The 144,179-nt window shown below is 39.2% G+C and overlaps 5 protein-coding genes and 1 long non-coding RNA gene across 8 annotated transcripts in view; 1 reads left to right on the top strand and 5 right to left on the bottom strand.

The window, feature by feature from the left end:
- Positions 1 to 12,863: 12,863 nt before the first annotated feature.
- LOC110366553 lies at positions 12,864 to 13,600 on the bottom strand. Its single transcript, XR_004927262.1, has 3 exons — positions 13,532 to 13,600; positions 13,093 to 13,218; positions 12,864 to 12,972 (listed from the first exon to the last, which is right to left on the bottom strand). It is a non-coding gene; the product is annotated as an uncharacterized LOC110366553 (long non-coding RNA).
- A 29,859-nt stretch (positions 13,601 to 43,459) lies between these two features.
- On the bottom strand, positions 43,460 to 67,581 carry zgc:171566. Its single transcript, XM_036152145.1, has 10 exons — positions 67,470 to 67,581; positions 67,190 to 67,333; positions 63,275 to 63,389; positions 56,856 to 56,906; positions 56,074 to 56,158; positions 55,771 to 55,909; positions 51,713 to 51,819; positions 48,956 to 49,046; positions 44,758 to 44,895; positions 43,460 to 44,069 (listed from the first exon to the last, which is right to left on the bottom strand). Exons 2-10 carry the CDS (start codon positions 67,248 to 67,250, stop codon positions 43,948 to 43,950), a joined length of 909 nt encoding a protein of 302 aa, XP_036008038.1. The 5' UTR covers positions 67,251 to 67,333; positions 67,470 to 67,581; the 3' UTR covers positions 43,460 to 43,947.
- Positions 67,582 to 72,970: 5,389 nt separating this feature from the next.
- Positions 72,971 to 118,254, bottom strand: LOC118567308 (ladderlectin-like). Of its 2 annotated transcripts, none has more exons than XM_036152148.1 (8): positions 116,625 to 118,254; positions 75,772 to 75,843; positions 75,633 to 75,662; positions 75,497 to 75,541; positions 74,466 to 74,566; positions 74,243 to 74,368; positions 74,021 to 74,120; positions 72,971 to 73,203 (listed from the first exon to the last, which is right to left on the bottom strand). In XM_036152148.1, exons 2-8 carry the CDS (start codon positions 75,818 to 75,820, stop codon positions 73,133 to 73,135), a joined length of 522 nt encoding a protein of 173 aa, XP_036008041.1. In that variant the 5' UTR covers positions 75,821 to 75,843; positions 116,625 to 118,254; the 3' UTR covers positions 72,971 to 73,132. The 2 variants fall into 2 exon arrangements, with proteins under 2 accessions (XP_036008041.1, XP_036008040.1); XM_036152147.1 differs by lacking the exons at positions 72,971 to 73,203; positions 74,021 to 74,120; positions 74,243 to 74,368; ... (2 more) ...; positions 75,633 to 75,662; positions 75,772 to 75,843 and adding exons at positions 113,774 to 114,020; positions 114,802 to 114,901; positions 115,024 to 115,149; ... (2 more) ...; positions 116,340 to 116,369; positions 116,479 to 116,550 and having other exon boundaries at positions 116,625 to 116,714.
- wu:fc11c11 (piggyBac transposable element-derived protein 3) lies at positions 82,912 to 85,666 on the bottom strand. The gene is made up of 3 exons (XM_036152144.1): positions 85,450 to 85,666; positions 83,796 to 85,039; positions 82,912 to 83,116 (listed from the first exon to the last, which is right to left on the bottom strand). Exons 1-3 carry the CDS (start codon positions 85,633 to 85,635, stop codon positions 82,957 to 82,959), a joined length of 1,590 nt encoding a protein of 529 aa, XP_036008037.1. The 5' UTR covers positions 85,636 to 85,666; the 3' UTR covers positions 82,912 to 82,956.
- On the top strand, positions 109,996 to 111,551 carry LOC118567307 (zinc finger BED domain-containing protein 4-like). The gene is made up of 2 exons (XM_036152146.1): positions 109,996 to 110,714; positions 110,942 to 111,551. The coding sequence occupies exons 1-2, from the start codon at positions 110,053 to 110,055 to the stop codon at positions 111,438 to 111,440; spliced, it is 1,161 nt and encodes a 386-aa protein (XP_036008039.1). The 5' UTR covers positions 109,996 to 110,052; the 3' UTR covers positions 111,441 to 111,551.
- A 12,684-nt stretch (positions 118,255 to 130,938) lies between the features above and the next one.
- LOC118556662 (gamma-glutamyl hydrolase-like) overlaps positions 130,939 to 144,179 on the bottom strand; it is an 18,784-nt gene continuing 5,543 nt past the window's right edge. For both annotated transcript variants that reach the window (XM_036124707.1, XM_036124706.1), the window contains 8 exons: positions 143,980 to 144,094; positions 139,164 to 139,214; positions 138,382 to 138,466; positions 138,073 to 138,211; positions 136,538 to 136,644; positions 134,771 to 134,861; positions 132,670 to 132,807; positions 130,939 to 131,989 (listed from right to left, as the gene is read on the bottom strand). In XM_036124707.1, coding sequence (XP_035980600.1) covers positions 131,868 to 131,989; positions 132,670 to 132,807; positions 134,771 to 134,861; positions 136,538 to 136,644; positions 138,073 to 138,211; positions 138,382 to 138,466; positions 139,164 to 139,214; positions 143,980 to 144,094 — 848 coding nt within the window. In that variant the 3' untranslated portion in view covers positions 130,939 to 131,867. The remainder of the gene's footprint in view (positions 131,990 to 132,669; positions 132,808 to 134,770; positions 134,862 to 136,537; positions 136,645 to 138,072; positions 138,212 to 138,381; positions 138,467 to 139,163; positions 139,215 to 143,979; positions 144,095 to 144,179) is intronic.

Raw genomic sequence — 144,179 nt, forward strand, 5'->3', positions numbered from 1 at the left:
GCACTTCGCTCTCAGACTGCAGGTCTGCTGGTGGTTCCTAGAGTCTCTAAAAGTAGAATGGGAGGCAGATCCTTTAGCTATCAGGCTCCTCTCCTGTGGAACCAACTCCCAGTTTTGGTCCGTGAGGCAAACACCCTATCTATTTTTAAGACTAATGTTAAAACTTTCCTTTTTGACAAAGCTTATAGTTAGAGTGGCTCATACCCTGAGCTATCTCTATAGTTGTGCTGTGATAGGCCTAGGCTGCTGGAGGACATCAGGGTCTAATTTTCTCACTCTACTGATTTCTACTGTTCTTCAGTCTACTGTTCTCCAGTTTTGCATTGTATTACATTGAAATGACTGTCGTCATTTCAGCTTTTAACTTTTTGCTCTCTCTCTTTTTCTTCATAGTAGGTACACCTGGTTTGGCGTTCTGTTAACTGTGACATCATCCAGAGAAAACGGCTCACCCGCTACTACCATCTAATGTAGAACAGATTACTAGATCAATGTGTGCTTCTGTGCTTTTTTGTCTCTCTTGTTGTGTCTCTGCTCTGTCTTCTGTAACCCCAGTCGGTCGAGGCAGATGACCGTTCTTACTGAGCCCGGTTCTGCCGGAGGTTTTCCTTCCCGTTAATGGGGAGTTTTTCTTCCCACTGTCGCTTCATGCTTGCTCAGTATGAGGGATTGCAGCAAAGCCATGTACAATGCAGACGACTCTCCCTGTGGCTCTACGGTTCCCCAGGAGTGAATGCTGCTTGTCGGGACTTTGATGCAATCAACTGGTTTCCTTATATAGGACATTTTTGACCTTTTGATCTGTATAAACTGACCCAATCTGTATAATATGATTGAACTTGATTTTGTAAAGTGCCTTGAGATGACATGTTTCATGATTTGGCGCTATATAAATAAAATTGAATTGAATTGAATACACACACACACACATACATATATATATATATATATATATATATATATATATATATATATATATATATATATATATATATATATATATATATATATGTATGTATATGTGTTGTGTGTGTATAAATATATCTATATATGTGTGTGTGTGTGTGTGTATATATATATATATATATATATATATATATATATATATATATATATATATATATACATATTAGGGCTGGGCAACGGTTAAAATTTTTAATCGCGATTAATCGCATAATTTGCCCGATTAGTCATGATTAATCGAATTGTATGCGCAAACTCCAAGAATGAATTCAAAAGTAGTGTAAAGAGCACTTTTGTTTTAATGTTCTGCTGCCATATGAACAAAAGTGTTGTAACATTTGTAGCGCTTATCTTATTTTATACTGGATATTTTCAACCCATCTATTGAATTTAGAGCACTAGTTGATCTTTTCTTCATAAGAGAACAGCAAGCACTGCAGCCAAAATATGGCCTTTTTTGACCTGCTGTATATTAGCCAGTCCCTAAGCTTGATGTATCATGAAACTGTTGACCTTTTGGGTTTTGTGGTATTTATTTTATTATTACAATTAAATAATAATAATAATAATAATAATAATAATAACAATAATGTTATGTTCCGTTTTTTTCGCTAATCCACCTCTCATATATTTCAATCCTTATGTAATTTTGTCTGTGTTGTGTGCACCTGCCTGTTGCTTTAATCCTATAAATTTCCCCGTCGTGGGATAAAAAAAGGCTTAGCTAATGTTATCTTATCTTAAATAACACTTTTTAATATATGTACTGGGTTCTTTCAAGGTCTTAATTACATTTTCTGTGTGGGCTCCAGTAACATATGGTAGATAATATCTACTTTGAAAGTTAACATGAACTGCTGCTGAAGATGACCACTGATCTACCTGGATGTTCCATGGAGGACTGAAACGCCTCAGTCAGAGACGTCTGTGGGTCTGTCGGGGCAATGACAGAAGTTTCGTCTCCTCTCTCCGTTTCTGTGGCTCGACGTTTTCATGTTTTTTCACGTGCTTAGTGAAACTGCTGGGTTTCCTTAGAGAGGAAACTTTCTGACCAATCTGGAGGAATTTGACTTTGTAAAGTGCCTTGAGTTAACATGTGTTGTGAATTGTGCTATTCAAATAAAATTGAATTGAATTGGTTGATCTTTATATTGACAGAAAATTGGCGCTCCATGCAATACACCTTGCACAGTCACATTCTCGTCTCATTGTCAAAATATGATGATACAGATGTACAGGTTTCTGCTTGTGTACTATTCAAGTAAAGGGGTATATGGATCCTCAGTGGTGTACAAGCACTCTGGATATGGCTTAAAAGAAAGAATTGTCCCACTCTGTTCCATCGCTCAGAAGCTTGAGCGATGGAACACAATTTTATCATTTTTGCAGTAAAATATGCAAGAATACATTTCATATATGGGAGATCTTAGAGATGAGGAGAAACATTGTTGTATGTTGTTGAACCTCTGGTAGGGATATCTCAAAATTTGAGGGGCAAAGCCACTAGGCTATTGAGTAATTATCATATAAGTAAGCTTCTATGTCTGTGTTGTATTCTGTTTTCACACATTAGCCAGAGTTTGTATCTCCTAGTTAATGAAGTGTGAAGGTGGATGCTGATGACTTTGCAACTGCTATGAAGATTTTGATAGCAGTAATTCCTCTGTGTCCTTCACCGTTAGGTATACAGTGTATTGGTGAATTGAAGTGTGGATGTTTATAGTCAAGATCCAAGGCCCATGCTTCCAGAAGATCCTTCATAACTCATCTAGTTTGAATTATGGAAACTGCTCCAGTAATAGCACCATCAAAACTTATGACATTTATTTCATGAACTTCACATGTTCTGATTAGATCTTGTGTATTCTGGTGTTTTCTCAGTAAGTCCGCACAGAATTTAGTTATTTTATGAACTGATGAGATGAAAGCTCTGTGTAAATAATGTTCCCCTGAAACAAATATGAAAAGGCAATAGCCCTAATCCAAACTACTCTTGGTTTTAAATACAGGGGGCATCATTGATCAAAAACTTTTTCATTGTGTTTCTCCGGAAAACATTTTTAATTGCAAAAATTGGAAGGAGTAAAGTAGGCATTCATTGTTACATTAGGCTTTGCATCATTTCACTGCAAAGATTAAGTTTGCTGAATAATTACTGAATAAAGTTAGTGAATCTACTGCATACAATTAGTCTCTGGTTATACATTAGCCAACAGTCAGCATGTTATGAGCAGTTAATGGCATAATAAAGCTGAACAAAAGTATTGTAAAAGTATTCAAAAGCCCATAAACTTTGCAGCAGTGTTGTTTTACAACCACAATCATTCAGGTAGTTCAGTGACATTTTATGTCACTGAACTACCTGAACACAAAGTAATCATGAACTGACAGAACACTGACAACACAGGCTTTATTTTTTTTACATGAAAAGGGTGGCATCCATTTTCCTTCAGCCCTGTTTACTCTGATACCCCTAAAAAGAATCCAGTGCAACCGATTGCTATCAGATGTTGCCTAGTAAACCTCATTAAAATCTACTTTTGTGTAATTTAATCTCACTATAAATTCAGTTGTTCTGTGAAGGTCTAAATGTTTTGTTAGAGTATATGTATGAACAAGCAGCAACCAGGAAGATTAAATGAAAACAACAAACAGGTCAGCGATTAAGCTGTAAAAAGAGTCTGCTTATTAAAAAAAATCCAAAGCTTTGAACATCTAAAAAAGTTCTGTTCAGTCTATCACCCAAGAAAGGAAAAAATATCCTAAAACTAATTCAGTTCAATTCCCTTTATTTATATAGCGCTAATTTACGACACACGTCATACCAAGGCCCTGGACGAAGTCAATTCTATTAAATCATACTGACAGATTGGGTAAAAGGTTTTGTTCTAAGGAAACCCACCAGATCACATCATCATTGACTTGCGGCATTCTCTCCTCTTGCAGGAGCATGTAGCCATAGTGGACAGTCACTTGCATTGTGTCATTGACTTTACAGCAGTCCATCAAATCAAACATGCATGTAGGGACAGTGGAACTACTAAGGGTGAAACTACCCTTTAACAGGAAGAAGCCTCCTGCAAAACCAGAACCAGGCTTAGTCACTGGGGGTTAGAGAAGACAGAGCAGACATACAAAAAGAACACAGAATCACTGATCTGGGAATTGTTGCTGTTTCATAGAAAAGTAAAAGGGTAATAGAAGTACTAGCTTTATTAGTGGCTTCATCTAGGATAGAAACATGGGTAAGAGATAAGCTCAGAGCCAGTTTTAAGTCTAGAGGACGAATTAAAGCACATACCGTTAGTTTGGGTAAAAGCTCAGCCAGTACTTATGTCTATGAGAGAAAAAGGGGACTAAAAGACAGGCCTAAGTGGATCATCTATTGGAGAACAGAAGTTGGTGGCAGCAGTAGCTCAGCTGATGCCTCATCTCCAGGATGGTGTTACAGCTAAACAGAACACCAACTATGAAGAGAAAAAAATGGAGAAAACATAGTCAAAAGCTGAAATAACAGCAAACAATACAAAATTGGAAAGTAGTAAGAGAATGTAGCAGAGTGAGGGAAACTGGTTATTATGTTCTCCAACAGCCTAAGCTTAGAGCAGCATAACTACAAAGTAGCTCAGGATAACCTAAGCCACGCTAACTAGAATATTTGTCAAAAAGGTCATCTTTAAGCCTAGCACCTCACGGACCAAAACTGGGAGTTGGTTCTACAATAAAGGAGCTTGATACCTAAAAGATCTGCCTCCCATTCTACTTTTAGAACCTCTGGGATGATTAAAGCATTATGTCCATGATTTAGTTATGGTTTAGTTAAGTAAGATAGTGTCAAGAATGAGAGACGGATGGACCCAGTATTCAGCCAGACAAGAAAAGTGCAAACAAAAAGGCTTTAATAAAGCTCAAAAGGGAATATGCTGGCTCGGTGGTCAAATAACAGTTCCAAGTCGGTACACAGGCGGGCAGGAAAAAACAGGCAAGGATAACAGGATCAGGATCAGGATCAGGCTCAGGCTGGCACAGAAGTCAAAAACGCAAATTGGGTCAGGTCAACAGGCAAACGAACAAACAGAACAGGGAATGCTGGAGTAGACTCACCAAAAGACAAAAGACAATGATCTGGCAGAGTGCAGGTGACAGAGGCAGATATAAGTAGGGGAGTGAGCAGGTGAACAGAGTTAGACTAATTACCAGAATGGGTGGAGCTGATCAGGGGGGACAAAATGGCTGGAAGTATACTGAAGCTGATTGGATGGTGACTGGTGAAGGGGAGTGACAAGACAAAAGAATGCTGGCAGGTGAACTGAATAAAGGCTGGTGACATAACTGATCAGAGCAGGCCATAAGAAACTGATAATATAAAACAAAGTACAAAATCAAACCACATTAAAACTCAAACTATTCCATTAACCAAAACTAATACATAACCTAAACCTAAGACAGAATTGATTACAATTAAAACAGTAATTAAACTAGACTAATCCAGAACCAAAATCAACATAAAGACCAAACAGAACATAAGCAAATAATAAAAACCAGAGCTAATACTAAGACATGAGAGTGAACTAATTAAAAAGACCAACATAAACTATAACAAAAACTCAAATCATGACAGAAAGTTACTGTAAAATCAACATAAATCAATTATTTGTCACCAGGGATGGAAGTAAAAATATTTTTTTGGACCTCTCCATCAACAATGTATTAGTCAAGTTTTTTCATTTTAAACCTAGAGGTATGGTCCGGAATGACTTCGGCACAGTATGTAGCAGGTGTTTACTTCCTGGTTCCTGACCCAATCATATGAGAGTTCCCAGGGTCTCCAAAACAGAGCGCAGCATTTGGTATTCTATGTTGGCAAATGAAAAGCAGCCTGCAAACACGAACGGCAGGAAGAAAAACAGACCATAAATAAAACAGCATATACCTATCCTGTGTATGTATAAGTGGCAACCATTGAGCAGGAGTTAGGGAGTTTGTCATGCAATTGCCGCATTGCCGGTTCGATCCCCCGCTCCAACTGTCTCAGTCGTTGTCTCCTTGGGCAAGACACTTCACCCAAATTGCCTGCTGCCGGTGGTCAGATGGCCAGGTGGCATCGATGGATGGCAGCCTCACCTCTGTCAGCCTGCCCAGGGCAGCTGTAGCTACTAACATAGCTCACCATTGTCAGGAGGTGAATGAATAGGTTAATGACTGATAGTAGTGTAAAGGGCTTTGGGGTTGTTGGACTAGTTAAAGCTCTATACAAGTACAAGCCATTTCCAAAGTGTGTTTGCAGAGATGTAAGGTTAACCAGTTTCTCAGTGTGTGCTAACATGGTCGTAAAGCATTCTTAGAACTTTATTGCCTGTGTGTGTCAAAGTGTGGGGGATGATGTTAATTTAGAGTGGGTGAGGAGAGCTGGGTCCTCCCCAGGTTATAGGAGAGGTTAAAGGTCAGGAGCCAAGATGTAGCTGTTATACTTCACATGAGTATCTTTGTTTGTTCATCACAGAGACTCCTCCTGTTTGTGTACATCTGCTCGATATAAAGACACAGGGGTTGTCTTACTAGGTGTGCATTTGGGGAAGAATGCACCTTGAATGCTGTTTGCCTTCAATAAAGACCAGTTTCTGTATTGAAAGAGTATGTTGCTTCTTGCTAATAATTTTTTCATGACAAGGACTGTTGACAGTGGTAGGCTTTTGTTTGGAATGGAAACATTAGGCACCATGATTACTTATTGTTCCTTTAAGGTCCAACAGACACAGACATGGTGCGGCATTTCAAGGTATCAAATCAGGGTGAAGTTGACAGGTTGTGGCTTGTGGAGTGGTTTCTAATGGTGATTGTTATGCTACCTGAGGAGAAAGCTGAATGAGACCGTGAAGAAGTGGATTGCTGAAAGACACCAGACCCAACAATGCAAATGAGCTAAAGGCCGCTATTGAAGCATCCTGGTCATCCATAACACCTCAGCAATGCCACAGGCTGATTGCCTCCATGCCACGCCGCATTGATGCAGTAATCTGTGCAAAAGGATTCCCAACCAAGTACTGAGTGCATTAATGGACATTTTCAAATGTTTGATTTTGTTTATTTATTTATTTTTACTTGGTCTGAGGAAATATTCTAATATTTTGAGTTTTCTTCAGCTGTACGCCATAATCAGCGATATTAAAACAATAAAAGGCTTGCGATATTTCAGTTGATTTGTAATGAATCCAGAATGTATGACATTTCATGTTTTTTAATTGCATTACAGAAAATAAAGAACTTTATCACAATATTCTAATTTTCTGAGACAGTCCTGTATTTTCATTTTATGAATTTTAGGTGTCATAACAACCAAAAGGTAATATTGTTTAAAGCTATTGATTCATATCAGTTTTTATTGTGAACAAAATGTTAGTCTGTGCTTGGTTTTAGTGTCCGTCAGTGTTAATCTGCTGGTTTTATTTAAAACTTAACTCAGTCATTATGAATGTCAATGCGTAAAACTGGTGAACACAGGAAACCCTGAAAATGGATCAGTCTTTTCAACTACTATAAACCATAAAGGTGTTGAGCCTTTTTAAGTTTCTGATTATATGTACAAAAACAATAGATAAATTAATCTAGTAGTTGCCTACTGCAGGGTGGAACAGTTGTTAGTACCATTGCTTTGAGGCAAGAATATCCTTTAGCTATCAGGCTCCTCTCCTGTGGAACCAACTCCCAGATTTGGACCGTGAGGCAGACACCCTGTCTACTTTTAAGACTAAGCTTAAAACTTTCCTTTTTGACAAAGCTTCTAGTTAGAGTGGCTTAGCTTGCGCTGAACTATCTCTATAATTTTGTTGCTATAGACTTAGGCTGCTGGAGGACACCAGTGTAAACCGGGATTCATCCGTGAAGAGAACACCTCTCTAACGTGCTGGATGCCAGCCAATGTGAGCATTTACCCACTCAAGTCGGTTACGATGACGAACTGGAGTCAGGTGGAGACCCAGATGAGGACGACAAGCATGCAGATGAGCTTTCCTGAGACGGTTTCTGACAGTTTGTGCAGAAATTCTTTGGTTATGTAAACCGATTGTTTCAGCAGCTGTCCGAGTGGCTGGTCTCAGATGAACTTGGAGGTGAACATGCTGGATGTGGAGATCCTGGGCTGGTGTGGTTACACGTGGTTTGCGGTTGTGACGCTGGTTGAATGTACTGCGAAATTCTCTGAAACGCCTTTGGAGACGGCTTATGGTAGATATTGTGTATGTGGAAAAGTTTTAGATCTTTGAGCTCATCTCATAAAAAAATGGGAGCAAAACCAAAAGTGTTGCGTTTATATTTTTGTTGAGTGTAGATCTTGGCTCACTGTCATTTTATCTCAGGGACGATGTCACCAATCTAGAGGTAAAGATGGGACTCTTATTTTAAGTTTGAACAACAGATCAGCAGTGTGGTTCAGAAAAGTTTTTTTTTATCAACTTTGTAAAATAGCAAAGATGAAATAAATCCTAGCAAGACCTGACTTGGCTTTAAAGCAGTGTTGGCCCCCTGCTGTGAGAACATTCCTTTGCTCCGGAGTCTGTTCTGCAGAAGACAAATTCTAGCTAGTTATAGCATTTATAAACAGTCAGATTTTATTTTCTATCTCAGCTGATTTCCCAACATCGTGTAAAAGTGTAATAACAGTTTTAAATCGTAGGAAGTGATGAAATTACCAGCTGTAATGTGATGAAATCTTGTGTATATGTACACATGTTAACCTCGAAAATTAAACTTTAATCATTTATTTACAGTGTACACATTTTTTATTTTGCATACGTTTGTCTAACTTGCCTTTCTTGTACAAAACCCTTTCTTTGATGCCAGGGTTGTGTCTGGCATCAAAGCAGACAGGTTGCAATAAAAAAAAATGAAACTGTGTGTCCTTGACCTTTAGGGCGACTGTGGCTTGATCGGTTGAGTGGTCGTCTGGTAACCAGAAGGTTCTGGGTTTGATTCCAGCTTCCCACTGCCACATGTCGATGTGCCCCTGGGCAAGGCACCTAACCCCAAGTTGCCTACCGAGCTGCGTCTTGGTGTATAAATGTGTGTGCGTTAGTGAGAGCGACTGGGTGAATGTGGCTATAGTGTACAGCGCTTTGGGTGGTCAGCATGACTGGAAAAGCGCTATATAAGTTCAGTCCATTTACCATTTAACATTCAATAGTGCACCACAGGTTATTAAGACATTTCAGCTGTTCCTGCTAGAAATCCTCACCTGATGAAAAGCCATTCAAGGCTAATCAGACCCACAAGAGTATCCCACAAGAAACTCTTTAGCTTTTTTATTTTCTGACCTTCTGGGTTTCACAGCCTTCCTTTCGCCTCTTGTAGTGAGACTTTATACAGATATACAATAATGTTGAACCAGGAGGAAAAATAAGCGATCACATTTGACAATTTCAGTTGAGTTTATTCAAAACAAGTGGTCATATTTCATCATCCCCAGCAGTTTGGCAGAAAAAAATATTATTCAATCCAGCATTTTAACAATGAAATCAATTCTGTTGCATTTACAATTTTTATCAGAATGTAACCAAGCAGGCGTCTCACTGGGCCATCTGAAGACTGCAGATATGGAGCTTCTAACAGCCATATGGATCCATGGAGCAAATGAAGTTCCTTTCAAAGTTACACCTTTCATTTTTCCAGCCATCTGTAAAATAAATTATTGAACAAATTACTTCAATACTATACTTTTATCAGAACAAAGAAATTGACTATAAGTGTGATTCAGCACTTTGGATGGTCTTCTTACAAAAAAGTGTAAATAAAAGAATAAATAAATTTGTCTTCTCTTATTTGACACAAATTAGATATTAAATAATATTCAATCAATGTACATGAATATATTGGTTCTACTTTAGAAGGCATGTTCACCATATCTACGTTTCATTTGAGAGATCCACCTTAAGTAAACTAATTGAAGATCATAAGTCATACGAGCAGCTGGTTACTGAGTCTGGTTCTGGGCCTACTTGTATACAAGGGGTCGGGTTGAATTAGGAGAACCAATCAGAATGAAGTGGCAAGAAAATCTCTGGACAAATTATATATATATATATATATATATATATATATATATATATATATATATATATATATATATATATATATATATATATAAAGTGCTGGGGAAACGGAAGTCTGGGTCTCCCCACTGAATCTGCTACCCCCGCGACCCGACCCCGAAGAAGCGGAAGAGGATAGCCTGAACCTATGTAATGTCATTGCAATAAATGCTGGAGGCAACTTGTCTACACCGATACAACCAATATAGGACACAGTTCAAACACTGCTGTCTTTGTCAATGATTTGTTGAGTATTGATTAGTTAAGGTGGTACTTTCATTGACTTTATCTCTAACCTGGAAACCCAAACTGCAGGTTAGGCTGGTTTCTAGCATCAGCAACTATGGTAAAAAGCTAGAGTAAAAAGGGCCAATTCATCATTAAAACAAACAATCTCAAACTGAACCTTAAAGATATAGGTGGTAATGTTGGAGATTTAATATCTTCAGTATTTCAGAAATACCCTGCAGATAGCAGCAATGTTGTTTCTTCCCATTCACAAATATATGTCTTTGTTAACGGTGTGACTTTGTCATTGCGTTCTGCATTAAACAATGTAACTCCCTTGAAAAGAAGGTGATTATTCACAGGAAGCTGGCTCCCTGGTTTAATTCAGAGCTGTGTTCCTTGAAGCACAGAGAGAAAATGGTGCTTACACACCAAGAGGAATCCTACCTGATCTAGAAAAACAGTCTACTGTTGTATAAAAAGACCCTTCGCTGAGTCAGAGCAGCATATGTTTAATCATTAATTGAGAATAAAAGTAATCCTAGAGTTCTCTTCAGTACAGTTTCCAAACTTACACAGAGTCACAGCTCCGTTGATCCATCAATTTCCTTAGCTCTTAGTAGTAAAAATGTTATGGGATTCTTCATAAATAAAATTGATTCTATTAAAAATAAAATAATAACTTGAGCATACTGTAGGGATTAAGGGGAAAGCATTAGGCTGGTTTAAATCTCATCAATCGGACAGATTCCAGTTTGTTCATGTTAAAAATAAAACTTCTTCAAATTCTAGGGTCACTTGTTGAGTACCAAAGGGTTCAGTCCTTGGACCAATTCTCTTTACTATATATATAGATGCTTCCGATTGGCAAAATTATCAGACAGCATGGGATTAATTTCCACTGTTATGCTGATGACACTCAGCTATATTTATCCATAAATCCTGATGAATCCAATCAATTACTTCGACTGCAGTCATGTCTTGATGACATCAAAAGCTGGATGACTTTAAATTTCCTGCATTTAAATTCTGACAAGACAGAAGTTGTAATCTTTGGGCCAGAGTCCTCAGAAAATAAACTTCTTAATCAATCACTTAATCTGGATGGCATTAACCTGGCCTCTGGTAATAAAGTAAAAAATCTTGGTCTTATTTTTGACCAAGACATGTCATTTAAATCCCATATTAAACAGATTTCCAGAGTTTCCTTTTTTCACCTCCGGAATATCGCCAAAATTAGAAACATTCTGTCCAGGAGTGATGCTGAAAAACTAGACCATGCATTTGTTACTTCAAGGCTGGACTATTGTAATTCTTTACTATCAGGAAGTCCACAAAATGCAGTTCAAAGCCTTCAGCTGATCCAAAATGCTGCAGCAAGAGTTCTGATGAAAATCAACAAGCGGGATCATATTTCTCCAATTTTAGCTTCCCTTCATTGGCTTCCTGTTAAATCAAGAATAGAATTTAAAATTCTTCTTCTAACGTATAAAGCCCTTAATAATCAAGCTCCATCATATATCAGAGCTTTGATTACCCCGTATGTTCCTAACAGAGCACTTCGCTCTCAGACTGCAGGTCTGCTGGTGGTTCCTAGAGTCTCTAAAAGTAGAATGGGAGGCAGATCCTTTAGCTATCAGGCTCCTCTCCTGTGGAACCAACTCCCAGTTTTGGTCCGTGAGGCAAACACCCTATCTATTTTTAAGACTAATCTTAAAACTTTCCTTTTTGACAAAGCTTCTAGTTAGAGTGGCTCATGTTACCCTGAGCTATCTATATAATTGTGCTGTGATAGGCCTAGGCTGCTGGAGGACATCAGGGTCTAATTTTCTCACTCTGCTGAGTTCTCCTACTGCTCTCCAGTCTGCTGTTCTACTGTGCTCTGTTTTGCATTGCTTGTCGTCATTTCAGCTTTTAACTTTTTGTTCTCTCACTTTTTTTCTTCATAGTAGGTACACCGGTTCTGACGTTCTGTTAAACTGTGACATCATCTAGAGAAGACGGCTCACCCACTACTACCATCTAATTTAGAATAGATTACTGGATCAATGTGTGCTTCTGTGCTTTTTTGTTTCTCTTGTTGTGTCTCTGTTCTGTCTTCTGTAACCCCCAGTCGGTCGAGGCAGATGACCGTTCATACTGAGCCTGGTTCTAATGGAGGTTTTACTTCCCGTTAATGGGGAGCTTTTCTTTCCGCTGTCGCTTCATGCTTGCTCAGTATGAGGGATTGCTGCAAAGCCATGGACAATGCAGACGATTCTTCCTGTAGCTCTGCGCTTCTCCAGGATTGAATGCTGCTTGTCGGGACTTTGAAGCAATCAACTGGGTTTCCTTATATTTGGAAATCTTTAACCAATCTGTATAATCTGATTGAATTTGACTTTGTAAAGTGCCTTGAGATGACAAGTTTCATGAATTGGCACTATATAAATAAAATTTTATTAAATTTCATAGATTTAACAAAAATTGAAAGCACCTCCTCTAAGATCCACTTCCTCCCTAATCTAATCTAATTAAATCTAATTATTTTCTACAAGTAACATTTTTTGCTCCATTTATAAAAATCTAATCCGCATTAAAATTACTTACAGCCAGGGTCTAAGTACATGCAGGATGGGATCGGACGGGAATTACTCGGATAGTTCTGAGACCAGCCTTTAAAGTATAAATCCTCGCCATTAATCCACCTCCATTGGTCCTAAAGACACACAACAGATAGGAGTTATTACATTCTCTCTCACATAATAATGCATAGGTAGAACTGAATTTAAGACCATATTGAGGGTTTGATGTGGCATTAATGTGTTGTTCTGGATACCTGCAGCCAAAAACCTCCAAGCCATGCAGAGTGTACATTAGCTCTTTGCATCATCGTTTGGAGGAAAACTGACAATCCTGAGTCGGTGGCTGAAGCCAGATGGCCTCCAATACCTTTGCAGTGCTTCTAATGGACACATAAAAGAGAAAGAGCTGTGTGATTTACAAGCAAAACAACAAATTTAAACAATGATTTAACTTTAGTCGGTAAGTTAAAGTGAGTGTCTAGAGGGATGTAGGAAATCTCAATGGTAATATTTTGATTCTGACAAATGCGTATCTGGAAAATGTAAACAAAGAATATTCACAGTACAATATGTTGGAATATATTTAAGGAATTTACAAACTGTATTAATAGATTGTTTTAAACTCTGTAAAGAATTGAATCTATAAATACTGTGGATCCAAACTATAAACAGTGAAGTGAGGACCAGTATTACCTGAGCTTCGATCCAGGTCAGAAAATGAGCTTTAACAAGTTTATAGCAGCGGGAATTATACGGGCGCCAACCACTTGAACAGAGATTAATACGATTTTCCAGAGCTGGAGAGAAAGTTTAAAGTTTAGGGTTAGACTAAAACATAAAATATGCCGTAATAGCATTTTATCCTCAGCTATTTAAAATATAACAAAAAAATGCACAGTTATGCCAGTTACTGATGTTCATCTGCCCCTCCTAGAATTAGACAGTGAGAACTATTTAAATTCAGAATGATTAAAAACAACATTTTGTATAATGTTAATTTAAAGGTAATCTGAAAGTATTTTTTTACAGCTAAAAAAACTTTAACAAACTATTCATTACTTTCTTTTGTTAGTGCCATTTTATAACCCCGCTACTTAATTGCACACGACTTTAAGTTCTTGAGCACCCTGGTTCTAATAACAAATAAATGTACCCTATTTCTTGTTGTAAATTTGCTCTTTGTTGATATATGATATATCTGGATTTCCCCACTGTGAAGCAATAAAGTAAAAGTAATATCCTTTTTTAAACCAGGAAAAAAAAACTCACTGAGATTAAAACCTCTTTTCTAAGAGAGACCTGGTCAAGACAGGAGCGTAAATCATACAACATGACCAGTAAACAAAACCAGACACATGAACTACAGTTTCAGATTTAAAGAAAAAAAAATACATAAATTATTAAAATACTGTGGAGTTATCACACAGCATTAAACCAATGGGCAGTTACAAGAGCTAAATGAACTAAAGTCTCTGACCTTAAAAATTTACCTAAATTTCCAAAACCTTATACCAAATGAGTTTTAAAGCATTTTGTGCTTTATTCCAAGTGGAAGGATCTTTCTATTTTATTTTGTTTATTTGACCGGCTTCTCTAAAGGAATACTCTCTAACTGAGAGCTGATGGTGAAAACAGATTCCACTGACCCTGTCCAGGAGACAAATCCTCGGTTTGGACATCCATTGCTGTTTCAAGAGAGATATAAAAAAACAAATGTTGGCGTCAGATAGATTTAGATATTACCGTCTCACTTGCAGTAGGTTCTTGGGCAGATGATACTAACCTGTAGGTTCCTTTTGTTCTTCAGCAGGAGCTTCAGAGAAAACCAGCAAGAACAGAATCACATTTACTTTTTTATCCAATCTAAAACGATGTTACTAGACCACTAAGCATATTTATGTGGTGTTTTTATGTAGACCTGAAAATGCAGCGCACAAAAGAACTGAAAGAGGCAAGATGTGCTTCATGGTGATGGTAACCACAGTTTAACTTTTTTTTTTTACCATTTTCAATCCCCCTACTCACTTCCTTGAGTTCTTGAGCACCCTAGTTCTAATAATTAATAACTGTAAAATATTTCATCTCCTTGTAAATTTGCTCCTTACTGATGGATTTTCCAATTGCAGGACAATAAAATAGTGGTACTGTCCTTTATTTACCCAGAAAAAAATCCCTGAGATTACAACCTCTTTTCCTAGAGAGACCTGGCCAAAAGAGGAGCGTAAAACATACAACATGACCAATAAACAAGACTAAAGGCAAAGACAGAGATATAAAAACCAAATGTTGGCGTCAGAAAGACTTAGATATTACCGTCTCACTTGCTGTAGGTTCTTGGGTAAATGATACTGACCTTGAGACTCCTGTTTTTCTTCAGCAGGAGCTTCATAGAAAACCAGTAAAAACACAACCACATTTATTTCTTTATCCAATTTAAAAGACTGTTAATAGACCAATAGGCACATTTATTGAGGTGGTGTTTTTAAGCTTACCTGATAATGCAGCGCACACAAGAATCGAAAGGAGCAAGATGTGCTTCATGGTGATGATTAACTTCTTTTCCTCTAAAAAAGACAAATTCATGAGAAAAGTCAAGAATTCAGATTTAAAATATTCAAAAGCTCAGCAGCAGAAGTCTTACCTCTCAGGTGGAGATGTATCAATGTTCAGTTCTCAGCCAGCTATGAACTGAGGATAGCAGACAGACCAACACCTTTATAAAGGCTAAATGACCACATTATTTTTATGAGAGCAATAAATTAAAGCAGTCTTCAGAAACATTTACGGTAGACAGTAAAAAAAAATGGACTTTGTTTCATTTCCTGACAGTAAGAGATATTTCTGGAAACAATCCATCCCTTTATGGCTTGGTTTTATCTGAAAAAAGGAGTAAGTGGGATATTGCATTACCCATTTCATATATGTATGTCCAGATACAAATACAAATTATCTAGAATGAAGTACTTAAGCCAAATCATTCCCTTAATTATTTCCTGATTGATAAAGTATCTAAATTCGATACCAGCACACTGATGTGGATAAACCTCAGCCAATTCCAAACATATTTTTTTCTTGAGTAACAATAGGAGGCAACGAGGTGAAAATGCAATTCTGCTCCGTCTGCTTCCTTTGTTGGTAGGCAGTGTAGTACCAGACAGTGATGGTGCATGGGTAGTTTTAATGGAGCTAAAGGAGGTGTTAGAGTTAGCCTTATGTCCAACATTCACTGACAAAACCTGAGACCATTTTCTGTGCAACATCAATGATTATAGACAGGTGCTGCAGGAGGATTTCCCTGATGTTAGAATCCATCCTAAGCATCATTATGTGGAGCGTTTTCCTGCTCTAGTCCGGGTAAGGCAAGTTTGTTTGTATAGCACATAGTGACATGACAATTGAGTACTGTACATGAGCAGAACATCAGAAAGAAAAGATTAGAGGAAAGCACACTGCAGTGGAATATCAGCAGAAGATTTAGATACCAGACAAGGTGCACAACAAACTTCAACATTAACATTCAAAGGCAACTCTTAACAAATTGTTTTTTAACTTTGATTTAAAAGAACTTAGGGTTTCAGATTTAACATTTTAAAGCACCTGGCTGCCTCAAAATGTTTGAGTTCTTGTAACTAATTCAGGTTTACAGTGTAGGTAAACTGAATTTAATTATGAAGAGGCTTTAAAAACACTGCTATATTCACAAACTTCTTAGCTTCTCCGTCTTAATCCAGTCTGAGAACTCTACAACCAGAAAGCTGTTTAAATACATGAGAAATGTCTACTACACTGGGATGACTATTATTATTATTATTATTATTATTAATATTATTTCACAAAGTGGACAATGCAAATTCTGAACTCTGCAGTACTTTCACGTTTGCTACTGTTGATCAGATTAGCCAACAATAAAACCAACCTTAGCTGGAGGATGTTGAAATGTCAGGCAGTTAGCCCACTGTTTTCCAGGAATAATAAAGCACTGAACAATTTTTTTTTGGCCTGTTTCCAGCTGGCTTCTTGCCAGTTTCCAGACAAAGAAAAAATCCCTTATCTAAATTTTAAACAGTCTGGACCTAGGTTAGTCTACTAATCTGTTTTAAAGTTAAAGTTGGTAATCCTGTTCAGAAACACTTTGTGATACTGGGCAAAATGGTCTTTCCATCCTGAAAGTAGTCAATGCATTACATATTCACGAAAAGGAGGTACAAAAATAGTTTTTTGTGGGATATTCAGACCAGTAAATACTCTAACCAATCCATGCCCCTCGATCTGAAGGAATTGAAATTGACAGTTTTCTGTTTTCATGTCCCTCAAGTTCCGGGTTATCTATCATCAGGTTAGCTTAGCAGTTAGCCGTTCATTGTAGCTCCGCTGCTCTCACTGTAGACTTTGAACACGGCTGAGAGTTGCATGAAGTGAAATACGTTCAAAAAAGGGGAAGGCCTCATTAGAAAGAAATGAGGCCAAAGTGGATTTGGGAGATTTTTAAGACCTGAAACTTGTGGCAAAATTAGCAACCCTCGCTTTAAATTAATTGATTAATTGATTGAACCATAACGGTACAGTGTCATATTTTGTAGCCTGAACCTCGAACACACCATAACCAGGGTTCAGTTTAAAGAAAGTTTATTGAAGAGGACGAATGGTGGATGATGATGACCAGAGTTCAGACCAGGCTGGAGCAGGAGTCTGTTAGTGGCTGGACTTGGGAACCAGAACCACAGCAGGATTAGCAGCATGACTAAGTGAATACTTGCAGGACCGTATTAGAGCAGGACCAGCAGCAGGCAGGCGGAGATGAAGGGACCTCGGGCTGGACAACAACATGTGAGTAGCAACGAGCAGAAAGAACAGAAATTAACAGTACGATCCGACAGGGAAGAGCTAACTGAGGGAGGTTTAAATAGTAGTGATGACAGGTGGAAAGAGTCCTGGCTTTATTAGTGGCTGACAGGTGTAGGTGATTAGTGGAGCATGGGATCTGGAGCTGTATGGGAGGCTGAGAGTGCCCTGAAATGTCCATGGTGCAGCAGGCCAAGCTGCACCATGACATACAGTCATTGTCCCTGTTTTTATTGATACAATAATTAATGGCAGGAATACATTTTATTTTGAGGAATGCCAGGTGTCTGAACAACAGATGTATCAACAATGAAGTTTCTAAAAAAAATGTTTTTAATTGTTGAGATCCAGTCTGGTTCTGTTTAGTGATGTCCAAAGCCATGGGTAATAGTTTGTGCCAATTTATTGCACATTTGACAAAATGACATTACAAAAGAAAATATAAATGCTTTGTGCAAGGTGTTTACAAAGCCATTCAGATTTATAAATGCTAATGGATTATTAGCTTTTATAAATCCTTCTGTTGCAAAGAGCGACAAGGAGCTAGGATTTCATCCAGTGGGTTGCTGGTTTGATACCCTTCTCCGTACCTCTTCTACAGCGTCCCTGCTGGCAATGGTCAGTGGGCCCTGTGGTGCCGATGGGTAGCCCTGCTTCTGTCAGTGTGCCCCAGGGCAGATGTGGCCACAGTGTAGCCCAACAATGTCAGTATGTGCATTAGTTGGTGAATGATTGAATACAGTGTGAAACACTTTAAGGCCTTAGGACTTGATAAAGTGCTATAAAAATACAGACAATTTACCGTTTATCATTCTATCAGCTCAAAGTGTTGATATCTACATTTTCATCAAGTCGTAAAAATTATCTTTCCAGTAAGCACTAACGATAAAGTACAATAAAGCCACACACTTCCTTAATATTCTAGCAAATGATTCGGCAACTTACAGAAAGCGGCTGCCTCCAACAGGAAAGAAACCCTTTATTGAAGGATAAGAAAGACAAATGTTTCTCAAATAAAATCTCAAAGTGCTACAATAGCAGGGGGTTATAAACAGTTTCCAAAGTGTAATAAAAACAAGAAGACAATAATACACCATGAAAGCAAAATTGAAATCATAAGTATTAAAAAGTCATTTGAAATAGGAATGTCTTTAGGTGCTTTCTGAACACCTCCATAGATTGTGGGGCCCTCAGGATCTCTGGGAGGGCATCCTATATGTGTGGGGCGACTTCCTGGAAGGCACTGTCTCCTATACTGGAGAGTTTAGTCCTAGGTTGGTGCAGGCTGTAATATATATATATATATATATATATATATATATATATATATATATATATATATATATATATATATATATATATATATATATATATATATACACACATACATACATACATACACACACACACACACACACACACACACTAGCATCACCATGGTGATGATAAAAGACCAGTTTCCTGTTTTTAAGAGTATACATAAACAGTTTTCTCTCTTTTAAAAAAAAAACACAATGTTTACTAAGGATATCCATTATACCCTAATTAGTTTACTTTACATTGCATATTACAGATATTATTCACAGAAATAAAACACTTAACTAATAAATGGTACATTTAGGATTATTTACTATATTTTATAATTTTTTAATATTGCATGATTAAACAACCCAGAGCTGAATGTTTTGAATCACAAAAGAAAATGTGGCAGAAAAAAGGCTTACTTTGGAACTTAGCTTACTGTGTAGATGTGTCATATTTCGTTGGGTTATTGAGCACTTATTGACACTTTTTTTTCAATCTACATGTAGACACTTTTTTTTCAATCTACATGTAGAATTTGACCAGTTACAGCAATGAAAAGCAAGGTAGTGATCTAAAGGACCATTTAATGTCTTTAGCAACTTTTGGAATGAATGCTTTGATTTCCAAGCACCAAATATTTTTCACATTTGGATGAAAATTCCATTAGAAGGCTCCAGAGAGGGTTCCTACTGTTTTCTATCATAGCCTCAGCAGCTCAGGTGAAAGTCCCTCTGCATCTGTTTGTCATGATGACCCTGGCGATGCTGAGAGTAAACTTCCAGAGAGTTTTGGAATTGGAGGCAATTCCAAAACTTTTCTTGTTATCCATGTGCATAAATATCCCTTTTCATCCTCCGAAAGCCAGTTTCCTCACACTTCTGTGTTGCCGTTTTGTTTACACTAGTCAAGTTAGCGTAAATTGGTGGGTTGATTGTTTTCTGAAATTCACCGGAACTTTATCCTGTTTAACGCCCGACATTTCCTCGGTAACCGGACCTGAAACCACATGTGGCTGATGTGAGTGGACACATTCATTTCTGCCCCGTATTCAGTGTAACCTCAGGGTCACGTTGAATACGGTGAAGATACTACCCAACCTTACCATGCTGCCAACCTGCTGTTATCCAAGCACACAAATTTGAGAAAAATCAGAATAAACTATATCTCACACATGAGATATTTGAATTTTACAAGAAGTATATGTGAGACATACTATTGTCCAGATATATTCATATATGTGAATGCTTTGAATGTGCTTAATGTAATAAGGGTAAGTTTGTCAGGACACACTTGCCATTATGAAAAGCATAATGTTTTTATATTAACAATTGTTTCTACACATGGAAGACAACATGAGAGAGTAAAAGTCATCATACATGGTTATTTTAGCCAACTTGGCTGGACATGATACTTGTATTACTGGCAGCTCGGTCCATCTCTGTTTTCTGCCAGCACAGACTGTTTAACAACAGACTAACAACAGAGCTGGGAAATCAGTATGGACAGCAGGGAAAATAAAGAATGTTGACAGGAGTGATTTCTGCTGTTACCAACATGATACAATTGATTTATCACTGCATAGTTTTTAGGTGGATGATTGTTTTTGTGTGCTCCTTTGAGGGATTCTTGTTGTTTCTTCTCTGTTTCTTGTCTTCAAAATGTTCTATTTCTGATTCCTATGATCTTTTTTATTTTATCTTTATCACAGGGACATCATCTCTCCTCCTGTGAAACAACATTTCTCATCTTTACATCTGCTTTTTAGAATACCTTAGAAGTGCTATTGATAAAGCGTGTAGCTGAAAATATTGAACCAAGCATTCGTCATTAGCTAGGTTTGGAACCTTTATACTTTATCCCTACTTAATTCTGGGGGCTGTTTCTCTCCTGCTGTGAGTGGGCAGAAGGGGGGAATGCATCCTGGACAGGTTGCTAGTGTGTCACAGACAGCACAACATAGAGAAATAGAGCTATGCATTCAAACGGTCACACTTAAGAGCAATAGGAGGAAGCTGGAACACCCGATCATCCACAGGAAAAATCATCCAAACTCAACAAAGAATGGCCCTGGACAGGATGTGAATCTATGATCCTCTTAAGGCAATGCAATAGTGGTACCAACTGCTCCCCGTGTATCCTTGGCCCCCTGCCTAGAAGGAACTAAAGTGCACATATTTGCAGAAAAAAGTGCTTTTATGTCATCTAAAAGCATTTTTATACTCTGGAAATTGTTCTATTTTTCTCAAGGTAGCACATCCTGGGATGTCCTCACAGGCCTATTCGACCTAATCTTGCCTGCAAGATGAATTCTCGAGCTATTTGTGGGTTCACGAACACCAGAATCCATCTTGTACCGCCTCCACTTAAAAAGTTTGTTTACAAACCAAAAACGGACCAATCACGTTGAAGTATTAAGGTGCATTCACAAGATCGCATGTGGGACCTGTGCATAAGGATATCATGTAAATCTGTCGCTCGGCCTGACACATTCGCGTTCAGTGTGAACGCACCTATATGGTTCAAGACGGGACATACACTATGATGAAAGGAGGAGCTGCCGAGCCCACAGTCAAACCAACATAAACATGGCAGTACAGGAGGACGCACACGTAGCTGCTGCTGTCACATCTGTTTTCTCAGAATCCACAGGTTCTTCTCTGAAAGAAAAACAGCAAGAAGTGACTTGACCAGCTTACCTTCTTGTGGTTTCTCACTACACTTGCTGCTTACATTTTTATTTGATACCATGATTGGTTAAAACCAAACTTTGGCGGTCCATTCACCATTCAGCAGGGAGAGTTCTGCTGAATGTTGTGAATGTTCACCTGTTTGATTGTAAATGTTATTAAGAATTATAATTGTCAATTTTAATTTGTCATTCAAAATTAAAGGATAACCACAACGAAAATTGTTTCAAATGGCTGTGATCAAGTACTATCAGCCTTAAATGATTAGCACTAAAAATTGGCGTATTAATTAATTATTAACTTCATTTAACCTGGAAAAGGAGTATGTAACCAAAGGTAGAACTGAGTTAGGCCTACCCAGTAAACATTACAGTTTTTTAAAATCGCTATGACAGAGTTTTCAATATATTTAATAGGTTTCCTAAACTCTTAACGCACCAACACACCTAAAACACACAATTGACGAAACAGTTAATTTCATGTTTAAATTCACACATTGTAAACTAAACTCCAAAACACATTTTCAAAATATAACACACTAACATAGCACACTATGTCTAACAAAACACTGCAAACATGTTTCAAAATCAAATAATTATTCAAAACACTAACACATGTTCTCTTCCACCAAGAACATTTAGTCAATCATAACACAATGACAAAAAAAAAAACACTATCATCAGCTGAAATGATAGAAACTGCAAGATTTTAGATGTGTCAGGTGTGCCCTTATACAATAACTGTCTATTGTATAAGGGCGCACCTGTGATTTGCACATGCATTTTGTTTCTTTTGCTGCAGAAAGTTGCTTTGCAGGATGTACAGTTTATGAAACAAAAGACAGAGACAGAATTGCTGCAGTAAAGACTTTATTTGCAAAAGGACATAACTGCAAGATATACAATTAGAAATAACACTGGAACACCGGAATAATTAAAAAAAATCTTATAATCTACTCGGTCTTCTGCATTTGGCCACATGTTCTCATCCACATCACACCTGATATCTTCTCTGGCAAGGCATTGTGGGAAGAATATTTTGCATGCCTTATCCACCCCTGGCAGTATTCAGCTGTGATGCCTTGACATGCAGCATCCATTGCATCCAGGAGGGACATTTGGTCATGAAGACGATGGTCAAATACCCTCCATCTCCAGGCTGAGAAAAACTCCTCAATGGGGTTGAGGAAAGGTGAGCTAGGAAGGGGCTAGGAAATGGGATATCATCTTTGGATGGGCGTCAAACCAGGCTGTGATTGTACGGGAATGGTGGAAGGCCACATTGTCCCATGTGATCACATATATTGGCAAGAGGTCTCCCAACTGCCCCCTTTCTACCTCTGACACCAATCTCACATTTACGCAGGAGTGCACCATTGTTGGAGTTTGCGGTCCACATGGTGATGTTGGCTCCTCTCTGGCCCGGCATGGCAACTGTAACCTGACTACGCCAGATTAATTTGCTCCGCATATCCATCTGGAAACCTTCCATTGAAGTAATTTTGGGAAGGGGCGAAAATACTGGTTATCTGATTGGCCTATGTTGGTGATAGACGGGCTAAATAAACCAATCAGATCAACGAAGCATATGACGTACTAACAGCAGGATTTCCCGCAGCGCTATCTTGGCGAGGCAGCCCCCTCGCCAAACTCACGCTACCGCCTCGCCAACATTCCAAAAAAAAAAAAACTAACTCGATATGCTTGCGTGTTTATTTGTTTTTTTGTTGTTGCTTTCGCGCGTGCATATAGTGAATGGCAGGGAAAAAACACATGGATACGCTCCCCGCGCGCAAAACTCTCTTTTTATGTTTAATTTTCAGAAAACATTACTTTTCAAAGTCCTCCTTTTATATATAATTGTCAATGTAATAGACAAAGAAAACCCAGGGCGATCATGTGGCGCAGCGGGTAGCATGACCCATATACAGAGGCCTTAGTCCTCGACGCGGTCGACCCAGGTTCGAATCCGACCCGTGGCCCTTTGCCGAATGTCTCTCCCCTTTCTTCTACCCCCTTCATGTCAGCCTACTTTCGGAGAAAGCGAGCCACTAGAGCCGCAAAAACCCCCCCCCCAAAAAAAAGAAGAAAACCCTGCCACTACAAATCTAAGCCAGACTGGAATCAGCTGTGGTTGGGCCAATTTACCCAACATAAATCAGCTGTGTCAATTATTTAAATGTTTGTTTATTATCAGCAGAGATATATTGTTTTCAAACTGATATTATTGCAGAAACAGAGGTTTTTATATTGTATCTAAGGTTTGAAATATTGTTTGTGCTATTGTGGGATGGTGTGTGTTAACATTTGTAAGTACAACAAAAACAATCCATAATTTTGTTGGGAGGTATAGCTTGTCTGTTAAGAAAATTTAAGCATTGTGGAAATGTGTTCACTGACAGCATATTGTGTGAAAACGATATGAAATGTGTGAATGGTATGTCTACGAAAGACAGATGCTGTGCTGTGTTTAGAGTTTTGAAAATGTGACAACTGATTGGACCAACGCTTGTTAGTGACTGAAAAAAACTGTAATTGTAGAGGTAGCAATTTGTAATTGAGGCCCTGTTGATTAAAATCCTACTGGATCCAACACTGAACAATTACCATCAACATAGCAGCACCTGTGATGTAAACAACATTAAAAGGGTCCACTAAAAGCTTTGAGGTGGGTAAAAGCTGGTATACACAGTAGGCCTGAAGCTAAGATGGCGGAGGCTTCGGCAAAGCTAGCTGTTAATTCATGCAACAGTTAGCTTCTAAACCTTTCTAACTGCGAGCCTCAAGATGGCGGCCGGCTAATGATGGCTAGCCTGTTTGCAACGAGTGACTTCACAATACCATGCAGCTAAATGCCTCGAAGTAGCTTCTGCCCAGATGATAAACTAGTGCTAACACTGATTAGCTAAAGACAAGAAAATAGAAAACAGATGTCATACTCCTAGGTCTGGGTGCAGGTCTGGTTTTCTCTCTCTCAGCAGGGCGTGACAGGTAGGTGCTCCACATCTGCGCTGATTACAGTCCTTCGTTAAAGGAGCTGGAACCAGGAGGAGGGCGTCAGTCCATTAGCGCTTCTGCGTGGTACAGACCAACTCCTTTTCTTGCCTTTGTCTTTCGAAAAACCTGAACCTAATCTCCATCTTGTCTCTTTCCTCCTAGAACTCAGGATCCCAAATCTGAGAACCACCTTGCAAATCTCAATAGCTCTGGAGCCACATCTGAGAAACTCCAAGCCTTCTTCCAGGAATCCAAGAAAGCTTCAGACGACTCACTGCATAGCCCTCCTGCCTGATCTCACCTGCCTGTCCACCCTCTGACATTACATCTGGAGATAACCGACCGGACTTAAACCTTCCGCCTGGACCACTGGACACCACCCTCCCAAAACCTAACCACACCACCACCTCAGTGAGTTCCAATGCTCTTCACATTTCTCATCGGCACCACCCAGTTATTCACCAGTCTCCTCATCTTCCACAGCCAAGCCCGCAGGATGTCTTTCGAAGAACCAAACGATCCAAGATCATGCCAAATCGTCAACAATCAAATCCAGCTAACTGAGTTAGCGATGTACAAAGAACGGGCCACTGGAAGAGAGAGCAACTTAATCGGTTCTTTGAGTGCATTACATGTATAAGTTAGTTCTAAATAAGTTATGTTTCAAAAACAAAGTTTACTCATAACAACAATAAATATATACAACATCAAACACTGTTAAAATGTTACACTGTTCTTTGTAGAAACAGATACACACTCTGATAAGCCTGTCTCTACAAAAAAGATATTTGGTTGTTTAAATAAACAACAAATTCAGGATTAGATGTTTAGAGGGTGCAGCGAGTTAGCCTGGCCAGCCAGACTGATTTACGCTGTAAACACTGGTTATTAGTCTGGTAAGGTGCTGGTAGACCTCCAATTTAAAAGGAGGGACTAACAGGGTCAGCCTCATCAGAATAGAATCGATCACATAACTACAAATGTGATGCAAAAAACTGCAAGCGATATGCTCTGGGTTTTTTTTTTTTGTAGTACGTGAAATATGTCATGCCGTCAAGCAAACTCTCCACTGAACTTTTTTTTTGCTGCTTTTGTCTAAAAATCAGAGGATACAAGGTGTACTCACATGCACTTTCTTAGTCTTCCAAGTCACAAAGCAACAAAGATACCTGTATGTATCTTGACTGTTATAATCGCAGTCTGGCTGGCCAGCCTGTCAGCGAGTACAACCTCCAAATCCAAGTGATTTAACTTGCCTGAAAGTGATATTTTGTTTTTAAAGAACTGTTTTAATTAGTTACTTGCTGTTCTTTATTTGATTTAGCTATTCAGATTTTTCATTTGGGTCATATCTGTCATGAGTCAGAGGACCCCGTATTCAACCAGACAAGCAGAGGTTGGAATAAAAGCCAATTTATTAACAGAAGTAAACGGTCAGAAACCAAAAATGAGCACCAAGCCAAAAAAAAACAGGGAGTCAGTGTCCGAAAACTCAAAAATAGTCCAAAGACGACAAACTAAAATAAACTAGTCAGAAGTCAGGCTGGCCAAGTAACAAAAGGGCAGAACACGTCAGATTATCCGGTAAAAAAACAGATTGAATCAGAACGACGTTGGGTTACAGGCAGGCAGGCAGGCAGGCAGGCAGGCAGGCAGGCAGGCAGGCAGGCAGGCAGGCAGGCAAACAGAAAACAAGCAGGATCTGACTTACCCCAAGGCACGGAAAAAATACCTGGTACTGATGACTGATCTGAACAGTTTATATGGAGGTGGAAACAGGTGAAACCGGTGAGAGATGATTGCAGGCAGGGTGGAGCTGAGCAGGTGTGCAGCGTGAGTAATCAGACCAGGCATCAGTGTCGAGATCCTAACAGAGCTCAAAAACAAACCAGAGACAGAACATAAACAATAACAGAAATCAAACAGGAAAGAGCCCAAAACAGAAAACTAAACAGTGGCAGATATTCAAACTATTACAATATCTTCTTAAAACACATAGAAATTTTCTTTAAATTTAGAATTCATAAATTGTATGTCAGAAATAATTTATTTCTGAAAAATACATGTGTAGCACAATGCAATTCAATACACTGAAATAAACTGAGAGTCTCTAACAAAGGAAACGTGATGTTTACTTTTTACCCATTTGTATGACTTAGGAACAACTTAATATTCAAATTGCCATTTACATGTTGTTGAAGAGCTTATCGTCTTATCTGACTGTAAAAACAGAGAGAAAGTACAGCCAAATCAGGGTCCCTGTTTGAGTGGCATATATCAGTGTGCCACTGCAGCATTTAATCCCACAACTTTAAGGCATTATCCCTTGTTGACCAACATGAAATACTAATTGTGCAGCACTTGCAGAGCACCATTTTTCTTCTTAGGCTTCTTGAAGATTAATGAATCTAAAAAAAAAGAAAAGACAGCAGGAGGAGAAAAAATAGAGAATAGTCTTCTTTGGCATTTTTCTTTCTCCAGCACATGCAGAAGAGAAATGAGAAAACAGAGAGAAACAAATCATTCTTCCTGCAGTGCAAAGTGTGGGAGAGAGCAAGCAACAGAAAATGACTGTTCAGAGAGATTTTACCATACAAAGCCTCAGTGAGAAGAAACAAAACTCAGAGGTCACAATATGTTTCCACCAGCAGCTTGTTATTGTGTTAGCCTGTTGCATTTGGGTTGATTTGATGTAAGGGTATCAATAATTTTATTAAGTTTGTGTTCTGTTTTTTTTAAGCTTGCAAATTTCTTCTTCTTTTGTTTTGTCAACCTGCGGTTTGCTAAGGGAAATTTATCTAAATATTGACAACAACATAATGATGATCAGATGTAATCTTCAGTCCAGAAGTCTTTGTCAAAGTGAAATAAAATTTTCCGAAGTTTTGGTAATAAATATCCAACATAATAAAAATATAAACTACAGCCATTTTTCTCTCTACCAACGGTGAGCTGATCCGTCTGCATATCTATACAACCTAGAAGAGCTTTTTGACAAAGCTTATATTTAGAGTGGCTCATGTTACCCTGAGCTATCTCTATAGTTATGCTGCTGGAGGACATCAGAGTCTATTTTTCTCACTCTGCTGAGTTCTTCTACTGTTCTCTAATTTGCATTGTTTGTTGTTATTTCAGCTTTTAACTTTTTGTTCTCCGTCATGTTTCTCTTCATAGAAGGTACACCTGGTCTGGCGTTCTGTTAGCTGTGGCATCATCCAGGGAGGCAGGTCACCCGCTATTACCATCTAACATAGAAAGTACTCCTGGGTCAATGTGTGCTTCTGTGCTTTCTGTGTCTCTGCTCTGTCTTCTCTAACATAGAAAGTACTCCTGGGTCAATGTGAGCTTCTGAGCTTTCTGTGTCTCTGCTCTGTCTTCTCTAACATAGAAAGTACTCCTGGGTCAATGTGAGCTTCTGTGCTTTCTGTGTCTCTGCTCTGTCTTCTCTAAGCCCCAGTGGGTCGAGGCAGATGAGCGTTCACACTGAGCCTGGTTCTGGTTCTGCTGGAGGTTCTCCTCCCTGTTAAAGGGGAGATTTCCTCTCCACTGTCGCTTCATGCATGCTCAGTATGAGGGATTGCTGCAAAGCCATCAACAATGCAGACGACTGTCCACTGTGGCTCTACGCTCTTTCAGGAGGAGTGAATGCTGCTTGGAGAGACTTGATGCAACCTGCTGAGTTTCCTTAGAGAGGAAACTTTCTGACCAATCAGGAATTTGACTTTGTAAAGTGCCTTGAGTTAACATGTGTTATGAATTGTGCTATTCAAATAAAATTGAATTGAATTGGTTGATCTTTATATTGACAGAAAATTGGCGCTCCATGCAATACACCTTGCACAGTCACATTCTCGTCTCATTGTCAAAATATGATGATACAGATGTACAGGTTTCTGCTTGTGTACTATTCAAGTAAAGGGGTATATGGATCCTCAGTGGTGTTCAAGCACTCTGGATATGGCTTAAAAGAAAGAATTGTCCCACTCTGTTCCATCGCTCAGAAGCTTGAGCGATGGAATCCATTTCATATATGGGAGATCTTAGAGATAAGGAGAAACATTGTTGTATTTTGTTCTACCTCTGGTAGGGATAATTCAAAATTTGAGGGGCAAAGCCACTAGGCTATTGAGCAATTATCATATAAGTAAGCTTCTATGTCTCTGTGTTGTATTCTGTTTTCACACCTTAGCCAGAGTTTGTATCTCCTAGTTAATGAAGTGTGAAGGTGGATGCTGATGACTTTGCAACTGCTATGAAGATTTTGATAGAAGTAATTCCTCTGCGTCCTTCACCGTTAGGTATACAGTGTATTGGTGAATTGAAGTGTGGATGTTTATAGTCAAGATCCAAGGCCCATGCTTCCAGAAGATCCTTCATAACTCATCTAGTTTGAATTATGGAAACTGCTCCAGTAATAGCACCATCAAAACTTATGACATTTATTTCATGAACTTCACATGTTCTGATTAGATCTTACGTATTCTGTTTTTTTTTTCTCAGTAAGTCAGCACAGAATTGAGTTATTTTATGAACTGATTAGATGAAAGCTCTATGTAAATAATGTTCCCCTGGAACAAATATGAAAAGGCAATAGCCCTAATCCAATCTACTCTTGGTTTTAAATACAGGGGGCATCATTGATCAAAAACTTTTTCATTGTGTTTCTCCGGAAAACATTTTTAATTGCAAAAATTGGAAGGAGTAAGTGGGCATTCATTGTTACATTAGGCTTTGCATCATTTCACTGCAAAGATTAAGTTTGCTGAATAATTACTGAATAAAGTTAGTGAATCTACTGCATAAAATTAGTCTCTGGTTATACATTAGCCAACAGTCAGCATGTTATGAGCAGTTAATGGCATAATAAAGCTGAACAAAAGTATTGTAAAAGTATTCAAAAGCCCATAAACTTTGCAGCAGTGTTGTTTTACAACCACAGTCATTCAGGTAGTTCAGTGACATTTTATGTGACGGATAAACACAAAGTAACCATGAACTGACAGAACACTGATAACACAGGCTTTATTTTATTACATGAAAAGGATGGCATCCATTTTCCTTCAGCCCTGTTTACTCTGATACCCCTAAAAAAAAATCCAGTGCAACCGATTGCTATCAGATGTTGCCTAGTGAACCTCATTAAAATCTACTTTTGTGTAATTTAATCTCACTATAAATTCAGCTGTTCTGTGAAGGTCTAAAGTTTTTGTTAGAGTATATGTATGAACAAGCAGCAACCAGGAAGATTAAATGAAAACAACAGACAGGTCAGTGATTAAGCCGTAAAAAGAGTCTGCTTATTAAAAAAAATCCAAAGCTTTGAACATCTCACAAAGTTCTGTTCAGCCTATCACCCAAAAATGGAAAAAATATGCTAAAACTAATTCAGTTCAATTCCCTTTATTTATATAGCGCTAATTTACGACACACGTCATACCAAGGCCCTGGACGAAGTCAATTCTATTAAGTCATACTGACAGATTGGGTAAAAGGTTTTGGTATAAGGAAACCCAGAAGATCACATCATCATTGACTTGCGGCATTCACTCCTCTTGCAGGAGCATGTAGCCATAGTGGACAGTCACTTGCATTGTGTCATTGACTTTACAGCAGTCCCTCAAATCAAACATGCATATAGGGACAGTGGAACTACTAAGGGTGAAACTACCCTTTAACATGAAGAAGCCTCCAGCAGAACCAGAACCAGGCTTAGTCACTGGGGGCTAGAGAAGACAGAGCAGACATACAAAAAGAACACAGAATTACTGATCTGGGAATTGTTGCTATTTCATAGAAAAGTAAAAGGGCAATAGAAGTACTAGCTTTATCAGTGGCTTCATCTAGGATAGAAACATGGGTAAGAGATAAGCTCTGAGCCAGTTTCAAGTCTATAGGACAAATTAAAGCACATACCGTTAGTTTGGGTAAAAGCTCAGCCAGTACTTATATCTATGAGAGAAAAAGGGGACTAAAAGACAGGCCTAAGTGGATCATCTATAGGAGAACACAAGTTGGTGGCAGCAGTAGCTCAGCTGATGCCTCCTCTCCAGGATGGTGTTACAGCTAAACAGAACACCAACTATGAAGAGAAAAAAATGGAGAAAACATAGTCAAAAGCTGAAATAACAGCAAACAATACAAAATTGGAAAGTAGTAAGAGAATGTAGCAGAGTGAGGGAAACTGGTTATTATGTTCTCCAACAGCCTAAGCTTAGAGCAGCATAACTACAGAGATAGCTCAGGATAACCTAAGCCACTCTAACCAGAATATTTGTCAAAAAGGAAAGCTTTAAACCTAGCACCTCACGGTAAAAAACTTGGAGTTGGTTCTACATTAAAGGAGCTTGATACCTAAAAGATATGCCTCCCGTTCTACTTTCAGAACCTCTGGGATGATTAAAGCATTCTGTCCATGATTTAGTTATGGTTTAGTTAAGTAAGATAGTTACTGTAAAATCAACATAAATCAATCACTTGTCACCAGGGATGGAAGTAAAATATATTTTTTGGTCCTGTCCATCAACAATGTATTAGTCAAGTTTTTTTTTTTTCCTTTCAAACCTAGAGGTATGGTAAGCAAATACTTACTTCCTGGTTCCTGAGCGAATCATATGAAAGTTCCCAGCAGGGGTGGAGCTTCAGGTGGGGCTGGGGGAGCAGCACGACCCAGGCCCTGGAACACCCAGGGCTCAGAGAGTAGAGAATTAACAATTTTGTCAGGACCCTGAAACATTCTTTACATTGCAGAATACACCATGAGAGCCAGCAACATCATATTCATTTACATTGAATTGCTTATGACTGCTACACAGTAAGGACTCAGTCATGGTTTCAAAAAACTGTAAAAGACCGACTGATTTCAGTGATTTCATGCTGTAATTCAACTGCTTTATCAAAGGGCCTGGTCATTTGCCCCACCCCGGTCCGGCTCTGACTTATTCCGCTGGTGGTTCGCAGGGTACACAAAACAAAGCGCATTTGGTATTTTATGTTGGCAAATGAACAGCAGCCTACAAACACGAAAGCCAGTAAGAGAAACAGACCATAAATAAAGCAGCATATACCTATACTGTGTACGTATAAGGGCCAACCGTTGCACAGGAGTTAGGGAGTTCGTCATGCAATTGGCGGGTTGCCGGTTCAATCCCCCAGTCCAACCGTCTCAGTCGTTGTCTCCTTGGGCAAGACACTTCACCCAAATTGCCTGCTGCCGGGGGTCAGATGGCCAGGTGGCATCGATGAATGGCAGCCTCACCTCTGTCAGCCTGCCCAGGACAGCTGTAACTACTAACATAGCTCACCACCGTCAGGAGGTGAATGAATAGGTTAATGACTGATAGTAGTGTAAAGGGATTTGGGGTTGTCGGACTAGTTAAAGCTCTATACAAGTACAAGCCATTTCCAAAGTGTGTTTGCAGAGATGTAAGGTTAACCAGTTTCTCAGTGTGTGCTAACATGGTCGTAAAGCATTCTTAGAACTTTATTATCTGTGTATGTCAAAGAGTGGGGGATGATGTTAATTTAGAGTGGGTGAGGAGAGCTGGGTCCTCCCCAGGTTATAGGAGAGGTTAAAGTTCAGGAGCCAAGATGTAGCTGTTATACTTCACATGCCGGTTGCCAGAGAAAACCGGCATGTGCCGGTTGCTAGAGTTGGCTGACGTCACTTCCTGTTTGCGGTAAGGTGTATTGTGTCACTTCCTGTTTTCACTGCGTGAGCAACGGTTTGTTGCTCCAGATTCTCTCGCTTTTACCTTTAATCTCTTTGCTGTAACATCTGTTTCTAACACATAAGCACTTTTAAAACATTTTCTGTTGCTGCACATCACGCTTGGGAACTCCTCGTGCTTCACGGTTTGCTCTCTTGGCGTGGTAGAAGGGCGCTAGCCTAGCTTTAGCCTAGCCTAGCTTTAGCTCTACAATGGCTTCCTCTCCTACTATTACTTCAGCTTCTCCGTCTCTGACTAAGTCTCCCCTTATCTCCTGCTCTCTGTGTCAGATGTTTAGCTATTCCTCTGCCTCCTTTAGTGATAATAGTACTTGTAATAAATGTAGTGTTTTTGTAGCTTTGGAGGCGAGGGTGTCAGGGTCCAGACCAGGAAGCAGAGCCGTAGTTTACCACACCTCTCTGCAGCTTCTGTACTGTTACCCATCCATTATCCTATTGAGACGGTGTCTTTCCCACGGCCAAAACTTAACAGATCAAAAACTCATCTATAAGGAACAAATCATAAAAACCTAATAAAAATCAATACGGTTCACCTTGAACCTAAAAATAAAATAAATAAATGTGGTCTATTAAATATAAGGTATCTCCCTCCAAAGACTTTGTTAGTTAATGAATTGGTTTCTGATAATCAGATTGATTTGTTTTGTCTCACAGAAACCTGGCTACAAGAGGACTACGTTAGTATAAATGAGTCAACTCCCTCCAATTATTCAAATTTCCACATTCCCAGATCTGTGGGAAGAGGAGGAGGAGTGGCAACCATCTTTCAGTCTGATTTATTAATTAGTCCCAGGCCAATTAATAACTACAGTTTTTTTGAACATTTAACCCTCAGTTTCCCTCATCCAAACTGCAAAGCAATAAAACCTCTTCTGTTTGTTGTTTTGGATCGTCCACCAGGCCCTTACTCTCAGTTTTTGGATCAGTTGTCAGACTTCTTATCTGATTTGGTGATAAACACTGACAAGGTTATTATAGTGGGTGATTTTAACATTCATGTTGACACAGAATGTGATAACCTTAGTGTAGCCTTTAAAACTATCCTAGATTCAATTGGTTTTGCTCAAAATGTGCATAAACCGACGCACTCTTGGCTCCATACTTTAGACCTTGTGCTGACATATGGCATTGATTGTGAAGAATTAACAGTATTTCCTCACATCCGTGTCCTATCTGATCATTTTTTAATAACATTTGAGTTTAATCTAACTGAGTTCTCCACCCCCAAAAGAGGGTTCCATTATAGTAGATCTTTATCGGACAATGCTGCATCAAACTTTAAAAAGTCTGTCCCCCTCTTAATATCGTCAGTATTGCAGAAATACCCTTCAGATAGCAGCAATGTTGTTTCTTCCAATTCACAAATAGATGTCTTTGTAAACGGTATGACTTCATCATTGCGTTCTGCATTAGACAATGTAGCTCCCTTGAAAAAGAAGGTGATTATTCACAGGAAGCTGGCTCCTTGGTTTAATTCAGAGCTGCGTTCCTTGAAGCACAATGTTAGGAAATTGGAGAGAAAATGTTGCTCTACTCACCAAGAGGAATCCTACCTAATCTGGAGGGACAGTCTATTGTTGTATAACAAGACCATTCGCAGAGTTAGAGCAGCATAATTTTCATCATTAATTGAGGAGAATAAGAATAATCCTAGATTTCTCTTCAGTACAGTTGCCAAACTTACACAGAGTCATAGCTTTGTTGATCCATCCATTCCCTTAGCTCTTAGCAGTAATGATTTTATGGGATTCTTCATAAATAAAATTTATTCCATTAAAAATAAAATAATTGGCATTCTCCCAAACATGATTACCTCGTCCTCAGTAAGTGAGGCAGCATTGGAGAAATCTTTAGAACCTGCACAGTGTCCGAACTGTTTAAAAGCAGTAGAGCTTTCTGAGCTATCTAAAATTTTAGCTTCATCTAAACCTTCTACCTGTATGTTAGACCCAATCCCAACCAAGTTGTTTAAGGAGGTATTCCCTCTGATCAGTGGTCCTATTTTAGACATGATTAATCTATCCTTGGTAAATGGATATGTTCCACAGGCTTTTAAAGTAGCCGTTATTAAACCTTTACTTAAGAAACCATCTCTTGATCAAGATAAGTTAGTAAATTACAGACCTATATTTAATCTTCCTTTCTTATCTAAAATTCTTGAGTAAGTAGTTGCTAATCAACTATGTGAACATTTACAAAGTAATGACCTACTTGAGGAGCTTCAGTCAGGCTTTAGAGCTCATCATAGCACTGAAACAGCTCTGGTGAAGGTCACTAATGACATTCTCATGGCCTCAGATAATGGACATGTCTCTATACGTGTCCTGTTAGATCTCAGTGCTGCATTTGATACAGCTGATCACGATATTCTCCTACAAAGACTTGAGCATACTGTAGGGATTAAGGGAAAAGCATTAGGCTGGTTTAAATCTTATCTGTCGGACATATTCCAGTTTGTTCATGTTAATAATAAATCTTCCTCAAACTCTAGGGTCACTTGTGGAGTACCACAGGGTTCAGTCCTTGGACCAATTCTATTTACTATATATATGCTTCTGATTGGCAAAATTATCAGACAGCATGGGATTAATTTCCACTGTTATGCTGATAACACTCAGCTATATTTATCCATAAATCCTGATGAATCCAATCAGTTACTTCGACTGCAGTCATGTCTTGACGACATCAAAAGCTGGATGACTTTAAATTTCCTGCATTTAAATTCTGACAAGACAGAAGTTGTAATCTTTGGACCAGAGTCCTCAAAAAATAAAGTTCTTAATCAATCACTTAATCTGGATGGCATTAACTTGGCCTCTGGTAATAAAGTTAAAAATCTTGGTGTTGTTTTCGACCAAGACATGTCATTTAAATCCCATATTAAACAGGTTTCCAGAGTTTCCTTTTTTCACCACAGGAATATCGCCAAAATTAGAAACATTCTGTCCAGGGGTGATGCTGAAAAACTAGTCCATGCATTTGTTACTTCAAGGCTGGACTATTGTAATTCTTTACTATCAGGAAGTCCACAAAATGCAGTTCGAAGTCTTCAGCTGATCCAAAATGCTGCGGCAAGAGTTCTGATGAAAATCAACACGAGGGATCATATTTCTCCAATTTTAGCTTCCCTTTATTGGCTTCCTGTTAAATCAAGAATAGAATTTAAAATTCTCCTTCTAACGTATAAAGCCCTTAATAATCAAGCTCCATCATATATCAGAGCTCTGATTACCCCGTATGTTCCTAACAGAGCACTTCGCTCTCAGACTGCAGGTCTGCTGGTGGTTCCTAGAGTCTCTAAAAGTAGAATGGGAGGCAGATCCTTTAGCTATCAGGCTCCTCTCCTGTGGAACCAACTCCCAGTTTTGGTCCGTGAGGCAGACACCCTGTCTATTTTTAAGACTAATCTTAAAACTTTCCTTTTTGACAAAGCTTCTAGTTAGAGTGGCTCATGTTACCCTGAGCTACCTCTATAGTTGTGCTGTGATAGGCCTAGGCTACTGGAGGACATCAGGGTCTAATTTTCTCACTCTACTGATTTCTACTGTTCTTCAGTCTACTGTTCTCCAGTTTTGCATTGTATTACATTGAAATGACTGTCGTCATTTCACCTTTTAACTTTTTGCTCTCTCTCTTTTTCTTCATAGTAGGCACACCTGGTCTGACATTCTGTTAAAATGTGACATCATCCAGAGAAGACGGCTTACCCGCTACTACCATCTAATGTAGAACAGATTACTAGATCAATGTGTGCTTCTGTGCTTTTTTGTCTGTCTTGTGTCTCTGCTCTGTCTTTTGTAACCCCCAGTCGGTCAAGGCAGATGACCGTTCATACTGAGCCCGGTTCTGCTGGAGGTTTTTCCTTCCCGCTAATGGGTGGTTTTTCTTTCCACTGTCGCTTCAGGCTTGCTCAGTATGAGGGATTGCTGCAAAGCCATGGACAATGCAGACGACTCTTCCTGTAGCTCTACGCTTCTTCAGGAGTGAATGCTGCTTGTCGGGACTTTGAAGCAATCAACTGGTTCCCTTATGTAGGAAATTTTTGATCAATCTGTATAATCTGACTGATTTTGACTTTGTAAAGTACCTCGAGATGACATGTTTCATGAATTGGCGCTATATAAATAAAATTGAATTGAATTGAATTGAATGAGTATCTTTGTTCATCACAAAGGCTCCTCCTGTTTGTGTACATCTGCTCCATATAAAGACATAGGGTTTGTCTTAATAGGTGTGTATTTGGGGAAGAATGCACCTTGAATGCTGTTTGCCTTCAATAAAGATCAGTTTCTGTATTGAAAGAGTATGTTGCTTCTTGCTAATAATTTTTTCATGACAAGGACTGTTGAGAAAACGTTGACAGTGGTAGGCTATTGTTTGGAATGGAAACATTAGGCACCATGATTACTTATTGTTCCTTTAAGGTCCAACAGACACAGACATGGTCCGGCATTTCAAGGTGTCAAATCAGGGTGAAGATGACAGGTTGTGGTTTGTGGAGCGGTTTCTAATGGTGATTCTTATGCTACCTGAGACCGTGAAGCAGTGGATTGTGGAAGGGTGGACAAGCAGGTGAGTGAAGGCTGATATATTGAGGAGTCCAGGCAGCAGGTTCAGGGAGGGGGACACAACAAGTGGTTGGGAAATTGTTCTGAGGGATTCCAGAGGTAAGTTCGGATGACTTCAAAGAGTAAGGAGGCTGAGGAGTGCAAACTAGACAGAGAGGACTATGAACTGGAGGATCAATTCTTCCTGGAAGGAGAACACAGGAGGTAAGCAAAGGAACCTGGGAGCAAATAGCAAACAAGCAAAACCTTATCCAGACTCCCACCCTGGGAGGGAGAGCTATCTGGCATGTACACAGGGAATCCACTCAATGGGGAAATGTGACTTGTATAATCGTTTCACATGGACATGCTGGGTTAATCCATATTTTTGCTTCCTCCTCAAAGTCTAAGTGATTTTCTCTCCACTTTGTTCATTTCAGCCGTCCACTGTATACTTTTCTCCCTCTCTACATATCCTCTCTGTCTGCATGAGATATTTCACAAAGAAGATCTGCTTATTTTTCTAAAGACTTTGGAGTTTTGGAACATCAGATCAAAGGAAGTGATCCTTAGTCTGCGTGAGCGAGACTGCTTACTATTCTGATATGAGAGTATTCCTGGGCTAGACAGAAGATCAGCTTTATTCTCACACCGGGCAGCTCTTCAGTAAAAGGACTTTCATATCCAGACACTAATGCACATGCTGTATCCAGGGATCAATGACCAGGACTCTTCTCTGCTCTCTAAAGTGAAAGAAAAATCTGAGAGAATGAAAGAAGAAGCATTTGTCAATGTGTGGATAAAACTGCCTTTTTGGCTGAGCATAAAATCATTTTACTGAAGTCAACTCCTCAACAAGGAGGAATGGCAAATAGAGAAAACAGTGTTTGCTTTCTTTGACTTTAATCTGTTGGCTGCTTGTTCTTACTCAACAGTTTTTTAGAAGGACAAAGAAGAAAGCTGTTTGGGACAGTTTGCTCTAAAATTTAGCATTTTGTCATTATACAATTTATGACTTTTCAGACACACACACACACACACACACACACACCAGTCAGGCATAACATTATGACTGCTGTCACATGTACTCTGCAACACTGATTATCTCTTCATCATGGCACCAATCAGGTCAGATGTATTAGGCAACAAGTGAACGTATTATCATCAAGGCTAATTAGGGAAATAGGCAAGTGTAAGGACATTAGCAAGTCCAAAATTCAGACGTTTGTGCTGGACCTGGCATGTAGGGATCAGAATTCAGAAGCTGGCATTACTGACCACGATTCATGTAAGACCTACACCATTTAAAATGTGTGAATATTCACACACACAACTATTTACACACTCATATTACAGTAGCTTTGTTGCCCTGTATTTGTCTCCATTGGGCAAGAAAATGGGCAAGTCTGTTGTTTTTCCCATAAGTTTTGTCTTTTTGCAGGTGATCATGGTTGTCCTTCCTCGGTTTCCCCATGGTGGCTGTAGGATAATCTTTTGTACCAGCTGGTTGTCGGGTTTTGTAATTTTTGTCTATTTATGTGTCTTCCTTTGACATGTTTGGCATCAGTTTGTATATAATAACAGCAATCAAATAAAGTATCATGGTTAAGGTGTCAGGAGTTCTAGGTATAAAGCCTCCCTAAGGAAGGAAATTATGTTTGGCATAACTCCGACGGTCAGAACACCATTCTGCCTACCATGAAGCTGGAGATGACGATGAAAAAATAACACTGATTAACTCTTCATTATGGCACCTGTTTTTAGGTCAGATGCATTAGGTGAAAGGCAAATGTATTATCAAAGTAAATTAATTTAAATTAGGAAAATGGCCAAGTTTAACAACATTAGCAAGTCCAAAACTGGCCAAAATTCAGGAAAGGTTACACAATACAAAGTGCATCCCAGTATGTTGTGTATAGGGCTGCATATCAGTAAATAAGCAAAATGGAGTCGTTATACCTTGATGACTGTGATATTTTTCAGAGAGATAATGTAGCCTCTCAGAAACTAAACATGGTTCAGGAATTTTAAAAAACAAGAAAGTCTGAGGTGTTGACTTGGTTTCCGCATTCTCCAGATCACTCTTCAATCAACCATCTATGTTTTTTTTTTGATAAACCCTTCTTATTAATGGAGGCCTGGACTAACAGGTTCTTCTTCAAAAATATTGGTGCCCTAAACATCAGAACACCTTTAGCTGCTTACTGGAGTTGAACGACTGGGCTGTTTGGAAGAAAAAGTCAGGCTGGCACACCATTATAGAGGTGATCAAAGTCCGATGTCTAGTCGGTGGCATGTTAAAGGAATTTATGGAGAAAGTAAGCAATTAAATGAAAATCCAGTTTAATTAAATCATTTTAGTTTTTAAAAAAACTAGCCCTTAAGATGATGCTGGAGAAAGAAAACAAAAATCCAGGTAAACCAGGAACAAGGTGAGTTTTGATCTGTAAATCTAAACTTTATTTTAGGTTGAGCTCCTTCTTCATACAACAGACAACAGCTTAAGCAAATCTACAAACAAAGGGTCAATCTGTTTATCTTCTCACAGTACCCCCTGCTTTTCTTCGTTGACAACACACCAACGTACTTAATCTCTTTCACTTGTTGAAACAGCTCACAACCAACATGAAGGGAATAATCTAAATATGCTAACAGGAAAGTTTAATTACGCCTCGAGATTGAAAAAGCACAGACAGGGTGACAAGAGCAGCCCTAGCAGAGTCCAGTCCTTTGGAACATGCTTTAAGCTGCACATGTAGACACTGTATTACTGCTTTTATAGTTTACACAAATATTTACAGCAATGTAGATCAAGAGACCATGCAGACCTTCTTGCTAGCCATCACAGTTAGGATTTAACAGTATTCTACAGCCCTCTAGTGGTCAGTTTTAACTTTTACTTTAAACCTTACAGCTGAAATTCTTTAACTACCTTGAATATGTCAGAAGAGTGTATGCAAGCATTCACAGTAAGGTATTTACTTGACAGCACATTTAATTAAAATACAACTTTTATTTTAGGAGAATGAAATGTGTGAAACATTGGTGTAGGTTCGATTCCCTCTATTTTATGATTATCTTACACATAAAAGTCATACAAACAAGATAGATTTACTGTCAAATGTGCATTCAGTGCATGTATACAAATCGACAGACAGCAGCTATTGTTGTCTTTTATTGCAGAAATCTTCCAAACCAAGAATAGAGCTTTAGCTAGCAGATCTGTATTTAGCCAACAAATAAAGACATTTCTTAATTTTAATGTGGATAAAATGTAGAACTTTATGGCAGAACTTTATGGCCCTCTTAAAACATCTTATGGTTAAAAGTGCAACAGTGAAAAGAAGTGTTTTTTGTTTCTTTTTTTTTTCAGAAAATAGTTCAAATTAAATGATTTGGCATATATTTGTTAATGATGTACATTCTGAAGTATTCAGAGCATATTCTACTTTCTCTAAAAATATTTTACAAACATACATTTTCTTTAAAGACAATAAATACTCATTTGAGCACAAAAACATTAAAATGCAGTCATGTACTCATGTGTAGGGTTTTCTTGATATGTTAATTCAAAGAGCCTAACCCTAACCCCCAAAGGAATGTTACATTCATAGTCTCCCTCTTCTCTTGTTAAAGTATTTTTTCACAATCATCGTCATTGCTTTGCTGATGGTCTAACCCAACAATATTAAACACCCATTTTTAATCTGGCTTCTTTGGCAGGTTTTCACTACAAAGGTTACATCTTTCCCACCGACTGAACCTTAACCCAATAAAGCTTCTTAAAAAACAAATAATTGAAAAATAATAAAAAAATAAACTCAAAGTCAACTTAAAATATTAAATAATCTCCTACATTTCATTCTGTCCTACATTCACACACATATAGCATCCAAAATTGCTCTATCTCAAGCAAAATAATTTAGGTTTTAAATGATACATTGACATCTGACTGTATGGGGGAATACCTTGGTGCTAATTAATTAAGTAATAGTTTTTCTGTGTTTATTGTTAACCAAATTTTTGCTGGGGTTCGTTCTTCGTACGTTGCTCAAAACATCCGAGATCAAATGAGACATCCAAGATGATTTCATCCGGCTAATAAGGATCCGGCTAATTGGGTTCTTCAAACACACCTGTTTATGATTAGTATCGCTGGATTGAGTTATCTGAGACAACTGCACATTCATGCGTTTGTTTAAAAGGGGAAATGTGTCGATAGTAGAAACAATGATCAGCAACGCTGCTATTGGCTGTTCAGCATGGCCAAAGAACGCCCACAGTTTTTCTCCCAAGCAGAACACGAGCTTTTAATGGAAGGTTATGTTGAATATGAGTCATTAATTACAACGACAGGGAACACCTCAAAGTCTGCTAAAGCCAGGAGAGAGTGCTGGCAAAAAGTAGCAGACAATTGAATGCGTAAATACTGTCCATGGTAGATGTTTCTATCACTTTCTACAGTATGTATTTTTGCATTTTAATGATTTCATATTTACTTTCTTTTATGTCAGAGCCTCCACGGGACCCACTAGAACATGGGGACAAATAAAATTGATGTACAAGAATATTCTACAAAATAGTAGCCTTTAATTATTATACTGTATTTTAAAAAGCCTCTTTGGATGAAAGTAAGAAAAAAAACACTCCTCCATATTGAACACTTAATGTGTGGTTCCAACAAATTAATTATGTAAATAAGAGCCTCACGAGAAAAACGCGATCTTTCTACAAGTACACTGTCGCGCTGCGCTAAAGGTTCCTGTCTCGAAATCCGCGATTAATTCGAAAAGCTCTGCAAATTATTCTTGCACCTTCCGCAACAGCTTGCTGTCATAAAAATGGACAAGACATGGCTACGACAGACTTCCCTATCTCCTCCGCTTATAAAGCCGCGATCTAATCCTGTTTACATGAAATAAGTCTGCTCGTGAGCATGTTGCTATGACAACAAGTCCAGGAGGAGTGTCGAAGAACCAAACAATTCAAGATCATGCCAAATTGTCAACAATCAAATCCAGCTAGCTGAGTTAGCGACGTACGAAGAACGAGCCCCTGGTCATTTAAAGCTCAAGTATGAAACATACTCTCAAAGCTGGCTGATGATTGGCTGAGGAACCAGGAAGTAAACACAGGCTACACACTGAACAGGGCTCCGTTCTTCGTACGTTGCTTAAAACATCCGAGATCAAATGACACATCCAAGATGATTTCATCCGGCTAATCATGATCCGGCTAATTGGGTTCTTCGAACACACCTGTTGTTTACGATTAGTATGGCTGGATTGAGTTATCTGAGACAACTGCGCGTTCATGCGTTTGTTTAAAAGGGGAAATGTATCGATAGTAGAAACAATGATCAGCAGCGCTGCTATTGGCTGTTCAGCATGGCCAAAGAACGCCCACAGTTTTTCTCCCAAGCAGAACACGAGCTTTTAATGGAAGGTTATGCCGAATTTGAGTCATTAATTAAAACACCTCAAAATCTGTTAAAGCCAGGAGAGAGGGCTGGCAAAAAGCAGCAGACAAATTAATGCGTAAATACTGTCCATGGTAGATGTTTCTATCACTTTCTACAGTATGAATTTTTGCATTTTAATAATCTCATATTTACTTTGTTCTTTTATATCAGAGCCTCCACGGGACCCACTATAACATGGGGACAAGTAAAAGTGAAATACAAGAATATTCTAAAAAATGGTAGCCTTTAATTATTATACTTTATTTTAAAAATGTGCTTGTTATGTCAAGAGATCCAAATTTCAGTGTCATTCCTTAGACACTGGAAGTAAAGGACGCACGCAAACTGGGAATTTTAACAAAAAAAAAATCTTTATCCATAAAAAAATTAAAATTTTCCTTTTCCAAGTCATACACAGTTTACACGGTAAAACTGCATTGCTCCGTGTCTAGATAATCCATCCATAGTTTTTTCTAATACAATATACGGCTCGACAGGAAGCAAGCCTTTCAAAGTAAACTAAACTTCACAATAAAATAGCCTGAACAAATCTTCTTACTGAAAAGGATAAAAATAAAAAGCAAACCATCATACAAATAACTTAAATATTTTAGATTTATGGCTCTAACACCACTTTTTCCTCTTTAAAAGCCACTGTTAAATGATGTGCTTGTCTGTTTATAACAGCCACCAAGAAAAATCTCTCTACAATTACACTGTCGCGCTGCGTTAAAGGATCCTGTCTATTGCGCAATACGCGATTAATTCGAAAAACTCTGCAAATTATTCTTGCACCTTCCGCAACAGGTTGCTGTCGTAAAAATGGACATGGATACGGCAGACTTCCCTATCTCCTATACAGCCGTGATCTAACCTTGTTTACATGAAATAAACCTGCTCTCGAGCAGGCTTAAACTGGCGAACATGTTGCTATGACAACAAGTGCAGGAAGTCTTTCGAAGAACCAAACGATCCAAGATCATGCCAAATCGTCAACAATGAAATCCTGCTAACTGAGTTAGCGACGTACGAAGAACGGACCCCAGAAGTAGTTCCAGACCGTACCATGAAGTTTGAAAGGAGAAAAACTTGACAAAGACGTGTTGATGGAGAGGACCGATTGTGTTCACCCATCCTGGGAGAACACTGAGAATGATTTAGGTTCATTTTGAAGTAAATTTCTTACTTATTTAAAAGATTAGTGCCAAATTTGCCAACAGGCCCCAAATCTCTTTTGACATGTCTGCCAGAGTAGCAGTTAGCTTGACTCCCCCATGAGAGCTGTTGACTAATTCTCCAAACTGACTTCACCCTAAATGCTTTCTCCTGGCAATGTATATTTAAGATCAAAAGCTTGCGTTTTTCACATTTGCATATTAGGAGTGTACAGCTTTTCTTTGCTTTATCATTATGTTTTATTTTTTATTCAATATTAAGCTATTCTGATAAACTTTCCTTTATTTATGTGTCAGGCTATTTAAAGTGATTTTGGAAATATGATAATTCTGACTTATCCCACAATCTTTCCTTCCTTATTATTTTTCATCAATCAAAGTAATAGCTCTGGACAAAGATTGTATTAGATCCTCTGTAGACAGGAGAGAAGTTGTAAATAAGAGCTCTGTCTTCTTCAACAGGATTGGAGAAGCGGTGCTGGCTCTTCATGGCTTAAAGAAAAAAATGAAAGAGGAGACAATGATGATACGGCTGAATATTGCAACAAATAAAAAACAACTTTAAAATACTCTTTTTATAATCTAAATGTTCCATGGGAAGCTACCAAGCTTGATGTAAAGAAACTACAAATCTGGTTCAGAAAAAAATAAAGATGGTTTAAATTTGATAACTGTCTCAAAACGTCCATCCATTTTCTAACATGTCTATCCCTTGTGGGGTTGTGAGGGGTGCTGGTGCCTATCTCCAGCTGTCAATGGGCAGGAGGCGGGGGACAGGTCGGCAGTTTATTACAGGGCAACACAGAGAGAAACAGGACAAGCAATCATTCTCGCACACACTCACACCTAAGGAGAATTTAGAGAGGCCAATTAACCTAACAGTCATGTTTTTTTTGGACTGTGGGAGGAAGCCAGAGGACCCAGAGAGAACCAACACATGCACAGGGAGAACATGCAAACTCCATGCAGAAAGTCCCAGGGCAAGGGTAGGACTTGAACCCAAGACCTTTTTGCTGCATGGAAACAGCGCTACCCACTGCCCACTGTGCAGCCCTGTCTCAAAACGTTTTATATACAAAAACACAAACTTTTGGAAGAAAGATTTGGTGGCAGAAATGTAGTAAAAATGCCTTTGACAACATAAAAATGTTGAAATACAGTCACAGGTTTTATTTGTTACCTTCAGAGACAAAGAAGGTTCCAGTGTAGAAGCTGGCTCTTAAAGCAGAGACAGTGTGAACCATCCCTGGATTATCGATCCACTCAAAAGGAATCTTTTCTGGATGCCACATCACCGCGTAGAATGGGTAATGATAAGCTAAGAAAAAGCAGAAGTAGTGTTAACATACTTTATGGGCATGGTTTTTAATTTAATGTAATTATATTTATGTGACAAAAGACACTGATTCCAAGAATTCTAGAGACTGTAGCATAACAGACCCACGTTCACTCTTGCCAAGTCCGCTTACTTCATGCGACTTTGGGCTTCTGTTTTCTAAAGTCGCTTGTAAATTTCATGAGTGCGGGTTGCGTTTTTTTTGGGCTTGTTTCTGAAAGTGAAATCACTTATTTAGGCTCTAAAATAAGTAACGATAAACAGGAGTTATAAAGAGACCTGCTTGCACTACAGACACAGTGAGTATAACCATCTGAAATATCCCTCCGCCTCATTACGACTCCTATGTCCGCCTCCTATGTCATCCTCCTCTAGACTGACATAGGAGCCGAGGGAGTAAAGGCAGAGAGAGCTATGTTGTCCGTATTTTCTGAAGTTTACAGTCGCAATAACTTATTTAACTGGTGATAATTGCTGAAAGTAGATTATGTGGTGCAGATCACCATTTTGAGCAGAGATTGGTTCTAAAGATGAGTTTTGACACGCTGATAACATCGCAGAAACCCAACTCATAAACCATACTTTAATGCTTATTAGTTGTCTCTGTATTTGACAAAGTAAGGCTGAATCACATTGCCAAATGAAGTACCTGGAGTTACAGTGTCAGCACATGAAGCTGTGCTAAACAGTTCTCTTTCAAGGGTGTTCAGCTCCTGGCACAGTTTCAAGCAAAGTGTAAGACTGGAATGACCTGGAAATTTAAAATTTTTTCCAGGCTTTAAAAAGTCGTGTGTTAAACTCCACGACTTTTCCTTCCTAAGTCCAATTGAATGTAACCATTTTTTTAAACCATCTGTACAGGATGGGGTGTTTCTAGAGTGGCACCGGAGGGGACTTACTCACTTTAAGGACCTTTTCATAGAAAAGAATATGGCATCCTTTGAGGAACTCAGCAATAAATATGGTTTACCTAAATACCATTTTTTTTTAGATATTTACAAACCAGAAACTTTATTCAGTCTCACTTGTCAGGCTCAGTCTATCTGCCAGAGCAGACACTGTTGGAAACCATCCTATTATTGAATCCAACTCTTAAAGGGCTGGTTTCATGGCTTTATAATAAAATGTTGACTATGAAAGAGACCTCCACACTTAAACTTAAAGAGTCATGGGAAGAAGATTTGAATATGACCATACTGGATGAGACATGGGACTCTAAACTTAAACTGGTGAATACAACATCTCTGTGCGCGCGCCACTGTCTCATCCAGGTTAAAATACTACACAGAACCCATCTCTCCAAAAGCAAACTATCCTATTTCTATCCAGAGGTCACTCCATACTACGATAAATGCAAAACTGCCGTAGCCACACTGATCCATATGTACTGGTCCTGTCCCGCTCTTGGTCAGTTCTGGACAGATGTTTTCCATACGATTTGTCTGGCTTGGCCGGAGTGGTGGTAACACCTGGCCCTCTCTTGGCTTTGTTTGGTTTCAGTGGTGATGGGTCGCCTTTACCGACCTCTAAACGACAGGCACTGGCGTTTTGCTCATTGTTGGCGAGGCGCACAGTTCTGACCAGGTGGACGGTTGTAGCTTCTCCAACTCACAAGCAGTGGTTATGTGACCTTATGTCATGTTTGAAACTGGAGAGAATTAGAAGCTCTCTTCAACATTCAACTGGCAAGTTTGAAGAAACATGGGGGCCCTTTCTTGACTCATTCCAAAACTTGCAATGATGCTCCGGATTAAAAAAGTTAATTAATCTTAATAAAATGTGTTTCATCTCTGTCAGGGATAGGAACGTAGTGCGTAGACCTACTTGGTAGTGACCTGGGTGGGCTAAATGGGATTACTTTGTAGGTGTTATGTCCACCAGGCTCGTTTGGTGGGATAACATTACAAGGAGACCACACAAGGATTTTCTGGTTAAATTAAAACTGTATTTTATTAAATTATACTAAATAAATTAAACCTGAAGAGGGAATACCTGAAATAAGAAACCAAAATGGATTCATGCAAACCCCATAACTAACCAGAAATAAGCAAATGCAAAACAAACCTAACAAAACCCAACCATAAGACAAGCTACAAACCAAACCAAATGGGGATCTGAGGAGGGAGAGCAGGAAGAGAGCCTCTTCTCTTCTTCTTCTTCTTCTTCTTGATTTTTATTGGCGGTTGGCAAAAAACGTTTAGGTGAGCATTACCGCCACCAACTGGTATGTACGACGGAGTATTAGGGCCACACATGAAGAGAAAAAATATTTTTGACATGACGAGATTAAACTCGACATGTCGACTTTAAAGTGGCCATGTCGACATTAAACTCAACATTTCGAGAATAAAGTTGAAATGTCATGTCGACTTTAATCTTGACTGTCGACATTAAACTCGCCATTTCGAGAATAAAGTTGATATATCGTGGCGATTTTAATCTCGACATTCCAAAGTTTGGAGAAAAGAGCAACCGCACTCCACAGCTGCAGTCTCTGTGTTTTAATTAAGTGTGAAGGTAGTCTTTGCCGTGCTGCAACTGTACAATCATCACTGGAAGCGGTGGCCTACCAATAACGTAACGTCTTTCCCTAATGATGCTTACCCGGGTTCGCAGTTCTGAATTTGAGATTCTCGAAATGTTGAGTTTAATGTCGACATGTCGAGTTTAAAGTCGACATGTCGAGTTTAATCTCGTCATGGCAAAAAAAAAAATTCCCTTCATGTGTGGCCCTAATACTCCGTCGTAGGTATGGAGTGTGGACCTCATGACAAAAAAAAAAAAAAAAAACTATATCCTATTATACAACCTACTCTGTTTCAAAAACTCAAATATGACCTGATATCCTCTGCTTCCTGATTCTTTTCGCAATAAATCAACAATATCAAGTTTACTTTTCCTGTTACTAAGTTTACTTGTCAACCTGTTTCTCTGAATCCAATATTTATTACACTTCAAAATGACATGTTCCACAGTCTCATTTTCCCCACAGTCACATTTCCCTGTCTGATGTTTACCTATCAAAAATAAGAGCCTCTTCTCTGCTGCATGCATAGCAGCTTTAAAGCAACAGAGCACCAATCAGGGAAATGCATCCCACCTGCAGAAAGCCTGTCTCTCGAACCCTACAAGGAAAATACGGCCAGGACTGACTGCAGCTGTAACAGTAGGGATTAATTTTCTGTTTATTACTTCATGTCTGTCTATGTTGGATAAATATTTATTTGTATTTACAACTGTATGTACAACAGGAAAAGAAAACTCAATAAAAAGACAGTGATTAAACATCACGAGTTATGATTAGCGATTTAGCCGTTATAGGCCAGAATTTAACATTTTATGGCACCATGGTAATTTCATTCCAATTCTGAAAAGTGCTTGAAAAATAAAAAAATTAAATAATTTTTTGTACAAGCATGTTTTTTGTTAGTGTCATTTATTGCAAATTGCATTTTAAAATGCTCAAATAGGCTTTTACACTTTTAGAAATAAAAGGATAAAATATGCGAATAATTTGCAATTAACCTTGAGTTAACTATTGACATTATGCGGTTAATCTCAATTAATATATATATATATATATATATATATATATATATATATATATATATATATATATATATATATACACACACACTTTCTGCACAAGTTTTTGCGTTTTATGTTGAGATGTTGACGCCATCTGGTGGGCACCTATCTGTATAGAGAATTGTACATAACTGATTTTTGCATAAGGAAATTTTTTGGTTGATTGGTTTATGTTTTTACTGAATATTGTGAAGTACAGTAAAATGAAAACATGATGAAGTTACACTTTGAATTCAACACAAATATTATCTAATAACACAGTAATGTATAAGAACAAAATTAGTATTAAATCTCATACCCAGATGATTGATAGGGAAGTTTGTCAGGACAAATATATAACTATCAAAACACATATCACCCTTCACCATTACATGTACAACAATAGCAATATACTAAATCTTCAAGTGCGGCTCATGAAAGTGCTCAAATTAAAATGTGATGAAAAGAATCCTACCTTCCATAGTGGAGATGAATTCTTTCTCTCCATCGCTGTTGGTGGACAGGACTCTATAGAACCTCTTCAGTTCGGCATTTTGGCTGTAGTTCTGTAAGTTTAGGCACACATATAACGTTGACTTAGATGTGTTGTTAGTTCCATGCTCCATGACAGGTTTCAAGATCCACTGAAGACCACACAATGAGAAAAAAAAAACACATCAGGTAATAGTTTGAATGTATGTAGTTTGTCCATTAAGGTCTTTCACATTCTGTGCACTTTTACATTATCATCATCATAACAACAGGTTCAGTTTTTTCACAGCAGAAGGATTCTAGACATCTGTGATGGACTGCCAACTGTCCATCACAGTTGGCAGTTGCATCTATTTGCTGAAAACTCTTGCCTTTTCATACGAAGAGCATCCAAGCATAACACATAACTTATATGTTTTGTACTCATGAAATCCTTGATTTCAAAGAATTGTCCAAGAGTTTACTGATGTTTGTCTGGTTTAACGAAGAGAGAAAGTGGGAAAGATGTACCCGGATCATTCTAAGGAGCTATAAGTGATATACTTACTGTAAAATCTACCAAACTCATTCTCATTGGTCACCTGGGATGGTAGTAACATTCTCTATAAGCAATCAGTCCACTCCATCAACAACATCTTTGTTAAGTTTTTCTCCTGTCAAACCTAGAGCTACTGTCCTGAACGACTTCTGTTCAGAGTGTAGCCCGTGTTTACCTCCTGGTTCCTGAGCCAATCATATAAAAGTTCCCAGAGTTCCCAAATGTATTTGGTATTTTATTCTGTCAAAAGAGCAGCAGCATGCTAACATGGAAGCCAGTAAGAGAAACAGACCAGAAATAAAACAAGATATACCTGTTCTGTGGAATAAAAATTCAACCCAGCCACACGCCGTTTAAAAATGGCGTATTAGATTGTTGTGATTGGAAAGCTGTGGAACCAACTAGAGCTACAAGGTCAGTATTACTTATAGCTCCTTTAAAGATGGTTTAACAGTTTTAACAGATTAGATCAGTTTACTAGTTTTCTTTAATTTAGACTCATAATTTCCTGGGTGGGAGATCTTAAAAGGGGGGAAGCATAACTAATAACATTTTACAATAGAATGTCAAGTAACTCTCACAATAAAGAGCTAAAAATAGAAACCAAAATGAAGTCACCTTTAGTGAAGGAGTTTTTATCATGCAGTCATTTATACTTCAACTGCTGAGGAATAATTTAGAAAGGTAACAATACCAACTAATATGTACTGTAATGGCAGAATTATTATCCAATATACAGTATTTTCTTGTTATTAATAAACATCCACAATAAGACCCTATTCTGTCTGTTTTTTTTTTTCTTTTTGCTTGCCATATATTTATTTCTTTAATTCGATCATTTTAGCTACCCTATTTTTAGATGTGTGTTGCTTGTGTTAAAAAATACATACGTAAGGAAAATATATGCTATTGTTTTCTTTTTTTGCTTGAGGAATAAATTCAAATGTCCGTACACATCCCTGCTCATGTCACTCAGATTCACATTTTTCCCTCTCTTTTCTTCTTTTCTAATATTTAGATGTGTATATTTTCTCCTACAAACTGCCCAAAAACTTAAACCTGAGCTAATTGAAAGTCTGTTCTTATCAGCTCAACTTTGTTGATTTTTAAGTTTATCTGATCATATGATTAATTCGGACTTTGTGGCGCTGTGTTTAATGTTGGGTGCCTAACGTTGTGCAATAGGGGACAGTCAACTGTTTGTGATATGTTTACAATTTTATTAAATCAATAATATAGCACAGGGGTGTCAAACATACAGCCCGCGGGCCGCTTCCGGCCCGCCGAACAATTTAATGTGGCCCGGTGGCTAAATGCATTATCATTATTCAAAAAATAATAATAATTCCCCAGTGTCTTGTCTGGCAATGTGGCAATAAGAATTGTTGTCTTAATGCCACAAAGAGCTCACCAGATTTGACTTTCATAAGTGGAGCAGTACTGCTTTTGCCATAGTGCTCCGCTTGATTTATGAATGTGAATAGTTTTATTATGATTCATGCGGGGAATCTCGCAAATGATATGGACAATACAATAGGAAAGTAGGAGAGGAAAGGAAGAATAAGAACAAAAAAAGAAAAGGTGAAAGAAAGAGGAGATAAAAGGAAGAGAATGATAAAACAATTATTGAAAAAAAAAAAACATGTATTTCGTTTAATTGAAAATCTGCAGTTCCTATATTGTCCACAAGGGGCGCTGTGTTTTAATCAGCAGATGGTAGCACTGAGCTTCAGATGTGGAAAATTGATTTTAAATCATTTTTTAATTTTTATCTCTTTGATGTATTTTGTCATGGAGGACAGTGTCTTTAAGTTCCAAAAAAATGTGAATACATGTATTTTCAACATTGTATAATCACTGTGATCAGTTCTTAATGATCACATTTACTTGTGCATAATGCACAAGTAAATGTTTAACTGAGTAAAAGTATTGATGAAATTGCACATACTTTTATTAAAAACGCTGAGGTTATTCATAATATATTGTGTAAAAGTGAAATTTATTTAATATAAAAATAAGTCCACTTTTATTAGTTCTATTTAATCTTGCAATGAGTTTACTCGTGTCGCCCTCTCGAGATCAGATTAAGCTGTATGCAGCCCCTAAACCAAAATGAGTTTGACACCCTTGATATAGCTAACGGTCTGCATCTATCACAAGAGGTGACTCATCTCTCAGCGGGGACAAGGAAAAGAGAAATACCTGCATGGAAAGACTCAAGCTATGGGAGTTGGGAGTGATGTTTTCATTAACCAGAGACTGCAGCACATCCTTGGGAAAATTCCTGAACAGGCGACTGGACTGGGCCGCTACAGGACAGAGACAGAGGAAGAAATGTTTAGACAAACAGAATAACTAAAAACAGAATTCCTTCATATAACAGCTGCAAAATACTAAGCAGTACGATGGAAATCAGTAATGATTTCATTAGACCCTGATCACACAATCAACATATTGTGTGCAATTTTACACTTAGACTTAGACATCTTTATTTGTCATTTTGTATGTAAAGAGAGCATACAGAACAAAATTTTGTTGCATACAGCTTGTAATTAAAAAGTAAACAATTGAAATGTAAACAATGCAGGAGAAGAGAACAATGGAAACCATTTGTATTTGCAGAAATGATGGTGCAAAAGGCATTTGTGCAAAAATGCATCTGGAAACTGCAAGTTTCTAGAATAATCTGAACTGGAGACAATTAGCGAAAGAGAAATGTATATCTTCTTTGGAAAGAAAGTCAAGAAAGCAACGGCACAAAAGTATTGATGTCTTGTATGCCTATTGTTCCTTCCGGAACATTAAGAACATTGATCCCTCCACCCTTATTTCAAGTATCCACTCTTCCTGCCTCCTTCAATTCAATTCAATTCAATTTTATTTATATAGCGCCAAACCATGAAGCATGTCATCTCAAGGCACTTTACAAAATCAAGTTCAATCATATTATACAGATTGGGTCAGATTATACAGATTGGTCAAAATGTCCTATATAAGGAAACCAGTTGATTACATCAAAGTCCCGACAAGCAGCATTCACTCCTGGGGAACCGTAGAGCCACAGGGAGAGTCGTCTGCATTGTACATGGCTTTGCTGCAATCCCTCATACTGAGCAAGCATGAAGCGACAGTGGGAAGAGTCAACTCCTTGACTTCAATAATCTGCTAACCCCTGATGACCTGGTCTTTCACTACAACACTGGTCTCCATAATATCCTTGACTCACTTGCTCCACTAAAAAATAGATTTGTTTCTTTTTCCGTCTCCGCCCCCTGGTACACCCCAAATTTCCGACGCATGAAAACCAAAGGACGGCAACTCGAAAGACTTTATAGAAAAACTGGTCTCACTATACACAAAGAAATGTACAATAATCACATTATTCACTATAAGGACTCCATTGCCAGCACAAAATCACAGTACTACTCCAGCTTAATCACTGCCAATCAACATAGCTCTAAGTCACTTTCTCTATACTCAACAATACTATCAAACCCCAGGACTCTTTCCCCCTGCACCTTTACACAACCTCTTTCTGCAATGACATCAAGTCATACTTCACAGGAAAAATCAAGAACATTCACCAGAACCTTGGATCAACAGCTCATCTCAGCACCTCAGCAGATCTTCCCTTGCCTACACAGTCACTCTCCTCCTTCCATCTTCCCACTGTCTCGGAAATCACAGAGCTCATCCAGAAATCCAAACCATCCACCTGTCAACTGGACCCTTCCCAACACAACTTGTCAAAACCTGCCTCCCCTCTCTGGTTCCCCTCATCTCCGCTATCATCCGCACCTTCCTCACCACTGGAACTGTCCCTACACCTCTCAAAACTGCTGCCATCACCCCGATTGTAAAAAAAAAACTGGTGCCGACCCGATCAGCTTCAACAACCTCCGTCCTATCTCCAATTTACCCTTCATTTCCAAAATTCTTGAAAAAAACAGTTGCCTCCCAGCTCCATACTCACCTATCTGCCAACAGCCTGTATGAAGAATTTCAGTCTGGTTTTCGGCCACTCCATAGCACTGAAACAGCACTCATCAAAATCACCAATGACCTCCTCATGGCATCTGATTCTGGACTACTCACCATCCTCATTCTCCTCAACCTGAGTGCAGCCTTTGACACCATCTGTCACACCACTCTCCTCAGTAGGCTTTCTTCCATTGGCATCACTAACACTCCGTTGGACTGGTTTATTTCCTACTTCTCTGACCGCACTCAGTTCATTCAACTGAAGACCCTCAAATGCACCCCCTCCCCCGTCACCTCAGGCGTGCCCCATGGCTCTGTACTCGGGCCCCTCCTCTTCATCATCTACCTCCTTCCCCTTGGCAATATCTTCCGCAAATTTAACATCCACTTCCATTGCTATGCCGATGACACCCAGCTCTACCTCTCCACGCAACCATCGTCCTCTCTTCCCCCCACCTCCCTCACAAATTGCATCTGTGAAATAAAAGCCTGGTTCACTAACAACTTCCTTCAATTAAACAGTAATAAAACTGAGGTTCTCCTCATCGGCACCAAATCAACTCTTTCCAAATCCGACAGTTTCCCACTTATTATTGACAGTTCCTCCATCTCCCCCTCCCCCCAGGTTAAGAGTCTGGGTGTCATCCTCGATAGCACCCTATCTTTTCAATCCCATATCAATGGGATTGAAAAGAGCATTCAGCCGCTCTGCCCCCCGCCTCTGGAACTCTCTACCACCCCTACTTAGAAACACGGACTCACTTCTCCATTTTAAATCACAACTCAAAACTCATCTGTTTAAGACTGCCTATTCTCTTTAATTATGTATTTCCCTGTCCCAGCCTTGGTATTTTTTAAATGTTTTTTGTTTTGTTTTTTGTTTCTGACATTCTGTTTTTTACCCTTCTGTACGGTGACCTTGAGGGTCCAGAAAGGCGCCTTTTAAATAAAAGGTATTATTAGGATTTAAAGCATGTCACTCCTAAAAATGAAAGCCTCTGTTTCAATTAGAACTATCTTTAAAAATCAAGATGAAATAAAAAAAAATGTCACGATATGTTTTAGTGTAATAAAGCCAGCCTAGAAGTTTTGCAAAGCTAAAAATTATCTTTAATTTGATGGAACAAGGTGTACCTGGGTGTGCCTGAAGAAACGGGCACACCCAGGTACACCTTGTACCTGGGTGTGCCCGTTTCTTCAGGCACACCCAGGTACACTAAGGCGTACACCAAAAACCTCCCTCTGACCAATGGTCAGAGGGAGGTTTTTTAGTAAAACCAATATCAAAATTTAGAAATAAGTAGCATTTTCTAATTTACAGTACAACACAAAAAAATCATACCTTTTGAACTTTTTAACATTTGATCAAGTTACAACTGCAAACATCAGCATATTTAACCTGGATTTTATGTGCTAGATCATCACAAAGCAATGCATAATTGTAGAGAAAGGATTTTTTTAATACATCAAAATATGAAAGTGGGTGTGCATCTTTATTTATACCTCTAAATCATTACTTAGCAGAACCACCTTAAGTTGTATGGATCTTCCATATGTTTTGAGACAAGTCTCTACCAGCTTAAAGAAATTAAGAGACTGGTGAAATGAAGACGCGTGTAATGTTTGTAGTACTGGCTCTGTGAAACAACAGTCTGCCCATGACAAGATAAAACATTAATGACACCAAGTGGTTCCAAACTGGAACAACACCCACACAACAGTGGAAAAAACACAAACAGCCTGCCATTTCCTCAACGGTCCGTTGCTGCTGTGAAACTCCACTGAATTTTTACTTCCACAGGACAGGTATATGATGTTGTATTCTGCTCTATTTGTGGCCCGCTTCTCTTATTGGATTCCATTGTTGCAGGCTGCTCCTCTTTTGCCAAGATAAAATACCAAATTCAGCGCTCTGATTAGGGAACCCTGGGAGCTCTCATATGATTGGCTCAGGAACCAGGAAGTAAACACGGGATACACACTGCACCACAGTAGTTCCAGAAGTTACCTCTAGGTTAAAAAGGAGAAAAACTTGACAAAGACACTGTTGATGGAGAGGACTGATTGTTTATAGGTTAATTATACAGTAAATTTCTTATTTGAAGTGCTGGATTGGTGATATTTAGATTTTAGTATAGAGGGCATTTAAGGAACTGTAATGCTATGATTACATAGCCAGGGCATATATAACACATATAACAGCCAGGGCCCAAGCAGGACATCTTTGTGATATAAAATTTGTGGGAATTAAATAATAAACAAAAAGACAATAATCATACCTGGCGAGAAAACGAGAGGCAATGCCACAGCCTTGGTTTTGGTGAGAGTGAGCAGGTTTTTTCCGGCCGTGAGGACGGAGAGTTGGTGGAAGCCCTGGCATGTTCCCCAGAGAGGGAAGTAATCCCCTGCATCATTGGCCTAAAGAAGGTCAGAAAGCAAGGAATTAAAAGTAATGAAAATGATAAAGGTATGAAGATTTGTTTTTTGCTTCTATCCTGCAGCCAAGCAATGATCACATTTCAGAGAATATCTCCAGGAGTTATTGAAGCTCAGCATTCTGGACCGTAGATCAAATGTCGTACCTTCAGAGCCAAGTTGTAAAAGATCCTAGCAACTCGAGTGGACTGGGATGTCTGAATGTCTAGGTCTCCCCCTGGCAGCAGCAACCTGAATGAACAGAATCTTGATAAATGTAGCCTGTATGCTAAGATTTGAAAGAATCAATCAAACTGAAAGATAACCATGTTGTACTTTTTTTATTTTGTATGAAATACTTCAGGATCTCAGTTTATTAAGCCAGTATGGTCTGACACTAGTATTGTACAAGTAACCAGGTCATCTTGTCATAATTTCCTTTAGACTGAGGATGACTTTCTTTTTTTTTTAATCTGGCTTTTTCGGGTGGTGTTGGTGGGAAATGCAGGAACACAAGAAGGAAAAAAATATGCCTCATAGTCTCCAAACTGTTTCAAAATAACAGAAGTTGTTTTGAGAGCCAGAAGACATTCATCTTTACAACACTGGGTGATAAAATGTTTTTGTTGATGTCAAGCAACACTGATCCCTGGTTTAAAAGCACAAAATCAGTGAACCTGTGTAATAAATTTCATTCCAGGTTCTGCACTGGCTAGTCAGTGATTCTTACTCATCTGTAGAGACGAAAGAGGCACAGCTGAGCAACAGCAACGGGGAAAACAAGATGTCCTGGTTGGTTCTATGCAAATATTTAAACCTAACTCCACCTTCTATTCCATGTTACATAGGTATTATGTCACTATCAAAAAAATCCAGAAAATTGAAAAAAAAACAACAACTCATAATTAGAAAGAGCTGGAACTGTAAGGATGTATAGAAATAAACTCACCCATTTATTGAGTTGAATATCTTAATATATTCTTCTTCTGTTAGATTGATCCTGCAGAACAAAAAAAAGTTAAATAATTAAAAGCCTGACACCCAGCTGATTAATTAATTTATCAATTTATTTGCTGATATTGTCATGATATTTTTTGAGGATGAACCCGGACATAGCTCGCACACACAGGGGTAAGATGTTAAGAGAGTTTATTTTACAGTTGGGTGTGGAATGACATGAATAAACCAAAGTCTGTTTCCAAGCGGAGTTGTTGGGTGCAGAAGCTGGATGACAGGAGTAGTGCGGAGAGAACTGACCAGGACCTGATGACTTCACTTGAAGACCAAGACGAAATTCAGGAAACGAAAAGCAGAGCGTCGGAGCGGGTGGCTGGAGACCTAGACTGATTGCCTGAGCCGAAGACTGGAAGCCGAGGCAGCGCCGCCGACCGGAGCCGAGCTGGAACGGAGCTTCAGGCTGTGACTGAGCTGGAACAGAGCTGAAGAAGAGTCTCTGGCTATGACTAAGCAGGAACGGAGCTGAAAAAAAGTCTCAGGCTGTGACTGAGCTGTGACTGAGCTGGAACAGAGCTGATGCAAAGTCTCTGGCTGACTGAGCAAAAACAGAACTGACACAGGATTACTGGCTGAGACTGAGCAGGAGTTGAACACTAAAGACCGGCACCGAGAACAGACTGAGGTGGGTACATATAGTGGTGACAACAGGTGGAAACAAATCAGAGATAATTGCAGCCTGACAGGTGGAACCAATCAGGCTGCGCAGGGAAGGGAGAGAGGTAGGGAGGCTCAGCATGCAGCCTACAAGCTGCATCCTGACAGATATATATATTTTTTTGTTTAGTACTATGAGCAAACTTAGCACACTAAAACACTAAATACTAGCAAAGTATTACAGAGATTTTGCTGTTTTCAGTAGAGGGGTGTGGTCAGCAATGATACACACGAGGGTGTATAGACTCCGCCTACGTAGAAATCCACTACCAGCACCATCACAGAAAAGGCTGTTGGTCAGACAGGAATTGCTGAAAGGGACTGACACCATTCAGGAATCTTTGCTCTTAAGTGTTTTTTTTCTAGTAGGACTCCTATAAAAGGGGTCCCCTTCAAATGATTGTAAAAATTAATCCAGCTAAGTTTCTTTATGTTCACCAATATGTTCTGGCACAAAATACCCAAAGATATCTTTTTGTCAAAAACTTGGAAAGTGAAGGACCATAGTAACCTTACTGTTGTGACAAACCTAGATTCACAAACTGAGGAAATTACAGCCCTGCATCAGAACCCTTGTGAAAGGCTACACCGCCGTTGTAATTAAAGACGGTCTGTGTAGCCGGCTGGGATTTAAAGCAAGACAGGACCTCAGACATCTGAGACACCGCTGGAACATTGAGGAATTGTGCTGCTTTTAAAAGCTGGGCGTTTTAATATTTATTTTTTGTTCTTGTATATTAGTTTTTTTCTGTATATGAGCTGAAAAATTATCATTTTCTAGTAAACCATTTCTTGCTACAAAAACATAATTAAAAGGACTTAGAAGTCCACAAGACAGACCAGTTTTTAACCTTTTGGAGCTTTCTGGCTGTTATTTGATGTTTAACACTCAATGCTCAACTCCTTTGAATCCACAACAGTTAAGATTTTTAGCAGGATAAAGCTGGCTTTTTTGTGACATATTAACTATAAAATAAAGGAAATCAATACTGCATGAGAGAAAATGCATAAAGAAAGGCTTTTAAGACACAAAAATGAGGAGGACATTTCTCTGCAATTAAACAAACAAGACAATAGGTTTTACAACTTCTGCATTCACAAGAATATATGAGGTGCTTAGCTGCACTCAGGTCCCCCCCCCCCCCAAGGGGGGGGGGGGGGATTTTGCCTTCTCAAACCCCCAATAGCTAATGGCTGATGGACGCTAGGGCTGGACAATTTAGGGAGAAAAAACAAATCCATAACATAGAAATCATAGACAGATGTCAACAATTATCAAAAATTTCAGGACGTTTTTTAAGTGCAGCCCTGGCCATTTTATGCTGTTGCTTAGCAACCTATTTTTAGATAAAGAACACACAAGCACTGAATTCAAACTAAACCCTTTATTCAACCAGCTTTTTACCAAAACCGAAAGTTTTAAAAATAGAAAAAAAGATCAGGGTGCTCTCTGAACTCTTTGAAAGGGGCGGAGCTTAGTAAGGGAGTGTTTCTAGGTCTACGTTTGTGATTGGTTGGGAGGATGTAATGACTGTAAATTGACCCACATGGCTAGAATGCAAAACAAAGGAAACTGTTATTTTATTTAACGTTTTATTGACCCTTTTTTTCAATTGTCAATATATGTCTATGGATCGATATATATTTTTATTAAATTATTGTCCAGCTCTTGTGGACAATCATGCTAAACCTGGCTCTGCTGGAGTACTCTTTCTGTTAAAAGGAAGTTGTTTCTTTCCACTGTTGTAATGTGTTTGCTCAGGCTTAGGGATTGCTCTGACTCTACCTAGCTGGGTGTTGAAAAATACCCAAAATTATTCCTGTGTGTCCTATTTATTCCAAACATTCTACAGATATTTAAAACAGACATTTTTGATATAATCATACAGGATAATAATATATGGAAACTCATCAGGTGACTGTGGATCAATAGTTGAAGCAGTTGTCTTCCAATCGGACAATTGTGGGTTTGGTTCCAGCTTCCCCTTATGTCACAGTGCCCCTGGGCAAGGCATTTAACCCCAAGTTTCCTACCAATCTGCGTATTGGTGTATGAATGTGTTGTTATGCCATGATAGTGATCTCAGATTGAACCCTGAACAGTGGATGATTCAACAAAGAAAGTCCACTCCTGCTGCAAAGGATAAGGGGGGGCCAGGAGAAGCCTTCCTCTCCCCCTCTCTTGCTCGTCCCTTCTTCTCAGCAGGAGGTCAGCTGTGACCACCTCCTTACAGATAAAAGACACAGCACACCTCTGCCCGCTCCTCTCTTCTCTTCGATCTCTTCTCCTGACTCCAAGCTGCTGAGACACAGAGATGACCAGCTCTCAAGGAGAGGGGGGAGCCATGTGACTGAAGGCCTCCCGGAACCATCGATGGGGCCTGGAAGAGGCCGCGAGCAGAAGGGAATGAGCCTTTCTGAAACTCAGTTCCTCCCTGGCATAGGGAGAAACTGCCAGCCAATTCAAAGATAAGTCTCTCACTTCTGCTTAAAACAGATGCCGAAGTGAAGGAATCCGTCTATGCCAGCTTTGTTCTGCTTTCTCAGCGCACCACAGACGGAGCTGGTTCCAGGCAACGCAGAGCTGAAAAGCCGGCACAGAAGCAACGTCCCCATGCCGAGGAGAGATCTGCCTAAATTGTGACTGCAACCGGGGTCAGAGTCTGTCTGGAGGACCAGGCCTCCGACCCGACCACGCCGTTAGCCACATGCTGCTGTAAGGCTAACGCTAGCCTTACAAGAGCCAAGCGCTAGCCCGCTAGCGCGAACCAACAACTTCCTCCTTCAACGCCCCTTCCGTGAATGGCCAAACTGAACAGAACTGAAAAGGACAGGTTTGGGCAGCGGGCTGAGGGTGAAGTAAAAGGTTTATTGGGAAATGTCTTGTAAACCGTGGTGTTTAGAACAAAGAGCTAACCGGTAGGTCGCGCTAGCTAACAGGATATTAGCCTTGCTAACATCCGGTTTCGGACCCCTAAAAAGGAGTACGCGTAAAGCGTAACTACTCTGCTCTGCCATCCTCCGATGGTGTTATGAGCCTTATTCCCGCATCAATATGGTATATTAATGCCGGTTTTCAAGGCAATTTCGGCAACTTTATGTTGTAACCTCTTAGCCACCGAGTTGCCACAGCGACCCCATGCGCCCGGAGGGAGAATCGCATTAACAAACTCGGTCGTTTCTGAATTAAATGATTTTACAGGACAAACGGTCCTCAGAATATTATTTCAACAAATAATGTTTTGTTTGACTTGGTGTTACGGCTGCAGTCAGTCCTGGCCTCATTTTCCTTTTAGGGTTTGAGACACAGGCCTTCTGCAGGTGGTATGCATTTACCTGATTAGTGCGCTGCTGCTTTAAAGCTGCTATGCTTGCAGCAGAGGAGAGGCTCTCTTCCTGCTCTTCCTCCTCAGATCCCCATTTGGTTTGGTTTGGTTTGGTTTGGTTTGGAGTTTTGTAGTTTGTCTTATGGTTGGGTTTTGTTAGGTTTGTTTTGCATTTGCTTATTTCTGGTTAGTCATGGTTTCTTATTTCAGGTATTTTCTCTTTGGGATTTTATTTCTTTAGTATAATTTAATAAAATTCAGTTTTAATTTAACCAGAAAATCCTTGTGTGGTCTCCTTGTAATGTTATCCCACCAAACCTCAGATCCCCATTTGGTTTGGTTTGGTTTGGAGTTTTGTAGTTTGTCTTATGGTTGGGTTTTGTTAGGTTTGTTTTGCATTTGCTTATTTCTGGTTAGTCATGGTTTCTTATTTCAGGTATTTTCTCTTTGGGATTTTATTTCTTTAGTATAATTTAATAAAATTCAGTTTTAATTTAACCAGAAAATCCTTGTGTGGTCTCCTTGTAATGTTATCCCACCAAACGAGCCTGGTGGACGTAACATTTGGGCTTTGCATTGTGAATGGATTGAAATACATGGCAAATGTTTTAACTCCATTCCATGTTTTTGTTAATCAGATCTGCAGTGAACCAGGATTCACTGAAGTATTCTGATTATGATCAACCACTTTTGTTTGTCTTTTGTTTGTTTTGCATGTAAATAGTTCCTTAGCTTAGCTTCTTTTTATCTTCATTTTGCTTAGTAGTTTAGTTAAGTTTCACTAGCCTAGTAGAGAGGATTTATTAGTCGAAATATTGTGTTAATTCAGGTAAACAGCATTACATAGTGATGTTCTCTGGATGTTCATTTTATTTCTGTTATTAAATTCTTGAACTCAAAAAGAAGCTGTCACTCCTTTATTCTATGTGTGTGCAGGTTTTGCTGTTAAAAGATCGCTAGTGCTCGAATTCATCCCTTTCAACCGTTGTCTTGATATCAGCTTAAGAGCTGATCATCACCAGACAATACTTAACAGACAGAGAGTTATTTATGAAACATTAAATAACTTTTAACAGTGTATAATTGCACAACAGTGTACATGTTGATAATTGCAACTGGGTGAATGTGGCTATAGTGTAAAGCACTATAGTGGTCGGTATAACTGGAAAAGCTAAGTTCAGTCCATTTACCAAATTTTTCATTACAACTACATTCTGTCAGGATCTGGGCTTTGTTTTGGCTGTTTGTTAATTCCTCAGGTTTTATTTCTGTTTTAGGTTCTGCCTTAGTTTTGGTTTATGTCATAGTTTGGGTTTTGATTTTGTTTATGTTATCAATTCACTTGGCCTGCTAAGATCACTTCTCTGTATCCAGCCTTTAATCAGTCAACTCAGTTCACCTGCCAGCTATCTGCCAGCTCACCTCTTAGTCACCACCCTGTCACTCCCCTTCTCCAGTCACCATCCAATCAACTTCAGTTTACTTCCAGTCACTTCCCTTCCCCTGATTAGCTCCACCCATTCCGGTAATTAGTTTCACTCCATTCACCTGCTCATTCCCCTACTTATACCTGCCTCTGCTCCCTGCAATCTGCCAGATCAATTCAAGCCTTTGGGTGAGTCTTAGCCAGTGGTCTTTTCTGATTGCCTGTTGATGCTGACCCGATTGCCTTTTTTTTTTACTTCTGAGCCAGCCTGATCCCTGAACTTGTTTTTCCTGCCCTGTCTGACTGCTTACTTGTTTTACCGACCTAATTCTGCCTTTGATTATCTGAGCTTGCCTGATCCCTGTCTGTATTCCTTCCTTTTTTGGACTGCCATTTTGTGTATCGACCCTGGAATATTATTTGACCACCGAGCCTGCTTATCCCTGTCTGACCTATTTTTGAGCTTTATTAAAGCCTTCTTATTTGCACTTTCGGGTCTGGCTGAATACTGGGTCCTCAATCTCTCGTTCATGACACATCCATCATAATTGGAAACTTTGCCATTTCTCATTATGTATTTTGGTGATTATTTTCACTTTGTATGGACACTATATGTGTTAATATACTGCTAATGATTTTGAAAGCAACCATTTAGAGTTTCTTCATGCAGACAATTATAATTCTTTAACAGGAAAAAGCAAATGATTGCTAAAAACATTTCATCACAATCGTCTACACGCTTGTGGTGACCATGGTAATCTTGACTGGTAAATCAACCAGTACTAATATTTAATGGATTACACAGGAATGTACTTTTAAACAGAGCAAGAGTGGATCTGTGCATATAATAACGTCTGCAGTATCAGTGGTTAATCAGTAATACTTGCAATAAAAAGAAAATACACAGAGGTGTGATGTGTTGAGGCTTTTCTTGAACTATTTTACCTGATGGGTACAACCCTGGCTCCAGCACTCTCCAGGTATTTGATGTAGGAGGCAGCAATATAAGAAGAACCGCGAGCAAACTGGTCGTCAGTCAGGTGTTCTTGCGCTAACACACCTAAAGATGACACAGAGATTCTCAGATATTTCATACATTAACAAAGGTCTCTGTCTGTTACATTATGATTGCACCACAAAGAAAACACAATCATGTAATAAACATGTGATGTTAACTTGAACTGTTACATTTTTAAACATATATGAATTGTGCTCATGTATTGTTTAAATCTACAGAATTTGTTGTCTCCATCAAATGACCAAAAAAAACTACAAGAAGCAACTGGAATAAAATATTTGTCAAAACAAGCATTTTGTTTCATCTCATATTTAGTGAGTTTCCATAAATGTAGGTCTTTAATGAAACATTAGAATAAATGTCCTTGTTATAAAACAATCAACTGAATTTATCTTAATTGTGGTTATAGTTCATGACTTAAATCTTGCTCTGTTTTGTTTTATGACAGTGCATCATTTTTCACTCATCAGGTATCAATTTGAAATAAAACATCTGTGTGTGTGTTTCCATTTAACAGGTGTGTGTATGCTTTGGAGGATGGGTTTATGTAAAATGCCAAAAACAACATCAACACAGGCTGTGCCCTACCCCCTTCAGCTGTTCAAACATGATGTTTTTAACCAACCTCAAACAGAGGAGGAGGCCTTAGGTTCCAACTCTCAAAAACTTACAATACAGCTATAGGATTAATTCCGGCCAATCATCACCTCCATTCTCTTCCTCATACGGGTGATCAAAACATCATTCCTTTAAGCCAGGCCAATAACAACCCTAACGACTCCTCGTTACAGAAGAGTGGACCAGTTTCGGTTCAATCTGCTGGCTTAACGGTTTTAACAACCACCCATTACTAAGGGGTGGACCTGTTTCTGTTGTATTTGCATGTTATCTAAGCCATTGCAAGGCCTTTGTTTGGACAGCAGTATAAAGCTTGTTACTCCACATTATTCCAGACTTTTTGAATTAAGAATGCTTCCTGGAGAGGAAGCGGAACGTCTTCAACTACAAAAAACAAGTCCACTTGCTTTGTTTTTTACTCTTTTTGGAATGTCCTGTCTGTTCCTGTCTATGACTCTGCAGCTCCATGACATCACTCCCTGATCCTTGAGGTTTACCTGCAGTCAAATCTGAGTGATTACACCTGTGACATCGCTGATTATTGGGAGCTGTTGCACCTGGGATGAGCACAATGAATTCCTGGCTCTCCCAGTATGTAAGCGCCAGATTCTGGTAAGACATTGTGTGAGTTGACCATCCAGTGTTCCTTGTATTGAGCTCCTGTTACTGACCTGTCTTGTTCCTGTTTTGCTCCCGCCTGCCTTTCCCCTGTCGGATTCTCCTGTTGACTTCTGATTTCAGGCCACTGACTCCCGCCTTGCCTATCAACCAACCCTGCCTGTGCCCCTGTCTGATTTTCATGCCCATAGGGCATGCCCCACTTGGATACCTCTGCACAGCGTGTGTAATAGTAATAGTAATATAGTAATATCATCTTTATTGTCATTGAAACATACATTGAAACATACATTACAACAAAATTTGTTCTCTGCTTTTAACCCATCACCCTTGGGGAGCAGTGGGCTGCCATGTGTGGCGCCTGGGGAGCAATCTGGGGTTAAGGGTCTTGCTCAGGGACCCAGAGTGCAGGCGCTGGGAATTGAACTGGGTACATCCTTCTCTGAGTGCAAGCGCGCTGCTCTAACTACTCAGCCACGCTGTTAGTAGTTAAATACCAAGGCTTAGTCCCCTCATAAGTACAGACCCCGCCCACATTAAAGTCCACAACTGGCACCTTGGTCTGAAACAAATTAGTGATGGTTTCATTTGAATTGGATATTTTTATTACTATTTAAGTTAAATCATAACATAGTAAAAGTAAATAAATGGGTTGGAACTGACAAAATATAATAAACAAGCATAAACTTTATGCAGTTACAGAATTCTTCAGCATGATTTAAGATTTGCCAGAATAGGCCATGCCAATGAGAGAAACAGGGATAGAAAAAAAGGAGTGGTGGGATGTGTCTCTCTATATAAGCTGGGAACGCCGGGACCTGGTGGAAGCGCATGAAAAATAAGGACGAGAAAGCTCTGGGAGTCCGATGCAATACATGATGTACTTTCATATTGGATAGCATGTGGTGTAACTGGTTGTAGTTCAGGTGTGGTCATCCAACCAAAATTTTATTATTTAAAAAGTGTACATAAATGTGGGTAAAAAAAAAAAAAACATTATTACAGGAAAACAAATTTTCAGTTTCTGAACTTGTTCTGTCTCTAAACATAGTTTTACCTTTTTATTGAATTGTGTTTAAATACTCTAAACTGAATAATCACAAACATACATTTGTCAGGCATTCTGAAATTGCTAAATGATAATTATCTCTGACTAACTCTGGAAAGACAGCATGACTCATTGTTGCCTCAGACAAACAGAACTGATACAACCACGTCATTTTTGTTGGGCAAGTTGCTCAAACATCTTTTCAAATGCTGTGGTTTATTGTTCATCTGGAAGACCTATTTGTGCCCAAGCTTTAACATTCTGGCTGATTACCTGAGATGTTTCTTCAATATTTTCACAAACATATTCCCTATGATGCTTAAGGTGTATCAGTTCCTCCAACTGAAAAACACCTTCATTACTTGATGCAACCATTTTTATGCTGCTTTACGGTAATTACTTTTTCCGGTCTGACTGGCTTTTCAGGTCTGTAAAGAATTTGCTTCACTGTGGATAACACTTCACCAAATTTTTATTTGGTAAAGTGTTTACATGCTATTTTACTGTTATTTTGAGGTTCATAGCAGATTTTTCAGAATGACACGTTTATCTCTATCTCGAGACAAAATCCATCTCATATGAACAGCGTGACAGTTGCACATAAACATGTTCTTTACTTGTGTAAAATTGTTTGAGAAGTATCTGGAAACTGTGCCAAATTATGAATTAGTCATGCCCTTGCTGGTTTCTGATGTTATACAACAAAGCAGCATGTTTGAGAGGATTTGAAAAACATCCACAGGGGTGCCTCGGATGAACTGAAAATATATGATGCTTTATTATCAAATTTTACAAAACTATCATCATCTGGGCTTGCCCAAAATGTCTAGAAGTACAGCAACTATAGAATATGAAAACATATATATGTTAAATTAAAGAAATTGATAAAAACATATTTATTATTGTTCTCAATATTCTTATATTTAGAAAATTAAAATAATGTTTTTACATTTTTAATGACTAGGTAAAGGTTTGTTAACTGAAGTATTACTTCAAAGTTATTAATTTCAGCTTCATAACGGGGAATGATAAGCTACTCATTCAAACATGCATGCAAACAGCAACAGGCCTTAGCAGGGCTGACAATATTAACTCACTTCATTTATCATTTATCATGCAATCACTCCGAGTCATGGTCACACATTTCTGGCCACAATAGTCTTTTTTTTTTAATCTCAACTAAAGTCTTGAAACTCGTCTGATCGCAGTGACTGTTTAACTCAACTCTGAAAAGTCTGGAAAAAGCTGACACGTTTTAATGAAATATAAGTAGCATTAAACAAAAATGCTCCGTGTTTGCGCTTATCCGAGCTTCTGCAGAGCAGAGCCAAGACTTCCCAAACGTTTGGGATTCAACACTCACTGACATCGCGGAGGTTTTATCTCCATAATCTTTTTCCTTGACACTAATCATTAATAATAAATGATGTTTGTAATCACGCTACTACTGGTCAAACTTAGTGCTTAGTTCAAATACTACATAATAACTACGATAATCCGACCAGCAACCTCCGGGCGCTTTTTGGAGGAAAATAAATGACAGCTCGTCGTGTTTTACCGATGATGGGTCGCTCGTTGAGCGGCTGGCTTTTGGCCGCGGCGCACAGGCAGGCGGTCATAATTCCAAAGTCTGCACAAACCCGCCGGAGATGAAGGATGGAAGCTGACCTCACAGAATGACAGACGACAGGATGATCCCAGCCTGGTTAGGGATTTAGAAAATAGCAACGCTCGGATAAAAGGTAAACGCTGCCTTCTGGTGATGATGCCGGCGGTGCCTGAGCGAGCTCTGAGGCTGCTGCTGCTGCTGATGCTGTCCGCCTAATGACGGTCTTTACCTCTCCGTCAGCGTCACAGCATCACGTGTGAGAGTCGCTTAACAGCGTCCTGTCTGCACAGGTAGCGACTGAATGCCCTGGTGTGTGAGATTCGGTTCCCCGGAAAATAATATGTCGCCCCTATGGAAAGCCGATTGAGGATTTATTCTGATATCTTGATATCAGGCATAATTGTCATGTACATGCAAGCCATTTCTGCCCACTAGTTAACTAGTGAGCCATTTCTGTGTGAACTACTTAACTAGTGACAGTCAAAATGCCCACTAGTTAACTAGTAAGGCCCAAATTCTCTCTAATTAAGTAGTTCATATGTTTCATATCTTACTAGTTAACTAGTAATGCTCTGCATGTTCACTAGTTAACTAGTGGACATTGCAATATCCACTAGTTAACTAGTTTAAAGACTTCTATATATTACTAGTCAACTAGTACGGTACAAAAATGTTTACTAGCTGACTACTGAATGTCAAATTCCCACTTGTTAACTTCTATGTAATTTGGCCAGCCGCTTGAGCATTTATTCTGATATCTTGATATCAGGCCATTTTTGTCAACTAGTTAACTAGTGAGCCATGTTTGTGCACACTAGTTAACTAGTGACAGCATAAATGCCCACTAGTTAACTAGTGAACACATTTGAGCTTCACTAGTTAACTAGTGAGAGCCAGAAATGTCCACTAGTTAACTAGTAAAGGCCAAAATGCATACCAGTCAGCTAGTTGAAGGCTTTTGGGTCTCACTAGTTAACTAGTGACTGCCAAAATGTGCACATGTTTACTAGTGAAGGCTAAACACCTCACTAGTTAACTAGTTGCAGTAGGTCAATGTAACTAGTAAACTAGTGAACCATAAATGGCTTACTAGCTAGCTAGGTGATGGCAGTAGGCTCAGTAGTTAACTAGTTAATGCATCGTTTGTCCAAACTAGTTAACTAGTGAGGTCGTAAACGTATACTAGTAAACTAGTTCAAGACAAAATTCACACTAGTCAACTAGTGGCGCAGAATTCAAATTAGGAGGCGGAGAATCCTGGAAATTGAGGCTTTCTATTGGCTCTCTATGTCTAAATAGAACATGACAACCAACCACAGTGCAGACTTTCACGAAATCCCACCCACAACATTTGCATGTGGCACACAAGTTAACATGCTGGCCAAAGGTACTCTAGCTAGTAAACTAGTGGCTTCAGTGTGACACTTACATGTAAACTAGTGAAGGCAGAACTGCTCACTAGTTAACTAGTGAAGACACAAATGCCCACTAGTTAACTAGTGAGGTCTAAAAAGTGTCACTAGTTTACTAGTGTGCACCAAAACACCCAACTAGTAAACTAGTCATGGCAAATTCCATTCGACTAGTTAACTAGTGAGGTGCAAAAAGTGTCACTAGTTTACTAGTGTGCCCCAAAATGCCCACTAGTTAACTAGTGAAGGCCATTGCAGCCCCACTAGTTAACTAGTGGGCATTTGTGTCTTCACTAGTTAACTAGTGAGCAGTTCTGCCTTCACTAGTTTACATGTAAGTGTCACACTGAAGCCACTAGTTTACTAGCTAGAGTACCTTTGCCAGCATGTTAACTTGTGTGCCACATGCAAATGTTGTGGGTGGGATTTTGAGAAAGTCTGCACTGTGATTGGTTGTCATGTTCTATTTAGACATAGAGAGCCAATAGAACGCCTCAATTTCCAGGATTCTCCGCCTCCTAATTTGAATTCTGCGCCACTAGTTGACTAGTGTGAATTTTGTCTTGAACTAGTTTACTAGTATACATTTATGACCTCACTGGTTAACTAGTTTGGACAAATGATGCATTAACTAGTTAATTAGTGAGCCTACTGCCATCACCTAGCTAGCTAGTAAGCCATTTATGGTTCACTAGTTTACTAGTTACATTGACCTACTGCAACTAGTTAACTAGTGAGGTGTTCTGCCTTCACTAGTAAACATGTGCACATTTTTGGCTGTCACTAGTTAACTAGTAAGACCCAAAAGCCTTCAACTAGCTGACTGGTATGCATTTTGGCCTTTACTAGTTAACTAGTGGACATTTCTGGCTCTCACTAGTTAACTAGTGAAGCTAAAATGTGTTCACTAGTTAACTAGTGAGCCTTTTGGCTCCCACTAGTGAACTAGTGTGCATATTTTGGCCCTCACTAGTTAACTAGTTCACAGAAACATGGCTCACTAGGTAACTAGTTGACAAAAATGGCTTACATGTACATGACAATTATGCCTGATATCAAGATATCAGAATAAATGCTCAATCGGCTTTCCATACACCCCAGTGCAGAAAGATTTGTCAACCTGCCAGCAGAAAACATAATATAATGGCTTTGCAAACGAATTTAGTGGGAAACCGCCCATTTCTCTGAGGCAACTTCCTGTCAAAAAAGGAAAAAAAGTCCTCTTGAGCAATGAATCAGAATCAAGTTTAATCGCCAAGTAGATTTGCACTTACAAGGAATTTGACTTGGTATTGATGGCGCAGACAAAAAATAAGAATACAGTAAAATAAGAAGTAAAAAGGATTTATACACGGAAGCTGTATACACTCAGCAGACTGTGCGCCAGTGTAACGCAGAAGCTTTTAAATCCTGAACGGGGGAGAGAGACAGTGTCCAGTTTCACAGGCGGCTCTTGGCCTTGCTCATAAGGCTGGTGGCAGATGGGAAAAAACTGTTCTTGTGGCGTGAGGTTGTGGTCCTGATGGACCGCAGCCTCCTGCCAATACTGTAATGTAGCACTTGTTTGAGTTACTGTTTTACACTTCTTCAGCGCTGTGAAAAAAGTACATGTGCCCTTTCAAAATGCTTCAGTTTTTGCTCTTTTTTTTTCAGATCATCCGACAAATTTCCAGAAAAGAATAATCTGAGTAAATAAAAAAAAAAAAGTTTACAACTTTTTCAAATAGTTATGGTGGGGTGTCTGTCCCAGACACCTGGCCCCATATGTTGAAAGGAGTTGGGCTATTCCTCCCCTGCTGAATCCTGAAGTGAAGACTCAGGGAATATACCTGAGGAAAGGGACGTGTTTATTATCCAAGTAAAATCAGGAGTTATGACATGTAAAACTTTCTTAAAGAAAGCTGTAGGTATAGCATGACGATGGCATGAGGAACTTAGGGGATGTACGATTTCTTCTAAGCTTATGTAGCTTATCTGGCAGAGTTGGGACAGTTTGTTAGAATCAGTTCTAGTTGGGGCCAAATTTGGTACTGTGGGAGAGCTTTAAGAAAAAAAGAAGAGAAGTTTCAACCAAAAAAATCCACAAACAAAACAGACGAGACAAAATAGATGCTCTCTTCTTAGCCAGAAGGGGTATATTTATTCATACATCTTCACACATGTACAATCAAACACATTTTCATCCAACATTCCAACTGTATGAACATTCATTTTTATAATTTGCTATTATATGGATGTGTATGTGCAATATTTTGGTCAGATGTCCTGACCAATAATGATCTTCGTGTTATTGCAGGGAAAAATGCTTATACAATTATTATACTGAATAGCAAAACCATTAATCGTTTTCCTCGTCACCAAGTCAATAGTTTTCTATTGTTGTTTCTAAACTTGACAGGAGGAGTTTGAAAACTTTTTATTCTACCATAGAACAGAACTTGATATGGATGTACAGACTGCCCCTCTAATCTTTTGGAGTTTCTCAGTAAAGAGGTTAGCAAATTCATTGCTGTTGGAATGGAGTTAAGACACCACAGACACTGTAGGGTTTGTTAACCTGTCAACTGTGGCAAACAAGATGTGAGGATTATTTATGTTATTGCTGGGAATAATAGGAATAAGAATTCCTTTATTTTCTCTCAATGAGTTAAATTGGATGTGACAGTGGCAAACACACACAATTTTTAGTGATGAGAAAAAAGCAAACTGGTCTAATATAAAGTTAGTTGTAAAATAACAGGAAGACTAGAAGGTAAGGGTAAATACAATCAGAATCAGAATCAGACATACTTTAATAATCACAGGGGGAAATTACTTTTGTTACATGCTCCAGAATACACACATTGTTATATATATATATATATATATATATATATATATATATATATATATATATATATATATATATATATATATATATATATATATATATTTACAAGAGTAAATATTGACTAAAGAAAAAAAATATTGACAGTAGAAAAATAAACTCTAGCCTATACACCTAACACACCATAATAGAATGTGCAATATTTCCTTAACGAAAAATCCAATAAAGATTCCCTTGCATTTTTCAGTTGTAAGTTATATATATATATATATATATATATATATATATATATATATATATATATATATATAGTTTATATATAAGTTTCTCTTTATAGATGTCATAGTGAACTTGGAGTCTAGTCTTTCACAACCTGTGTTCAGCTTTTCCACATTGCTTTATAGAGCACTTCTCCATGAAGAATCAACCTTCATTTTAATTGGACCAATGTTGATCACAGGAGGCGATTACAGTATTGTAAGAGTTTGATAAGGACTTAGAGGCCTGTAGACTTTCAAATACATAGCTTGTCGTGGTCTCTTTACCTGGAGAGCAAACACTCAACAGTAAAATTTGCCCACAAATACCTTTTTACACTTTGGTGAATAACAAAACAATGTTGCCACTCCTCCACCTTTCCTTTGCTTTTCGCTCAAAGAAAATTGTAGTTTGGAGGAGTCGACTCTATCAGAATAAGTGCTTCATTAAATTCATGTAACCATGTGTCTGTTAAAAACATAACATCAAAATTATTTACAGTAATGAATGAATTGATTAAAAAGGATTTTCTTGAAATAGATCTAGTGTTTAATAAAGCTAGTTTATGTGACTTTTTGGTTTATATTGTCTATGTGGCTGGTTCCATCTGACTTTTAAGTATGATTGTTTATTACTGTTTTTTTATCCTTTTAACTTTGTTCTTTCTGCCATGGATATTTTACAACTATCTACCATCAAGGGCCTTAGCTTGTGACATTTGAGGTGAGTCCTCTTGTAGTAGTGGTGAACTTTGGATGAAAGCATAATGTGTTTGCCTATTTAGCAATTTCTTATGGTTATAAGATGAACAGGCAGTTAAATGGAAAAGTGAAAAACTGCTGTTTTAACCCACATTTCATTAATCAATTTTTGTTAGATGTTTGGATTTTGAGCATCTTAGTTTTCACCCTGCACTCCATCTACATCTAGGCATTTATAAGGAACTATCAGTAGTGCACCTCAGTTTAACAAGATGTTTCAGCCATTACTGCAAGAAATTATCACTGAATTACTGAAGAAGAGCAATTCAAAGCTGATCAGGCCCTTCTGTGCATGCCATATTTAACTGTAGTGGTATTTTGTTAACTTTTTTAAAAATGTATAACCATTCATGTTTCACAGCTCTCTTTTGGCTTCTTTTAATGAGACTTTGTATATGCTACAGTTGGACTTTTACAAGTTCTGCTCAACCAGAAAGAAAAAATAAGTCATACATTGGCCATTTTCAAACGTGTTTATTCAAAAAAGGCACAATTTTTCTTCATTCCCAACAGTTTGGCAGAAAAAATTACTATTCAGTCAGTTCTGTTGCAATTACAACAAGGTTAATCTGAATGCAAACAAGCAGGCATCTCAGCTGGACCATCCGTAGACTGCAGATATGGAGCATCTATATTAACAGCCAAATGGATTCTTGGAGCAAATGAAACGATATCCTGAGGTACACTGTGTATTACCCCAACCACCTGTAACATAAATTATTGAACTGATTACTTCAATACATAATTCAGCAGATCAAATAAATTAATTGTATTTGTGTAGCAAGTTATATCAGAAGAGACCAATTAAGTTTTAAGTTATATTCGATCATTGTACATGAAAAAAATCAGCTCTACTTCATAAGGCAGGTTCACTCCATCTAGGTTTTATTTGAGAGATCTATCTTAAATAAACTAACTGAAGATCTTAAGTCATACTAGGCAGCTGGTTACTGTGTCTGAGTCTGGGTCTAATTGAATAAAGAGGCAGGGAAATCTCTGGAAAAGGAATACTTATGTGCGTTAAATGCTGGAGGCAACTTATGCTGGAAATAATAGAATGTTTCATTCTAGATCTCTGACAGAAAGTTCAACAGTTTAAAGTCAGACTACAAGAATACAGCCAATGTAGGATACTGTTCAAACATTGATGTCCTTATCTTTGAGTTTTACAGAATTGATTATTTAAGAGGTGGTACATTCGTTGACTATATTGCTTATCTGGAACACTAAACTGAATATTAGTTTTCTAGCAACAGCAACCAGTATGACAGGCTTTACTTTATTAAAACAAAAGATCTTAAACTGAACTTTAAGTTATCTTAACAAACAACTAACCCTGCTAAATATTACCAGGCCCTGGTGTAACATTAAAAGTATGTGTGGGGTTTTATGTTAAAATATAAGTATATCAAAGTTCTGCTGTCCAGCATGAAAATCAGACAAAACAATTATTATATTCTTCAAGATAAAATTTCCACTCTAATTATTGAAATCTGATTTGCAAAAAAAAAAAAATGCTTACCGGCAGAGCGTAAGTAGAGGCAGGGGTAGCTACTGGAGGATGATTGACTCTGCCAGTTGGTGTAGTAGAATCCCTCACGATTGATCCACAGCCACTGGTTCTGAAGACAAACAACAGCTACGAGTGACTACTTTCTTTATCACGCAATCTTGCATAGGTAGAACTAAGTTTAGACCAGATTGGGGGTTTAATTTGGCATTGACAGTATGTAATTCTGGATACCTGCAGCCTGAAACCTCCCAGCCATGCAATGCTCTGACCAGCTGTTTGTGTCAACTGTTGGAGGTAATTGTACTGTCTTGGATTGGAGACTGAAGCCAGATGCCCACCAAGATTGTTGCAGTGCTCCTAATGGACACATAAAAAAACCAAAGACATAAAGCTGTTGTAAACTGCATAAACTGTTAATCCCAACTAACAACGGCACAGTGAGGATTGGTATTACCTCAGCATTGAACCAGTTCATGGGAGTGTTGATGAACTTAAAGCATTGGTTTTCAAACGAGAACCAACCATCTGGACAAAAGTTAAAACGAGCAGCAGGACCTGGAGAGAAAGCACAAAGATTAGGCTTGCACTAACACATGAGTGCATTCACACATTGATTAAGTTAATAAACATGTCAGAGCAACATGCTCAGCCATTTAAAATAACAGAAAAAAATGTACATTTATGCTAGTTACTGATGTTTGTCTGCATATTAAACTAAACCTACCCCTCCTAGAGTAAGACCATCAGCACTAACTACAGAAAACTATTCATGATGATACAAAACAATATTTTGTGCAACAGTAATGTAGAGTAACCCTGAATATATTTGTTTCCACTGCCTGAAAATTATTTAACCCACATTTTAACACATTCTATGACAATTTCTACAATCCCCCAACTCAGGTGCACATTTCTTCAAGTTCTAAAGCACCCTGGTTTGATAGGCTAATACCTGTACAATATTTCTTCTTGTTTTAAATTTGTTCTTTGCAGCTAGTACACCTAGATTTCCTCACTATGGGGGAATAAAATAGAATTACTATCCTTTATTTCACCAGAAAAAAAACTCATTGAGATTAAAACCTATTTTCCAAGTGACCTGGCCAAAACAGGAGTGTAATCATACGACACAACCAATGAACTAGACTAAATGCAAAGACACATAAACAACAGTTTAACATTTCACGCAAAAAGGAAATAAATGAATAACATACCCTGAAGTCATCACACAGCATTAACACATGGGCAGTTACAAGAGCCAAACAAACTAGTGTCCCTTTCTTTTAAAAATGACTTCAATTCCCGCAAACATTTCTGAAACTTAGTTTTCCAGGAGCTACCTGGATTAAATGAAATATCTTTCGATTATATTCTGTTTATTTAAATGGCTGCTCTAGAGGAATACAACTGGTGAAAACTGAAACATTACAGATTCTTTTTTTTAATAAAAATTTTTATAAAAAAACCAGAACAGATTCCACAGACCCAGTTCAGGAGCCATTTCCTCGGTTTGGACATCCACTGCTGTTTCTACAGAGATATAAAAAACAAATGTTGGAGTCAGACAGACTTAGATATTACCGTCTCACTTGCTGTAGGTTCTTGGGTAAATGATACTGACCTTGAGGCTCTTGTTGTTCTTCAGCAGGAGCTTTATAGAAAACCAGCAAAAACAAAATCACATTTAGTTCTTTATCCAATTTAAAAGACTGTTAATAGACCAATAAGCACATTTGTTGTAGTAGTGTTTTCATGCAGACCTGAAAATGCAGCGCACACAAGAATCGAAAGGAGCAAGATGTGCTTCATGGTGATGAATAACTTCTTTTCCTCTAAAAAAAATACAAATTCAAGAGAAAAGTCAAGAATTCAGATTTAAAATATTCAAAAGCTCAGCAGCAGAAGTCTTACCTCTCAGGTGGAGATGTATCAATGTTCAGTTCTCAGCCAGCTATGAACTGAGGATAGCAGACAGACCAACACCTTTATAAAGGCTAGATGTCCACATTATTTTTATGAGAGCAATAAATTAAAGCCGTCTTCAGAAACATTTACGGTAGACAGTAAAAAAATTGGACTTTGTTTCATTTCCTGACAGTAAGAGATATTTCTGGAAACAATCCATCCCTTTATGGCTTGGTTTTATCTAAAAAAAGGAGTAAGTGGGATATTGCATTACCCATTTCATATATGTATGTCCAGATACAGATACAAATTATCTAGAATGAAGTACTTAAGCCAAATCATTTCCTTAATTGTTTCCTGATTGATAAAGTATCTAAATTCTAAATTTCGACACCAACACACTGGTTAAGTGGATAAACCTCAGCCAATTCCCAAAACTATTTTTCTTGAGGAACAATAGGAGGCAATGGGGTGAAAATGCAACTCTGCTCCGTCTGCTTCCTTTGTTGGTAGGCAGTGTATTACCAGACAGTGATGGTGCATGGGTAGTTTTAATGGAGCTAAAAGAGGTGTTATAGTTAGCTGTATGTCCATCATCCACTGACAAAACCTGAGACTATTTTCATCAGTGATCATAGACAGGTGCTACAGGAGGTTTTCCCTGATGTTAGAATCCATCCTAAGCATCATTATGTGAAGCATTTTCTGCTCTAGTTAAGGCAAGACAAGTTTGTTTGTATAGCACATAGTGACAAGACAATTCAGTGCTTCTTTCTGATGTTCTGCCTGAGCAGAACATCAGAAAGAAAAGATTACAGAGGATAGCCCACAGCAGTGGAATATCAGTAGAAGATTAAGATACCAGCCAAGGTGGACAACAACCTTCAACAATAACAAATTGGTTTTTAACTTTGATTTAAAAGAACTTAGGGTTTCAGATTCAACATTTCGAGGCATCTGGCTGCCTCAAAATTTTGAGTTCCTGTAATTTATTCAGGTTTACAGTGTAGATAAACTGAATTGAATTATGAAGAGGCTTTTAAAACAATGCTACATTCACAAACTTCTTAGCTTCTCCGTCTTAATCCAGTCTGAGAACTCTGCAACCAGAAAGTTGTTTAACTACGTGAGAAATTTCTACTACTCTTGCCAACAATAAAACCAACCTTAGCTGGAGAATGTTGAAATGTCTGGCAGGTAGCCCACTGTTTTCCAGGAATAATAAAAAACTGAACTATTTTTTTTTGGCATGTTTCCAGCTGGCTTCTTGACAGTTTCGAGACAAACAAAAAAAATCCCTTTATCGTCTAAATTTTAAACAGTCTGGACCTAGGTTAGTCTACTAATCTGTTTTAAAGCTAAAGTTGGTAATACTGTTCAGAAACACTTTGTAATACTGGGTAAAATGGTCTTTCTATCCTGAAAGTAGTCAATGCATTACATATTCATAAAAAGGAGGTAAAAATAGTTTTTTGTGGGAGCTGCAGGCCTGTAGATACTCTAACCAATCTCCTCAATCCGAAGGGAATGAAATTGACAGTTTTGTTTCTCTTTTCATCCCCCTCTGTCCCTCAAGTTCCGGGGATATTGTCATATCTTTTGGTTGTCCCACATGCCAGTCATTCTAACGCGCTCACATAACGCCAGTGTCCGTGCTCCTTCCTTCGTAATTTGCTGGCTGCAGATTCACTTCTAGTGTTTATGCGTCAGGTTAGCTTAGCAGTTAGCCGTTCAATGTAGCTCCGCTGCTCTCACTGTAGACTTTGAACACGGCTGAGAGTTGCATGAAGTGAAATATGTTCAAAAAAGGGGAAGGCCTCAGTAGAAAGAAATAAGGCCAGAGTGGATTTGGGAGATTTTTAAGACCTAAAACTTGTGGCAAAATCAGCAACCCTTGCTTTAACAGATTAAACCATAACGGTGCAGTCATTTTGCCTGTTTTTATTGAAACAATAATTAATGGCGGGAATACATTTTATTTTGAGGCATGCCAGGTGTCTGAACTGCAGATGTGTTAACAATGAAGTTCCTGAAATTATTTTTTTTAATTGTTGAGATCCAGTCTGGTACTGTTTAGTGATGTCCAAAGCCATGAGTAATTATTTGTGCCAATTTATTGCACATTTGGCAAAATTACATTTCTCGTCATTAAAAGAAACTATAAATGCTTTGTGCAAGGTGTTTACAAAGCCATTCAGATTTATAAATGCTAATGGATTATTAGCTTTTATAAATCCTTCTGTTGCAAAGAGCGACAAGGAGCTAGGATTTCATCCAGTGGGTTGCTGGTTTGATACCCTTCTCCGAACCTCTTCAACAGCGTCCCTGCTGGCAATGGTCAGTGGGCCCTGTGGTGCTGATGTCTGGTAGCCCAGCTTCTGTTAGTGTGCCCCATGCCAGATGTGGCCACAGTGTAGCCCACCAATGTCAGTATGTGCATTAGTCGGTGAATGATTGAATATAGTGTGAAACACTTTAGGGCCTCAGGACTTGATAAAGGGCTATAAAAATACAGACAATTTACCATTTATCTTTCTATCTGCTAAAAGTGTTGATATCTATGTTTTCATCAAGTCGTAAGAATTATCTTTCCAGTAAGCACTAACGATAAAGTACAATAAAGCCACACACTTCCTTAATATTCTTGTAAATCATTCGGCAACTTACAGAAAGTGACTGCCTCCAACAAGAAAGAAACCCTTCATTGAAGGATAAGAAAGACAAATGTTTCTCAAATAAAATCTCAAAGTGCTACAATAGCAGGGGGTTATAAACAGTTTCCAAAGTACAATAAAAACAAGAAGACAATAATACACCATGAAAGCAAAATTGAAATCATAAGTATTAGAAGGCCGTTTGAAATAGGAATGTCCTTACACTCAATTTTTGGATGAGTTGTCAGATTTCTTATCGGATTTGGTGTTAAATACTGATAAGGTTATTATAGTGGGTGATTTTAACATCCATGTGTACACAGAATGTGATAACCTTAGTGTAGCCTTTAAAACTATCCTAGATTCAATTGGTTTTGCTCAAAATGTACATAAACCGACGCACTCTTGGCTCCATACTTTAGACCTTGTGCTGACATATGGCATTGATTGTGAAGAATTAACAGTATTTCCTCACATCCCTGTCTTATCTGATCATTTTTTAATAACATTTGAGTTCAATCTAACTGAGTTCTCCACCCCCAAAAGAGGGTTCCATTATAGTAGATCTTTATCGGATAATGCTGTATCAAAACTTAAAGAGTCTGTCCCCTTTTTAATATCCTCCGTATTGCAGAAATGCCCTGTAGATGGCAGCAATGTTGTTTTCACAAATAGATGTCTTTGTAAACGGTATGACTTTGTCATTGCGTTCTGCCTTAAGCCGGGCGTACACTGTACGAGTTTTTCAGTCGTGGTACTTATATACATCTCAAACTGTGCGACGGAACCGCGGGGTTTAAAAAGTTCACCGCTCACGATCTGTGCGGCGCGACGCTCGGACGAGACCGGACCGGAGGAATCTTTAGAACCTGCGCAGTGTCTGAAATGTTTAAAAGCAGTAGAGCTTTCTGAGCTATCTAAAATTTTAGCTTCATCTAAACCTTCTACCTGTATGTTAGACCCAATCCCAACCAAGTTGTTTAAGGAGGTATTCCCTCTGATCAGTGGTCCTATTTTAGACATGATTACTCTATCCTTGGTAAATGGATATGTACCACAGGTTTTTAAAGTAGCTGTTATTAAACCTTTACTTAAGAAACCATCTCTTGATCAAGATGAGTTAGTGAATTACAGACCTATATCTAATCTTCTTTTCTTATCTAAAATTCTTGAGAAAGTAGTTGCTAATCAACTATGTGAACATTTACAAAGTAATGACCTACTTGAGGAGTTTCAGTCAGGCTTTAGAGCTCATCATAACACTGAAACAGCTCTGGTGAAGGTCACTAATGACATTCTCATGGCCTCAGATAATGGACTTGTGTCTATACTTGTCCTGTTAGATCTCAGTGCTGCATTTGATACAGTTGATCACAATATTCTCCTACAAAGACTTGAGCATACTGTAGGGATTAATGGAAAAGCATTAGGCTGGTTTAAATCTTATCTGTCGGACAGATTCCAGTTTGTTCATGTTAATAATAAATCTTCCTCAAACTCTAGGGTCACTTGTGGAGTACCACAGGGTTCAGTCCTTGGATGAGGCAGATCCTTTAGCTTTCAGGCTCCTCTCCTGTGGAACCAACTACCAGTTTTGGTCCGTGAGGCAGACACCCTATCTATTTTTAAGACTAATCTTAAAACTTTCCTTTTTGACAAAGCTTATAGTTAGAGTGGCTCATGTTACCCTGAGCTATCTCTATAGTTGTGCTGTGATAGGCCTAGGCTACTGGAGGACATTAGGGTCTAATTTTCTCACTCTACTGATTTATACTGTTCTTCAGTCTACTGTTCTCCAGTTTTGCATTGTATTACATTGAAATGACTGTCATCATTTCAGCTTTTAACTTTTTGCTCTCTCTCTTTTTCTTCATAGTAGGTACACCTGGTCTGGCGTTCTGTTAACTGTGACATCATCCAGAGAAGACGGCTCACCCGCTACTACCATCTAATATAGAACAGATTACTAGATCAATGTGTGCTTTTGTGCTTTTTTGTCTCTCTTGTTGTGTCTCTGCTCTGTCTTCTGTAACCCCAGTCGGTCGAGGCAGATGACCGTTCATACTGAGCCCGGTTCTGCCGGAGGTTTACCCTCCCGTTAATGGGGAGTTTTTCTTCCCACTGTCGCTTCATGCTTGCTCAGTATGAGGGATTGCAGCAAAGCCATGTACAATGCAGACGACTCTCCCTGTGGCTCTACGGTTCCCCAGGAGTGAATGCTGCTTGTTGGGACTTTGATGCAATCAACTGGTTTCCTTATATAGGACATGTTTGACCAATCTGTATAATCTGACCCAATCTGTATAATATATATATATATATAAATTGTGATTCACTCACTCATTTGTATTAAAAGTTTTTTTTATCTGATTTCCTTATTTTTGATCATATTCTCTTTAAAATCGCAGACTTTTCGCTATTTTTCATGTAAATCCTTGGTGGTGCTTGATAGCGAAGCCGGTGAGGCCGCAGCGAGCTTGGCCTCCTCGGGATTGCACAACCCCATGTTAACTGCGCTGGCATCCATTCTGTGAATGTATCTTCCTGTCTCTAAATCATAAATTAAATTTTTGAAACAGTTATGAGCTGATTTTCCACAATTTAATGTATCCGTGGCACTAACCCCTCTGGTGATGAAGTGTTTTGAAAAACTGGTCCGGGGTCACATTACAGCACTTCTCCCTCCTGGCTTTGACCCCCACCAGTTTGCCTAGAGAGCCAACAGATCCACCGAGGATGTTGTGATCACAGCCCTCCATGCTGCTCTGACACATCTGGAGCAGAAGAGGAGCTTTGTGCGGATGTTCTTTGTGGACTATAGCTCTGCTTTTAATACCATCCTCCCTCACAGACTGGTGGACAAATTGGAGGACCTGGGTCTCCCTCACTCCACCTGCAAGTGGATTATGAGCTTCTTGACCAACCGACAGCACAGAGTTAGGGTGGGGAAACATTCATCCACTGCCCTCAGCCTTAGCACTGGCTCTCCACAGGGCTGTGTGCTGAGTCCCCTGCTCTATTGTCTATACACACATGACTGCACCTCTGCCCACCACAGCAACACCATCATCAAGTTTGCTGATGACACCACAATGGTGGGGCTCATCTCAGGAGGCGACAAGTCGGCCTACAGGAGTGAGGTGTAGCGGCTGTTGGTGTGGTGCAGGGAGAACAATCTGCTCCTCAACAACTCAAAGACAAAATAACTCATAATAGATTACAGGAGGAAAAAAACGGACATTACACCACTAACCATTGGGGGAAAATGTGTGGATAGGGTAGCTGACTTCCGTTTCCTGGGGGTCCACATTGAGCAGGGCCTCACATGGAACATCAACACCTTGGAGCTGACAAAAAAGCCCCAGAAAAGACTGTACTTCCTGAGGGTTCTCAGGAAGAACAACATCAAGAAGAAACTGCTGGTGTCCTTCCATAGAGAGCATACTGACTTACTGTATCTGCGTATGGTATAACAGCAGCACTGCGGCTCAAAGGAAAGCTCTCCAAAGGGTTGTGAATACAGCCCAAAAAATCATTGGCTGCCCTTTCCCCTCACTGGAGGACTTGCACACCGACCGCTGTCTACAAAGGGCACAACCCATCACAAAGGACACTTCTCATCCCGGACATTCTCCGTTTACACTGTTGCCTTCAGGCAGACGATACAGAGCAATCAGAATAAGAACCAACCGTCTTAGAGACAGTTTTTACCTGACAGCAATAACAATACTAAATGCAACCAAAAATAACCATTAATCATCATGGATGATGTGTGTGAGAATGTGCTATTCTTATTTATTAGTTGTTTTTTTATCAGTTATTTGTTATTTATTTCTTATATTGTGTGTAAATTGTGGGACAGTGATTTTTTTTAACATATGCACTGATTGATGGCACTTTTTCTAAATTTAGTTGTTGTTGTGACAATGACAATAAAGATTCATTCATTCATTCATTCATCCATTTTCTGACCCGCTTAATCCCTTATGGGGTCGCCGGGGGTTGCTGGTGCCTATCTCCAGCGTTCACTGGGCGAGAGGCAGAATACACCCTGGACAGGTCGCCAGTCTGTCAAACACAGAGACAGACAGGACAAACAACCATTCACGCACACACACACCTAAGGACAATTTAGAGAAGCCGATTAACCCTTTATAGGGCACTCAATGAAATACTTTAAAATTAAAAAATTCAAACTTAGAGTGTTATTGGACAACATAATAAGACTTCATTACATTTGTTAAATTTTTCAATTTTTTTTATTTTCATGTCGAAAATCGAGGTCAATGAAGTTACCATTTTTGGTAACTTGCCCTTAAGTGGTAAAAAAATCAAGGCCAATGAAGTGATCAAATTTGGTTTATTGCCTCTAAATGGGAAAACAAATTACAATACGTATACATAGATAAAATACAGGAAAAACACATATAATGTATTTGAACATTTTAACATCACTTTCAGAACATAAAAGTGCTGACAGAAAAACGTGATGATAACAGAATTGCTCAACAAACCCTCTGAGGAATACAAGTGTCTGTGTTTGTCTCTGTAGCTGCCTCTGTCTGTCCATCCAAACATGGGAAATTAGGCCACTTTTCCATGGTACTCAACAAAGCAGTTCCGCTCTCTGTTCCTGCAGAGGTGCACCTTGCAGACCCTGCAGACCACATTTGACCGGATAATATTGCCTTTCCTGCTGCAGTGCTTGCAGGTCTAGCGTTCGCCATGTATAGGGGCATGGAAGAGGGACATATCAAACCGCACAGCCACATGTGGGGTGTGGCTGCGGTGTCCCCGGACAGGCTTAGGGACACCAGCACTGATGGTCAGGCTTTCAACTGAGGAAGATGAGCTTCTTCTGGAGCTAGGCGTGGCTGGCCTCTGGTTGCTGGCATCCCTGAACACCTGGAGTCTGAAATCTTTCAGAGGCTGGGATTTCACACCAAGGGCCTTGCAGTCCCGCTTGTACACCACCCAGGCATTTGTGAGGCTGATATCAATGACGTACGCAAACAGTCGCATGTACCACCTCTTTGACTTCATGGGGGTGCGGTAGAGGTGTACCAGCATGTCACTCTTATCAATGCCCCCCATGTTGGCATTATAACTCCTGATGACAGCTGGACAGTTCACAGGCTCCCTCTTCTTACTCTCACTGCAGTACCTGATGACTGTGGACATCGGCCCCACCCCCATGTCGGTTGACCGTTTTGTTGTCCTTCCACCTGACAGCCAGTATCCCATCATCACTGGTGACGTAGTCACAGGTACCACGAGTGACAGCCTTTTTCTCCATATCCTTGATTGTCCTGAGTGGAGGCTTTCCAATTCTGTTGTCTCTGGCGGTCCCTGTAAACCTACAGTTGTGGTCTCGGAGGTAACGCACTAGCTCCAGGCTGGTGAAAAAGTTATCAGCATAGATGGCTGTGGTGGTGGGAAAGGTCATGGTACTGGCAAGGACAGATACAATCTGGCTGGTTGCACCTAAGCCTTCTTGTTCAGGTTTTAGGGGAACATCATGGGCTTCCAGGGTAGTCTTGCCCTGGTATAGCACAATGTCATGTATGAAGCCATCCTCAGATGCCCTGGCAAACAACTTGAAACCCCACTTGTCTGGCTTGCTTTTAATATATTGCCTCAGGTTGCCAGCTTTCTTCCCTTTGTAGGCAACCATCACTTCATCTACAGACTGTTTTGGGGTCTGTGACTCACGTCTAAAGGCAGTATTTATGAATCTGAACAGTGGTCGGATTTTGAAGAAGCGGTCACTGGTACCACAGATCATGGAGTTGTCATTGAAGTGGATAACCCTTTTAAGCAGCCTGAACCTCTTTGAGGACATTAGTTGGGCAACTTGCGGGACCCTGGTCTCTATGGCCCAGTAGTCATCAACAGACGGGAGCTCCACAATACCCATATAGATGAGGATGGCGACAAAAGTAAGTATTTCATTCTCATTGGTCGTGAAAGTGGTGTTGATGTCCTTCTGAGCAGCATATAAGTTGGTTTGGTACGTGATATGCCTGATGATTTGGTCGTCAAAGTACCTTGTAAAGTACTGAAAAGGGACATCAATGTAGTCAGGGGTGGAGTGCTGGTATTCAGGCAGGGCTGTGTTGTTCAGGTCAACTTTGTGCCAGGTTGTTGGCCTGGCTGCTGACTTACTGGGTTTGCTGGGTTTCTTGGCTTGTGGTGCTGGCTGCTCATTATCATCATCATCATTGTCCTCACTGTAACTGTCGCTGCCACTGTCCTGGATCACCTCCACTGCAGGCTGCAAGCGTTTCCTTTTGGTGGTGGGGCCTATGTTGCTTGGGCCTGGAATGTCCTGGTTGTGGGTGGGTGGGACGAAGTCAGGGTCTGACACATCATCATCTTCATCCTCATCATCCTCATCATCATCACTAATGTCAGGGTGGACTGGCACAACCGCAGTCTCCCTCCTCTTGCCATAAAAGGTTGATGGAAGCTAAAAATTAAACATATGCAATAAAACAACTGTCATAACATCATAAACTGACAAAAATCATTCATAATTACTATTCATAAACTAAAAACACAGTGTTGAAATTTCCCAGAATCACTGTATAGTGTTATAAAAAACTTTTGCAACCTTAAACATAATATGCTAAGTTGTATTGCTTAATTTGTAAAGAAAATGCACTGAGTATGGTTTGTTAGATGCATTGGGCATATGTCCAAAAACGGACATACCAAGAAAAATCTAGTTTTTAGTGAAAAGGGCATATGATCAAATATGGTGCCTGCATTTTTCATGCTGTATTTTCAATCATTTCAATAAGTCCTCAGCAAACAACTTGTATGTCAACACTAAACACAACTATTCAACAATAAAATGTATGAGTTTCATCAACTTACCATGGTTATTTTTGATGTTTCCTTTGAAAATGTCCAGTGAACCGAGCTGCAAAAGTGAATTTTTCTGACTTTGGAGACAAAGAGAAATTTGACTTGACCGCGGTCTCTACTTATTGGTCCAACTGCGCAACAAAGTAACTTATAATGTAGGGTGATCTTTGCTGATTGGCTGGATAAAGATTCCATGATTCTTGAACTCACTGAGACGCGGGATGGGCACGATAACCAACATGTGTGGAAATTACCAAAAACAGTCACTTGCCCGATAAAGGGTTAACCTAACAGTCATGTTTTTGGACTGTGGGAGGAAGCCGGAGTACCCGGAGAGAACCCACGCATGCACAGGGAGAAAATGCAAACTCCATGCAGATATATATATATATATATATATATATATATATATATATATATATATATATATATATATATATATATATATATATATATATATATATATATATATATATATATATATATAGTCATGTTCGGCTTTAAATGTTTGGCCCACATGCAGAAACACTCAGGGGAAACAGGTCAGATCACAAGAGTTTTATTTAACAGAAACGTGGGATCACGAGGAAGATCTGTCGCCGCAGATCGGGGAAGCAGCGGGGAACCAAAGTCTGGAGACAGGGTCAGTCTGAAGGAGAGCAAGATACGGTTAATTGAGGGAGAAGCTAAGGTAACGTTACGGGGAATCGTAAGCTTACCACAGAGCACGGGAACCGAACCGAGGAGGTAGTGGTGTGGACTCAGCCCGGCCTGCGGATGTAGTGACAGGCGTCCGGGAGAACTGTGGGCGGAGGCGGATGGGGTCCGAGTCCAGAGATCCAGAATGAACAGAGGAAGGAACCAGGAGAGTCCGAGGTGACCAGGGTGAATCCGGGGAGGGGAAGCTTGCACCCAACTTGGTACCACCAAGAGAGTTTGAGGAGGAGATCGCCAGAGCAGAATCTGAGCGGTTGTGGATTCGGGAGCCTGGTCTTCACAGCGCAGAGTCACACGAGAGAAGGGTTCCAAAGACACGAGTGCACTGGAGAAAACACAGGAAACAAGGATTAGATCCAAAAACGGGGATCGAAAAACTCACGGGTCTGAAGCTCAGGTGGAGGTTTTTGGCCTTTAGGCATACCGCGACAAGGTAACACTCTGGCATCCTCCCTCTGTTCGAGCACGGTTCTTATAGTGCGGCCCGGTGCTGCTGAAGTGTCTGCAGGTGTGTGCACTCCGCCCACCCGTTAACCACGAACACCTGTGGGGAGAGTGGAGCCAGCAGCAAGCTGCACGGCCCTGCTGACTGAGTCCTGACATATATATATATATATATATATATATATATATATATATATATATATATATATATATATATATATATATATATATCCATTTTCCGAACCGCTTTATCCCTCATGGGGTCGCGGGGGGTGCTGGTGCCTATCTCCAGCATTCACTGGGCAAGAGGCGGGGTACACCCTGGACAGGTCGCCAGTCTGTCGCAGGGCAACACAGAGACAAACAACCATTCACGCACACACTCACACCTAAGGACAATTTGGAGAAGCCAATTAACCTAAAAGTCATGTTTTTGGTCTGTGGGAGGAAGCTGGAGTACCCGGTTTTGTGTGTATATATATATATATATATATATATATATATATATATATATATATATATATACACACAAAACTGTATGACCAGTTTCCTGTTTTTTAAGAGGGGTATACATAAAGTTACACCAAGTAACTACAGTTTTTTCTCTTCTGAAAAAAAAAACCCAATGTTTACTAAGGATCAATTAAACGTATTTCTTGTCTAATCGACATAAATTACCTTTTTACATTTTACACTCCTGTCAAAGTGTTTCACTCCTGCAGCTCCATGGCTGTTTTTATTACATTTAAAAAAAGGAAAATGGTACAAAGTTGACTTTCTTAAATTTTCTCTAATTGGTAAGATCTTATAAACACATTTATTTCTTTTAATTATGCTGAGTGCTTTCCAAACATTTGTTTAAAATGTATGCTATAAAAATATTTCTTCTTTCATGAACCTGTTCTGTTTTATTGCATCTTTCCAGGCTTTTGTTTCAGTTATGAAGAAGCTATTTTTTTGTCCTAACAAAAATATCAAATAAAACATGTTACAACACTGTCTTCTGTTCTCCATTGAGAATAATGAGCCATCAGAGCAGCGTTTACTATTTACTATACTTTCTGTAAAGAAAAAAGATGTTAACCTTTGGGGTTTAAAATATAACAGAGCCTCATGATGGAGCTTTCCTGGACTCTCATCTTATTCAGGTTATCACTATTAATATTTTACTTGTTATTTTATTTTACTTATAAAGATTGCATTTTTTACTTTGAGAAAAATCATACACCCATACCCATTATACTCTAATTAGTTTACTTTACATTGCATATTGCATATTGCAGATATTATTAACAGAAATAAAACGCTTAACTAATAAATGGTACATTTGGGATTATTTACTATAATTTATACATTTGTAATATTGCATGATTAAACCACCCAGAGCTGAATGTTTTGAATCACAAAAGAAAATGTGGCAGAAAAAAGGCTTACTTTGGAACTTAGCTCACTGTGTAGATGTGTCATATTTCGTTGGGTTATTGAGCAACACTTTTTTTTTTTCAATCTACATGTAGAATTTGACCTGTTACAGAAATGAAAAGCAATTCAGTGATCTAAAGGATCATTTTGTGTCTTTAGCAACTTTTGGAATGAATGCTTTGATTTCCAAGCACCAAACATTTTTCACATTTGGATGAAAAATCCGTTAGAAGCCCCCAGCGAGGGTTCCTACTGTTTTCTATAATAGCCTCAGCAGCTCAGGTTAAAAAGCCCCTCTGCATCTGTTTGTCATGATGACCCTGCTGATGCTGAGAGTAAACTTCCACCTCTTATCTTGCTGGATGAATAAATGTAAGTGTCAACTAATAAATTAGTTGACACTTACGCCCGACATTTCCTCGGTAACCGGACCTGAAACCACATGTGGCTGATGTGAGTGGACACATTCATTTCTGCACTGTATTCAGTGTAACCTCAGGGTCACGTTGAATACGGTGAAGATACTACCCATGCTGCCAACCTGCTGTTATCCAAGCACGCAAATTAGAGAAAATCAGAATAAATTATATCTCACACATGAGACTTTTGAATGTTACAAAGAAGTAAATGTAAGACATACTAGTGTTTAGAGATATTCTTATATGTGAATGCTTTGTTAATGCTTAATGTAATAAGGGTAATTTTGTCAGGGCACACTTGCCATTATGAAAAGCATAATGTTTTTTATATTAACAATTGTTTCTACACATGAAAGACAACATGAGAGAGTAAAAGTCATCATCCATGGTTATTTTAGCCAACTTGGCTGGACATGATACTTTGTATTACTGGCAGCTCGGTCCATCTCTGTTTTCTGCCAGCACAGACTGTTTAACAACAGACTAACAACAGAGCTGGGAAATCAGTATGGACAGCAGGGAAAATAAAGAATGTTGACAGGAGTGATTTCTGCTGTTACCAACATGATACAATTGATTTATCACTGCATAGTTTTTAGGTGGATGATTGCTTTTGTGTGCTCCTTTGAGGGATTCTTGTTGTTTCTTCTCTGTTTCTTGTCTTCAAAATGTTCTATTTCTGATTCTAAGATCTTCTTTATTTTATCTTTATCACAGGGACATCATCTCTCCTCCTGTGAAACAACATTTCTCATCTTTACATCTGCTTTTTAGAATACCTTAGAAGTGCTATTGATAAAGCGTGTAGCTGAAAATATTGAACCAAGCATTCGTCACTAGCTAGGTTTGGAACCTTTATACTTTATCCCTACTTAATCCTGGGGTCTGTTTCTCTCCTGCTGTGAGTGAGCAGAAGGGGGGACCTAATCTTGCCTGCAAGATGAATTCTCGAGCTATTTGTGGGTTCACGAACACCAGAATCCATCTTGTACCGCCTCCACTTAAAAAGTTTGTTTCCGAACCAAAAAGGGTTCAGACCAATCTGGTTGAAGTATTAAGGTGCATTCACAAGATCGTGTGTGGGACCTGTGCATAAGGATATCATTTAAATCTGTCGCTCGGGCCGACACATTCGCATTAAATGTGAACGCACCTTTATGGTTCATGACGGGACATACACTATTGTTACGTCCCCAAAACCGTCTAGGGCACAGGTGTCAAAGTCCAGTCCTCAAAGGCCGGTGTCCTGCAACTTTTTGATTTGTCCCTGGTCCAACACACCTGAGTCAAATAACCAGGTAATTAGCAGGACTCTGAAGAACCTGACTGCATACTGAGGAGCTAATTGTGCCATTTGATTCAGGTGTGTGGGACAGGGGAAACTTCGAAAAGTTTCAGGACACCGGCCCTCGAGGACTGGAGCTTGACACCCCTGGTCTAGGGGCAGTGTCGGCTGGTGCTAAAAAAACTGAGGGGGGCGCACACAAACAAACAAATGAAAAACAAACAAAGCAAATCTTAAAAAATAGCACTATTTGAACATGAATTTTGCCCTCCTTTCCTTCTGCCCAGCAAATTGCTCAATTATATTCTTGTTAAAGTCAGTCATCTCTGTGACTAGTCTTTTCTCCATTGACAACATGGCCAATGCATTCAGCCTGTCCTGAGTCATTGAGTTTCTCAGAAAAGTCTTGATTCTTTTCAGAGTTAAAAAGCACCTTTCAGCTTTCAGCTGTGGTCATGGGTGTGGTGATGAGGATCTTCAAGAGCGTGACAGTTTCTGAAAAGACTTCTTCTAGATTGTTTTCCTGATTTTAATAACATTTGCTGCCATTTTTTAAGGCTGTGTTATGAAATGTGTTACAGCATTTTTGTGGGACAAGATTATACAAAATTCAGTAACCAAATGTTTTATTCCCCATTACCCATAAACTTCAGTACAACTTAAATAATAAAATATCTTGCTGACAAACATTACATCAACATACCTACACAGCATAGACACATTGTAGTGCTTTGTAGTTAGGTATTTCTAACTACAAAGCACATCTTCCTAATATATTAAATATCATTACTATAAACCAGTGTAACAGTGATTTTCCACAACAACTCACCTCTGCAGCAATCCTTTCATGGTCTTCTACACTGAGTATCCAACGCTTCTTCACTGGCTGATTACTACCTACACTGCTACATGTCCAACCATGGAGTGGAGAGATCACTTGCCTGCTGCTGAATTTGTAAATTAAGACGATCCGGTCCAAGGTCCTTTATCCTGTTTTTTTTCTTCAAGTGAACGCTTTGTAAAAGCATTTTTTTTTGTAAAGACAAAACAGAATTTTCTCTCATTTTGAAACTACTCAACTTTGCAAGCATAACCGTGAATCAACCTAACGAACTGCAGCTGAGCTGAGTCGAATCGGGGATTGTCCAATCACACAATGTTTTTAAAAAAATTAGCCAGTACTGACACTCTACCAGTAATGACGCAACAGAATAGGTGTGTCCGGGACGCAGAGCAGTGCGCCCCTATGCAAAAGCCTAGAAAACCAATTAAAAGTCAGCCTCAGATCACGTGCTTGCCCAAGTAGGCGGCGCCTACATTCACTCCCATTAGACCGGCGCCCCGCACATAGGAAAGGAGGAAGTGTGCACAATGTGAGCAATTAAATAGAATTATGTATTTACTATTTTAATAAATTCTAACATGTCTATTGGACACACAGTATTAATAAATACATTTCTAAGTACTTTGCAGTTCAGAAATCATTTATTATCTAAACGATTTAAAGGGGGCGGCGCCCGAGCGCCCCCTACTGGCCAGCCGCCACTGTCTAGGGGTATTAGAGAGGGGACGGGCTGTAACAAAGGATAAACCAGGGAAAATGACAAGACAAACCAATAGGGTAACGTTCAAAGTTTTGTTGTTCAAATCAAATCTGAAGAAATTTTAAAGGGGAAACTGGGAACCTTAAAAGGAAAGAAAGGCAAGAGTAACCACCAGAACCAATATCTCTAGCAACCAACAAGTAACCGTACACAGCACCATAAAGCTGCAGCACACATGCTGCCCAATTGGCCAAGAGGCCCCCAACATCAGTTTCCCAGCTAGCCTTATACTCTGCTAATCAAGAGGCAGAGTGAAACCAGCTGGGCCTGCTTAACCTGCCGGAGCTCTGCAGCAACCTGAAATGGGGGAAAAATCCTACATGCAGCCACCAGTGCATGTAACAACTATGATGAAAGGAGGAGCTGCCGAGCCCACAGTCAAACCAACATAAACATGGCAGTACAGGAGGACACACACGTAGCTGCTGCTGTCACATCTGTTTTCTCAGAATCCACAAATTCTTCTTTGAAAGAAGAACAGCAAGAAAGGACTTGACCAGCTTACCTTCTTGTGGTTTCTCAATACGCTTGCTGCTTACATTTTTATTTGATACCATGATTGGTTAAAACCAAACTTTGGCGGTCGATTCATCATTCAGCTTGGAGAGTTATGCTGAATGTTGTGAGCGTTTACCTGTTTGATTGTGAATGTTATTAACAATTATAATTGGCAATTCTAATTTGTCATTCAGAATCAAAGGATAGCCACTGCAAAAACTGTTTCAAATGGCTGTGATCAAGGACTATTAGCCTTTAATGATTACACTAACAATTGGCTTATTAATTAACAATTATTAACTTAATTTAACCTGGAAATTGGGTATGTAACCAGTGGTAGAACTGAGTTAGGCTTGCCCAGTAAACGTTAATAACCTTAATTATAATCGCAATTGGACTTTTAATCATTGGTCATTAACCATAAGCCAACTCCTAGAGACCACTCAATAGACCAGTTCACGCGTGACGTCAGCGCTACATCCGGGTCCCGAGGGTAGGCAAAAACAGAGCTGTTCTCGTCTACTACATGACAAAACGGGTGATTTAGAGCGTGCTTTTAGTTCGCTTATTTTTGGAATCTAAACAATGCCTACGACTTGTTGTGCTCCCGGTTTCACACAGAGGCATTCCAAATCGTTGGATGTACGTTTCTTTCGTTTACCGAAGGACGAAGAAAGAAGAAAAAAGAAAGAAATGGATAATTTCAATGAAAAGGATGCAGGCAGGCAATCCCAATGGACTGTGGGAGCCATCATACTACGACAAAATTTGAAGTCTACGCTTCATCTCCGGTAAATACAACTTAATTCTGCACTGGTCATTGATCTACTTAAATAGCGGCGGAGGGGAGGTGGCGATCGCTAGACGGAGCCGGGAGAAGTGGAGTCGATGCGCTGCAGCAGCAGCACACCGCATCATTTTAGTTTTCTTCGTGCAATCAGTGTGCAATAATGTTCACCAGACAGCGGCTGCATTACGCCCCTGTTTACGGGCGCTAGTACGTCTGTGTTTACGCTGCAACGTCGCCAACACTTCCACCCATTTTAATAAAACTAAAACACCTTAATAATCCTTACTGAACAATGTTTTTTTTAACCTACCGGTGGCGGGTCTTCCTCTCTGCTGAAGCGCTGTGTGTCTGACTACGCTTTCTTTTTTTTTTTTCTTTTTTTTTCCCCAGTGTCCTGTCTAGCAATATGGCAATAGGAATTGATATCTCAATGCCAGATAGAGCTCGACAGATTTTGCTTTTACAAGTGGAGCAAACAGCTTCCGCCATAGTGCTCCACTTGATTTATGCTTGTAAATAGCTTTATTATGATTCCTGCAAGGAGAATTTCAAATTATATGGACATGACAATGGGAGAGTAAAGGAAGAACAAAAAGTGAAAGAAAAGAAAAAAAAAAGAGTAGAGGTGAAAGAAAGAGGAGATAAAAGGAAGAGAATGATAAAACGTCCTCTGTCTGCTCCATCACCTGGAAAGAGACACAAAAAGAACAGCACAACCAACAGACATAAAGCAACAGATACATTCGAATAACACCTAGATGCCATTGCTAAATCATATATATTATTATGTAAGCTGACATGTGTAATGTGATATTTGAAAAATGAAAGTGAAAAAACATAAAAAAATAAATAAATAAATTATATGATTACTGTATATAAGTGAACACTTAATACCTGGGACCCAGCACCAGTGGGAGATGTGAAAGTGCACTAGTTTAGGTGAAGATTATCCAGAAATAGCTTGATAGTGATTGTGAAGAACCGAAGACCCACCTTCCCCGAGCACAGAGGCAGGCGTCAGGGGACCCGTAACCCCGGACTCCCAAAGGGGTCCCTAAAGCAGGTCGCCCAGGAGGGGCCGACACAGGATATCTGCAACCTCCCCCCCAAGGAAGGAGCAGAGACGACCCCGAGGAAATCCCCCAGCCACCGCAATGCCGACGCCCTCAAGAGCCGCGGAGACGAGCCCGTGGGCTCCGCCGGCAGCTAGCCCCGCTGAAGTGGTCCCGGCCATGGGCCCTGAGGGCCAGAGGCCCCAGGGGCGCCCCGCCCCCGCGACGAGGGCCCCGGCCGCCCCCCGGGGGGCCAGGCCCCGCGAAGAGGCCGCCGGGAGTGGGCCGGCGCACGCCCGGGAACCCGCCCCAAACCCGAAGCCAACCAATGCGCCAGGGGGCCAAGGCGCCCGCCAACGAAGTGGAGGAGGGCAGGACGTGGGGGGATGGGCTCCGCACCTATCGGAGACTTGAGATGTTCTTGGGAGAGGGAGCGGACCACACCCATACCTGGAAAAAAAAAAAAACTCATTCACCCCATCCCTCCCTTGTGCCCCACTCACCACACACAGAAAAAAAAAAAAAAAAAAAAAAAAAAAAAAAAAGACGCTGTACACACATTCCCACATAACACTCACATCCAACACTGACCAAAGGGGGGTTGGTCACCCCAAGTCGACTATACGACTGCTTGTGCCCGACCCCCGGCCCCGGCCCCAGACCAGACGCCCCCCGAACACGACCCGCACGAGCCACCCGGCCAGAGCCCCCCCTCCCCCTAAATACCTAATAAACCCCCACCATACCCTTGCCATCCCTGCCCCCCGCCCCCTGGGGGGAGCAGAGGCATCAGCCCCAGACCTGGCAAGCCGCTGACTGCACACCGCAGCCCCCCGCCAAGACCCCGGACACAGTGGCCCGCACCTCCTCCAGGCCCCAGACTCCTTACCGCCATCGGAGAACGGGGGTGTGCAGAAGACCCCGACCCTCCCTACGCCTGCTCAAATGTTGTGTTGTTGCATGTTGTTCTGTTGTTGTTGACTACGCTTTCTGCTGTTACACAAACATGTCTGAACATCCATCCATTTTTTGACCCGCTTAATCCCTCATGGGGTCGCAGGCGTTACTGGTGCCTATGTCCCGATATAAAATAATTGTAGCCGTCCAGTGGTTTCATGGCTTTAATGCTCTCTCGTCTGTACTGGTCTGCGTGTTTATAAGGCAGCTGTATATGTCGCGGTACGGAACACTTGGCCAGCATTTCACAGACTCGCTCCGTCCCTTCAGGCTTTTGCTGTGTGGATCTGGCAATCTGATACCATCAACCATCAACTTACTCTTAAAACGATCTTGTGATACGTTATCTAAAGAAGAAAAATACCTGGAGAACTCGTCAGTTTCTCTGTTTGCGTCCGCCATTGTGTTTGCCTTTTGCCTACCAGTCCGGCGCGCATGCGCGAAAAACCCGCATCAAAATAATAACAATAAACTGGTCTATTGCTGATTCAAATCTCCATGATTAAGCTAGATGGAGTTTATAAACCAATAATTCCCTGTTACAGCAATTATTCTGTTTAATAACACTACTGGAAACACTACTACTACTAAAATAAAATACGAAAACAGATGAGTGTGAGAGGCAGTAAAAATTATTAATTGTAGAGGTAGCAATTTGTAATTGAGGCCCTGTTGATTAAAATCCTACTGGATCCAACAGCCTCAAGATGGTGGCTAGCCTGCTAACGATGGCTAGCCTGTTAGCAATGAGTGTACGAATACCATGCATCTGAGGGCCTTGAAGTAGCTTCGGCCCAGATGATAAACTAGTCCTAAACACAAAAAAAAAGAAAACAGATGAGAATAGGCAGTAAAAAAAATTCATTGTGGAGGTAGCAATGTGTAATTAATGCCCAGTTGATTGAAATCCTACTGGATCCAACACTGAACAATCACCATCAACATAGCACCTGTGATGTCAATAGCATTGAAAAGGTTGACTAATAGCTAACATTGGAAATATTCACTAAAGTTCAACACAACTCCCTCTGGTAAGGAGCTGGTAGAACTTGATTTCAAAGGCGGGACTAACAGTGTCAGCGTAATCAGGTTAGAGCCAATCACATAACTACAGATGTGACACAAAAAACTTCATGCGACAGGCTCTGTCCTTTTTTATTTGTAGTACGTGAGAGTGACGCATGTTAAAGTCCCGCCTCTCGCACTGTGATTGGTCTGGTCGGTTTTGGGCCGGAGGGAATGACCTTAGCAGACTGATTTACGTTCTGTGTAATTCAGTACAACCTCCAAATCCAAGTGTTTTAATTTGCCTGAAAGTGTTATTTTATTTTCCAAGAACAGTTTTAGTTAGTTACTTGCTGTTTTTTTATTTGATTTGGCTATTCAGATTTTTATGTTTTTTAAAAAAAACATAGAAGTTTTCTTTACATTTAGAATTCAGAAATTGTAAATGTATTAATTAATGTAATTCATTTCTGAACAATACATGTGTAGCACAATGCAATTTAATACTCTGAAATAAACTGAGAGTCTCTAACAAAGAAAACATGATTTTTACTTTTTACCCATTTCTATGACTTAGGGACAACTTAATATTGAAATTGCCATTTCCATGTTGTTGAAGAGCTTATGGTTTCCTACTGTCTTATTTGACTGTAAGAACAGAGAGAAAGTACAGCCAATCCAGGGTCCCTGTTTGAGTGCCATATATCAGTGTGCCACTGCAGCATTTAATCCCACAACTTTAAGGCATTATCCCTTGTTGACCAACATGAAATACTAATTGTGCAGCACTTGCAGAGCACCATTTTTCTACTTAGGCTTCTTGAAGATTAATGAATCTAAAAAAAAAGAAAAGACAGCAGGAGGAGAAAAAATAGAGAATAGTCTTCTTTGGCATTTTTCTTTCTCCAGCACATGCAGAAGAGAAATGAGAAAACAGAGAGAAACAAATCATTTTTCCTGTAGTGCAAAGTGTGGGAGAGAGCAAGCAACAGAAAATGACTGTTCAGAGAGATTTTACCGTACAAAGCCACAGTAAGAAGAAACAAAACTCAGAGGTCACAATATGTTTCGACCAGCAGCTTGTTAATGTGTTAGCCTGTTGCATTTGGGTTGATTTGATTTGAGGGTATCAATAATTTGATTACATTTGTGTTTTGATTTTTTAATTTTTCTTCTTATTTTGTTTATCTGTTGGTACCACCAGGTGTCCCCCATCCATGTTCCTCCAACTGTGTTGAAAATGTAATACAAAGTAGTATGCCGGTCTCCAGTAACCTGACTCAAGCCAGACGCATGTGGCTCCGCCTTGCTTCACTCACATACATCTGGGACACCGCCATAGGAATTGCCTTTATTGAAGGCTGGGCCTTATCAAAAATTCTTGCATATGATTGGATAAGCCACTTGTCTGTCATCTTTATCGACGTGCTATTTCAACCACTCACACCAAAGCCAACCCGTGACGCTGTGAGAGCGACTGCATTTTATTGACAGTGAGCTGACAGGAAGAGGGGGGAAGACAGGCTGCAAAGCGCCGCGGGTTAGAGTCGATCCCGGGCCGACTGCGTTGAGGACTAAAGGCTTTCTAATATGGTTCCCGCTAACCGCGGGAACTTGCCAAATCCGGTCGGGAGAAGGGCGAAAACATGGTTTCCACCAACAAAAGCCTTCAGAGTCGTTCTCTGATGTTCTTTTAATGAAAAAATATCAGGTAGATTGGACAACACGGAAGAAATAGCAGCATCAATGTTAACGCTTGCTTCTTCGACGAGCCGCCATTGCTATCAAAACAGTCTCACGTCATGGTCGCGTCTCCACTACGTCACATCTATGAAACTCCAGCCCTGCGTCCTGATTGGCCGTACCATAAAATTAGTTGGAGAAATCACTTTCAATGGGCGATGTCCCAGATGTATGTGAGTGGAGCTAAGCGGAGCAACATACGTCTGGCATGAGTCAGGTTAGGTCTCCAGTGGTAGGCAGGGGGAATATTTACTTTGTCCTATTTACAAGTTCAACCAAAATATTAAGATTTCTGTACTGCATATTTTTGTTCTCCTTAGATTCATTGGAATTCTTGCTAGAACTGGCAAATTGGAGTGTAAAATATTTTTACTACTTACAGTCCTTCAGACTGAAGCACACTGAGTACATTGTTGGCACAAAAGGAGTCAGCCACAGAGATTTAAAAAAAGTACAATAAGTACAGTGTCCCTTAAAATATTTAGATCTAGCAAACAGATAAAACATAATTTGACAAGGGTTCTCCGATGTTTTTGAAAAACATGTAGTCAACCGGTTTGCTAAGTGAAATTTACCTAAATATTGACAACAACATAATCATGATCAGATGTAATCTTCTGTCCAGAAGTCTGTGTCAAAGTGAAATAAATATTTCTGACATTTTGGTGAGAAATATCCAAAATAAAAAAAACATTTCCGCCTTTTTTCTCTCTACCAAGGACGCCGGTGAGCTGATCCGTCTGCATGTCCACAACCTAGAAGAACTTTTTGACAAAGCTTATAGTTAGAGTGGCTTACTAAGCAGGGCGGTCATAAGTAGCCGGTCAACGGTGGCAAATCGCCGTCTACAGCAGCTCTTGCCGCCGCCTACATTTCCCCGATTATACATCCCAAAAATCACCTTAGCATCTGTCTCCACTGAGAGCAACATTAACGAGTGATTGGGTTCCTTGTTCCAACCGAGATGCTAGTCTTCCGATCAAAACACAGACCAGATATCAACATCGACGGGCGCTGCCATCTTGGAATGTAGTCGCCATTGTAAGGCGAATTCTGATTTGTTGACACACACATAATTTGTTCCGTGTGCTCTGATTAGTCGTGACAGCACGTGATCACTGATTCTGCCAAAATGGCGAGCAGGAAAACGAAACATAGTAGGTCTACGCTGGATTCTTGGCTGCGTGGATCACCTTCCAAAAAGTCATGGGCGACTTCGCCAGGTTTGTATACGACAATGTGTTCGTTTCTAGAATCCTCGCCGATGATATGATATTGTGTTTGTAATGAGTGCAAGTGAAATTAAACTGTGAGATAAGAGATTTCGACAGCGATATGACTGAAATAAATTCAACATGTAATTAAAAATTCAAACCCTGTATTTTTATCATAAAAATTTGACTTTGTTCGTGAAGAAAAGTTACGATGTTTTTAGAACAGAACTGTGAATAATAGTAAGATGAATAGACCTATGTCTATTGATCGTGTTGAATTCGAGCTTGATTTTTCCAATAATTAGGATTCAAATTTATTTATTTTTATTAATGATAGCCTAATAAATAATAGATTTAATTATTTATATTTTCATAGGCCTGGCCTACTATATACCACAATCATATTTTGGAAAATCGAATTGTAAAACTAAAAGCTTTCAATTCACATACCTGACCAGCTACATTGTTGTATTGTATATCTAAACACTCTTTTGACTTTATTTTCTTATTTCTGGTAGTGCTGTACTCTTAGTCTTTTGTTCTGATTGAAGTTAGTAAGTTGTCATATATTTACCTAATCTGATCTGTTTTACATGGTGCTAGTAATTTAAATTCAACTAATATAATGCAAATGGAGATTACTGTGACTCGTTAAAACATGACGACATCATGTGAAAAAATGTTTTGAGAATAATAATTTAAAAAAAACAGAAGATCCTTCATAACTCATCCAGTTTGAATTATGGAAACTACCCCAGTAATAGCACCATCAAAACTTATGACATTTATTCCATGAACTTCACATGTTCTGATTAGATCTTGTGTATTCTGGTATTTTCTCAGTAAATCAGTGCAGAATTTAGTTATTTTATGAACTGATTAGATGAAAGCTCTGTATAAATAATGGTTTCCGTGGAACAAAAAGGCAATAGCCCTGTCATGTTTTGTTCTGATGACCCGAACACACTACACACAGAGGTAGGAATTTTTGTGAGTTTATTGAATGAGATGTTTGATGATAAAACCAGAGAGACTGGACTGCACGGGAACAGGGATGTAGATGATGGCAGGAGCTGATGGTCCAGAGAGAGATAGTCCCCAGTACTGCTCGGCTAGCAGGCCTCGTAGCAACACCAGGCCACAGAGCAGAACTTCTCCAGGGCGGCTAGTCAGGTTAGCAGTTCTCTGGAGACACCAGGGTACAGAGCAGAGCTTTCCCAGAGTGGCTAGTCAGGTTAGAAGTTCTCAGGAGACACCAGGACAAAAAATAGAGCTTCTCCAGGAACAAGCAGCATAGTACAAAGTCATTCAGAGAGACTGGCAGGACTGACCTTAAACGAGAAAGCAAAACAAATCTTCCAAGTCAAAAACCGAGGACTGGCATGGAGAGGGTGTGGAATGATGACGGACCGGCAAAGGAGTGACAGCAGAGTGAGGCTTAAGTAGGGAGGCTGGCAGGTGAAGTGAGTCTGGCTAATTAGTGGCTGGCAGGTGTGACTAACTGCAGTGGAAGGGAAGGCTGAGTGGGAGTGGTAGGAGGAAATTGAACTAACCAAAACAAAAGCCAAAACCTAACTAAACCCAGACAGGAGGAAGAACTGAAAAATAGTAAATAAAAACCCAAATCACACCTGAACTCTGACAAGCCCTAATCCAATCTACTCTTGGTTTTAAATATGGGGGGCATCATTGATCAAGAACTTTTTCATTGTGTTTCTCCTGAAAACCTTTTTAATTGCAGAAATTAGAAGGAGTAAGTGGGCATTCATTGTTACATTAGGCTTTGCATCATTTCACTGCAAAGATTAAGTTTGCTGAATAATTACTGAATAACGTTAGTGAATCTACTGCATACAATTAGTCTCTGGCTATACATTAACCAGTAGCCAGCATGTTATAAGCAGTTAATGGCATAATAAAGCTGAACAAAAATATTGTAAAAGTATTCAATAGCCCATTAACTTTGCAGCAGTATTGTTCTAAAACCACAATCATTCAGGTAGTTCAGTGACATTTTATGTGACGGATAAACACAAAGTAATCATGAACTGACAGAACACTGATAACACAGGCTTTATTTTTTTGAATGGGCATCTGCCATGACTCACTGGAGATAAGAGAAGACTATGAGAGAAAAAGGGCACTGAAAGACAGGCCTAAGTGGATCATCTATAGGAGAACACAAGTTGGTGGCAGCAGTAGCTCAGCTGATGCCTCCTCTCCAGGATGGTGTCACAGCTAAGCAGAACACCAACTATGAAGAGAAAAAAATGGAGAAAACATAAAGTTAAAAGCTGAAATAACAGTCAAAACAATACAAAATTGGAAATTAGTAGGAGACTGTAGCAGAGTGAGGGAAACTGGTTATTATGTTCTCCAACAGCCTAAGCTTAGAGCAGCATAACAACAAAGTAGCTCAGGATAACCTAAGCCATTCTAACTAGAATATTTGTCAAAAAGGAAAGCTTTAAGCCTAGCACCTCACGGACCAAAACTGGGAGTTGGTTCTACACTAAAGGAGCTTGATACCTAAAAGATCTGCCTCCCATTCTACTTTTAGAACCTCTGGGATGATTAAAGCATTCTGTCCATAATTTAGTTGAGTAAGATAGTTACTGTAAAATCAATCATTTGTCACCAGGGATGGAAGTAAAATAATCTTTTTGGACCTCTCCATCAACAATGTATTTGTCAATTTTTTTTTTCATTTCAAACCTTACCCAATCATATGAGAGGTCCCAGGGTCTCCAAAACAGAGCGCAGCATTTGGTATTTTATGTTGGCAAATGAACAGCAGCCTGCAAACACGAACGGCAGTAAGAGAAACAGACCATAAATAAAACAGCATATACCTATTCTGTGTATGTATAAGTGGCAACCATTGCACAGGAGTTAGGGAGTTCATCATGCAATTGCCGGGTTGCCGGTTTGATCCCCCGCTCCAACTGTATCAGTCGTTGTCTCCTTGGGCAAGACACTTCACCCAAATTGCCTGCTGCCGGTGGTCAGATGGCCAGGTGGCATCGATGGATGGCAGCCTCACCTCTGTCAGCCTGCCCAGGGCAGCTGTAGCTACTAACATAGTTCACCATTGTCAGGAGGTGAATGAATAGGGTAGTTCACGCATGACGTCAGCGCTACATCCGGGTCCCGCTGGTAGGCAAAAAACAGTACTGTTCTCGTCTACTACATGTCAAAACGGGTGATTTAGAGCGTACTTTTAGTTCGTTTATTTTTGGAATCTAAACAATGCCTACGACTTGTTGTGCTCCCGGTTGCACACAGAGGCATTCCAAATCGTAGGATGTACGTTTCTGTCGTTTATCGAAGGAGGAAGGACGAATATTTTCATTGAATATTTTCAATGAAAAGAGAGCAGGCAGACACTCCCAATGGACTGGGGGAGCCATCATACTACGACATAATTAGCAGTCTACATTTCATCTCCGGTAAATACAACTTAATTCTGCTCTAGTCATTGTTCTACTTAAATCGCGGCGGAGGGGAGGTGGCGATCGCTACACGGGCCGGAGAAGTGGCAGCAGCAGCAGCCGCTGCCGCTGTCTGAAGCAGCAGCCGCTGCTGCTGCTTCAGACAGCGGCAGCAGCGGCCAGCGGCTGCTGCGTAAACACTACACGGGCCGCTTCTCCGGCCCGTGTTGCGATCGCCACCTCCCCTCCGCCCGTTCACGGGCGCTAGTACGTCTGTGTTTACGCTGCAATGTCGCCGACACCCCCACCCATTTTAACAAGACAAAAACACCAAAATAATCCGTAGTGAACAATGTTTTTTTTAACCTACCGGGCGGGTCTTCCTCTCTGCTGAGACGCGGTCTGTGTCCGACGCCGCTTTGTGCTGTTACACAAACATGTCCGAACATCCATCCATTTTCTGACCTCTTAATCCCTCATGGCGTCGCGGGCGTTGCTGGAGCCTTTTTCCCGATATAAAATAATTGTAGCCGTCCAGTGGTTTCAGGGGCTTTCATGTTCTCTCGTGTGTACTGGCCTGCCGTGTTTATAAGGCAGCTGTATGTCGTGGTACGGAACACTTGGCAGCATTTCACAGACTCGCTCTGTCCCTTCAGGCTTTTGCTGTGTGGATCTGGCAATCTGATACCATCAACCATGAACTTACTCTTAAAACAATCTTGTGATACGTTATCTAAAGAAGAAAAATACGTGGAGAACTCGTCGGTTTCTCTGTTTGCGTCCGCCAACACACAAATGGAGTGTCGAAGAGCCAAACAATCCAAGATCATGCCAAATCGATAACAATCAAATCCAGCTAACCGAGTTAGTGACGTACGAAGAACGGACCCCAGGGGTCCGTTCTTCGTACGTTGCTTAAAACATCCAAGATCAAATGAGACATCCAAGATGATTTCATCCGGCTAATCGTGATCCGGCTAATTGGGTTCTTCGAACACACCTGTTGTTTACGATTAGTATCACTGGATTGAGTTATCTGAGACAACTGCGCGTTCATGCGTTTGTTTAAAAGGGGAAATGTATCCATAGTAGAAACAATGATCAGCAGTGCTGCTATTGGCTGTTCAGCATGGCCAAAGAACGCCCACAGTTTTTTTCCCAGCAGAACACAAGCTTTTAATGGAAGGTTATGCCGAATTTGAGTCAATTAAAACGACAGGGAAAACCTCAAAGTCTGCTAAAACCAGGAGAGAGGGCTGGCAAACAGCAGCAGACAAATTCAATTATAAATACTGTCCATGTTAGATGATTCTATCACTTTCTACAGTATGTAATTTTGCATTTTAATAATTTCATAAGTACTTTGTTCTTTTATGTCAGAGCCTCCATGGGAGCCACTAGAACATGGGGAAAAAAGTGAAGTACAAGAATATTCTACAAAATGATAGCCTTTAATTATTATACTGTATTTTAAAAAGCAACTTCTTCCTCTTTTTTAAAAGCCACTGTTAAATTATGTGTTTGTCTGTTTTTAACAGCCACCAATAAGAAGGCTGAAAAAAATCGGGTTCTTTTTACTTTGACATTTTTAACCCTTTTTCTTTTTTCTTTTTTTTCACAAAATGACTCAAGGTGTCATCTGTTCCCTATATTAACGGCATCTTCAACAAAAGAAAAAGTATTTTGACCAGAAAAAAATACAAATTAAGAGGAGAAATTGAACTCCACAACGTGAAAAAGAGAAACATTGCGCTAGAGATCGAGTTGCTTCAAAAGGACCTTCAGAGTAAATTCTAATACACCATTTTACATATAGTAGTATTGCTGACTTTACATAACTATCTCTTACTGCAGGCAAAAGATGACTTTCTGACATTTCTTTATAAATAATTGTTTAAATAAAACGACAGGAACAAAGCATTATTTGTTTCGTCTTTTATTGAACATTAAAAAAAAATGGTGTTCCACAATTCTGTCCCTTCCTCAGCCACTAGGTGGTCCAAGTGCGCTCGCACTTGGGGTTCAGGTCAGGGGAATTGGCAGGCCAATCAAGGACAGTAATGCCATGGTCAGTACACCAGTTACTGTGAGAATCTTATGTCGTCTCTTAACCACTACCATACTTGTGATTTAGTTTACTGAACCAAGCTGAGTGTTTTTCAAGGCTCAGGAAACCCTGCCGTGTTTCAAGTTAATTAGACGATTCAAGTGATTAGTTGAATAGCCTACTAGTATACTTTTTCACAATATTCTAATATTTTGAGATAGGATTTTTAAGTTTTCTTCAGCTGTACGCCATAATCAGCGATATTAAAACAATAAAAGGCTTGCGATATTTCAGTTGATTTGTAATGAATCCAGAATGTATGACATTTCATGTTTTTTAATTGCATTACAGAAAATAAAGAACTTTATCACAATATTCTAATTTTCTGAGACAGTCCTGTATATATATATACATATATATATATATATATATATATATATATATTAGGGCTGGGCAAGTTAACGCGTTAATTTCGCGTTATTCATTAGACTATTAACGGCGATATTTATTTTATAGCGCATTAACGCATGTTGCTCACATGCTTTCAGTCAGTGTCAGTCAGCACGGCAGCACTCTCCCGCTCCCCCTCCCCTCTCGTACATGGCTCAGCGGCGCCAGCCAATCAGCACGCAGGCTCAGCCTGGCCCGCCCACTCAGTTCTCACACAAACTTAACACACAAACAGCTGAGAGAGACCGCAGCAGCGAAAAAACATGAACAGGGGAAGTAGCACCGTTTGGCTTTATTTTAATACCGTAAATGAAATCAAGCTGTATGTTTTTGTAAAAAGCCGGTTCATTTCAGTGGAAACACAACAAATTTATCTAAGCACGTAAAAAAACATGAAAACGTCGAGCCACAGAAACGGAGAGAGGAAACGAAACTTCTGTCATTGCCCCGACAGACCCACAGACGTCTCTGACTGAGGCGTTTCAGTCCTCCATGGAACATCCAGGTAGATCAGAGCTCATCTTCAGCAGCAGTTCATGTTAACTTTCAAAGTAGATATTATCTATCATATGTTACTGGAGCCCACACATAACATGTAATTAAGACCTTGAAAGAACCCAGTACATATATTAAAAAGTGTTATTTAAGATAAGATAACATTAGCTAATCCTTTATTTATCCCACGACGGGGAAATTTATAGGATTAAAGCAACAGGCAGGTGCACACAACACAGACAAAATTACATAAGGATTGAAATATATAAGAGGTGGATTAGCGAAAAAACACTGAACATAACATTATTGTTATTATTATTATTATTATTATTTAATTGTAATAATAAAATAAAAACCACAAAACCCAAAAGGTCAACAGTTTCATGATACATCAAGCTTAGGGACTGGCTAATATACAGCAGGTCAAAAAAGGCCATATTTTGGCTGCAGTGCTGCTGTTCTCTTATGAAAAAAAGATCAACTAGTGCACTAAATTCAATAGATGGGTTGAAAATATCCAGTATAAAATAAGATAAGTGCTACAAATGTTACAACACTTTTGTTCATATGGCAGCAGAACATTAAAATAAAAGTGCTCTTTACACTACTTTTGAATTCATTCTTGGAGTTTGCGCATACAATGCGATTAATCATGATTAATCGGGCAAATTATGCGATTAATCGCGATTAAAAATTTTAATCGTTGCCCAGCCCTAATATATATATATATATATATATATATATATATATATATATATATATATATATATATATATATATATAATATGAAACTCTCTCACAAGTTTTGCATTTCATTGTGAGATGATGGCTCTATCTGGTGGGCACCTATCTGTATAGAGAATTGTACATAACTGTTTTTTTCATAAGGAATTTTTTTTTCATTGATTGGTTTATGTTTATATTGAATGATGTGAAGTACAGTAAAATGAAAAAGTTATGAAGTTATACTTGAATTTAATACAAATATTACCTGACAACACAGTAATGTATATAACAAGTTAGTATTAAATATCATACCCAGGATTGACAGGACAAATATATAACTAACAAAACACATATCACCCTTCACCATTACATGTACAACAATAGCAATATACTAAATCTTCAAGTGCGGCTCATGAAAGTGCTCAAATTGAAGTGTGATCCAAACAATTCTACCTTCCATAGAGGAGATGAATTCTTTCTCTCCATTGCTGTTGGTGGACAGGACTCTATAGAACCTCTTCAGTTTGGCATTTTGGCTGTAGTTCTGTAAGTTTAGGCACAAATATAATGTTGACTTAGATGTGTTGTTAGTTCCATGCTCCATGACAGGTTTCAAGATCCACTGAAGACCACACAATGAAAAAAAAAACACATCAGGTAATAGTTTGAATGCATGTAGTTTGTTCATTAAGGTATTTCACATTCCATGAACTTTCACATCATCATCATCATAACAACAGGTTCAGTTTTTTCACAGCAGAAGGATTCTAGACATCTCTGATGGACTGCCGACTGCCCAGGGTGCACCCTGCCTCTTATCTGATTTTTTTTTTAATATTTGACAAGCATCTATTTGCTGAAAACTCTTGCCTTTTCATATGAAGAGCATCCAAGCATAACACATAACTTATATGTTTTGTACTCATGAAATCCTTGATTTCAAAGAATTGTCCAAGAGTTTACTGATGTTTGTCTGGTTTAAGAAAGTGGAAGAGATGTAGCCAGATCATTTAAAGGAGCTATAAGTAATATATCTACTGTAAAATCTACCATTATCATTCTCATTTGTCACCTGGGATAGAAGTAACATTCCCTATAAACAATCAGTTCACTCCATCAACAACGTCTTTGTCAAGTTTTTCTCCTGTCAAACCTAGAGCTACTGTCCAGAACTACTTCGGTTCAGAGTGTAGGCCGTGTTTACTCCCTGGTTCCTGAGCCAGTCGTATGAAAGTTTCCAGAGTTCCCAAAACAGAGAGCAGCATTTGGTATTTTATTATGTCAAAAGAGCAGCAGTCTGATAACATGGAAGCCAGTAGGAGAAGCAGACCTGAAATAAAACACGATATACCTTTTCTCTAAAAGTAAAAATTCACAACAGCAACACACCGTTTGCTGTGATTGATAAGCAATCACAGTAATCTAATAGTACCAACTAGAGCTACAAGTGGTCAGTATTACTTATAGCTCCTTTAAAGATGGTTTTGCTGTTTTACAAATTAGATCAGCTTACTAGTTTTCTTTGATTTAGAATCATAATTTCTTGTGTGGGAGAGCATAACCACAAACATTTTACAAGAGAATGTCAAGTAACTCTCACAAATAAGCGTTAAAAAAAGAAAGCAAAATAAAAAGTCACCTTTAGTGAAGGAGTTTTTATCATGCAGTCATTTATACTTCAACTGCTGAGGAATAATTTAGAAAGGTAAAAATACCAACTAATATATGCACTGTAATGGAAAAATTAAATATCTAGTATATTTTCTCGTTACTAATAAACATCCACAATAAGACCCTATTCTGTTTTCTTTTTGCTTGGCATATATTTATTTATTTAATTGAATAATTTTACCTACCCTATTTTTAGATGTGTGTTGCTTATGTTTATAAAATAAATATGTAAGTAAAATAAATGCTATTGTTTTATTTTTTTAATTAGTTTTTTGTTGTTTTGCATGTTTTTTTGTACATAAAATATGAAAAGTGGGTATGCATCTTTATTTATACCTCTGAATCATTACTTGATTTATGACACCTGTCACCCCCCCCCCCCCCCCCCCTCCCATGGAGAACTTTGCTCTTTAGCATTAAAACCTGTCTCTTGACACTAAAGGGCTGTGGTTGATGACGATAAACAGATTTTACCAATTACCACACAACGGCACGATAAGTTTTCTCTTCAGTCCTTTCTGCCCTCTAAGCAAACAGCAGGGTCTTAGCTAAAAGCGGGTCAGTGGACGCGACCGTTCATAGTGTCTTACACGGCCGAAATGTAAGCTTGAGCCGGGCTCAAGCTTACATTTGTCGGCCGATGAGACGACCTGCAGCATGACGCGACAGAATACCCCTTTTGCAATCAGCACATCGGCGGGAGTAAAATAAGATCAAAGCTTATCAGGCGAGTTTTAGGATTTTACGGCATGCTAGCAAAGGCGTTTTTTTCCCCGGTTGCTTGCAGTAAATGTGTCTTTTTATTTAATCCCGTTCAATGAAAGCCCTGCAGTAACTTTGAACGCCAACCCTTGTCTTTCTTTCAGGGTTTCCTTGAAAATTAAAGAGTGATGGTGCACAAGTCACCATCACTTCACTGGGATTCCCAAGTGAAGTGATATGACTATTGTGATATGGTAATACCTTTGAAATGTGAAATATTGTAAATATATAACAATCTGTGTATTCTGGAGCATGTAACAAAAGTAATTTCCCTTTGGGATCATTAAAGTATGGCTGAGTCTGAGTCTGAGCTGTTTGCTGATTTCATCGGTCAGAACACCAAAGAATATAACTCTTATTTCATTTTAAACAGCATTTAAGAAAAATGGTTTAAGTTACTGTAGTAGGAACGGTCTAACATAGGTAAAACTGTTCCATCTTTGCTCTATCAGTATGCTGAGTCTTTTGTCAGATTTTCTTCAAGGATTGCGCTGCATTTAGCTCAATCAAAGTCCCTTTTCTACTCTGACCAGTTTCCCTGTATCCAGTAAATAAAGCATCCTCCAAAGAATAAAAGCGACCAACACCACCACCTTAGAATGTATAGCCTCCAGTGTGGATAAAACTAAATTCCTTAATAATAAACAAGTGCTTTTTATTAGCAAAGTGCAGCACTTTCAAGATAAAAAATCTCTAAAACCATTGTGTATTACAAAGAGGAAAAAGTGGCTTTTTAAAATACAGTATAATAATTAAAGACTACCATTTTGTAGAATATTCTTGTACCTTACTTTTACTTGTCCCTGTGTTCTAGTGGGTCCCGTAAAATGCAAAAATACATACTGTAGAAGGTAAGCCATCAGCCAGATGGGGTATATTTATTCATACATCTTCACACATATACAATCAAACAAATGTTCATCAATTTTCATGTCTATGTGGAATATTTTGTAGGGATGCACCGATGCCGATACTGGTATCGGCATCTGGCCCGATACCACGTGTTTGTACTCGTACTTGTATCCGTAAATGTGTTCCGATACTATAGGACCGGATACTAGCATACTTTTCTCTTTAACAGAAAGCATTAGTTTGCGATCAGATACTAGACGAAGAAGAAGACAAAACAGCGAAGAAGAACGCAGAAGAAGAAGAAGACAAAACAGCGAAGAAGAACGCAGTGTGACGTCAAGAGCATAGAGAAGGAGGAGGGAGCAAACACAAAAAGGGTGAAGGAGTTAGCCATGTCCGCTATTTGGAAATATTTTCAAGTTAACGAGGACGACAAAAGTAAGGCTGTTTGCAAAATATGTCAATCAAAGTTATCAAGAGGAGGAACAAACCCTAACAGTTACAACACAAGTAACCTGATAAAACATCTTAAAACGCAACACGACGCAGAACACAAGGAGTTCTCTCATGGCGGTGGGAAACTGCAACAACCAACATTGCCGCAAACGCTGAAGAAGCGGGAGAAGATGTCCAGAGACAGTCCACACGCAATGAAGATAACAGAAGCTCTTACCCAATACATTGCCCTCGATGACCAGCCATTATCCGTCGTTGAAAATATTGGATTCCGACGTCTTCTGAGTGTGCTGGAGCCGAGGTATGAAATTCCTAGTCGGCAATACATCACTGACCGGGAGCTGCCGAAACTATACGACTTTGTGAAGAGACACATCCAAAGCCTTTTGCAAGACGTTTCAGCGATAAGCTTGACAACTGATATCTGGACGAGCAGCGTTAGCCCGGTGTCACTCATTAGCCTAACTGCGCAATGGGTTGACAAAGATTTAACCCTGCAGAGGACTGTCTTGCATGCAAAACATTTTCGGGGATCACACACTAGCTTAGCCATCGCGGATGTGTTTGATGAGATGCTCCGGAAGTGGGGCGTTCCCAAAACTTTGATTCATGTTGTGCTACGTGATAATGCTAAAAACATGATAAAAGCCATGACGGATGCCGGACTTCAGAGCCTTCCATGTTTCGCGCACACACTCCAGCTGGTGGTTAACGAGGGGCTTCTGGTCCAGAGGAGTGTGACTGATGCTGTCGCTATTGGTCGGAAAATCGTAAGACATTTTAAACACTCCACATTAGCTTACTCCCGGCTGGAAGATATTCAGCTGCAGCTCAACCAACCAACAAAAAGATTGCAACAGGATGTACAGACCCGCTGGAACAGCACATTTTACATGTTACAGTCTCTCATTGAGCAGAAGCGCGCTCTTGGAATATATGGATCTGAACACGAGCTTCCAGAGAATCTCGCCGCTCACCAGTGGGCACTTTTGGAAAAAACTGTTGTTGTTCTGGCTCCGTTTGAAGAGCTTACAAGAAAAGTAAGCTGCTCTGATGCATTGGCATCAGATGTGATCCCTGCTGTGACTGTGCTTCTGAGAATCCTGAACAGAGAAACTGAAGAAGATCAGGGTATCAAAACAATGAAGTCGACCTTAGCTGCAGCTGTGAAGAGGCGCTTCACTGACATGGAGAAGATCCCCCTCTACTGCATTGCAACTCTACTGGATCCAAGGTAAAACTCTGCCCTTTTCTGTTTAGCATATTAGAATATGATCAAAACAGAACCAATTAAGCTAAAACGTAATTAAACATTTATTTAGAATAATGCAATTACACTTATGGCATTTAACATACACGATAAGCTTACCTTACGTTACATGATATGATTTACCATTTTTCACCTACAATTTAAAGACTAGCCTATCCATAAAAAGCAAATGTATTTTTTTTCTGTTGTAGGTACAAAGATCGTTTTTTCTCAAACGTCAACATTGCCATAGATGCCAAAGAAATGCTGAAGGTGGAGTTGCAGAGTGTGAATACAGGAGAGCCAAAGGAGAATCTGGAAGAGCCACCTGCCAGAAGGCTTCGTATGACACAAGCTAGCAGCAGTCTGGACAGAGTGTTTGAGGAGATAACAGAAGAACAAAAGTCGTCTTCACAAAGCCATGCCACCCCAGTGGGTGCTGCCATTCAGTTAGAGACCTACCTTGGAGAGACTACAATTCCTCGAGAAGAAAACCCACTGCAGTTCTGGGGTGTTAATAAAATGCGGTTTCCTGCTTTGGCTAAAATATCCCAGAGGTACCTCTCAGCTCCATGTACCAGTGTAGAAAGTGAGAGACTTTTTAGCTCAGTTTCACACATCATAAATGAAGATCGAAACAGATTAAGTGCAGCAAATGCAGAGATGTTGCTTTTCCTCAAGAAAAACTTGCCTCTCACGTTCTTAAAATAGGTTCCGACCTAAAAGACAAGCTTTACAAGAAGCATAATGTAATTTATCAGTTGCTCATTCAAAGTTTGTTTTCATAGTTATATATTCAATTTGCATATAGGTAAAAACTGTGACAAGTTAAAACTATTCAGTTAATGTTAAAATCTATGTTTAACAGTGTTGGTTAGACTAAAAGTGGTGTTCTATGTCTTAAAATATAACAAGAGGACAGATCTATACAATTAAAATACACCAAGTGTATTTCTGTTTGAGCCAAATGAAAATAAAAAAAATTCAAATAAATTCTGAGGAGTTAATGGCACTTTATAGTACTCGTATCGGTACTCGGTATCGGCAAGTACTGAAGTTGAAGTACTTGTAATCGTACTTGGTTTGAAGAAATCTGGTATCGGCACATCCCTAATATTTTGGTCAGATGTCCTAACCAATAATGATCTTCGTGTTATTCCAGGGAAAATGCTTATACAATTATACTGAATAGCAAAACCATTAATCGTTTTCCTTGCCACCAGGTCTTTGTAAAAACATTACAGGCAATTCCGTATTTCCTGCTTCAGCAAAACAAGAGTTTTCTATTGTTGTTTCTAAACTTGACAGGAGGAGTTTGAAAACGTTTTTATTCTACCATAGAACATAACATGATATGGATATACAGACTGCCCCTCTAATCTTTTGGATTTTCTCAGTAAAGAGGTTAGCAAATTCATTGCTGTTGGAATGGAGTTAAGACACCACAGACACTGTAGGGTTTGTTAACCTGTCAATTGTGGCAAACAAGGTGTGAGGATTATTTATGTTTTTGCTGGGAATAATAAGAATAAGAATTCCTTTATTTTCCCTCAATGAGGAAAATTGGATGTGACAGTGGCAAACACACACAATTTTTAGCGATGAGAAAAAAGCAAACCGGTCTAATATAAAGTTAGTTCTAAAATAACAGGAAGAGTAGCAGATAAGGGTAAATACAAGAGTAAATATTGACCAAAGAAAAAAATATTGACAGTAGAAAAATAAACTCCAGCCTATATACCTAACACACCATAATAGAAAGTGCAATATTTCCATAACGAAAACTCCAAGAAAGGTTTCCTTGCATTTTTCAGTTGTAAGTTATACATATAAGTCTCTCTTTATAGATGTCATAGTGAACTTGGAGTCTAGTCTTTCACGACCTGTGTTCAGCTTTTCCACATTCCGTTTTTCACTTCTCCATGAAGATTTACATGGAGAAGTGCTGCATGGAGCATTTCTCCATGAAGAATCAACCTTCATTTTAACTGGACCAATGCAGCCCATGTTGATGACAGGAGGCGATTACAGTATTTTAAGAGTCTGATTTGGACTTAGAGGCCTGTAGACTTTAAAATACATAGCTTGTTGTGGTCTCTTTACCTGGAGAGCAAACACTCAACAGTAAAATTTGCCCACAAATACCTTTTTACACCTAGGTGGATAACAAAACAATGTTGCCACTCCTCCACGTTTCCTTTGCTTTTTGTAGTTTGGAGGAGTCGACTCTATCACAATAGGTGCTTCATTAAATTCATGTATAACAACATAACATCAAGATTATGTTCAGTAATGAATTCATTGATTAAAAAAGGTTTTTCTTGAAAGAGCTGGGCCCTGCTGCTCTTTATTAAAGAAGCCAGTTATTGAACTAGCTGTTTAATAAAGCTAGTTTATGTGACTTAGTGGTTTATATTGTCTCTGTGGCAGGTTGTATCTGACTTTTATGGCTTTTAAGTATGATTGTTTATTACTGTTTTTTTATCCTTTTAACTTTGTTCTTTCTGCCATGGATATTTTACAACTATCTACCATCAAGGGCCTTAGCTTGTGACATTTGAGGTGAGTCCTCCTGTAGTAGTGGTGAACTTTGGATGAACGCATAATGTGTTTGCCTATTAACCAATTTCTTATGGTTATAAGATGAACAGGCAGTTGAATGGAAAAGTGAAAAACTGCTGTTATAACCCACATTTCATTGATCAGTTTTTGTTCCTTAGATGTTTGGATTTTGAGCATCTTATTTTGCATATCGCACTCCTTCATCTACATCTAGGCCTTTATAAGGAACTATCAGTAGTGCACATCAGATTAACAAGATGTTTCAGCCATTACTACAAGAAATTATCACCTGAAGAAGAGCAATCCAAAGCTGATCAGGCCCATATTCAACTGGAGTGGAGTTTTGTTAACTTTAAAATATATATATAACCATTCATGTTTCGGTTCTTCTCTGGCTTCTTTTAATGAGACTTTGTATATGCTACAGTTGGACTTTTACAAGTTCTGCCCAACCAGAAGGAAAAAATAAGTCATACATCGGCCATTTTCAAAAGTGTTTATTCAAAACAAGGCATCATTTTTCTTCATTCCCAACAGTTTGGCAGAAACAATTACTATTCAATAAATTATGTTGCAATTATAACAAGGTTAATCTGAATGCAAACAAGCAGGCATCTCAGCTGGACCATCCGTAGACTGCAGATATGGAGCATCTTTATTAACAGCCAAATGGATTCTTGGAGCAAATGAAACGATATGCCGAGGTACACTGTGTATTACCCCAACCATCTGTAACATAAATTATTGGACTAATTACTTCAATACATTTTTCAGCAGAACAAAAACATTTATTCTATCTTTGATGCAAGTTAAATCAGAATAAATAAATTAGGTTTTAAATAATATTTGACCATGGTACATGTATTAATCGGCTCTACTTCAGAAGGCCGGTTCAGCATATCTAGGTTTTGAGAGATCCATCTTGACTGAACTAACACTGAAGATCTTAAGTCATACTAGGCAGCTGGTTACTGTGTCTGGGTCTGATCATTATCAAGTCAACGTGTTATAGCCTGAATGTCTGTAATGTGGTTGCATTAAATTCTGGAGGCAACTTGTGCTGGAAATAATAAAAAAATAATAATTCTAGATCTCTGAGAACTAGTTCAACAGTTAAAATCTTTTTTTGTGTCAAACTAAAAAGATACAGCCAATTTAGGATACTGTACAAACACTGATGTTCTTGTCTTTGATTTTTAGAGTACTGATTAGTTAAGAGGTGGTACATTCATTGACTACATTGCTTATCTGGAACACTAAACTGCATTTTATTATTCCAGCAACAGGCTTGACTTCGTTAAAACAAAAGATCTCAAACTAAACAACTTATCTTCATAAAAAACTAATCCTGTTAAATATGACCATCCCCTGGTGTAACGTGTATAACATATCTAAGTGTCAGGTTGTAGGACATAATGTATAACAATTGATTAAAGTTCTGCTTTCCAGCATTAGAACCAGACAAACATTTTTTAATTATATTCTTCAAGTTTCAAGTTAAATTACTCACAGGCAGAGCGTAAGTAGATGCAGGGGTAGCTACTGGAGGTTGATGGACTATACCAGTTGGTGTAGTAGAATCCCTCACGATTGATCCACAGCCACTGGTTCTGAAAACAAACAACAGCTACGAGTGACTACTTTCTTTGTCACCCAATCTTGCATAGGTAGAACTAAGTTTAGACCAGATTGGGGGTTTCATTTGGCATTGACAGTATGTAATTATGGATACCTGCAGCCAGAAACCTCCCAGCCATGCAATGCTCTGACCAGCTGTTTGTGTCAACTGTTGGAGGTAATTGTACTGTCTTGGATTGGAGACTGAAGCCAGATGCCCTCCAAGATTGTTGCAGTGCTCCTAATGGACACATAAAAAAAACAAAGACATAAAGCTGTTGTAAACTGCATAAACTGTTAATCCCAACTAAAAATGGCAGAGTGAGGATTGGTATTACCTCAGCATTGAACCAGTTCATGGGAGTGTTGATGAACTTAAAGCATCGGTTTTCAAACGAGAACCAACCATCTGGACAAAAGTTAAAACGAGCTGCAGGACCTGGAGAGAAAGCACAAAGATTAGGCTTGCACTAACACATGAGTGCATTCACACATTTATTAAGTGAATAAACATGTCAGAGCAGCATGTTATGCTCAGCCATTTAAAGTAACAGCAATAAAATGTACATTTATGCTAGTTACTGATGTTTGTCTGCATATTAAACTAAACCAACCCCTCCTAGAGTAAGACCACCAACACTTACTAAAGTATCAAATTTGCAATGATTCAAAACAACATTTTGTTTAAAGTAATTAAGAGTAAACCTGACAGTATTTGTTTCAATGCCAGAAAATTAACACAAAATTTAACACATTTCATGAAATTTTGTTCTAAAACACCCTGGTTTTAATGACTGTACAATATTACTTCTTTTTTTAAATTTGCTCTTTGCAGCTGGTATACCTGGATGTCCTCACTATGGAACAATAAATTAGAAGTCATATCCTTTATTTAACCAGGAAAATAATCTCATTGAGATTATAACCTCTTTACCAAGTGACCTGGCCAAGACAGGAGTGTAAACATACAACACAACCAATGAACAAGACTAAATGCAAAGACACATAAACAAAAGTTTCACATTTCACAAAAAAGGAAATTAATAAATAAAATACCCTGAAGTCATCACACAGCATTAAACACGCGGGCAGTTACAAGAGCCAAGCAAACTAGTGTCCCTTTCTTTTAAAATTGACTTCAATTCCCACAAACATTTATGAAACTTAGTTATCCAGGAGCTACCTGGAGTAAATGAAATATATTTCGATTATATTCTGTTTATTTAAACGGCTGCTCTAGAGGAATACAACTGAGAGGTGATGGGGAAAACTGAAACAGAACAGATTCCACAGACCCTGTTCAGGAGCCATTTCCTCGGTTTGGACATCCACTGCTGTTTCTACAGAGATACACAAACCAAATGTTGGAGTCAGACAGACTTAGATATTACCGTCTCACTTGCTGTAGGTTCTTGGGTAAATGATACTGACCTTGAGGCTCCTGTTGTTCTTCAGCAGGAGCTTCAGAGAAAACCAGCAAAAACAGAATAACATTTAGTTCTTTATCCAATCTAAAACACTGTTAATAGACCAATAAGCACATTTATTGTATTGGTGTTTTTATGCAGACCTGAAAATGCAGCGCACACAAGAATTGAAAGGAGCAAGATGTGCTTCATGGTGATGATTAGCTTCTTTTCCTCTAAAAAATACAAATTCATGAGAAAAGTCAATAATTAGTTAAAATATCCAAAAGTACAGCAGAAGAAGTCTTACCTCTCAGGTGGAGATGAGTAAATGTTCAGTTCCCAGTCAGCTATGAATTGAGGATGGTAGAAGGCCAATGCCTTTATAAAGGCTACACGCCCACAATATTTTTTATGAGGACAGAAAATTAAATGAGTCTTCATGAAACATTTACCGTAGACAATAAAACATCAGTATTGACCCTGTTCCTTTTCCTGGCATACAACGTTTTCTGGGGGAAAAGGAGTGACTGGCAAATTCATTACGTATCTGATATATGTTAGTCAATAATTTGTCAATAATTAGATGATTTGGCTAAATACCTAATTCTAGACTATTTAAACCAAAAGATTTCAACATTTTATATCAGGACACTGATAAAGTGGATACACCTCAATTTCAAAACATTTCTTTCTTGAGGAACAATAGGAGGCAATTCAACTACCTCCGTTGCTGGTATGCAGTGTAGTATCAAAGAGTGATGGTGCATGGACAAGTTTAATAGAGCTGAAAGATGTGTTAGAGTTAGCTTTATGTCCATCATTCACCCATGAAACCTTAAACAATTTTCTGTGCAGAATCAGTGATCATAGGCAGGTACTCCAAGAGGTTGTCCCTGATGTTAGGCTCCATCCTAAGCATCATTATGTGGCACATTATCCTTCACTTAAGGTCTCTGGGCCAATCCTGCATGTTTGGACCATGCAAGTCAAGCACTGCTTCTTCAAGAGTCTCTCATGCTACTCAAACCTTAAGAAATATTTTGAAAACAATACCAGCCAGATATCAACCAATGATTGCATGTGATTCTGGTGCACATTTATCTTTCAAGGCAAAAAAAAGAAGAAAAAAGCAGGTTTCAACTTTGCCAGAAGTTGCTAATTTTAAGGCAATTGATTGCCTCAGAACTTTGGAGATTTTTTAAATCATTTGGCTTTACAGTGTAGATAAACTGAATTGAATTATGAAGAGGCTTCTAAACCACTACAATTTTGACAATGTTCTGAGGCAGATATATAGACAATAAAGTTTCTTAAGAAACCGTTAACAGCATTGAGATCAAGTTTGGTTCTGTTTATTGATGTCCAATGCTATGGGTAATTATTTGTAATAATGTATTGCACATTTGGATAAAATGTAATTTATTATCTTTAAATGCCTTGCACAAGGCATTTACATTACCAATTGTATGATAGCCCAGCTTCTGTCAGCCTGCTCCATGGCAGCTGGGGTTACATTGTAGCTCATCAATGTCAGCATGTGACTGTGTGAATGACTGAATAGTTTGAAGCACTTTTGGGGCCTTGTTACTCAATAAAGCACTATATAAAAACAGGCGATTTATCATTTTCCATTCTATCAGCATAAAGTTAATGAGTATCTAAATTTTTTTATAAAGATGTGATACGAATTGTTATGTTCCCAGCAAGCACTAACATTCAAGTACAATAAAGTCACAGATCTCCTTATCACTCTAGTAAATCATTCAGAAACTTACAGAAAGTGACTGTCTCCAACAAGGAAGAAGCTATTCTTTGAAGGGTCAGATGGACAAGTGTTACTCCCTGGTCCTAACGGTTCAATGAGCTATAATCTTTTGAAGTTGAGGGAGATTATGTCAAATCTATGAATTAGTTGGTCTTGGATCAAAGACAAGTGGGCCTTATGCAGCAATCAAATAAGGAGTGGGTGGGTTGGGAGGAGGGGGGGGGGGGGTTGCAAAGGGGTGCACAATCGAAAACATTTGAGAACCCCATAGTTAGAGGAACCCACAGCAGGCTTCAAAAAATTAATGATGGCCTCCTAAAAGAGACAGTGAGAGGTTAAAGGCATACTATGCAACATTTTTCAGTTAATTAATATGTTCCATACCGTTTTGGATGATTAAATGAGTAATTTCAGGTTGAACTAAGGTTTTCTCGGCCGTCCTGGTGGTCTGTGGGGGAAATACCGCACTTGCAATTGCAGGAGCAGTCGGCCCGCACTCACAGGCTCAGTAGTCTCGTGTGCATCACGAGAGTCGGTCTTGCTTTACGGCGAGAACTGCTACACGCCCGCAGTGAAAGGTGTGCTCGTTGCTAGCGCAGTGGCGATATTTGTGCAGTTATCATGGCGGAACCAGCGAGAAAACAGCGAAAGCCCATGTTGGAGCAGGCAAGAAAGAGGAAAAGGGCTCTGGACAGAGAGAGGAGTCGTACACGGGTGAACATAGTAGGCTGCAAGGCTGACGCGGACCTCGCGTTTCTGCTGATGCGATTGTAAGTAACATTGTAGGGTTTCCCTCACGCTACCGCCTCGCCGACATTCCAAAAAAATAATAATAAAAAATAAAACTAACTCGATATGCTCTCTCTCTCTCTGTGTGCATGTTCATACTTTCACTGTGTTAGTCATTGTTTGTACTGCCGTTTTTTCCACTTTTGTATTCGTTGTGTTCGCCTGCCTGCTAAGCTCAAAACAACCGCGCCTGGCTTGACAGACAAACCAGAACAGCTGAGCATATTTACGACAGTGCACTTTTACTTTCGCCCTCTGGGGGGAGCCTCGCTGGAAAATCAACCCCGGTTGCATAGTATACCTTTAAGGCTGGATGAACACAGCTTTTATAGCTCAGTTTATATATACAAAATACGCTATTATCATATTTATTCCATCTAATGTCTTGTGCATTAAGACCTAATAACATGAAACCTTCTGTCACCTCTCTCATACACTGCTCAACCGGGGATAGTGGATCAACCTGCCGTAACAGGATAGAGACAATTTGTTGAGGTTTTCAGGAGGTCCCAGATAACAAGGTGACAAAAAGCTGCATCACAATAATCAGTAATATAATGTCCAGATTACTGTTAAGTAAAAACAAACATAAACCGGGTGGAAAAAAATGTAACAAGTGCTATCTATTTAGCTTTACTGTTTTGCAAGTACAGCTAGGGTGGCCCCATACGATACCAATGCCATATCATAGTTATGATCTTAAGGCTGAGAAATTAGCAAAGCCCCTTAAGAATATTTTACCAAAAATATTTTAAAATGAAGAGTAACATGCCCACATTAAGGTAATTAATGCCCACACTGTCATGTTTGCCTTAAGGTGTTTGGCCCACATCCAGAATACACTCGGTGAATCAGGTAAGGTTTTTCAAAGGGGTTTATTTATCTCAGGAGTAACACGGGATCGCGGGACAAATCTGCTCCTGCAGATATCAGCTCGAGCGAGAGAACCGAAGCCAGGGGACCGGATCAGTCTAAAGGAGTAAGAGAAACGATTTATCCTCGGGGTGAGATTAAGTGGAAATAACTGGGGGACGTAGGCTTACCACAGAGCGCGGACAGCCTGACCGGGGAGGAAGTAGTGGGGACTCAGCTTCTGTCTGTTAGTGATGGCGACAGGTGTCCGGGAGACCAAAGAGGAGGGGCAGGAGCGGGCCCGAGCAGCACCGGGGAATCCAGGGATCCAGAACAGTGGGAGGAACCAGGAGAACGTCGGAGGGAGCCTTGTGACCAGGGACGAGGGAACCGACTCGGAAGGAACCAGAGGACCACAGGAGAGATCTGTCACGAGAGGAGACACAGGGATTCAAGAGGAGTCGTCGAAGCACGAGGAGGTAACGTGGGAGACACAGAAAAAGAGGAGGACGTGGAGAGACAAGAGGAGAGGAAAGAATCTATCAAGGACTGATCAGGGATGGAGGAACCAGGGAGCCAGGACTGATCCTTGGGACCACGACCAACCCAGTCGACAAGGTATTTGAAACCTCTACCTCGCGGACGGGATGCGGACCTGATGTCCAGGGTGATCCTGGGTGGGTGGAGGGGGTTCGGCCGGAGGGCACAAAAGACTGGTGACGACGGGCTTGATTTGTGACACATGGAACGTGGGATGGACTCGGGAGTGAGACGGCAGGCGGAGGCGGACGGTCGTGGGGCTGACGATGGAGATTATTTCATAGCGGCCAGAGAAACGTGGGGACAACTTACGAGAGGCTGATCTGTAGGGAATGTCTCAAGTGGAGAGCCAGACTTGCTGACCGGGGTGGTAACTGGGGGCTGGGACCCGTCTCCGATCAGCGAATCTGCGGTTCTGTTCGGTGGTCTCCTTGAGGGCTTGTATGGTCTGGGTCAAGTAGTGTCTGCAGCGGTTGATGTGGTCATTGACTGAGGGGATGGCGATCTGTTCATTGTCTTCGGGGAGTAATGGTGGCTGATAACCCAGGGAATTCTCAAAGGGGGACAAACCAGTTGCTGTGGAGATGTGGCTATTGTGTGCGTACTCGATCCAGGGGAGGTACTTGCTCCGGTCCGTGGGGTTTTTTGAAGTGAGGCAACGGAGGGCGGTCTCAAGTTCCTAGTTCAACCGTTCTGTCTGACGTTGGTCTGCGGGTGGTAACCAGAGGTTAGAGTATACCGGGCCCCAAGGGCCGTGGCAAACTCCTTCCACACCCGCGAGATGAATTGTGGACCACGGTCAGACAGAACCTCCTGCGGAATTCCGTGCAGGCGGAACACGTGTTTAACCAGGAGCTGGGCCATTTGGAGGGCTGAGGGAAGCTTTCTGAGGGGAATGAAGTGGCAAGCCTTTGAAAACCGGTCTATAACTGTTAGGATAGTTGTCATGCCTTGTGAAGAGGGGAGACCGGTAACAAAATCCAGGGCGACATGGGACCAGGGGCCTGCAGGGAGCCTATTGGAGAGTTTGTTCTGGGCACACATGTCCCTTGACATCAAGGGACATGGTGGGCCACCAGAAGCGACGGGAGAGAAACACATGGGTACAATGGATGCAAGGGTGAGCAGAAAACTTCTTTGAATGGGCTCATTGGATGATGCGGGACGTGACGGAGGAGGGAACATAGGTACGATTTGGGGGGTTGGTTCCAGGGTCTGGGTCAGACTGTTGAGCTTGGGTGATCAGGTCTTGGACTTCCCACTGGAGGGCTCCAAAAACACAAGATGGAGGGAGGATGGTTGTTGGTTCCTTCTCTGAGTCGGGAGGTGAATAAATGTGGGAAAGGGCGTCTGGCTTTTGGCTCTTGGAACCAGGGCAATAGGAAATTGTCAAAATAAAATGGGAAAAGAAAAGGGACCAGCGGGCTTGTCTGGGGTTCAATCTCTTCGCTGTCTGGAGGTAGGCCAGGTTTTTATGGTTGGTCCAGATGAGTACGGGCTGCTCGGACCACTCGAGCCAGTGGCACCACTCCTCCAGGGCGACCTTGATGGCAAGTGGCTCTCTGTCCCCAACATCATAATTACGTTCCACCGGGGCCAGGCGCTGGGAGAAGAAGGCGCATGGGTGTAGCTTTTGGTCTAGGTCCGAGCTCTGGGACAGCACCGCTCCAACTCCTGTCTCTGAGGCGTCAATTTCAACGATGAACTGTTTCTTGGGTTCTGGATGGATGAGTATGGGTGCATGAGAGAACTTCCTCTAGAGGTATGTGAACGCAGAGTCCGCCTTGGGGTTCCACGAAAGGGGATCTTGACAGAGGTGAGTGCTTGGAGGGGGGCGGCGATCTGACTGTACCCTTTGATAAAACGTCCATAAAAGTTGGCAAACCCAAGGAAACGCTGTAATTATTTTCTGGTCTCGGGTACCGGCCAGCCGAGGACCGCCTTGATCTTCTCTGGGTCAGATCGGACCCGACCCCTTCCAGGATGAGGCCGAGCAAGGAAACTGAGGATCTGTGAAATTCAAACTTCTCTGCTTTGATGAACCGCTTGTTTTCCAGGAGACGTTGGAGGACTAGACGGACATGATCTTGGTGTTCTGTGTAGTTGCGGGAGTAAATGAGAATATCATCAAGGTAAACAAAGACGAAGACATTGAGGAAGTCACGGAGAACATTGTTTACTAGAGCCTGAAATACAGCAGGGGCGTTGCACAGGCCGAAGGGCATTACTTGGTACTCGAAATGTCCCAGAGGTGTCTTGAAGGCTGTCTTCCACTCATCTCCCCGGTAGATGCGCACTAAGTGGTAAGCATTACGTAAATCCAACCTAGTAAAAATGGTGGCAGACTGAACCGGTTCGAGGGCAGAGGAGAGGAGTGGGTGGGGATACTTGTTTTGAACCGTTATACCGTTCAAACCCCGATAATTAATACAGGGGCGAAGTAAACCATCCTTCTTAGAAACAAAGAAAAACCCTGCCCCTAGCAGAGAGGAAGACACACGGATTAGCCCTGCTGCTAAAGACTCCTCAATATACTTCTCAAGGGCCTGTCGTTCAGCCTGAGAGATATTATAAAGGCGACTGGTCGGCTGCGGGGCACCCGGCAGGAGGTCGATTGCGCAATCGTACGGGTAATGCGGCGGAAGTGAGCTGACGGCACAGACGCCAGCTACATGCTGCTTGTCGGCACCGACACCAGCTCTACGCCGCCTGACGGCACCAACGCCAGCTCTGAGATGCCTGACGGCACCCAAGCCTTCTTCTCACCTCAAGCTGCAGCCTCCTTAGGTCCAAAGCCCCGAGGTCTCCGACCAGGATGTCCAGGTGGACGTGCCTTGCTTTGCAGAACCCGAGGTCTATGAGTTTGTTCAGGTGGTCAAGTCTCCTGTCTTGGCCCCAAAGGACCCCAGCATGACTGATCCAAGGCTTGTTTTGGAGTTCACTATTGGATTCCTGTTAGAGATTATAAGTGGTCCCCAGTCTTCTCCAGAGGTTATCAGTGGTCCTCAGTCTGCTCTAGGGTTTCAGTGGTCCTATGTCTTCTCCACAGGTTCTCAATAGTCCTAAGTCGCCACCAAGGTTCCTTCATCGGTGCCGGGCTCCAGGGTTCCTCCTTCGCTGCCAGCCTCCAGAACACTTGGTTGGCTCAGGATTACCTCCAGGTCGGCCGCCAGAACTCTGGGTTTGTTGAACTCCTTACCTCCTTCTGAGACCCCCTCCACACACCCTGGTTGGGTTGTTTTTGTTTGGACTCTAGTGTGGATGTGGAATCCGCCCTTGAGGAGGGAGTAATGGCATGGGTGTTAGTGTTAATTAGTTAACTCCACTCACCTATGTTGTAGGAAATTTCCATTGATTCCCAGTTCTATTTAAGTTCTGGGTTTTTGTTCCTTCTTGGTTGTCTCATCGGTTTTCCCTCCCTGTTCCAAAGTATTGTGTGATTCAGTTCCATAAAATATTGTCTCCAATGTGCGCCTGTCGATGGCTTGCTGCTGCTTTGGTCCTTCATCACAATCCATGAGAGTAGACAGACTGAATTGAAAGATGGAGAGGCTTCTAAACCAGTACTATTTTTACCATGTTCTGAGCCTTAAGCATCTGCATCTGAATCCAGTCTAACAACTTTGCAACTAGAATGCTATTATTATTATTATTATTATTATTATTATTATTATTATTATTACAGACTCTCACATACAGACTTCGCAAAGTAGACAATGCAAATTCTGAATTCAGGTGTACTTTTACATTTGCTATTGTTAATATGATTTCCAAGCAAGAGCCATAATCTTACCTGGAGGATTTTGAAATGTCTGGCATGTAGCCCATCTTCTTCCCGTAACAATAAAAAGCCGAACTGTTTTTTTTTTGGAATGTTTCCAGCTGGTTTCTTGCCAGATTCCAGACCAATACTGTGTTTCCCTTATAGTCTAAATTTTAAACAGTCTGGACCCAAGTTAGTCAACTGATCTGTGTTAACACCCACACACCAGATTAAACCGTAACGGTGCATTGATTGTCCCTGTTATTTTTGATAAAATAGTTGATGGTGGGAATACATTTCATTTTGAGGAATGCCTGTTGTCTGAACAACAGATATATAAACAATAAAGTTAACAATAGGAAATTTGCTAAATCATCAAGATCCAGTCTGGTTCTGTTTAGTGATCTCTAATCCTACATAATTATTTGTGCCAATGCATTGCACATCTGGCAATATTTAATTTCTTATAACTGAAAATAAATTTGGAAATGCCATCTATCAGCTTAAAGTGAATTAATGTCTATTTTTTTTTATAAAATCTTCATAAGAATTGTTTGCTTTCCAGAAAGTACTAACAATAAAGTCTCAGATAAAAAAGTCTAATTTCCTTATAATTTTAGTGAATCTTTTGTCAACTTACAAAACTTCTCCCCTATGCTGCTCCAACAAATCATTCTTCATGTGGTGCAGAGTGTGGGAGAGAGTAAGCAACAGAAAATGACTGTTCAAAGAGATTTTACCATACAAAGCAACAGTGAGAAGAAACAAAACTCAGAGGTCACAATACGTTTCCATCAGTAGCATGTTAATGTGTTTGCCTGTTGCATTTGGGTTGATTTGATGTAAGTGTATCAATAATTTTGTTAAGTTTGTGTTCTGTTTTTTTAAGGCTGCACATTTTTTTTGTTTATCTGTTGGTACCAAAAGGTGTCCCCCATCCATGTTTCTACAACTCTGTTGAAAATGTAATACAAAGTAGTGAGCCAGTCTCCAGTGGTAAGTAGATGAGATTTTTACAAAAAGAACCAAAACGCAGCATTTTTTTACTATTAGAGTGTATAAATATATCTATAAACGTAACAATTTTTGCAGTAAAATATGCAAGAATCCATTTTATATGTGGGAGACCATAGAGATGAGGAAAAGCATTGTTGGGTTTTGTTCTACCTCTGGTAGGGGTATCTCAAAATTTGAGGGGCAAAGTCACTAGACTATTGAGCAATTATCATATAAGTAAGCTTCTATGTCTCTGTGTTGTATTCTGTGTTCACACATTAGCCAGAATTTGTATCTCCTAGTTAATGAAGTGTGAAGGTGGATGCTGATGACTTTGTAACTGCTATGAAGATGTTGATAGAAGTAATTCCTCTGCATCCTTCACCATTAGGTATGCAATGTATTGGTGAATTGAAGTGTGCATGTTTATAGTCAAGAACCATGGCCCATGCTTCCAGAAGATCCTTTATAACTCATCCAGTTTCAATTAAGGAAACTGACCCAGTATTAGCACCATCAAAACTTAAGACATTTCATGACTTTCCCATGTTCTGATTATATCTTGTGTATTCTGGTGTCAGTGCAGAATTGAGTTATTTTATGAACTGATTAGATGAAAGCTCTATGTAAATAATGGTTCCCGTGGAAAAAATATGAAAAGGCAATAACCCTAATATCTACTACTGCATTAAACCTTTTCCATTGTGTTTCTCCTGAACACATTTTTAATTGCAGAAATTTGAATTTTTGCATCATTTCACTGCAAAAATTTAGTTTGCTGAATAAAGTTAGTGCATTCATCTCTGGCTATACATTAACCAGCAGCCGGCATGTTATGAGCAGTTAATGCCATAATAAAGCTCAACAGTAGTATTGTAAAAGTATTCAAATGCCCTTGAACTTTGCAGCAGTGTTGTCTTACAACCATAATTGTCCAGGAAGTTCAGTGACATTTTATGTGACGGATAAACACAAAGTAATTCTGAACTGACAGAACACTGATAACACAGGCTTTATTATTTTACATGAAAAGGGTGGCATCCATTTTCCTTCAGCCCTGTTTACTCTGATACCCCTAAATAAAATCCAGTGCAACCGATTGCTATCAGATGTTGCCTAGTAAACCTCATTAGAATCTACTTTTGTGTAATTTAATCTCACTATAAATTCAGCTGTTCTGTGAAGGTCTAAAGTTTTTGTTAGAGTATATGTATGAACAAGCAGCAACCAGGAAGATTAAATGAAAACAGCAGACAGGTCAGTGATTAAGCTGTAAAAGAGTCTGCTTACGAAATAAAATCCAAAGCTTTTAACATCTCACAAAGCTCTTTTTAGTCCATAATCTAAGAATGGAAAAAATATGGCTAAACTAATTCAATTCAGTATATTTATATAGCACTAATTTATAACACACATACCAAGGCCCTGGACGAAGTTAAGCCTATTAAATCCTACTGACATATTAGTTAATGAGTTTTTTTCTAAGGAAACCCACCAGATCACATCATCATTGACTTGCAGCATTAACTCCTCTTGCAGGAGCATGTAGCCATAGTGGACAGTCACTTGCATTGTGTAATTTACTTTACAGCAATCCCTCAAACTAGGGCTGGATGATATAGACAAAAAGCATATTGATAAAATAGAAATCATATTGATCGATATCGATAATTATCAAAAAAAATCAAAATATACATTTTAAGTGCAGCCCTGGGCATTTTATACTGTTGCTTAATGACCTATTTTTAAATAAATGGGTTCAAACACAGCCCTTTATTCAACCAACATTTTAAGAAAACTGTAAGTGTTAAAAAAGAAAAAAGAACACGTGCCCTCTGAACTGTCTGAAGGTTGATGGAGCTTTCCTCGGTTCGTGATTGGTTGGGAGGATGCAATGACTGTGGTATTAACCTACATGATGGGGTAGAATGCACTGTTCTTTTATTGAACTTTTTATCGACCCCTGTTTTTTATATTGAGCCATACGTCTATAGATCGATATATATCGTTATTGAATTTGTCCAGCCCTACCTCAAACCAAACATGCATGTAGGGACAGTGGAGAGGAAAGCTAACCTTTAACAGGAAGAGGCCTCCAGCAGAACCATAACCAGGCTCGGTGAACAGGCATCTGCCACAACTCACTGGCGGTTAGAGAAGACAGAGCAGACATACAAAAAGAATACAGAAGCACCGATTCGGGAATTGTTGTCATTTGGATCCAAAAACTGTTTTTTTATATAATTTTCCAAAAAGGGCTGTTCTTACATTTTGAAACAGAAGGGCAGGGGTTCCACTTTCCTCAATCACAGCAGCAAAACAACTCGGCCATGTTTAAACAACCCAGCTTTTATAGCATCAGCCTGTACCATCTCTAATTGTTGTGGGGCTGTGTTGGCTAATGGGACTCTGCAATATTGCGTGGACATTGGGGGCAGTTCCTCTGGATTGCCATACTGGGGTGGTGGTCCCCCTATTTAAAAAGGGGGACCAGAGAGTGTGTTCCCACTACAGAGGAATCACACTCTTAAGCCTCCCTAGTAAGATCTATTCCAGCGTTCTGGAGAGGAAGGTCCATTGCATTGTCAAACCTTGGATTCAGGAAGAGCAGTGTGGTTTTCGTCCTGGCCGTGGAACACTGGATCAGCTCTACAACCTTAGCAGGATCCTGGAGGGGGCATGGGAGTTTGCCCAACCAGTCTACATGTGCTTTGTGGACCTGTAGAAAGCATTCAACCGTGTCCCTCGGGGGATCCTGTGAGAGGTACTCAGGGAGTATGGAGCACCGGGCCCTTTAATAAGGGCTGTTAGGTCCCTGTATGACCGGTGTCAGAGCTTGGTCTGCATCACCGGCAGTAAGTCAGACATTTCCGGAGAGAGTTGGACTCCGCCAAGGTTGCCCTTTGTCACCTATTCTGTTCAGATGTAAGGTTAAGGACAGAATTTCTAGGTGCAGCCAAGGTGTTGAGGGGATCTGTTTTGGTGGCCTTAGGATCACATCTCTGCTTTTTGTGGATGACGTGGTCCTGTTAGCTTGATCAGGGCATGATCTACAGCTCTCACTGGAGCGGTTTGCAGCCAAGTGTGAAGGCGCCAGGATGAGGATCAGTGCCTCCAAATCCGAGACCACGGTCTTGAGCCGGAAAAGGACAGAGTGCCTTCTCCGGGTTGGGGAGGATGTTCTACCCCTAGTGGAGGAGTTTAAGTATCTTGGGGTCTTGTTCACAAATGAGGGAAAGATGGCAAAGGCAAAGCTCTCGATTTACCGGTCGATCTACGTTCCTACCCTCATCTATGGTCATGGGCTTTGGGTCATGACCAAAAGAACGAGATCTCGGATACAAGCGGCCGAAATGAGTTTTCTCCATAGTGTGTCTGGGCTCTCCCTTAGAGATAGGGTGAGGAGCTCAGTCATCCGGGGAGGACTCAGAGTAGAGCCGCTGCTCCTCCACGTCGAGAGGAGCCAGTTGAGGTGGCTCGGGCATCTGGTCAGGATGCCTCCTAGACGCCTCCCTGGTGAGGTGTTCCGGGCACGTCCCACTGGGAGGAGGCCCAGGGGAACACTGGACCTGTATTTGCCCTGTATTTGTCCTGTACCCTCTCTAATTGCCCTGTATTTGTCTTTTTTTTCCCAATAAATTTTATCTTTTTCCAGGTCATCATGGTTGTCCTTCCTCAGTTTCCCCTGGTGGCTGCAGGATAATCTTTTGTACCAGCTTGTTGTCAGGTTTTGTCATTTTTGTCTATATGCCTCTGTCCTCTTTTTCTCTTCCTCTGTCTTTACTATCCCTCTTTCCCTCTACCCCCATCATGTTTGGCATCAATTTGTATATAATAACAGCAATAAAATAAAGCATCATGGTTTAGGTGTCAATGGAAGAGTTCTAGATATTCCTCCCATAAGGCAGGAAATAATATTTGGCATAACTACGACAGTCAGAACACCATTCTGCATACCATGACGCTGGAGATGACAAGACAAAAACAAAACACAGATAATCTCTTCATCATGGCACCTATTATCACGTCAGATGCATTAGGTGAAAGGCAAATGTATTATACAAGTAAGTTAATTGGAATTAGTAAATGGGCAAGTTTAACAGCATTAGCAAGTCCAAAACAGGCCAAAATACAAGATGACGTTAGGTCTGAAAGGTTACACAAGACACAGTGCATCCCAGTATGTTGTGTATGGGGCTGCATATCAATAAATCAGTAAAAAGGAGACACTATACCTTGATGACAGTTATATTTTTCACATAGATAATGTAGCCTCTCAGAAATTAATGGTCCAGGAATTTTTAACAAGTTAGTCTGAGGTGTTGACTTGGTTTTCAGTTAGGATTTAACAATATTATACAGCCCTCTAGTGGTCAGTTTTCAACTTTTATTTTAATCCTTTCAGCTAAAATTCTTTTTTAACTACCTTGAATATGTCAGAAGAGTGTATAGGAGCATTCACAGTAAGGTATTTAGTCAACTGACAGCACATTTAATTAAAATAGCTTTAATTTTAGTAGAATGAAATGTGTGAAACACTGGTGGTTGTTTGATTCCCTCTATTGTATGATTATCTCACACAAAATCAAGCAAACAAGTTAGATTTACAGACAAATGTGCATTCAGTGCATGTATACAAATTGACAGACAGCAGCTATTGTTGTCTTTTATTGCAGAAATCTTCCAAAACAAGAATAGAGCTTTAGCTAACAGATGTGTATTTAGCCAACAAAGAAACACATACAAAATTATTTGTGTATTTTTATTATTTCTTAACTTTAATGTGGTAGAATTGCTAGCAGAACTTTATGACCCCCTAAAAACTTCTTATGGTTAAAAGTGCAAAAGTGAAAAGAAATATTTTTTGGTTTCTTTGTTTCAGAAATTTGTTCAAATTAAATCACAATGATTTGACGTATATTTGTTAATGATGTACATTCTGGAGCATTCAAAGCATATCCTACTTTCTCTGAAAGCATTTTACAAACATACATTTTCTTTAAAGACATTACATACTCATTTGAGCACAAAAACATTAAAATACAGTCATGTACTCATGTGTAGGGTTTTCCTGATATGTCAATTTCAACAAAGAAACCAAGCAAGAAAAGCGAGTATCCATCTCCACCAAAGGAATGTTACATTCATAGTCTCTCTTTCGTCCTGTTAAAGTATTTTTCACAATCATCGTCATTGCTTCGCTGATGGTCTAGCCCAGGGGTGTCAAACATACGGCCCGCGGGCTGGATCCGGCCCGCCGAACAATTTAGTCCGGCCCTGTGGCTAAATGCATTATCATTATAATTTTTTTATTTTATTTTATTTTTTTTTTCCAGTGTCCTGTCTGGTAATGTGGCAATAAGATGCCACAAAGAGCTCATCAGATTTGACTTTCACAAGTGGACAAGATAAATGGAAGAGAATGATAAAACAATTATTGAAAAAAACATGTACTTCGTTTAATTGAAAATATGCAGTTCCTATATTGTCTACGAGGGGCGCTGTGTCTTAATTAGCAGATTAAGCTTCAGGTGTGGAAAAATTCAAATAATTTCTTAATTTTTATCTGTTTGATGTATTTTGTCATGCAGGACCGTGTTTTTAAGTTCCAAAAAATGTGAATAAATGTTTTTCAACATTGTATAATCACTGTGATCGGTTCTTATGCATAATGCACAAGTAAATGTTTAACTGAGTAAAAGTATTGTTGAAATTGCACATACTTTTCTTAAAAACGCTGAGGTTATTCATAATATATTGTGTAAAAGTGAAATTATCTTAATATAAAAATCAACAAGTCCACATTTATTAGTTCTATTTAATCTTGCAATGAGTTAACTCGTGTGGCCCTCTTGAGATCAGATTAAGCTGTATGCGGCCCCTCAACCAAAATGAGTTTGACACCCCTGGTCTAGCCCAACAATGTTAAACACCCATTTTTTATTTTGCTTCTTTGGCAGGTTTTCACTACAAAAATTACATCTTTCCCACTGACTGAACCTGAAACTGACTGAAAGCTTCTTAAAAAACAAATCTTTGAAAAATAATAATAATAATAAATAAACTCAAAATCCACTCTGAAAGATGTAATTAAATAATCTCTTACATTTCATTCTGTCCTACATTCTTACACATATTGCATACAAAATTGCTTTATTTTAAGCAAAATATTTTAGGTTTTAAATGTTACCTTGACGTCTGACTACAGGGGAATACATTGGTGCTAAGAAATTAAGTAATAATTAATACCTTTTCTATGTTTATTATTAACCATATTTGCTGGTCATTTAAAGCTCAAATATGAAATGTACCCTCAAAGCTGGCTGATGATTGGCTGAGTTACCAGGAAGTAAGCACAGGCTACACACTGAACCAAAGTAGTTCCGGACCATACCTCTAAGTTTGAAAGGAGAAAAACTTGACAAAGACGTGTTGATGAAGAGGACCGATGGTGTTCACCCATCCTGGGAGAACACTGAGAATGATTTAGGTTCATTTTGAAGTAAATATCTTACTTATTTAAAAGATTAGTGCCAAATTGACCAACAGGAGTAGCAGTTAGCTTGACTCCCCCATGAGAGCTGTTGACTGATTCTCCAAACTGACTTCACCCTAAATGCTTTCTCCTGGCAATGTATATATAAGATCAAAAGCTTGCGTTTTTCACATTTGCATATTAGGAGTGTACAGCTTTTCTTCACTTTATCATTTTGTTTTATTTTTTCTTCAATATAAAACTATTCTGGTAAACTTTCCTTTATTTATGTGTCAGGCTATTTAAAGTGATTTTGGAAACATGTTAATTCTCACTTATCCCACAATCTTTCCTTCCTTATTATTGTTCATCAATCAAAGTAATAGTTCTGGACAAAGATTGCATTAGATCCTCTGTAGACAGGAGAGAAGTTGTAAATAAGAGCTCTGTCTTCTTCAACAGGATTGGAGAAGCGGTGCTGGCTCTTCATGGCTTAAAGAAAAAAGTGAAAGGGGAGACAATGAGAATACAGCTGAATATTGCAACAAATAAAAAACAACTTATAATCTAAATGTTCTATGGGAAGCTACCAAGCTTGATGTAAAGAAACTACAATTCTGGTTCAGAAAAAAATAAAAATGGTTTAAATTTGATAACTGTCTCAAAACGTCCATCCATTTCCTAACATGTCTATCCCTTGTGGGGTCGCGAGGGGTGCTGGTGCCTATCTCCAGCTGTCAATGGGCGAGAGGCGGGGGACAGGTCGCCAGTTTATTGCAGGGCAACACAGAGAGAAACAGGACAAGCAATAATTCTTGTACACACTCACACCTAAGGAGAATTTAGAGAGGCCAATTAACCTAACAGTCATGTTTTTGGGTTTTTTTGGACCGTGGAAGGAAGCCAGAGGACCCAGAGAGAACCAACGCATGCACAGGGAGAACAAGCAAACTTCATGCAGAAAGTCCCAGGGCAAGGGTAGGACTTGAACCCAAGACCTTTTTGCTGCATGGAAACAGCGCTACTCACTGCCCACTGTGCAGCCCTGTCTCAAAACGTGTTATATACAAAAACACAAACTTTTGGAAGAAAGATTTGGTGGCAGAAATGTAGTAAAAATGCCTTTGACAACATAAAAATGTTGAAATACAATCACAGGTTTTATTTGTTACCTTCAGAGACAAAGAAGCTTCCAGTGTAGAAGCTGGCTCTTAAAGCAGAGACAGTGTGAACCATCCCTGGTTTATCGATCCACTCAAAAGGACTCTTTTCTGGATGCCACTGCACCGCGTAGAACGGGTAACGATAAGCTAAGAAAAAGCAGAAGTAGTGATAACATACTTTATGGGCATGGTTTTTAATTTAATGTAATTATATTTATGTGACAAAAGATACTGATTCCAAGAATTCTAGAGACTGTAGCATAACAGACCCGTGTTCACTCTTGCCAAGTCCGCTTATTTCATGCGAGTTTGGGCTTCTGTTTTCTAAAGTCGCTTGTAAATTTCATGAGTTGCGGGTTGCGTTTTTTTTGGGCTTGTTTCTGAAAGTGAAATCGCTTATTTAGGCTCTAAAATACGTAACGATAAACAGGAGTTATAAAGAGACCTGCTTGCACTACAGACACAGTGAGTATAACCAGCTGAAATATCCCTCCGCCTCATTACGACTCCTATGTCCGCCTCCTATGTCATCCTCCTCTAGACTGACATAGGAGCCGAGGGAGTAAAGGCAGAGAGAGCAATGTTGTCCGTATTTTCTGAAGTTTACGGTTGCAATAACTTATTTAACTGGTGATAACTGCTGAAAGTAGATTACGTGGTGCAGATCACTATTTTGAGCAGAGATTGGTTCTAAAGATGAGTTTTTAAATACTGATAACATTGCAGAAACCCAACCCATAAACCATACTTTAATGCTTATTAATTAGTTGTCTCTGTATTTGACAAACTAAGGCTGAATCACACTGCCAAAAGGACTTTGTTAGGCAGTAGTATAAAGCTTGGTACTGCACATTACTCCAGACTTTTTGAATTGAGAAAGCTTCCTGGAAAGGAAGCGAAACGTCTTCAACTACGGAAAACAAGTCCAGTTGCTTTGTTTTTTTTAGTTTTTTTGGAATACCAAATGAAGTACCTGGAGTTACAGGGTCAGCACATGCAAGCTGGTCTAAACAGTTCTCTTTCAAGGGTGTTAAGCTCCTAGCCCTGTTGCAAGCCAAGTGTAAGACTCTGGAATGACCTGGAAATTTAAAACCTTTTTCCTGGCTTTAAAAAAAATATGTGTATGAATGTGGATATAAACCGCATACAAAAATATACAAAGAAATTATTGTTGTTGGTGTGAAAGCTCAGATTAGATGTGTGTGAAAAGTGAAAATATGAACAATAAAACTTGTGACTTTATTCAAATGTAAAATTAGTATTAATTTATATGTATATGCGTAATACCATGTCTATCTTCGTTTAAGAGGCGAAAAAATATTTCGGCATGAAAACAGGTACTTTATTTACACCTTTGTTTACACATTGTGTAAACATCAGGGTGTTTATGATTAGCGATTTAGCCGTTATCAGCCAAAGTTTAACATTTTATGGCATCAGAATGCTTTCATTCTAATTCTGAAAAGTGCTTGAAAAATTAAAAATAAAAAATAAAATTGTACAAGCATGTTTTTTTAATAGTGTCAGTTATTGCAAAATTGCATATGAAAATGCCCTATTACACTTTCAGAAATAATAGGATAAAATATGCAATTAATTTGGGATTAATCTTGAGTTAACTATTTACAATATGCGGTTAATCGCGATTAAAATGTATATATATGTATATATATATATATATATATATATATATATATATATATATATTATAAGTAAGTTATATAAGTTATATAAGTTTACTTATATAAGTTTTATATAAGTATATATATATATACTTTCTGCACACGCTTTGCATTTTATTTAAACTGATCTTTGCATAAGGATTTTTTTTTATATTGAATATGGTGAAGTACAGTAAAATGAAAACATGATGAAGTTACACTTTGAATTCAACACAAATATTACCTGACAACACAGTATTGTATAAGAACAAAATTAGTATTAAATCTCATACCCAGATGATTGATAGGGAAGTTTGTCAGGACAAATATATAACTATCAAAACACATATCACCCTTCACCATTACATGTACAACAATAGTAATATACTACATCTTCAAATGCAGCTCATGAAAGTGCTCAAATTAAAATGTGATGAAAAGAATCCTACCTTCCATAGTGGAGATGAATTCTTTCTCTCCATCGCTGTTGGTGGACAGGACTCTATAGAACCTCTTCAGTTTGGCATTTCGGCTGTAGTTCTGTAAGTTTAGGCACACATATAACGTTGACTTAGATGTGTTGTTAGTTCCATGCTCCATGACAGGTTTCAAGATCCACTGAAGACCACACAATGAGAAAAAAAAACACATCAGGTAATAGTTTGAATGCATGTAGTTTGTTCATTAAGGTATTTCACATTCTGTGCACTTTTACATTTTTATCATCATATTCAGTTCAGTATTTTCACAGCAGAAGGATTCTAGACATCTGTGATGGACTGCCAACTGTCCAAGGTGCACCCTGCCTCTCACCTGATTGTTTTAATATTTAACAAGCATCTATTTGCTGAAAACTCTTGCCTTTTCATACGAAGAGCATCCATACATAACACATACTGTAACTTATATGTTTTTTACTCATGAAAACCTTGATTTCAAAGAACTGTCCAAGAGTTTACTGATGTTTGTCTGGTTTAACGAAGAGAGAACGTGGGAGATCCAGATCATTTAAAGGGGCTATAAATAAGATATTTACTGTAAAATCTACCATTATCATTCTCAGTAAGTAACATTCCCTATAAACAATCAGTCCACTCCATCAACAACGTCTTTGTCAAGTTTTATCTCCTGTCAAAACTAGAGGTACTGTCCAGAACTACTTCGGTTCAGAGTGTAGGCCGTGTTTACTCCCTGGTTCCTGAGCCAATCATATAAAAGTTCCCAAAGTTTTCAAAACAGAGAGCAGCATTTGGTATTTTATTCTGTCAAAAGAGCAGCAGCATGCTAACATGGAAGCCAGTAAGAGAAGCAGACCAGAAATAAAACATGATATAACTGTTCTGTGGAATAAAAGTTCACAACAGCAACACACCGTTTAAAAATGGTGTATTAGATTGTTGTGATTGGAAAGCTGTTGAACCAACTAGAGCTACAAGTTCAGTATTACTTATAGCTCCTTTAAAGATGGTTTAACTGCTTTACAAATTAGATCAGTTCACTAGTTTTATTTTATTTTGAATCATAATTTCTTGGGTGGGAGAGCCTAAAAGGGGGGCGGGGGGAGCATAACTACAAACATTTTACAAGAGAATGCCAAGTAACTCCCACAATGACAGTTAAACGAAGAAACCAAATGGAAAAGTCACCTTTAGTGAAGGAGTTTTTATCATGCAGTAATTTATACTTCAACTGCTGAGGAATAATTTAGAAAGGTAACAATACCAACCAATATATGTACTGTAATGGCAGAATTATTATCTAATATATTTTCTTGTTATTAATAAACATTCACAGTAAGACCCTGCTCTGTCTGTTTTTTTCCTTTTTGCTTGCCATATATTTATTTATTTAATTTGATCATTTGGCTACCCTATTTTTAGATGTGCGTTGCTTGTGTTAAAAAATAAATATGTAAAAAATATATGCTATTGTTTTCTTTTTTTACTTTCTGAATAAATTTAAACGTCTGTGCTCATGTCACTCAGATTCACATTTTCCCCCCTATTTTCTTCTCTTCTAATATTTAGATGTGTATACTTTTCCTGAGCTAATTGAAAGGCTGTTCTTGTCAGCTCAACTTTGTTGAATTTTAAGTTTATTTGACTATATGATTAATTCGGACTGTATGAAGCTGTGTTTAATGTTGGAAGCCTAAAGTCTGGATTTATCACAGATGGTGACTCATCTCTCAGGGGGGACAAGAAAAAGAGAAATACCTGCATGGAAAGACTCCAGCTGTGGAAGTTGGAAGTGATGTTTTCATTAACCAGAGACTGCAGCACATCCTTGGGAAAATTCCTGAACAAGCGACTGGACTGGGCCGCTACAGGACAAAGACAGAGGAATAAATGTTTAGACAAACAGAATAACTAAAAACAGAGTTGCTTCATATAACAAAACAGCTGCAAAATACTAAGCAGTACGATGGAAATCAGTAATGATTTCATTAGACCCTGATCACACAATCAATATATTGTGTGCAATTCTAGAATAATCTGAACTGGAGACAATTAGCGAAAGAGAAATGCATATCTTCTTTGGAAAGAAAGTCAAGAAAGCAACGGCACAAAAGTAATGTTGTCTTGTATGCTTATTTAAAGCATGTCACTCCTAAAAATGAGAGCCTGTGTCTCAATTAGAGCTATTTGTAAAAATCAAGATGAAATAAAGAAAAAACGTCACGATATGTTTCAGTGTAATAAAGCCAGCCTAAAAGTTTTGCAGAGCTAAAAATTATCTTTAATTTGATGGAACAATGTGTACCTGGGTGTGCCTGAAGAATACGTCAGACGGATTACATTTAGTGCTAAGGAGGTTTTTATTAAAACCAGTTGAACTTTCTATTTTACAGTACTACACAAAAAAAATCATACCTTTTGAACTTTTCGATATTTCATCAAGTTACAACTGCAAACATCAGCGTATTTAACCTGGATTTTTTGTGCTAGATCATCACAAAATATGAATGTGCATCTGGGTGTGCATCTTTATTTATACCTCTAAATAATTACTTAGCAGAACCACCTTAAGTTGTATGGATCTTGCATATGTTTTGAGACAAGTCTCTACCAGCTTAAATAAATTAAGAGACTGATGAAATGAAGACGCGTGTAATGTTTGTAGTACTGGCTCTGTGAAACAACATTCTGCCAATGACAAGATAAAACATTAATGACACCAAGTGGTTCAAACTGGAACAACACCCACACAACAGTGGAAAAAACACAAACAGCCTGCTATTTCCTCAACGGTCCGTTGCTGCTGTGAAACTCCACTGAATTTTTACTTCCACAGGACAGGTATATGATGTTGTATTCTGCTCTATTTGTGGCCCGCTTCTCTTATTGGATTCCATTGTTGGAGGCTGCTCCTCTTTTGCCAAGATAAAATACCAAATGCTGCGCTCTGATTAGGGAACCCTGGGAGCTCTCATATGATTGGCTCAGGAACCAGGAAGTAAACACGGGCTACACACTGCACCACAGTAGTTCCAGACGTTACCACTAGGTTAAAAAGGAGAAAAACTTGACAAAGACATTGTTGATGGAGAGGACTGATTGTTTATAGGTTAATTTTACTGCAAATTTCTTATTTATTGCTCCTTTAAAGTGCTGGATTGGTGATATTTAGATTTTAGTATAGAGGGCATTTAAGGAACTGTAATGCTATGATTTGTATAACTGCCAGGGCCCAAGCAGGACATACAATCTTTGTGGGAATGAAATAATAAACAAAAAGACAATAATCATACCTGGCGAGAAAACAAGAGGCAATGCCACAGCCTTGGTTTTGGTGAGAGTGAGCAGGTTTTTTCTGGCCGTGAGGACGGAGAGTTGCTGGAAGCCCTGGCATGTTCCCCAGAGAGGGAAGTAATCCCCTGCATCATTGGCCTAAAGAAGGTCAGAAAGCAAGGAATTAAAAGTAATGAAAAATTATAAAGGTAGGAAGGTTGGTTTTTTACTTCTATCCTGCAGCCAAGTAATGATCACATTTCAGAGAATATCTCCAGGAGTTACTGATCTACGGTCCAGCGGTCTGGACCGTAGATCAAATGTCGTACCTTCAGAGCCAAGTTGTAAAAGATCCTAGCAGCTCGACTGAACTGGGATGTCTGAATGTCTACGTCTCCCCCTGGCAGCAGCAACCTGAATGAACATAATCTTGATAAATATAGCCTGTATGCTAAGATTTGAAAGAATCAATCAAAATGAAAGACAACCATGTTGTACTTTTTTTATTTTGTATGAAATACTTCAAGATCTCAGTTTATTAAGCCAGTATGGTCTGACACTAGTATTGTACAAGTAACCAGGTCATCTTGTCATAATTTCCTTTAGACTGAGGATGACTTTTTTTTTTTTTTTAATCTGGCTTTTTCGGGTGGTGTTAGTGGGAAATGCAGGAACACAAGAAGGAAAAAAATATGCCTCATAGTCTCCAAACTGTTTCAAAATAACAGAAGTTGTTTTGAGAGCCAGAAGACATTCATCTTTACAACACTGGGTGATAAAATGTTTTTGTTGATGTCAAGCAACACTGATCCCTGGTTTAAAAGCACAAAATCAGTGAACCTGTGTAATAAATTTCATTCCAGGTTCTGCACTGGCTAGTCAGTGATTCTTACTCATCTGTAGAGATGAAGGAGGCACAGCTGAGCAACAGCAACATGGAAAACAAGATGTCCTGGTTGGTTCTATGCAAATATTTAAACCTAACTCCACCTTCTATTCCATGTTACGTAGGTATTATGTCACTATCAAAAAAATCCAGAAAATTGAAAAAAAACAACAACTCATAATTAGAAAGAGCTGGAACTGTAAGGATGTATAGAAATAAACTCACCCATTTATTGAGTTGAATATCTTAATATATTCTTCTTCTGTTAGATTGATCCTGCAGAACAAAAACATTTTTTTAAATAATTAAAAGCCTTACACCCAGCTGATTAATTTATTTATCAATTTATTTGCAGATACATTTATTTTTTATTTTTAGTAGTATGAGCAAACTTAGCACACTAAAATACTAAATAGCAAAGTATTAGCGACATTTGCTGTTTTCAGCAGGGGGGTGTGGTCAGCAATGATCCCTCGAGTTTATAGACTCCGCCCACGTAGAAATCCACCACCAGCACCATCACTGAAAAGGCTGTTGGTCTAACAGGAATTACTGAAAGGGACTGACACCATTCAGGAATCTTTGCTCTTAAGTGTTTTTTTCCAGTAGGACTCCTATAAAAGGGGTCCCCATCAAGTGAGTGTTAAAAGTAATCCAGCTAAGTTTCTTTATGTTCACAAATATGTTCTGGCACAAAATACCCAAATATATCTTATTGTCAAAGACTTGGGAAGGACCATAGTGACATTGCTGTTGTGATAAACCTTGATCCACAAATTGAAGAAATTACAGCTCTGCATCAGAACCCTAGCTGAAAAAAACTATGCCTCTGTTGTAATTAAAGACGGTTTGCGTGGCAAGCTGGGATTCAAAGCAAGACAGGACCTCAGAAATCTGAGACATGCTGGACCATTGAGGAATTGTGTTGTGTTTAAAAGCTGGATGTTTTAAATTTTATTTTTTGTTCTTGTACATTAGTTTTTTTCTATATATATATATATATATATATATATATATATATATATATATATATATATATATATATATATATATATATATATATATATATATATATATATATATATATGATTTGAAAAATCATAATTTTCTAGTACAAAAAGTGCATATTTGGCAAACCATTTCTAACTACAAAAAACACATTAAAAGAACTCAGAAGTCCACAAAACAGACCAGTTTTAACTGGAGCTTTCTGGCTCTTATTTCATGTTTAACACTCTTTATCAATACTCAACTCCTTTGATTCCACAACAGTTAGGATTTTTAGCAGGATAACGCTGGCTTTTTTGTGACATATTAACTATAAAAAAAGGAAATCAATACTGCAGGAGAAAAAATGCATAAAGAAAGGGTTTTAACACAATACTAGCGACGTATTAGAGACAGTTTGCTGTTTTCAGCAGAGGGGTGTGGTCAGCAATGATCCCTCATGTGTATAGACTCCGCCCACGTAGAAATCCACTACCGCCACCATTACTGAAAAGGCTGTTGGTCTAACAGGAATTACTGAAAGGGACTGACACCATTCAGGAATCTTTGCTCTTAAGTGTTTTTTCTAGTAGGACTCCTATAAAAAGGGGTCCCCTTCAGATGATTGTCAAAAGTAATCCAGTTAAGTTTCGTCATATTCACCGTTATGTTCTTTCGCAAAATGCCCAGAGATATCTTTTTGTCAAAGACTTGGGAAGTGAAGGACCATAGTAACCTTGCAGTTGTGACAAACCTTGATTCACAGAGGAAATTACAGGCCTGCATCAGAACCCTTGTGAAAGGCTACACCGCTGTTGTAATTAAAGACGATCTGTGTGACCGGCTGGGATTTAAAGCAAGACAGGACCTCAGACATCTGAGATATCACTGGACCATTGAGGAATTGTGCTGTGTTTAAAAGCTGGACCTTTTAAAATTTATTTTTGTTCTTGTATATTATTTTTTTCTGTATATGAGTTGAAAAATTATAATTTTCTAGTACAAAAAGTGCATATTTGGCAAACCATTTCTTGCTTCAAAAAATACACTTAAAAGATCTCAGAAGTCCACAAGACAGACCAGTTTTTAACCTTTTAGGAGTTTCTGGCTCTTATTTCATTTTTAACACTGTATCAATACTCAACTCCATTGATTCCACAACAGTTAGGATTTTTAGCAGGATAATGCTGGCTTTTTTGTGACATATTAACTATTAAAAAAGGAAATCAATACTGCAGGAGGAAAAATGCATAAAAAAAGGATTTTAACATAATACTAGCAAAGTATTAGAGACAGTTTGCTGTTTTCAGCAGACGGGTGTGGTCAGCAATGATCCCTCATGTGTATAGACTCCGCCCACTTAAAAATTCACTACCAGCACCATTACTGAAAAGGCTGTCGGTCAAACAGGAATGACTGAAAGGGACTAACACCATTCAGGAATCTTTGCTCTTAAGTGCTTTTTCCAGTAGGACTCCTATAAAAGGGGTCCCCTTCAAATGATTGTACAAAGTAATCCAGCTAAGTTTCTTTATGTTCACCAATATGTTCTGGCATAAAATACCCAAAGATGTCTTTTTGTCAAAGACTTGGGAAGTGAAGGACCATAGTAACCTTGCAGTTGTGACAAACCTAGATTCACAAATTGAGGAAATTACAGCCCTGCATCAGAACCCTTGTGAAAGGCTACACCGCTGTTGTAATTAAAGACGGTCTGTGTAGCCGGCTGGGATTTAAAGCAAGACAGGACCTCAGACATCTGAGACATGCTGGACCATTGAGGAATTGTGCTGTGATTAAAAGCTGGACGTTTTAATATTAATTTTTTGTTCTTGTATATTAGTTTTTTTCTGTATATGAGCTGAAAAATTATAATTTTCTAGTAAACCTTTTCTTGCTACAAAAACACACTTAAAAGGACTTAGAAGTCCACAAGACAGACCAGTCTTAACCTTTTGGTTATTTGATGTTTAACACTCAATGCTCAACTCCTTTGATTCCACAACAGTTAAGATTATTAGCAGGATAACACTGGCTTTTTTGTGACATATTAACTATAAAATAAAGTAAATCAATACTGCAGGAGAAAAAAAATGCATAAAGAAAGGGTTTTAAGAAAAAAAAGGAGGAGGACATTTCTCTGCAATTAAACAGACAAAACAATATATTTTAAAACCTCTGCCTTCACAAGGATATATGCAGCGCTTAGTTGTTTAATTTTGATGCCATTAAACTGGCCTCCATGACCATGATACGTCTTTAAAGGCCATATCAAAGAGATTTCCAAGACATCCTTTTTGTTGTGAAAACATATTAACAAAACTAGAAATATAAACCCTATGGTGGAGGGGGTGGCTTTTGCCTTCTCAAACCCCCAGTTGCTAATGGCTGGTGGACGCTAGGGCTGGACGATTTAGGGAAGAAAAAAAAATATCCATAACATAGAAATCATAGACAGATGTCAATAATTATCAAAAATTTCATGACATGTTTTTTAAGTGCAGCCCTGGCCATTTTATGCTGTTGCTTAGCAACCTATTTTTAGATAAAGAACACACAAACACTGAATTCAAACTCAACCCTTTCAATTCAACCAACTTTTTACCAAAACTGAAAGTTTTAAAAATAGAAAAAAGATCAGGGTGCTCTCTGAACTCTTTCAAAGGGGCGGAGCTTAGTAAGGGAGTGTTTCTAGGTCTGCGTTTGTGATTGGTTGGGAGGATGTAATGACTGTAAATTGACCCACATGGCTAGAATGCAAAACAAAGGAAAGTGTTATTTTATTAAACGTTTTATTGACTTATATTGTTATTAAATTATTGTCCAGCCCTAGTGGACAATCATGCTAAACCTGCCTCTGCTGGAGTACTCTTCCTGTTAAAAGGAAGTTGTTTCTTTCCACTGTTGTAATGTGCTTGCTCAGGCTTAGGGATTGCTTTGACTCTAGTTGAATTTCATTAGTTACATAACATTTTACCAACTGACATTTTAAAATGATTTTGAACACATTGTGTTAAAACTATATTTCACATGGATATTATGTAATAGGATTTGAATCTGCTGATAGGATTTTACTGAATTGAACATATATTTCTGCCTATAAAATAGATCTGTTTGTCTTGAAAAGGGCAAGGAAATTTTTATGAATCTGAGCTATATAAATAAATTTTATTAAATTTATTCAGTCTACGATTATAGTACAGTATATTATAAATTATTTTTTCTTTCATGGCTAAATGGTAATTATTTAGAAACCTATTGTTTAAAACTTGCAGTCAGTTATTTCATAATCCAGTCCACTGAATTTCATAATCTCTAATAATTTTGGGTGTTGAAAAATACCCAAAATGATTCCTGTGTGTCCTATTTATTCCAAACATTTTACAGATATTTAAAACAGGCATTTTTGATATAATCAAATTCAAAAACAATTCTGGGTTTGGTTCCAGCTTCCCCTTATCACATGTCGATGTGCCCCTGGGCAAGGCACTTAAGTTTCCTACCAATCTGTGTATCGGTGTATGAATGTGTACATGTTGGTGATTGCAACTGGGTGAATGTGGCTATAGTGTAAAGCACTTTGAGTGGTCGGTATAACTGGAAAAGCTAAGTTCAGTCCATTTACCATATTTTTCATTACAACTACATCCATCATAATTGGAAACTTTGCAGTTTCTCATTATGTATTTTGGTGATTATTTCCACTTTGTATGGACACAATATGTGTTAATATACTGCTAATGATTTAAAAGCAGCCATTTAGAGTTTCTTCATACAGAGAATTATAAATTATTTAACAGGAAACAGCAAATAGTTGCCAAAAACATTTCTTCACAACAGCCTACACGCTTGTGGTGACCATGGTAATCTTGACTGATAAATCAACCAGTACTAATATTTAATGGATTACACAGGAATGTACTTTTAAACAGAGCAAGAGTGGATCTGTGCATATAATAATGTCTGCAGTATTGGTGGTTAATCAGCAATACTTGCAATAAAAAGAAAATACACAGAGGTGTGATGTGTTGAGGCTTTTCTTGAACTATTTTACCTGATGGGTACAACTCTGGCTCCAGCACTCTCCAGGTATTTGATGTAGGAGGCAGCAATGTAAGAAGAACCGCGAGCAAAATGGTCATCAGCCAGGTTTTCTTGCGCTAACACACCTAAAGATGACACAGAGGTCCTCAGATATTTCATAGATTAACAAAGTTCTCTGTCTATTACATTCTGATTGCACTAGAAAGAAAA

The sequence above is a fragment of the Fundulus heteroclitus genome, chromosome 20 (assembly GCF_011125445.2).
Source record: "Fundulus heteroclitus isolate FHET01 chromosome 20, MU-UCD_Fhet_4.1, whole genome shotgun sequence".
In the NCBI taxonomy this organism is placed as follows: Eukaryota; Metazoa; Chordata; class Actinopteri; order Cyprinodontiformes; family Fundulidae; genus Fundulus; species Fundulus heteroclitus.

What these genes read in the sequence shown, in the direction of transcription:
- LOC118567308 (XM_036152148.1), bottom strand. Translation starts at nt 75,820, where the DNA reads ATGAAGCACATCTTGCTCCTTTCGATTCTTGTGTGCGCTGCATTTTCA. An exon ending in GGAAATGGCTCCTGAACTGG is followed by an intron (nt 74,567 to 75,496) that starts GTCTGTGGAATC and finishes CTTTCTCTCCAG; the next exon opens with GTCCTGCTGCTCGTTTTAAC. An exon ending in CCTCTACTTACGCTCTGCCG is followed by an intron (nt 73,204 to 74,020) that starts GTAAGCATTTTT and finishes TTTATGTTACAG; the next exon opens with GTGGTTGGGGTAATACACAG.
- LOC118567307 (XM_036152146.1), top strand. Translation starts at nt 110,053, where the DNA reads ATGCTCCGGAAGTGGGGCGTTCCCAAAACTTTGATTCATGTTGTGCTA. An exon ending in GCAACTCTACTGGATCCAAG is followed by an intron (nt 110,715 to 110,941) that starts GTAAAACTCTGC and finishes TTTCTGTTGTAG; the next exon opens with GTACAAAGATCGTTTTTTCT.
- zgc:171566 (XM_036152145.1), bottom strand. Translation starts at nt 67,250, where the DNA reads ATGACCGCCTGCCTGTGCGCCGCGGCCAAAAGCCAGCCGCTCAACGAG. An exon ending in GCCTCTCGTTTTCTCGCCAG is followed by an intron (nt 51,820 to 55,770) that starts GTATGATTATTG and finishes TCTGTCCTGTAG; the next exon opens with CGGCCCAGTCCAGTCGCCTG. An exon ending in ATTCATCTCCACTATGGAAG is followed by an intron (nt 44,896 to 48,955) that starts GTAGGATTCTTT and finishes GCTTTTTCTTAG; the next exon opens with CTTATCATTACCCATTCTAC.
- wu:fc11c11 (XM_036152144.1), bottom strand. Translation starts at nt 85,635, where the DNA reads ATGGAATCTTTATCCAGCCAATCAGCAAAGATCACCCTACATTATAAG. An exon ending in AAACATCAAAAATAACCATG is followed by an intron (nt 85,040 to 85,449) that starts GTAAGTTGATGA and finishes TTTAATTTTTAG; the next exon opens with CTTCCATCAACCTTTTATGG. An exon ending in GATGGGATACTGGCTGTCAG is followed by an intron (nt 83,117 to 83,795) that starts GTGGAAGGACAA and finishes AGGCAGCTACAG; the next exon opens with AGACAAACACAGACACTTGT.